The sequence below is a fragment of the Hemibagrus wyckioides genome, linkage group LG10 (genome assembly GCF_019097595.1).
Source record: "Hemibagrus wyckioides isolate EC202008001 linkage group LG10, SWU_Hwy_1.0, whole genome shotgun sequence".
Lineage (NCBI taxonomy): Eukaryota > Metazoa > Chordata > Actinopteri > Siluriformes > Bagridae > Hemibagrus > Hemibagrus wyckioides.
Window position 1 is genome coordinate 24,578,712 of NC_080719.1, and position 144,179 is coordinate 24,722,890.

Consider the following 144,179-nt stretch of genomic DNA (forward strand, 5'->3'; position numbering starts at 1 on the left):
CATCACAGATCCCTTGCACCCTGGCCACAACCTGTTTGCACTTCTCATTTCAGGAAGACGTTACAGATCTCTGTACATTAGGACATCTAGGCACAAAAACATTTTTTTTCCACATGACATCTCCAGATAAAACAGCTTACACAAAAATTATTACCTAATCTAGCCATGGGATCACAGTCCAGTGGCTTCTGTGCCGGTCCCAAGCCCGGATAAATAGAGAGGGTTGTGTCAGGAAGGGCATCCGGCGTAAAACATTATGTCGAATTTAATCATGTGAATCTTCAGTACTCTGAATTTCATACCAGATCGGTCGAGGTCCGGGTTAACAACGACCTCCATCGGCGCCATTGACCTACAGGGCGCTGGTGGAAATTGGGCTACTGTTGGTCGAAGAAGTAGAGGAGGAAGGAGAGTACGTAGACAGAGAGAGAAGAGGAAAGGTAAGAGTGTAGGACTGAGAATAGGAACTCTGAATATTGGTACTATGACAGGGAAAGGTAGAGAGCTAGCTGATATGATGGAGAGATGGATGGCGGATATACTGTGTGTACAGGAGACCAGGTGGAAGGGTAGCAAGGCTCGTAGTATAGGAGCAGGATTCAAGCTGTTTTATTATGGTGTGGATAGTAAGAGAAATGGGGTAGGTGTGGTCCTGAAGGAGGAGTTTGTGAGGAATGTTCTGGAGGTGATGAGAGTGTCAGACAGGGTGATGAGTCTGAAGTTGGAGATTGATGGGGTGATGCTGAATGTTGTTACTGGTTATGCCCCACAGGTAGGTTGTGAGTTAGAGGAGAAAGAGAGATTCTGGAGTGAATTAGATGAGGTGATAGAGAATATTGCAACAGATGAGAGAGTGGTGATAGGAGCAGATTTTAATGGATATGTTAGTGAGGGGAACACAGGTGATTAGGAGGTGATGGGCAAGTTTGGAGTTAAGGAAAGGAACCTTGGTAGTGGACTTTGCTAAGAGGATGGACATGGCTGTGGTTAACACTTATTTTCAGAAGAGGGAGGAGCATAGAGTGACTTACAAGAGTGGAGGTAGGAGCACACAGGTAGACTACATTCTATGTAGAAGAGGCAAGCTGAAAGAGAATAGTGACTGTAAAGTGGTAGTGGGAGAGAGTGTAGCCAGACAGCATAAGAGGGTGGTGTGTAGGATGACTTTGATGGTCTGTAAGCAGAGGTCAAAGAGATGGAGAAGAAAACCAAGTGGTGGAAGCTGAAAAAGGAGGAATGTTGTGAGAAATTTAGAAAGAAGTTGAGGCAGGCTCTGGGTGGGCAGGTAGTGCTGCCAGATGACTGGGAAACTACAGCAGAAGTGATCAGGGAGGCAGGAAGAAAGGTGTTGGGTGTGTCATCTGGAAGGAGGAAAGAAGATAAGGAGACTTGGTGTGGGAATGAGGAACTTCAGGATAGTATTCAAAGGAAGAGGTTAGCCAAGAAGAAGTGGGACATGGACAGGACTGAAGAGAATAGACAGGAATACAAGTAGTTACAGCACAGAGTGAAGAGGGAGGTGTCTAAGGCCAAGCAGAAGGCGTATGATGAGTTGTACACTACTGTAGGTTAGACACTAGAGATGGAGAGAAGGACTTGTACAGGTTAGCTAGGCAGAGGGATCGAGATGGGAAGGATGTGCGGCAAGTTAGAGTTATTAAGGATAGAGATGGAAAGGTGCTCACAAGTGAGGAGAATGTACAGAGAAGATGGAAGGAGTACTTTGAAGAGCTGATGAATGAGGAAAATGAGAGGGAAAAAAGAGTAGAAGGGGTGAACTCTGTGGAACAGAAAGTAGATAACATTAGAAAGAATGAAGTCAGGAAGGCTTTGAAGAGGATGAAAAGTGAAAAGGCAGTTGGTCCTGACGACATCCCGGTGGAGGTCTGGAAGTGTCTAGGAGAGGCAGCAGTGGAATTTTTAACTTGTCTGTTTAACAGGGTTTTAGAGAGTGAGACGATGCCTGAGGAATGGAGAAGAAGTGTATTATTGCCGATCTTTAAGAATAAGGGCGACGTGCAGAGCAACTATAGTGGGATAAAGTTGATGAGCCATACAATGAAGCTATGGGAAAGAGTAGTGGAAGCTAGGTTAAGGAAGGTAGTGGAAATTTGTGAGCAGCAGTATGGCTTCATGCCCAGAAAGAGCACAACAGATGCAATTGCACCAAGCTCTCGGACCCTCAGCTCTTCGAGTACACTGGTATCTGGCCTCAGGATGCTTTTAAACCTGCTGCAAAGCTCACCTCAGCACTAAATGCTCAGCTTGTCATTCCCATCAAATATGAGTATGCTAACGGTGTGGTAGGTAAAATATTTGCCCCTGCTAGAGTCTCTGCTACTGTTCTGAATCTGCATGTAAGGTATCCTCAACATCCTTCAGCTCAACCTCAAGAACACACAGAATGTGTATGAGCTGCATGAGGTAAATATGAGTGATAATCATCATCAGTGGTGTTCATTTCTGACCTGACATGTTAGCTAAATCTATTTCATTCTCAAAGGCTGGAACTCAGGGAGTCTGCAAGACCCACTACATGATCAGTGAGGATGTAAAGACCCATCAGATTGCTGTGAGAAAGTCCAAAGACCTGACCAACTGCCATGAAAGAGTTACGAAAGATATTGGTTTAGCTTACACTGAAACCTGTGATGAATGCCAGCAGGTAATTTCTAAAGCTATGAATCATGTGTGTCTTTGCAAGGGTACAGTAACACTTTCTGTAACTTCTTAATGTAATTTCCTCATCACAGAGGCTTAAGAGTCTGACTGGGACTGCAACATTCAGGTACATCATGAAGCCCACTGATACAGGAGCTCTGGTCTCTGAGGCTACAGTTGAAGAGGTTCATCAGTTCTCACTCTTAAACACACAAACTGGAGCAGCTCAAATGAGAACCAAGTATGATCTATACACTGTTATTTATGTCATGGCACAGCAATTATGAAATATAATTCTATAATTCATATATTTGTACTTGGTAAATTCAATAATATTGTGTTATTTCCCATTTCAGGCAAATGCTCTCTTTACAGGAAGTGCAGAACGCCCCCATTGCTCCCCATTCAGGTGAATACTTGAGCCGTGGATCCCTGCAGTATGAATTTGCTACTGAGATTCTTCAAACCCCCATTCAACTTCTGAAGATCAATAATGCACAGGCCCAGGTATGCTTATTAGGTTAGATTTAAGCAATATTAGATATATTAGAGCAAGACTATATCTGACTTACAGAATAGAACTTGTTTTATTTTATTTTATTATACTTTCTTGATTATTAAAACTTATTTTATTTTATTATACTTTCTTGTTTATTATCTTACAGATTGTAGAGGTCTTGCAGCATCTGGTTACAAATAACGTGGTTATGGCTCATGAGAACGCTCCTCTGAAGTTTGTCCAACTTGTCCAGCTCATGCGTGTAGCTACTTTGGAGAATATTGAAGCCATCTGGGCTCAGTACAAGACCAAACCTCTTCACAGGTGAGGTTATATGAATATAACCATAAAAGTAAAGTTTAAAGTAAAGTTTTATTTGATTTTCTAAAATCCTTTTTGTGGCACGCGGTGGATTTTGGATGCACTTCCTGTTGTGGGTACAACAGTATCTTTGAGATTCATCAAGGAGAAGTTTCAAGCTGATGAGTTTGCTGTCCATGAACTCACTCAGACCCTTCTGGTTGCTTTGCACATAGCCACCACTAATCAAGATGCTATCCACCTCACTGCTGTGAGTGGGAAATGTTCATGAAGAAGTATTTAATGTCCAGAAGAACTTTTTATAAATATTATAAAATATTTTAATCTTTTCCTTATCAAACAGAATCTTGCTTCAAACCCCAAAGTCAAGAATAATCCAGTGCTGCGTGAAGTTGCTCGGCTATGGTTCCATGATTGCCAAACACTGTGCTGAAGTTCCTACATGTTCTGCTGATCATTTGAGGGTAAATTTGGTAAATTAGTTTTTTAGGTGGAGGGAGTTGGAATTGTTTCTGACATCGGAGCTGGGGATGATGGATTTTTTGAAGCAACAGCGGCCAAATTACGATAACTGTTGCTGGAGCCACTAGCAGGCTTTTTTAAAGGCACCAAAAAATGATGCCTCGTCTCGCGAGGGTAGACCATGCTGTTACTTACAGCCAATCAAAAGCAGGAAACCATTTGGTTTTGTGTTGTGATTGGTTGGGGCTTTCTACACCCCTTCTTCAAACTTCTCAACACAGAACCCACCTCAGACTGCTTTTATCAAATCACAAATCATACAAAAGAAAATAAATACGTATACGCAATCTAAATGCCCTGAAAATGTACAGTGACAACAGCAATGAGAACCAGCTAATGAGTGCACAGGAACATGCAGATTGATCACACTCTCTTAATCTGGGATTTACAACACCAAGCATCACTTTGGTATCATGTTTATTCTATTATTGGCTTGTAATTTTTTATAGCATACCAATAGTTTGTGTATGCTTGAAATTTAATACAGGGGGTCCTTGACTTACATCGGAATTCTGTTCCTACGGTGCAACGTAACTCGATTTTCGCCGTAAGTCGGAACTCACATACTGCCATCTTCCTCATATAGCGCCACATGATGACGTATTTGTCCGCTCCGCTCGCCAACTAGTTGTCGCACAAAATTTGTTTTAACGTCGCAAACACCGTAAGTCAGAAATGGCGACGTAACCACGAAACGCCGTAAGTCGAGGACGTCATAAACCGAGGACCTGCTGTAGTCTCAAAAACAGGAAACAGGAGGCAGACGAGATCTGACATTCTCAGCTCTCTCTTACTGCTCTCACTCTCTATCCTTAAATCTCCTCCAGTGCTCACCGTTGGGACAGCAAACACATCATTAGTGAAAATACTCACAGTTGTTTGAAGATTACCGCTTGTTCTCCCGAAATCCGCCCTCCATTAACAAACTGGCGCTCGCCATTCTGCAGCTACCTTGACGAGAGAATGTCTACTGCAACCGTCTGCACCCCCGGTCTGTGGACCACCTGGAAATTAAATGGCTGTAATGCGAGCCATTGGTATCCTTCATGTGGTATCCTTCAGTTTGTAAAATAAAAGAAAGAAAGAAGCTAGGAGAATGCAAAAGTGACACACAACAAAGAGCAGCATTAACCTGCAAACATCCACTGGACAGGGTCTGATGGTCCCTTTATAGTGAGGTCAGTCAGCAGGCTGGTGACATCCAAATAATTAGTTATGAACCTATGATAACAGCCCGCTAGCACAAGGAACTTCCTCAACTCCTTTTTGGTCTTGGGTCTTGGACAGACTGCTATCACTGAGATTTTATCGATTTGGAGCTGCACCAGCCCATGACCCAATTGGAAGCCAAGATACCGTACTTCCACCAACCCAACTGTGCACTTTGTTGGATTAGCTGTGGGTCCTGCCTGTCTCAGCAAGCTCAGGACAGCCCTCAGGTGCTCCACATGACACCACCAGTTGTTAATGAAAATGATGATGTCATCTAGGTAAGCGGCAGCTTTAATCCATTCCAAATAAAATTCAATAGGTTCTTGACCTGCAGGCTAAACTCCACACTCCAACTTGGCTCACAAAATGTCAGGGGAAAATTTGCAACAGGCACAAGAAAGTCAAGTGCATCTGTATAATAGGCATGTCCAGCTATGTGAATTTGCTGCCCCAGGAGATGAAGTTCTTGTTTTACTCCCCACGTCAAGCCCTAAATTACTCACAAAGTGGCAATGGTCCTTTGACAATTTTATACCTGCTACCTCTTCAAATCATGAAGAGTGGAGGTCTCCTTGGCATTGATGACAGTAATCCCCTACTGTCTAAAATTAAAATCATCAAATACATTCACTCTGGTCCCTTGTGGAGACCAGCTCTCACCGTCTTAATTCACAGTGGTGGCTAAATTACAGAAAGAGTAAGACCTCTTCCCCCATTTGTTGTAAGCAGCCACCCCTATTAGTTGCCTGAAAAGTAGTTTGGGATGAACTCCAGGCCATGCTTGAAATAGGGTAATCGAGGAGTAGCACAGTGACTGGTCTAGTCTGATGGTCCTAGATGATCCATGTTCATCTGCTCAGTCCGGATCTGTGTCAACTATAGAAATTCAATGCTGTGTCTAAATTTGATGCACACTTAATGCCTCGTAGTAACAAACTACTCAATTGGTAAGGCACTTCTCAATTTTATTCAACACTGGATTATACAAAGGGACACTGGAAGATCCCCTTCACTCCCATGTTTCCACACAGTTTGGCTTGCACCAATTTATGACTCTTCTATTTGCATTGTGTGGTGCCCTGCCAATGTTGCTTATGCCACCACTTACCTAAATGACATCATCATTTTCATTAACGATTGGTGGTGTCATGTGCAGCATGACCCCTTGTTCTTATTTTTTGTTTTTTTAAGTTAACTTTCAGTACAGTAGAACCGGCAAATTAGGTACGATAGAGATACTCTTATTCTATTGGTATACAATGTACTCACAATTCAACGTTTTTAACCCTGGATCCAAGCTGGCTGAGTGAGATCCTGAGGGAGAACAAAGGATGTGACCTGAAGCGGCGGCCCCGGGGGAAACAAGCCGGCGTCGGGAACAGGCTGAGAGCCCGTGCACACCACACACCTCTGCCTAGCATCCTGCTTGGTTGCACCAGCTGCAACAGCAGCTGGTGCAACAGCATGAGTGTCGTTCCTCTCACATGCTCCTGCACACCCAACCTGGAACTATTGACCATCAAATGTCATCCTTTTTACCTTCCTCAGGAGTTTACATTGGTCATAGTCAGTGCCGTTTATATTCCGCCTCAGGTGGACATGGACACTGCTTTATGCAACCTGCATGAAGCTCTCACTCAGCACCAGACACAACACCGGGACGATGTGCTTATTGTGGCGGGGGACTTTAACACTGCCAACCTCAAACGTGCAGCATTTTTTTTGGACCACTGCTACACAACAGTTAAAGACGGCTACAAGGCACAATCTCGCCCACCGTTTGGGAAATCCAACCATGCCACCATCTTCCTCATGCCAAAATATAAACAAAGGCTCAAGCAGGAAGTTCCAGCTCAGAGGGAGGTCGCCCTCTGGACAGACCAATTGGTGGCCGTTCTACAGGATGCTCTGGATGACACAGACTGGGACATGTTCCGGCGAAGCTCTGATGACATCAATGTGTTTACAGAAGCGGTTGTGGGATTTGTCGGGAAGCTAGCAGATGATACTGTGCAGAAAACCATCAGAACGTTTCCCAATCAGAAGCCGTGGGTGGATAAGACCATCCGTGACACTCTGAGATCTCGCACTGCTGCTTACAACGCGGGACTTGCATCGGGTGACATGGACTCATACAAGGCTGCGTCATACAACGTGCAAAAAGCGGCAAAGGAGGCGAAGCAGCGCTATGGGAGAAAACTAGAGTCACAGCTCCAACAGAGTGACTCTAGGAGCTTGTGGCAGGGGCTAAGGACAAAAACGGACTATAAAGCACCAACATCCGGTATGATGACTGCGGAACTGTCTCTGGCAGATGAGCTGAACACCTTCTACGCTCACTTCAAGGCTGCAGCTAATGACACTAATGTTACAGCTAATGCTAATAGCTGTGGACAGGAAGAGAATGCCAGCACTGGAAGTGTGTTCATCATCTCTGAGCTTGACGTGAGGAGAGCCTTCAGGAGAATGAACACCAGGAAAGCAGCAGGACCAGACGGAATCTCAGGTTGAGTCTTCAGAGCCTGCACTGACCAGCTAGCAACAGTGTTTACAGACATATTCAACCTCTCCTTAACTCAGTCAGCAATCCCCACATGCTTCAAAGAGTCCATCATTGTTCCTGTCCCGAAGAAACCCATCCTGCTTCCCTCAATGACTATCACCCTATAGCCCTGACCTCAGTAGCGATGAAGTGCTTTGAGCAGCTGGTCAGAGACTTCATCATCTCTTCACTACCAGACACACTGGATTCACTACAGTTCGCTTACCATTCGAACCGCATCACTCACTCACCTGGACACTAGAAAGGGGAATTATGTTAGAATGCTGTTTGTCGGCTACAGTTCAGCATTTAACACTATAATCCCCTCCACACTCACCACCAAGCTGGAGCACCTGGGACTCAGCCCATCTCTTTGTCAGTGGATCTCCAATTTCCTAACTGGCAGACCACAGGCAGTAAGGATGGTCAGACATGTCTCAGCCTCACTCACCCTCAGCACTGGAGCTCCCCAGGGTTGTGTTCTGAGCCCCCTGCTGTACTCTATGTACAAGTATAACTGCATGGCCACTACCAACTCCACCAACATCATCAAGTCTGCTGACGACACCGTTGTGGTCGGATTGATCTCCGACAACAATGAGAAGGCCTACCTGGAGGAGATTAGGACTCTGGAGAACTGGTGCCAGAGGAACAACCTCCACCTTAACGTCAGCAAGACTAAGGAGCTGATAGTGGACATCAGCAGAAAGCAGGAGAGGAACTACCAGGTCCCTGTGATCAACGAGAGCCCAGTGGAGAGAGTGGACAGCTTCAGATACCTCGGTGTTTACATCACGCAGGACCTGTCATGGTCCTGTCACATCAACACTGTGGTGAAGAAGGCCCGGCAGCGTTTCTTTCACCTCAGACGCTTGAGAGACTTTAGACTGCCCTTTAAGGTGTTTAGGAACTTTTACTCCTGCACCATAGAGAGCATCCTGACGGGAAACATCACAACCTGGTTCGGGAACAGCACCATGCAGGACAGATGAGCTCTTCAGAGGGTGGTGCGACCAGTTGAGCACATCTTCCGTACCAAGCTCCCTGACCTGCACTCGATCTACAACAAGTGGTGCTGGAACAAGGCCAGGAAGATTGTGAAGGACCTCAGTCACCCCAACAATGGAATTTTCTCCCTGTTGTGGTCAGGGAAACGCTTCCACTCCCTGAAGGCCAACACAGAGAGACTGAGGAGAAGCTTCTTCCCACAGGCTATACAGTCTCTCAACCAGAACTCCACATATGACTCACTGATTGGACTTGCAATGCTTTCTACACACATGTGTTGGAAAACACCAAACCGTACCGTACATTTGCACATTACAGGACTGTGACACACAATACATAAAACATAAACATATATGGCACATATATGGGACATTCTGGTCCCGTTATACACAAAGAGGACTTGTGTACAAATTCTGCGCTTTAAGATGGACAATACCACTGCTCTCATTATCTCATCACCTTATTTCACCACATGACCACCCCGTACTGCTGCTGTCTGCACCTCTGTATAATACAGTTGTTTACATTTTACATTTTTATATAGCTCTGTATAATAGAGTATAATACAGTTGTTTACATTTTACATATTTTACATTTCTTATATATTCTATATTTTATATACATACAGTATTCTGTATACACAGATACCCTACCTTACTTTATTTATATTTATATTTTATTTATATTATATTCTATTTTTATTTACCTACTGTGAATTGTAGTTTTTTATATTTTATAATTGTAGTTTTTTGTTTGTTTGTTTGTTTGTTTTTTTACATTTTATATTACATATTTTATATTTTACATTTTATCCCTGTCTTTTCTGTCCTTATTCCTTTTCCTTTCCAAGGGTCAAAGCGCATAGTCGTGTAAGCATTTCACTGCATATCATACTGTGTGTGATTATGTATGTTACCAATAAAATTTGAATTTGAATTTAACACCTCACAGATCCGCGTTTGACGATTCTTGACCTCACTGATCCACGAAATTTTCTTTGGAACCTAACTAATTTGCATCCACAAATTTTTCACAGACCCACAAAATCCTTGCAAAATCCTGCAAAAGTGTTTACAGCTAATTTTGTGGCAATTTATACATTTTCATGCTTTTAATGTGAAATTATTAAGAAAAAAAGTTTATTAATTTAGTAATATAAATATAAAAGTAAAATCAAAAATATCAATATAAATAAAATATAAATGTTATTTTAATGATATTGAACATCGCCGATATCATGTACGTACAGTACAGCCATTACAACAGGCTATTGGCTGGAAGGCTTGGAAGTAGCCAATAACAGAGCATTAACAGTTTTACCTAGCTGCTGATTGGCTGGTAGCTATGATGCTTTGTATGCGTGATGTCGCGGTTCATCTTCCCTCACCTTGTGCTCGGTTCAACATGCACGTATATTCAGTGAATAATTGATCTCAGTGATTGTTTGCTTGGTTTTTATACTGTACTCTATTTTTATATCAAACATTTATTTCTTTTTTAAGGGTACTGTATTAAGCTAACTTTCAAATGAAATTAAAGTGTTTTGGGAGCATGATTGTGGTCAGATTTAGGGGTTTAAACTCTAAAAATAAGCATTTATAGTACAGTGTTATCATTTTTAGTGACTCCACCAAACATCCGCAAAACATCGTCATTCGCGATAGGTCCTGGTGCTTTGCTTTAAATTAACAATACTCTGCCTAAAAGTAGTGTTTATCTATCAAAATTATATAGCTATTTATTAATAGCTGGCTTTGATTAATGCAAATTTATAATAATCATGCATAATCATTAATATTAGTGTACTAGTGTAATAACCACACTGAGACTGGAAAAAGGAGAGAGAGAAATTTATTGAAACATTAGGAGTTACAGCTCAGTCAGCCTATCCAATGGGATCAGTGGGACCGGGTGGTCAGTAGTTGAAGAAGGGACCTCAGGCTGCTCAGGAGAACTGGGAGAGTGGGGGAAATTGGAGGTGAATACACAGGAGAAGGAGGAGAACTGTAAGGCATAGGCACAAAGCCAGGAGAAGGCAGGGGAATGTCAGGAGATCTAGGAGGTGAAGTGTCAGAGGAAGAATCATCAGAAGAGATCACAATAGGGAAGTCTTCAGTCTGGACGCCTTGAGAAGTGGTGCATGTCCAATGCCAGTAGAAGGCCTGGGTGGACTGGCCATGGGTTTTGGGGAAGAATTGGGTGCTCTGATCATGACAGATGGTGTCCCTCATGATGTGATGAGCAAGGTGGGGAGACTCGGGAATAGAAGGGTGTTTTAGAAGGGTGATACTGGCAATAGCGTCGCAGGGAACCCCTGGGACTTCTTCGGAAGATAGCACAGCGGGCTGACCGAGCTAGAGGGAAAAATAGAATGGGATGATTGAGGTGCATATCGTGTGACAATGTAATCTTAAACAAGGCTTAGCAGGCAGCGAGAAAAGGCAATGAAAGGCTCAAGGCCCAGGATATGCACCAAGGTTGGAGAAGACAGTGTGGGCAGTAAGCTAGGTTACTGTGACATGGGAGAAGAAGTAGAGAAGTAGGCTGTTGGGGTATTGTGACCTGGTCAGTGGTAATCAGCAGCATTGGAACATCAGTAATTAATGGCAATGAAGTGCAGAGGATGTGAAACAGTATAATGGCAAGGCTTACTTACATTAAAAATAGAAGTGCATCTAACTTAGATTAATCATTTAATGAAATGTCAAGATGACAAGAGAAAAAAAAGGTAAGGGTACTTAAGGGTATGAGGTCAAGATGATCCGTGTAGGTAGCTTGAGAGGTCACAGTCAAATGAAGTTGATAAGGAAGTGGGCGCTTATATGTAGGCGCTATTTTTCTTAAAATTTTCCAAATTATCCTAAAAATAAGGGGAACTTGAGAGGGAAAAAAATGACATTATCAAGGGGAGGATGATCTCAATTTAGGGGCGGTATCGAGACAAATAAGAAAATAATGGGAAATGGTAAAGTATGTAAATTAAGTAAGGAGGGGCCTAATTAGCTCAGACATGAAAATAATGGGAAACTGCTCAGTAATTCAAATTTAAAGAAGGAGGCACAATAGGGCACCCAAGGTATAAGAAGAGGGGAATTCTTGGGGATTTTCAGACCAGCTGCTCTCTTCAGAAATGCATGTGATTGACTGCATGGCTGAATAAAGTAACCTGCTTCTTCTCATCTGCTGACTGAGGTCTCCTTTATTTTGGCTAAGTTTTTGATAGTTTATTGAGTTCATTGGGTAAGAAAGCTAAGAGAAATAGACACAAATTAAAATTCCACCCAGTGATAGTTCCGACACTGGAACGGAACCTCGCGGATGTGTGAGGTATTACTGTATCCGATCTCACTAAAAAGGGACCATCAGACCCTGTCCAGTGGACGGAGCTGTGCCAACAGTCTTTCACTCAGGTTAATGCTGATTTTTGTGGTGAGCTGCTTTTGCATTCTCTTAGCTTTTCTCTTCTTTTTATTGGTAAAAAATTAGTGATAAAGCAGTGTGTTAGATGGAGATCTCATCTGCCTCCTGTTTCCTGTTTTCAGGACTATTAAATTTCAAACATACATGAACTACTGTTATGCTATAATAAAATACAAGCCAGTAAAAGAATAAACATGATACCAAAGTGATGCATTGTGTTGTAAAGCCCAGATGAAGAGAGTGTGATAAATCTGCACCTTCCAGTGCACTCATTAGCTGCTGCTCATTGCTGTTGTCTCTGCATATTTATAGAGCATTCAGATGTCTTTTGTTGGTACTTTGGACTTACTTTTTGCCTTCCAAAATAACTCTAATAAAAGTGCTTTCATCACAGTGCAAATATGATTCAATTGTAAAAAGTCAGCAATGGAATGCAATTGATATAATCAAATAAATTTAGCACATTCCAACCTTAATTCAATTGTAAAATCTCAAAGATAATGGAATGAAATGTAAATAGAAAGATGTCTGAATACTTGTGTAAATCTGGTCAAAATGTTTTGGAAAAGTTGTTCATGCTTATTTCATTGTTGTTCATTCTTATGATGTATTTAATTGGTGCACATAAAATATACCACAATGTTTTCTACATTTATAGAGTACCGGGGAGAAGCTCTGATTTGGAAGTTTGACCAACTTAATGGACAATAAAATGCAGACACAAAGTCACAAATCGATAAAACATTTTTGCCTTTTGGATGCTGTTTATTTGATTTAATTAATTTACATACTTATAATGAAATGAGTCAGTTTTCTCTGTTATTATTCAGCCATTCCTCAACAATGGCTTGAATGTCAAAATTCTGGAGACCTGGAATGGATCCATCTTGTTCAATGGGCAGGGCAATAGGAAGAGGCACATCTTGCTTTGACAGTGTCATCTGGAAGATAAACCACATTAAAATGTTAAATATTTATTTGCAAATATTAAACCAACCAAGACTTTACTAGCCATAATTCTCACCTTTGGAATCCTAAAAATAATGTTTAGAGACTTTTGAGTGGGTAGGGCAAGAACTACATTGATCTGTCTCTCTTTGTTATCAGCTCTGTCAGCATTAATTCCAGCAAGGGGAGCTACATTAAAGATGAACTCCCTTGCCCTGTTGGGAGAAGAAGAATATTAAAATATAATTAACATGGTACTTTTTAATGTTTCAATTTTAACACACAATAATACATTAGCTACTCTGATTTTTTAATACCTCTTAACATAGGGGATATCAATAGATGGGGCTCTGTTCCAGTCCCATTCCAAACGAGCAGCAGGATGTGTCTCATGCAGACCAGTTTCAGCCTTGAAAGCTACAGAATATCCTTGGCACTGCTCACCAATAGCAAGCTTGGCCTAATATAGAGAATATTTGATCAGTATAAACAATACCGAATTAAATGCAGAAAAAAAAGAGTTTACAAAGACTTTTTAAAAGACTTGTTTCAACTTACAGCAAATTTATGCTTGCTTGGTAGAATAGCATCAGCACAAATCTTCCATTTGTCATGTTCAGAGATGGAGGCAAACACAACCTGTACTCTTGAAGTGGGCTTGTCCAAGTAAGCAGCAATCTGGTATCCCAGCTTGCGGTCAGCTCTAACGACACGAGCGATGATGGCAAAAAAGGGTGGAAATTCATCTCCGAGTATCTTAGACTGAAATGATCATGAACATGGATCATGATATATGATAGAAGGAGTTAGGGTATCTATTAAGATTTCTATTAACTCCTGCCTCAAATGTTATTTTACCTTTCTCTGTAGAGTCTCAATGCTAGATGAGCTGCTGGCCTTTGATGTTCCCTGTGATGTGATGTACTAAAAAATGTTTTTTTAATTATTATAAAATTTAACAACTTATTTCTTGTAAATTAAATAAATAATTAAATACATTTAAAATATACAAAAAATTCTTAGGATTCCTCTGGAATTACCCGATCCTTATGGAATTTCTGGAACTGATGATATGCATTTGTGTTCTAAGGAAAAACAGTAAAGAACTAATTTCACCAATGGAACACATTGTAATCTGACATGAATGACTTGTAGAGGGCAAGTGAAAAAGAAAAAAAGCTGAGCCATATATTTTCTGCCAAGTCATCTGCTCATGTTTTACCTTGGACACCCGAGCACTGGAAGAACTCATAGAGCTGCTCTTAGAACTCCTACTGCTGCTAGTACGCCTGCTGTTCCTGCTACTCCTACTGCTGCTGCTACTCCTACTGTTGCTAACACTCTTGCTGCTGCTGCCAGAGGATGAGGAGCTCTTTGAGCTGGAGCTGCTATTCCTCTGTCCACCCTCCAGAATTTCTCTCAGTTTCAACAGGATGGTACTTTCTTCAGGATTTTCAACATCAACAAGGCTGATTTCTTTCATAAGCTTCTCAGCTGCCTTAGGGCCAACTTGTACCTCAAGCTCCAGTCTTTCAAGGGCAGGACCATCACCTGAAGCATAAAAAACAGTATTTCTTTAATGTCTTTAAACTTGTATGAATTCAACTACAGTCAAAGATTTTGAATTCTTTAATTACCTCTTGCCACTGAAATTTTAGCTGAGTGTTGTCCAATAATATAATACAGAGGATTTGATGCCATAAAGCCAGCATTCTGGGAGGCAATCTCAACACATCCTTTGATTTGAATATAAGGACAAACACCACACAAGGTCTTCTGAAATGAAGCAGGAATCAACCATTGTGCAGCATCAGAGGATGCTGGAGGAGCCAGAGACATGACTCTCTCATTGGGGAGGTCCTCAGTGTTTCTGGACACAGCAACGGTCTCAAAGCTGAGGAAACCACAGAGAATTAGATTTTTGTTGTTGGTAGTGTCTTTTTTGTTTTGTTTGTTTGTTTGCATTTTTGTTTCTTCTTTTATATGAATCCTAATTTTTATTTTTATACTCAGATTGAATTGATCTGTTGTCATTCTCTTACCTGACAGCAGCAATTTGATCAGGAACAGCAGCAGGCAGAACCTCCAGCTTTACATTGCCCTTTGGAAGGTCAGCTCTTATGTCCACTTTTGATGGTATAACAGTTTGTATCTTTCCTCTGGCCATAACAGCAGCCTGAATCAAGGCAGTGTTCACTCCAATTACAGCAAATGTCTGGAGGGCAACGCTGAAAGCAGAAGAAGGTTCCTGTAATGTCATATAATTTTCCCAGTTCTATTGAAAAATTCTGTTTGTAAATTGTCATTTTGAAAGTGTACCTTGGTCTGGCCTCAGCCTGCAACTGGAAATCAGTCTTCATCAACTGATCAAGAGAGAGTGTCTCTGGATCCTCAGGTAAAGAAGGAGTAATAGTTCCCTGAACTGAATGTAAGAAATCATTCTGTCAGACAGATGAATACATTTACATGCTTGACATTTGTAGGTTAAAAATAAGTAGAAAACCGTACCATTGAGAGCTGCAGTAGCAACAGCAGCAGTGTAATAACCAAGCTCCATTGGTACACCAAGAGAACTAGGCAGAATACGACGCACCTCAGCTGCCAGCAGGGGCTTGGCATACTGGAAGGCAATACCTTTCTGCAACGCCTTAACAGCCTCTTTCAGCAGTTCACGACCTTGTGGTCCAGTGGCAAGCTGTAGATTGTACATTAGATCAGATTTAATTTTAATCCCAATTATTTATTTCAAGGGTATTCAAACTACAACCTGTACATCAAGTCTAATAAATATGAGTTAGAGAATACTCATTTATATTATATATTTTTACTCTAATTTTCATTGCAATCTTATAGAACAGTTTGGTGTTGCATAAATAAAAGGAATGAATGGAAATACCTGTGTTGCTTGTTCAATGATCATTTTGTCAATGAAGGCTTTGTCAATGTTGGCAAAAGCAATTTCCTGTCCAAAAACTTTGACATAGATGGAAGCTAGTTGTTGATTTTCTGGCATAGACTTCCAATCCCTCAGCTTGGAGTACAAACAGAGGAAAGGTATATATCATACATTTAATATAGCTCAAACTACACAGCAGAAGAATTACATTGATATATTGTTAAAAGTAGCTTACAGCTTTAATGGTGCGCTTTATATTAGTGATGCGGTCAGCATTTTCATTTACAGCATGAGACTTCTGCAGAGCTTCGTGGAGTCCTTCAGTTCTCACACCAACCTGGTTGACATAAACCAATGAATGGTATTGCCAGCGGTCGAAAAAAGACAACATTCCCTCATCTTAATGAACTCAATATCCTTTAAGAGGGATATTTGTACCTCAAGAACATCAGCAGCAGCTCCAGCCAGGTAGGCCCGTGCTCTAGTCACAACAGCTCTGGGCAAGGTGGTGGCAGCATCATTGATCAAGTAAGCGCTACCAGCAGCACCAACCATGAAAGGAGCTTGAAACAGAAAGTACAAACATTTGTATTTACAAAATCCTTTTCCCCTGAAACATACTGAATGTAATGCAATCAAAAACATATTAAAACATACAGATGTAGAGATCGTAATGGATGGCTCTGCTAAAATGGTGACTCAGTCTGTCCAGTTTGGGGCTCAACATCCTGAAGGCAACATTTGCTGCAGCAGCCCTGCAAAATCCATAAAAAGTGGTTACTTGTGGTTTAGATTCATACCTATATGAATGAACTGTTCTCATAAAATGTACAGCAATCTTACACATGCATATAATCAGGAGCCATGCTTCTGGTCAGAGACTTGATATGAGAATAAACAAAACTGACAACATGCATGTTGGTCTCCTTCTCCAAAGCACCACCAAGTGTGGCCATAAGGGCTACTGATGGTTTGGTCTCAAAGAGCACAATACAAGCAACCATGCGCAGTTCAGGATGGAGAGCCTTGTCCATGAAAAGTTGCAGTGCCACTGGCTGAACCTGAAACAAATAAATTGTGTGATTTAAACTTCTGGAACAGGATCATTTTTAACATCTCTTGTGTTCAGACATCATCACATACTAACCATCTTTGGTTCCTTCTTGGCAATGTTCCTAAGAGCCAGGATGGCATCAATCTGGACCCTCAGGGAAACGGCAGCAGCAGCGTTTCCAAATCCAGGCAGGAGTTTCATGATGGTTTTAAGGCTGGCAGGATGTCCAGCATTGCCCATAACTTTAAGAGCCAGTGTGAGTTCACGGTGATCACCCTTGGAAATAGCCTCAGCAGCACTTTCATGGATTGGCTAATAATGAAAAAACAAAATTAACCTCACAATCTTCCTATTGCATTTGAGCATAAGAGCAATTCTTCCATAACTGTACGATTAATTTTATATTTCAAATTGTCTATACAAATGTGCATGAATAAACAGAAGCTTTACCTTAAGAAGATCAGCAGGACATGTAGGTACTTCAGCACAGTATTTGGCAATCATGGAACCATAGCCGAGCATGATAACTTTACGCAGCACTGGATTTTTCTTGACTTTGGGGTTTGAAGCCAGATTCTGTTTAATGAGGAGAAGATTAAAATAATTTATAATAGTTCTTCTGGACATTAAATACTTTACATGAACATTTTCCACTCACAGCAGTGAGGTGGATAGCATCTTGATTAGCGGTGGCCATGTGCAAAGCAACCAGAAGGGTCTGAGTGAATTCATGGACAGCAAACTCATCAGCTTGAAACTTCTCCTTGATGAATCTCAAAGCTACTGTTGTACCCACAACAGGAAGTGCATCCAAAATCCACCGCCTGCCACAAAAAGGATTTTAGAAAATCAAATAAAACTTTACTTTAAACTGTACTTTTATGGTTATATTCATATAACCTCACCTGTGAAGAGGTTTGGTCTTGTACTGAGCCCAGATGGCTTCAATATTCTCCAAAGTAGCTACACGCATGAGCTGGACAAGTTGGACAAACTTCAGAGGAGCGTCCTCATGAGCCATAACCATGTTATTTGTAACCAGATGCTGCAAGACCTCTACAATCTGTAAGATAATAAACAAGAAAGTATAATAAAATAAAATAAAAAGTTCTATTCTGATAAAGTACAATATTTCTTCAAAATAGAAAATCCCTTTAATAAGATTTCAGAACAGTTAGCTCTGGTCCCCTAATTTGGATGGTCATGCAGTATTCTAATATTTATTATAACAGCACTGGTCCCTTTCACCATTTGTATTGATCCTTTTGTCTGTGTACTCCACAAGAACAACAATTCAAGCACTATTTTATCATACACTCTTGCTCCTGCAATATTGTTTAAATCTAACCTAATAAGCATACCTGGGCCTGTGCATTATTGATCTTCAGAAGTTGAATGGGGGTTTGAAGAATCTCAGTAGCAAATTCATACCGCAGGGATCCACGGCTCAAGTATTCACCTGAATGGGGAGCAATGGGGGCGTTCTGCACTTCCTGTAAAGTCAGCATTTGCCTGAAATGAGAAATATTACAGTAGTATTGAATTTAAGAGTACAATATATGAATTATAGAATTATATTTCATAATTGCTGTGCCATGACATAAATAACAGTGTATAGATCATACTTGGTTCTCATTTGAGCTGCTCCAGTTTGTGTGTTTAAGAGTGAGAACTGATGAACCTCTTCAACTGTAGCCTCAGAGACCAGAGCTCCTGTATCAGTGGGCTTCATGATGTACCTGAATGTTGCAGTCCCAGTCAGACTCTTAAGCCTCTGTGATGAGGAAATTACATTAAGAAGTTACAGAAAGTGTTACTGTACCCTTGCAAAGACACACAGGATTCATAGCTTTAGAAATTACCTGCTGGCATTCATCACAGGTTTCAGTGTAAGCTAAACCAATATCTTTCATAACTCTTTCATGGCAGTTGGTCAGGTCTTTGGACTTTCTCACAGCAATCTGATGGGTCTTTACATCCTCACTGATCATGTAGTGGGTCTTGCAGACTCCCTGAGTTCCAGCCTTTGAGAATGAAATAGATTTAGCTAACATGTCAGGTCAGAAATGAACACCACTGATGATGATTATCACTCATATTTACCTCATGCAGCTCATACACATTCTGTGTGTTCTTGAGGTTGAGCTGAAGGATGTTGAGGATACCTCTGTGCAGATTCAGAACAGTAGCAGAGACTCTAGCAGGGGCAAATATTTTACCTACCACACCGTTAGCATACTCATATTTGATGGGAATGACAAGCTGAGCATTTAGTGCTGAGGTGAGCTTTGTAGCAGGTTTAAAAGCATCCTGAGGCCAGATACCAGTGTACTCGAAGAGCTGAGGGTCCAAGAGCTGTGGGTAAAAGAATTGCAACATTTAGTTCAAGATACAGATTTACAATGAATGCCTTTCTTGTCGACAACATCTATGCAATAAACAATACATTTACCTTCATGAGGAAGGTATTCTGTGCTACAGCACTGATGTGAACCTTGCTGCTGACTTTTACACCAGCCTTGGCCAGACCCTCCTGAGGCAGACCTCCCAAGAGCAAACCCTCATACTTGTACACAAAGGTCTTACCTGCAGCAAACTCTGGAACTGATCATATTGGAGAACATTTTTAGTCTCATGATATGTTACATTACTATCATATCATGTATTTAAAAAAAACTTTATTTACCAAGGTTAATCTGATGACTCGCTAAACAAAAAAGAAAAAAGAACAACGTTATACCACATTGATATTCTGAAAATTTTCATCTTAGTGAATAGAATTAATTCCATTTTAGAAAATAAAATCACTATCATATCTATCATCACTATCATATAATGACCAAATTCACATCATGACTTACCCACAAGGGCCAGAGTCAGGGCAAGCACAACAGCTCTCATGGCTGGTGGTTTGTGATGATTCCACAGAGAGACTGACTATTTATTGGAATTTTTCTGCTGACAAAAGTCGCTTCAAAATGGATTATTAACTCATTCCTAAGTATCTTTTAATGTGCATGTGTCTCAATCTGTTTGGGCAACCCAGAAATCATTTTATGGCCGGTTAACTTGCTCCCCTATCATGTCAGGTCAGAGCCAATGTCCATAATGGCTGTGTGAAAGTATAGTCTTTTGAATGCTTATTTTAAAAAAAAAAACAAAAAAAAAACTTGTGTATTATTAATACAAAAACAATTGAATTAATTCATACTAAATGTGATAAACCTGATGCTTAATGATCCACAATATTTTAAAAGAACTAATTTCAGGACATGGGGGGGGGGATGAAAGATGAACAAAAAACAAACAAACAGGTGTATGCCCTAACCTGGTGTAGTGTGACCTCAACCTTACCACTGCTCTGTACTATGGACTTAGATTTAATTGCTAAATTCTTTGTTAAATTTTACCATATTATATCCATTGTATGCCTGACTGAAAATTAACTGCAACTGCAGCAAATGATGGAATTACATTTCCTGATAAAAGTTGATGATTTATTAATGATTTATGGATGTTTTCCTTTGCAATTATACATTTTTTATTTAATAAAGAGTAGCCAGAGTGACAAAAGTGAACGGATGGTCAACACATATCAGGCAATGTAAAATAGTGACAGGTCATAGTGACACTGTGTTAAAGCAAACTATGAAGAGTAAACATGTAAAAAGTAACATGGTGGAAACCAACCTTTGGACATTTTTCATCCTTTCAACCTTTATATTTTGCATAGTGACTATCAGGGTTTTTATTGAAATGCTTATGCAGCCATATTATCTAATGATGGATTAAAGTCATGGAGACCGAATTGGCTGAAATTTCCCTGGCTTGGTGAAATAATTTAATTTAATTTAATTTAATTTAATTTTCTTTGTTCCTCTACTTTTGTAAAACTGCTCTGAGAAGGTGCTATATACTGTATATAAATGAATTTTTTAAAAAAATATGGTCAACACACAAACAAATAAAATAAATAATAACAGAAAAATAACAAAATACAAAAAAACAAACACAAATATTTTAAAAATATAAAATAAAAAAATACAACACAAAAAAAACAAACAAATAAAAATCACACGCAGGATTTCTTGAAATATGTTTATTTGTACATAGTCACATAACACTCAAAATATTGGGGGATACAAAGCAACTTTTCAACTGAGGTGCACGATGAAACAGTAAATAAATGAGAATGAGGCTATGTCATTGTTAGCAGTTATAGAAGGTTACTATAGAGTGCAGTCTTAGGCCACTTTTTTTATTTTATTTTTTTTTTATATCTACATAAAATGAACAGAAATGATCGGGCTTTGAACATAAATCTCATGCAGGATGGCTGTATGGAACATTATTTGGCCCACTAAGTAGTGTTCTCGAAAAAAATTACACATGAGAAAATAAATGTAAATGATAAGTAGGGAAACATACTTAGGAGAACGATCTAGAAATGTAACAACTCAAAAAATAAGAATTAAGAATAGCAGACAAAACGTTTTGACCTTCCTTTCAGTACAAGTTTATATAATTAACTCCTTTTTTTGCCACAATTTACATAGTGTGAAATATTATTTCTTAGGATTTAAAAATGGCAACCTTTCGTGTCTGAGTTTCTGCAGCAGAGCCTCTTACAACCAGACTATTTTCACATTCATCATCGGTATGAAATTGCCTATGCAAGCGAACTTTCAGTGCTACACCACAACAACAGATTTGTTCTCAACACACAAAGATGGTTTGGAGCGATGATATTCAAGTACATTTCAAACTGAAATATTTTTTTTCCTTTGTAATTCATATATAAAAGATGCTGAGAGTCCAGCATCTCAGTTTTCTTGGTTGGTGAAAAAGAAGGAAAATACAAAGCATTTGAACAGGATCACAAAACAATTTAAAATGGGCTTTTACATGGGTCCAGCCCCAACGAATCTGTAACCTGTACAGACGAAACACAAAAATCGAATGATTACAACCATGCACTGAATGGCTTCTGGAGGGCTAACATAAGGCTGCTTATAAGGACTAACTGCTAATTCATCTGATCTGTTTCAGGCAGTAGAGGAGTATAATTGGTAATGCTGCTTCTAAAGACATGCAGTTGAAACTACCGTCCTTTAGGACTGGAGGTGTTTTAAATAAAGGGGAAAAGAAAAATGACAAAAGCCACCTGCATACATCAGTTGATGTCTGTATACCTGTTCATTAGTTTTTACTGCATATAAGAATCACATTGACATTTTAAAAAAAAAAAAAAAAATGAAACCTTGAACTCAGCACATCGATGAATAAGAAAACTGGAATACCACAATGCCATCTCACTTCAGGATAGGTATAATAAATTATATCGAGGACAAACATAAAGATGCCTTCCTTTTCTTTGTATTAATACAAGTTGGTATAAGATTGAACAAACAGAATTGTACAGAATGTAGGAAGAAATAAAAACATGACTGTGGTCTTTGCAGTTAACAAAAAAAAAAAAAAAAAAGCAAAAATTGTGTGGCCTAATCTTGAATTTGATGGGTAGAACCTTCTCATGCTAGCATTATACTTCTGTGACAGTACCCAAAAAAAAAAAAAAAAAAAAAGTGTCCTTCAGACTTCTGATGATAACTCCATCTTCATTCAACTCTGAGCTGTCCAAAAACAAAGACCGGCTCTTTTAATGCTTCAGGTGATCATGTAGGTGAACATCATGACACGTAGACAGAACTTTGGCTTGAATGAACAGAATTTAAAATAATTAAAATTAAAAAACGGAAGGAAAACAAAAAAATAAGGCTAAATATACTGAAGCTTCTTTTAAGTAGTGTAGTTTTGAGCAAATTCTCGAGCACAAGCTATCCTCCCCGCCAGCAGATATACAATCCGTACAGATATAACGATTGCACCTCATTTTCACAGCTTAAAATTAATGCAATACACAACAGGCTTTCTCCACAGCTACAGAGGTCGGATTAACAGGTCGTGATGGAGTCGTCGTTGTGGTTCCAATACAAACGTAAAGCCAAAGCAAAATTATTGTGGACGTATACATATCATCATTCATATGGAAACCGATTGGTTTAGCTTTAATGGTTGAACCTCAGCATTTTGTCAAGCAAAACCAGTTTTGTTATGGACGTGAATCCACATGGTTAATTGTTAACCGGATGCATGTCAGGGCACTTGCCATGTGCCCCAAAATAAGTGCCGCTCCTGATTCCCCCCCCCCCCCACACACACACAAGACATTTTACACAAAAGCTGAAGCTGCTCTGGGGAAACGCTTTGACAGATTTTGCATGGGATTTGCCAATGTTACATCATAAAGTACCCCCACCCTACCCCTGATTAAACTGCAGCGTACTCCATAAAATCCATAATGAGGAGAGATAAGAAGCATCGAACAGCATGTTGAAGATTATATACAATACAGACATGTACTACCGTAGAGTGTAATTATAGTGTAAATGGTAGAGCGAACGTTAGCGGCTGAACCATTCTCAGCGATCAAAGCCACTTGAGCATTAAACATCCATTTCGTCCAGAGTTTATTCCCTTTCTATACAGTGGAATCTATTTAGCACCATTCTTCATTTCTTACAGAACCATATAGCTGTGTAACACAATGAAAGTGAGGACAAGTGCAGACAATAAATGAACCTGTCTGGTTAATGCTAGTGGAAAATAGAGCAACTCTTCTGAAAGTAAAGTGTTCACAAAACCAGTTATACTAAGCACCTGGTTAGCCTCTACTGCTGCATGCAGTACGCATGAGGAGGGTTATGCATTCAGCCACAAAGCATCAAGTTCCATTAAGGCTTCACCTCAGTCACATATCTTCACCTGTGCTGGTCTGGGGGGGGGGAAAGGTATGTGAAAGGAAATTCTACATAATTGTCACACTGAGGAGGATAGGTTTGCTTTTTCCTATGTTGAGTCACATTATGGTTCTTTATAATCATGACAGAGCAATGAAACCGCATGGCCAGCGAGAGCCACTGTGTAGCCTTTGGACCGATTGCACAACAAATCTGTTTAGTTAGTGTTGGATTGCTTAAGCTTGTGTGTGACAAGATGAAACATTCCTCATTTAAATTCATAATTAGGACAAAAAATTATTACACCTTCTGTCCAAACTCCAAACGTACTTTATCTCAGCATTATTCTATGGTGGTGAAGGAGGTGGAGAAACATAACCTTCGTAGTGATCAAGGGCAATAGTTTCCAAGAGCCAAGTATTTCTGCAAGACTATGGGAAATGCCAAATTCTCTGCATTTGCTACAGAAACCATCCTTCAGGACGCAGACCGAACAACCAAAATTTCTACCCTGTTTAATCTACGAGTTCCTCAGAGGTTTCATGCATATTTAAAGGCATTTGTACTTGGAGGAAGACATGAGTAATCCAGAGCGCTCTAAAAAATAAAGAACGCTTCCTGTTATTTTTTCTCAAAAGAAAATCTGAAATAAAATAAAGTCAAATAACCATGGTCTCTCCAGGAAAAGAGCAGCAAGAACAAACCAAAAAACAAAAAAAAAAGGACATCAGTACAAAACTACAGGCAACAATGTACAACCATTCTGGACAAAGGTTAGGGTTAGTATTCTTCTGTATGGATGCCAGAAAGGAGATTGAAACAGAAGAAAAATATTTTGGATTGTTTAGTGCTCTGAAGGTCAGTTGGGGGCACATTTTACCCAACTTTGAGGTCTGGTTGCCATGTTTCTACTAGCAAAGATATGCCAGTAGGTTCCGGGCAAGGGGTCCTGTCTTAGTTCACATGGGCTCCAGATCAGTTCTGGGCGTGGTGTCGAATGGTGTGGAAGATCCAGTCCATCTTTGTGGTCCATCCACCATGGTGAGCATCGTTCATCTGCTTCATGAAGTAGTCCAGAGCCTCCTGCTCAGTCTTATCTAGTGCCAGAGTTTTGCGGATGTAGGCAATGTCATCAAACGATTGCAACTCTGGCATGCCGGAGCCCAGCATCATTGAGAACAGGTTGATAAAGAGGTTGGCATGCTGTCGGATAGCCAGGTATGCCTTGTAGCACATCTCCTGAAACCTGCAGAGGGGCAAGAACCATCGCATTCAATTCAGTCTTTGTACAAGGGAAAGCATGGATAAACATCCACACAGCTTAGAAGGAATCTCATCCCTAATTCATTAAATAAAAATGAAGAAAAATTTAAAAGCATGACCATTAAATACCAATTTTAACTGATGCAAAGACAGGAAACATTATACTATTTTAATCTTTCATTTTTAACATAACTTTTGTTATTGGGATTAGATTTGAAATGATTGTGGTTGAATTAGATCAAAACATTCTATATTAGCCTTAAATATTCAATCATAAGGAAGGACATAAGAAATATGGGGCCTTCAGCAATCTGCTTTTCTCCAACAAAAAGTTATTTTAAGCATAATTTATTCTGCAAGCTATAAATGAAAGGAACACCAGGAATCTAGGAGACAAGCAAGAATTTTGGCAGGTTCCTGGACTTTAATCTATTGTCAGGTTGGGGAAAGCCATTTGGGAAAAAGGGGTGTCTGTTAGTCAAACTAGTACAACTGCAAGAGACGGCTCCAAAAATGTGAACCTTACAAACATACCTTTCAAACTCCCTTGTTTTAGTGCATTCTTGTGTTCCTCCCTTGCTAATCACAATCAAGAAGTCTTGAGTTAAGACAAATGGTACTCGCTCTCTCTTGTAGCCAAACTTCTTCTTTTTATGATCCAGGAAGTGACCAAAATCTATGTGAAACAGCTAGATAACACAGAGGCTATTAATAACCCATGCATAAGCAGAATGATACGTAAGCAGAATAGTCTAGACGCATACCTGTCCATCTTCCTTTACCATGATGTTACTGTTGTGTCGGTCACCAATGCCCAGAATAAAAGTGGCTACGCAATAACCAGCACAGGATCGAGTGAACAGGTCAATGGCCAAGTCATACCTACAGTAACATGTGTTAAAATAAATAAACAAACACAACAAATACATTTAACTATGCATTACTAAAAATAAATGTGCTTAGTGTCATTGCAAAAGCTCACATCTCGCCCTTGTTCTTGTCCTTCAGCCACTGGTGCAGGGTGGAGCTATTAAACTGCAATGCTCCTTTGAGACCACCTTTACACTGGATTTGCATGATGGTATGAGAACTCCTCACAACTTCAATAAGGCCCACACAGTCTCCAATGGACAGGCAGCCATAAGGAAGCATTCTGTAAAGAAAAATTACAAGAACACAAATGGTCAGTCATCTGAGTGACCTTTGAAAGCAGATGAACAATAGATCAATTAGGAAATAAAAGTACCTGAGGTCTAACCCCTGGTTCTGCCAGATGTTCTCCATTATTTTAATGATTTGCAGTGTCAGCATATCTTGCCTCAGGTCTATAAAGGAGTTTATGTTTAAAGCTCACACTCCAGATATATTTATAGAAAACGTTTTCATTAAAAAAAAAAAAAAAGGGTGACTGACCATCCCCATTCTTAAAGATGATCTCATTGTTCTGGAAGAGAAGCTCTGACATGATATCAGGGTTTTCCCAATTAAGCCACAACGGCCTCTTGGCTGATGACATTATTCTGCATTCTTCAAGCCTAACAGAAAAAATAAAATATAACAGTAAAATGTTAGGTTTTGTGGTACATCAACGTATCCTGAAAATGCTGGTGATTAACTGGCTCACCGCAGGTTGCCTAGCTGGTGGGCTGGATTCAATGGAGAGGTAAAGTTTTGAAGGGCATCCATATAATCCGGCCTCCTCATCTGCTCCACCAGAAACTTCATCTGCACCTAAAAGATTCATCAAAAAAGAGGGAGGCTAGATGAAAGTCCATAACACACACAGATGAGAAAACTGCATAATTCTAAATGAGAGAAAATGCTCTACCTTCTGAGTCTCATCCTTCTTCTCCTGCTTGAGTATGTCTGTGAGGTTGATGAGTTTCTCCATGGCTTCCACCTGTCTGCTCAAGTGCTTCAGATACATACCGCAGGCTCGGCAGTATGACTCCAGCAGCAGACCAAAACGCTGACTCACTGTCTTGTTGTGCATCTCTGACCTGCGACATATACAGTGCAGTTAGTTAGTTCTATTATTTACGTTTGTGATATTGCTAAAGCAAGAAAAATAAATAGCCTGCCGTTAAATTAGAACAAATCATAATTACTGTAAATCACCCAAGGCACAACTGTCACAGGCATTCAACAAGTTTGCAAGGCTGCAGAAGAACAACTCTTTCTTTTAATTCGTCTGCTCCATTTCATCAGCTCATTATCAAACTGTTTAACGATGAGAAGTTGGACCATGAGAATCAAGCTGAACATTCAGTCCGAATTGAGTTTGAATAGAGTAAGCAATGTTATTTCAGATGCAAAATTCTTCTGACTTCATTTACATGACACTGTAAATATTTTGACACAGTGTAAACATGACATTTCCTCACAGAGCTAATCATCATCAGTTATAGTGGTATAAACACACAACTGTGCTTAGAAGTCTTCCCAAAAAACATGTCCATGTATAATCAACATCCTGTTCAGGAGCAATGAGAGTTACTCACTTCAAATGCCAAAAAAAGAAATGTCCAATCCTCTGGTTGGTCAGGGCCCTCTTCAGCAGAAATCGCACCAATGGGTTATCAAGATACTGCTCATACTTCAAAACCTGTAGGAGATATGAACACACACATGCCATATACGTGAAAAACATTTGTGCAATGTCTTTTGTGGAATAAACATTATGACAATCCAAAAGACTCTAACCTGGACCAACTGAATAAGGTATTGTGAGAGTTTATCATCGGTCAAATATTTCTCAAGGCACTGTACTGCAAATTCTCGAATCATCGGATCTGGATAGTTGCAGTCAAGTAACTCCATGGCTTGTTCTGGTTTTATTTGTGGCCAGCCTTTAAGAAGGCAATACATCTGCCCGAGGGAAAGGAGGATAAGATGTTGAAGGTTATAAATGTAAACAGTGAAGTCAGTGAGAAAACGTCTGTTATTGTCATCATACAGAACTTATACATGATAGCCAATACAGAGGATTACACCCAGACAGGACTAAACTACCTAAAATGCAGATGTAAATACACCAAAAAGTAATTTAGAACAAATTTACATTACTCAAAACATTTCAGGACAATTTTAGTAAGCTGTTATGCAACCAAACCTCTTAATAAATCAAACACAGAACCATAAATCTGATGGTCAATTATTATGAGCTAATTTGCATATTATGTATCTGCATAACAATGTTAAACCCTTGTGTTTAAAAACAGCCACACCCCAGAGCACATGTGAATTTAATCTAGAGTTATTTTGTTCCTGTTTAAATGATGCACATCAGTGATACATGAACTATACGTGTTGCCAGAAGGAGGCGGAAGTACAAATATTTATTTGTATATGTATTACAAATATTTATTGCTTTTCCTAATCAATTCAGGACAATGTTAATATAACTTCTTATCAACCTGTGCGACTTCATCTCTGGCGTTCCACTTTACAGCAAGGAGAATCTTAGGAAGAATCTCTGGTATAGCTTTACAGTATTGCCTGAAAAACACAAGTGAATAACATTTTAGAGACCAGCACTAAGATGTGACAAAGGTACTGTAAAAAAGAAAAAAAAAAGAGCTGTGGAGGATTTGGGAGTACCTGTGCCTCCACAGGAAGTCCTTTTCTTGCTCAGTGATCTCAGAAAGTGGGTCTCTGTTTGCTATTTGCCGCAGCTGCTCAAGATCACTCTCCACTATGTGGTGGTCTCGAACCTGTCTGTTGCTCTGCGGAGAAAAAAAGGTTATCAATAATTGTATGTATTAAAAATGCCTTGTTGAAAAACAATTATAAAAGCATCCCATTCTAGATCAAGTATTAAACACAATAAATCTAACTGAAATGAGAAATTACCATTTGACTATTCTTAATAAATGTGATCAAATGAAATTTCTTTTTGTGTACCACATATTTCTCTTCCTCTGATCTTATTTATTTACACCAGACTATACACTTTTCAGAAGTTTCACAACGAATAAGTATACCTTAGTGAATGGAACAATGCTTTAAAAAAGTTGGATACAAAAGGCAAAAGAAAATGAGAATGAAATATTTTGAAGATAAAAATAAATAAATATGCTGCTAGAATTAAGTAGAATGCTTGTTTGGAAGCTCACCTGTCCAGATTGAAAGTAATTATATCCCGTTTCCCTGGACAGCATTTTAATAGCATGATCCTCTATTGTGGCTTTGTCAGGGAACTTCACAGGACAGCTGAAGTAGTCAAATTCTAACTCGAGACATGGGGTTTCCTAGTCAACGCAGCAGGGAAAATGCATTTAATCAATACTGAAAACATACACTACATTGCCAAAAGTTTTGGGACACCCCTCTTAAAATCATTCAATTCAGGTGTTGTTTTTCAGGGGTTGCACTCGGCCCCTTAGTTCCAGTGAAAGGAACTCTTAATGCTTCAGCTTCATACCAAGACATTTTAGACAATTTCATGCTCCCAACTTTGTGGGAACAGTTTGGGGATGACCCCTTCCTGTTCCAACATGACTGCACACCAGTGACCAAAGCAAGGTCCATAAAGACATGGATGAGTGAGTTTGGTGTGGAGGAACTTGACTGGCCTGCACAGAGTCCTGACCTCAACCCCATAGAACACCTTTGGGATGAATTAGAGCGGAGACTGCAAGACGGACCTTCTCGTCCAACATCAGTGCCTGACCTCACAAATGTGCTTCTTGGAGAAATTGAAGCTGTTATAGCTGGAAAGGGCGAGACAACTCCATATTACGTTCATGTGCAGGTAAAGGCAGACGTCCCAGTTTTGGTCTGGCTCACAGTCTCCACTCTAATTCCTCCCAAAGGTGTTCTATGGGGTTGAGGTGCAGGCCAGTCAAGTTCCTCCACACCAAAAACACTCATCCATGTCTTTATGGAGCTTGTCCAAAATGTCTTGGTATGAAGCTGAAGCATCAAGAGTTCCTTTCACTGGAACTAAGGGGCCGAGTCCAACCCCTGATTTAAATGATTTGGAGGGGTAATACAGTGTATTAAATGTTAAGGGCAAAAACAAATAGCTTAGATTTCATCTAATAGTTCAAAATATGTAAGCAATGACCATGTCTAATCATTACGTAGTACCAGATTGCTTATGACCCCAATCCCTGTCTCAAATATGGCTGCAATGTAACGACACCTTGTTGGGGTTGGAGCCTGTGACGCCAATGGGGTTTAGCAGATCCTCTAGGCCATGTGGCACCGGCCACAGGTTCAGTGCCATTTTCCCAGAGACCAGTGTATGTGTGTAGTCAAAGAGGTTTACATTTCCCCAAGCCAGTGGACAGTGTTCCTGAGACAGGATGAAAAAGCCACAACTTAACGAGAAAGAAACAAATTACCATTTAATTAAACTTTACCATATTGTCATAGTGACATAAAAAATAACGAAAATACAATACAATCAGCTTGGTAGTTTAAGGTCATTCCAGCTTCTGTCACAAAAGCTAAAAATTCTGGGTGTTCTCCTGAATTACAGATGATTTAGCTTTAATAAACAGCTTAATTCATATTAAAAGCACTCTGTCTTTTCTGGCTCTTAACTAAAAAAAAAAGGTATTGACATGGACTGTGTTGTCACCTCTTTTGCTCCCTTCCTCCCCTTGACAGAGCAGATGGACAGACAAAGACGAGCAGCTCGAGGAATGTCATGAATGTACATGTCATACATAAGCCACTCATTCCACCTATAAGAACAGTAGAGAGAGATATTTAATAAAACATGCATTATATAATACCAAATAATGTTCCTGTTTTGGTTTCTCTCAATAGTATGCAATAACAGTTTATTTGTGCAATACCTTGGGTTTGAACAGGGCACACGCTGTGTGTTGACATTGTCACATAACTGTTCTCCTCCATGGTAGATCCCTGTACGGACATAAATCTACAGAAAACAGAATACAAATAATTGCATGCCTTAAACATACAAAGAACACAATACTTATAATAATACATAACAACTGCAATGTTCTACTCTACTTATTTTAATCTTAGTTTAATTTTAATTACTATCTTTAATGAGATTTTTAAGGTAAGCACCTTATCAATGTCCCGGATGTTTACATTGACGTATGTTGCACAGAGTACACGTATTCTTAGGTTGCTGGTGATGGTCCACAAGGATTTGCTGGAGGCTTCCCCGTTCATGTACGGTGTGGCCGTGGAGATGCGGCGCGAGTACGAGGGCATGGTGAATGTGTCCATGGGCAGCTGAGAGTATAAGCTATCTTTGGACATCAGCATTAGGTTTGGCATTCGGCCCAGCATAATGCAACTCCTCACATACTGAGAGAAACGGAGGGAAAGAAAAAAAATAATTTCCAAACACTGGAGCCATCTCAACTCATATATTCTTACTCATCGCCCTGGGATGGTCTCCTAACCCTGAGTTAGCTTCTTAGATCAATAACTGACTATACTGCTTTGATTAGAATATTTGAATAGGAGCAGATATTACATTCTCCACCACTGCACCACCTTACATACAATTTAAGATGTAGCTCCAAATTAAACTACACACTGGTGCTTGAACAGTATCAGAGAGAAATATCTCCAAAAGACTGTGTTTGCCTGCCATCTAGTGGTAGAAATAATGTAGTTAATGAATTATTAAATGACAACAAACGGTGGAAGTGACCAATCATTTTCTTGTCCAACTGATAAACATGCTACAGGGTATAGTTTTCCATTGCTTGATCTAGATGTTTACAAATTTGATACAGATTTGGTGAAAAAAACCCTTTTCTGCCAAGGAGACCATTTCAACCAACACAACTGCATGGTTGTTACTATTGTGGAAAACAAACAAATAAATAAAAGAAATATACACTGACTCAAAGCAGAAAGAATGGCCTTACACTATCACTAATAATAGAGACAATGGTAACAATGTTATAAAAAAAAAAGTCTCGCTCTATTTCCATACTAAAATTATTCATGTAAAAATTACTCATGATCTCAGAAGAAAGAGGAAGCTGATGTATTGTGGTGGCTAATTCTGCTAACTGGGACTCCGGCAGAACTGACATCACCTCTACCAAGCGGCAGAGGATAAGAGGAAGAGAAAGAATTTCAAAAAGCTAAACTGAGAAAAACGGTATTGTGCTTTTGTGTGTAAGTGATGGTAAAGAAGCTAGTGATTACAGTAAAATGCTAATTATGCTCATTTTGTAGCAGTAGAGAGGAGTGCGTTTGTGGGAATTGTGTAGCAGTTCAGAATGTTGTACCTTATACTGACTGATGGGGTACTTTTCCAGCAGGTACTCGTCACAGCCACACACTTTGAGGATGTACTTGCCCTGGTATTCCTGCACACACATCTTCAGCTGCTCAGCTGACAACAGCATACTGCGGGTTTTTTTCCTGATGGCTTCTGCTATCACCTGCTCGGGGACACAGTCGTGGTTGATCTTCAATGTATACTTCTGCTTGTCATTGTTGGGCGAGACAATAACCCAGATGACCACGATAATCTGACCTGGATTTTAAAAAAAAAAAAGAAAAAAAAAAAAGAGATGTTTGAGATGATCAGACCTTTAATGTACTCAATGAATGTTTAGTCCCTTAAATCAACTCAGTCATAATGAAAATCCAGGACTGATTGCTGAATTATTTATTTCCAATGAACTGAAAATGCGTGATACATAATTGACAAACCAACAATTTCCCCATTTCTATATGCGTGTCCAACTTCCGCTTACCAGTTTTTTCTTTCTGAGCATGCTACCTAGCCAACAAGGATGCTAGTTAATACATTAAGTCATGGTAAAAGGGAACATTAGTGCTGATGTATATGAAAGCTTCATCAGCCAAGGAAGAAAGCATTCCCCACCTCATGACATTAGCATTGTTAACGCTTCTCCACCCACAATTTTCATGCAGGGTATTTAATGCTATGTATTATCATTTTAAGCTAACTCACATTGTGTGTGATGTAATAAATGGAGTCAGAATAAATAACTAACACTGGTATGTACACTGATCAGGCATTACATTATGACCACCTGCCTAATATTTTGTTGGTCCCCCTTGTGCTGCCAGAACAGCCCTGACCCGTCAAGGCATGGACTCCACTAGATCCCTGAAGGTGTGCTGTGGTATCTGGCACCAAGATGTTAGCAGCAGATCCTTTAAGTCCTGTAAGTTGTGAGGTGGGACTTCCATGGAACTGGCTTGTTTGTCCAGCACATCCCACAGATGCTGGATTGGATTGAGATCTGAGGAATTTGGAGGCGGAGTCAACACCTAATGCACGGTGCATTATCCTGATAAAAGAGGCCAGGAAATACTGTTCCCATCCACAAGGATGGCAGGACCCAAGGTTTCCCAGCAGAACATTGCCCGGTACACCACCGTTCCTTCCTTGGACCACTTTTGATAGATACTGACCACTGCAGACCGGGAACACCCCACAAGAGCTGCAGTTTTGGAGATGCTCTGATCCAGTGGTCTAGCCATCACAATTTGGCCCTTTTGGTCAAACTCGCTCAAATCCTTACACTTGTCCATTTTTCCTGCTTCTAACATCAACTTTGAGGAGAAAATGTTGACTTGCTGTCTAATATATCCCAACCACTAACAGGTGCCATGATGAGGAGATCATCAGTCTCATTCACTTCACCTCTCACTGCTCACAGTGTTATACCTGATCGGTGTATTTAACGTATGACTGGCAAGCAGCTTTTATCATTTAATTAGTTTTATTGGGAGGAATAATGTTTAGAAGTGAATGGAATAGTGTACTCATGTTAAACAAAGCAGTTTTCAACCAGGAAACACAATGCACTATTATTATATTAGAAAAAGAAAAAGATCAACTGTAATTTTATTTATACATTTGAACATTTCTTAACTTGTTGCTTCATTGCATGCACTTGCTCAAAATATTGGCTATGCTCACTGTAAAGACATTTTGTTCTCCCAATTTCTTTAAAACTACAAGCACACATCAAAATTCGAATATTTCTGAACTATCCATTGAAAAATGAAAATAACCATCAGCAACCCTCCAGCCACTTTAAAAGGTAATGTCTCGAACACTTCTGCATTTGGTGTCATTTTCTGTTAAATACCACAACTCCACTACCCTACGATGATGGACAATGTAAGCCACTCTACAAAGAGAAATATAAAAAAAAAGCTTCGTGCACAAGTTACTGGGGAAAATGTTCAAGGTTATCACAGATGGTGTGGATATACACTATACTTCCAAATCATTGAATTCAGGGGTTGGACTCGGCCCCTTAGTTCCAGTGAAAGGAACTCTTAATGCTTCAGCTTCATACCAAGACATTTTGGACAATTTCATGCTCTTTGTGTGAACAGTTTGGGGATGACCCCTTCCTGTTCCAACATGACTGCACACCAGTGACCAAAGCAAGGTCCATAAAGACATGGATGAGTGAGTTTGGTGTGGAGGAACTTGACTGTCCTGCACAGAATCCTGACCTCAACCCCATAGAACACCTTTGGGATGAATTAGAGTGGACACTGTGAGCCAGACCTTCTCGTCCAACATCAGTGCCTGACCTCACAAATGTGCTTCTAGAGGAATGGTCAAAAACACCCATAAACACACTCCTAAACCTTGTGGAAAGCCTTCCCAGAAGAGTTGAAGCTGTTATAGCTGCAAAGGGCGGGACAACTCCATATTACATTCATGTGCATGGAAAGGCAGACGTCCCAAAACTTTTACCAATATATTGTAGATTAGGCTGAAAAATGCTAAATACATGAAATTTGTTGTGTATGCATCCTTGTGCATCAATACCAGACTTAAAAAAAAAAATCACATTCTTTATAATAGAAAACAGGCTGTTTACTCAATTTGAGTTTGAAAAGGAAAAAAAAAATAAATAAATAAATACAACATCAAACCGAGGAATATGGGTAGCACTCATGCCTCCTACCTTTGTCTAATTTGCCAAAAATGTGCTTTGGAAGCTCTGGTGAAGACTCCACGTTGGGAGGGTAAACATATAATGCTCGACTGTGCGGCCCGTTTGAGTCTCTGAGTTCTACTGAGTCTTTGCAGACATTAAGTATATTTCGCCTGAAGTCCTGCACTTCGGGATCCTTCACTAGATCGAATTCGCATACAGGCATTCCAATGGCAAAACCTGAAAGACAGAACAACATTCAAGAACATTTCAATACAGGTTGGTTAGTATCTAAGCCGAGCGAAGGATAATATGAAACGAGTGGGCAATAGAGACTGTGTCTGTGAACTATGTCCAATATAGTAATGTTGTATGAGAACACCCTTAGCATTCTTCCTTTCCCTTTTACAAAAAAAAAATAAAAATAAAAAAAATAATCAGAGATAACACATGTACTACTTTATATCTTTATAGATGGAAATCTTATGTTTGTATTTGAAATCTTTACACTGTTTGTATATGGTGTGTTACTGCAGAGAAGGAGAGAAAAATTTCATTGTAAATTCTTCTCCGGCTCAGCTCAGATTGTTTTGTACACAAAATGTACAGAACACCATCTTTAGACATTATCAAAGCATTTTTCATATTTGCTGACCAGCTGAACGTCAGTGGGTCATGTCTGACATGAAATTGCCTTTTTATGGGAAAGCAGGCAGTTCTTAACCACTTTTACTGACAAATCATACATATCTTTTTAGCAAATAATCAGGCTTGAGAGACTAGATGAAAATTCACACTACCCAATATCTTACAGTGTGCACCGTATCTGTGCTATAATTAAGCAGCAGACAGCTCAACATTTTTATTCTTAAGATTGAAATCCCTGTAGTATTACCGAGAAGGAAGAAGAAGAAGGAAAAAAAAGAGTTCCTACCGATTTCCCGGTTGAGAATTTTCTCCTCTCTGTTGCCTACAGGTTCGATGACTTTTAAGAAAGGCTGGAAGAGCCTGAGATCACAGAGTCTTCTGGTCTCGTCATAAAACTCTTCCCGCTCGGCTTCCTGCGTTACGCTGACGAAGATGTATGAGGCTTCCTCTTGCAACAAGTGATGGAGCGGGAACTTTCGTGCTTCCTTAAACAGTTCATGTTTGATGGTGACAAGTGTGGCCTCACGGAGGCACTCCAGGGTCAGGATCATGCCATTGGGCAGTAGACAGTCCACCAAAATCCTGGGGGGCATCAGATGGATGCCCCATAATTCTCCGGACGATGGCCGTGGAGGCATGTTCTCTAGATCTCACAATTGTCCAATCTCAATGAATACACTTTAAATTATTCAACGTCTTTATCCCCTGAGGAGAGAAAACAATTGCACGTTTATGCGTCTTCAGTAACTAGGTATATTTACAACATTATAAAACATAAAGGTCTCTGCTGACTTGCAGAAAAAGATCATATTTTCCAACAGGGAGTTTCATTTCGGAGTGCAAAATAAACATCAGGGACATAAAGAAAGAAAAGGTACATCATAAAATACAAACTAGGCAAGAGGAAACTGTGCCCTAGATGCCAGAGGCAGAGTATTTAATCACAGGAAAACACGATAAATGATAGTCAAATAAGCTCATGTTTAATATTCACATCCACTATGTCTACTCAAAAAAAAAAACTATTACACCATAACGAACCAAATTAATGATCTAAGACCATTGCGTTCTAACCCATATTATACATGTTCATATATACACCAAAGAAAAGCACGGGCTTCTTAACCACCAAGAGGAAAATAAGGTAAAAATATCACTTTTTTGACTTCTGAACATTGTGTTCATGTTATTAAATAACTAGGCAGCTAAATTACATGAATTATGTACATTATTTTTTCTCAAAGATCAAACTGTATATGCAATGTTTTAGATTTAGCAAATAAATATGCTTGTAAATTGATTAATCTAACGCTAATACCTGTATATAGGGCTTTACTTTGTTTCTGATGCTGTGTGTGGCCTGATCTGATGTCACTCTGTAAACAGGGAAGGAACTAGGATTCGAGAAGAATATACCATTTTGACTTCCCAGTGGTGATGGCATAAGCAACATGGTTCCTATTTATACTGTCGAGAAAGTGAGGCTCACCAAGATATTTTTATTTTATAATAATCTTTAAAAGCACCATGGTTTGTGTTATCTATGGACACCACAGTTACTATTTATGCATATCTCAATTTTCCAAAGCCTATTCTACAAAGAAAGACATTTAAAAACATAATAATAATAAGAAAGAAAGAAAGAAAGAAAGAAAGAAAGAAAGAAAGAAAGAAAGAAAGAAAGAAAGAAAGAAAGAAAGAAAGAAAGAAAGAAAGAAATTAGTGAATGAAGAAAGAAAGAAAGAAAGAAAGAAAGAAAGAAAGAAAGAAAGAAAGAAAGACAAATAAATAGGAAGAAAAAAATCTTTTTAAATGAAAAATGAATCAATTTATTTTTAGCTGCCTTATGCATGGAAAAAAAACAGTCCAGAATCTTTCAAAAAAAAAAAAATCTAGTTCTAAACAAGAAGCCCAAGAACTGCAGCCTGACCCGTCCAGACCAAAAACAGCAAGTTCTGAATGTAAACCACACCCGCAGCCTAACAACATCCTGTCTGAAACCCAACCATCACTAATCAGCAAACAAACCTGACACTTCCACAGAATTTCACTGAAGAAAAGCAGCCCTTATTATTGCCACACGTTACATTGTAATAGTTTTCTTTGTATATTCTAGCTTAGGAAACTGGGGTCAGGTTGCAGGGGTAATTGTTATACAGCGCTCCTAGAGCAGAGGGTCAAGGGATTTGCCCAAGTGCCTAACAGTGGCAGCTTGTCAGTGCTGGGGCTTGAACCCTGACCTTCTGATCATCAAACCAGAGCACTAAGAACCATCTAATGTAGCCTACATCTAACATGGATCATAGTAGGCTGCTTCATTCCATACTAGTTGCCAGAAGTCATCCTTTGTAGCATGCTCAAGCCTAAAATTTTTTAACATGACCAAACCACAATCCAAGATCAGAGACAAACACTTAAGAAATTATCCTTGAACCATCAGGTTCATACAGACATCTCAAGCTGTCCTGAGAATTTAGGATTATGCAACTCACTACTTAAAGAAAACAGGGTGGAACAAGGGCATATTGAAAAACAGCAGCAAAAGCCTACTGAGTCATCACTTCCTAGTCCTGGTCTTAGTGGACACCTCACAGAGTGCTGTCTCAATAACAAAACAATGTGTCATCCAACAGCTTACAGGAAGACGGTGCCATCTGACTCACTTCGCAATTAAAAGAATGTAACACGCGGTGATACGGAAGATATTGCTTCTCAGCATGGAGCCAAGAATATTTGGCACTTCAAACAGAAAAGATGGAGACTTGTTTGGTTTTTCTTTTTTCCCCCCTCTCTAATGACATCAGCCAATTAGTCTGGCAAACAAGTCTATCTCCTAAGTGTGATAAGCAAAAGGCACACTATCCTCAGAGACGTATAGAACATCAGTCAGTATTTACTCCTGAATTCGAGGCAACCAAAGCATCTAATTTTAATCAATAAGGATATGTGAAAACTGTGAGGATGACCAGACTGCACTGTCGTCTACTAAAAGATGAACAACAATGGGAACCAGGGTGTATACACCAATCAGGCATAACATTATGACCACTGAAGTGAATAAGACTGATGATCTCCTCATCATGGCACCTGTTAGTGGGTGGGATATATTAGGCAGAAAGTCAACATTTTGTCCTCAAAGTTGATGTTAGAAGCAGGAAAAATGGACAAGTGTAAGGATTTGAGCGAGTTTGACCAAAAGGGCCGAATTGTGATGGCTAGACCACTGGATCAGAGCATCTCCAAAACTGCAGCTCTTGTGGGGTGTTCCCGGTCTGCAGTGGTCAGTATCTATCAAAAGTGGTCCAAGGAAGGAACAGTGGTGAACCGGAGACAGGGTCATGGATGGTCGAGGCTCACTGATGCACATGGGGAGAGAAGGCTGACCCGTGTGATCCGATCCAACAGACGAGCTACTGTTGCTCAAACTGCTGAAGAAGTTAATGCTGGTTCATTTTGGCAGCAAACGGGGGACCAACACAATATTAGGCAGGTGGTCATAATGTTATGCCTGGTCAGTGAATGTTCCTCTGTAATGAAGCTAAAAGAGCAGTATCCTTACCATAGAGAAGTTTCAGGGAAGCCTCATGCTGGAAACTTCAGGGGAGGTGTAATAGGTCCTGATCATTTACTCCTCTAATGCGAGTGCAGTATTCTGTAACAGGGGGAACAAACACCTTCGCAATAAACACGCAGCCTTTAAAGACAGACAGACAGACAGACAGACAGAAGTCTGTGTTCTAATTTAAAAACCTACTACTAAAAACAAGCGCCACAAACACACACACACACACAAACACACACACACACAGAGAAAGAAAACAACCAGGGCAGTGCGACGACAAAAAGCCAAAACAATAACCGCTCTCTGTTCTCACGAGTCGCCTGCTTACTTCCAATATTTATATAAAACTATAAGATAACGGGATTAACTCCCTGGACGGTTCAAATATTAAACCTACAAGCTATTAAAAAGTCTTTTATAAATGTCTTTTCCTAAGTACCCCTGTCACCGGGATCTCAGCTAGCTAAACGACATGAGCTAAGCGAACCGGCTGGCTAAATAAAATAAAATCCCGCGTCAAGAAAAAAAAGAAAGAAAGCAAGCCATTGTGCATTACCAGTCGTTGTGTTTGTCCGTGTTCGACTTGTTTTTATTTTTTTCCTCCTTGTCTATACATCACGTTCATTTCGGCGAACACACACACATATATGCAAATCACCCGTAATTAGCTAGCTAAATAACTAACCCGACGCCCAAGCTTAGCGAAGAAAGCTAGCACGCTAATTAGAATGGGAGTGTCCTAGCGAAATACTAAAAATACAGTTGAAATGAACTGAAGCGTTATGTGTTTATTCTCATAGCTACTGAACCCCTCAGGTAGTCAAATTTTATAATTGTTTTGTTTTTTCCCTCAACGTCAGTTTGAAATGACCGTCACATATTTAGGAAGCATAACGAAGCAAAGCCACCGATTAGCCACCAAGCTAACCAGCTAGCTAGCCGAAAGGTTCCCGATTCTGGTAACTTGTAAATGTTTTATTTAAAAAAAAAAACCTGGTAAATGTTCAATGGTCCGAATCTTTGCTCGTTCCTTAAGCCCTGTTGCTAGGTTATGGATAAATAAACACGCACGGATCGAGAGCTGTGAGCTAGCGGTTGTTTAATGAGATAAAGCACCCTTTCTGTGTAGTAATCCGCTCTCGGTGTTCCCTCCTGCGGTCTCAGACACAACTCCAGCACGCAGTCGCTGCTCGGGCCTACCCGGCCCGGCCCCGTAGGCGCAGGCTCTCCATAGCAACGACAGACAGCTAATCTCGTTCGTCTTCTTGGGACAGAAACCGCGCATTACTGTACACCGACGGAGTACATGGTCTCCGCTACATGGTGCTTTAATCCAGGAATGAAGAAACCGCTGTCATGGATATCGCGTAGAGGTTAGTTCATGTCAGTAAACATGAAAAACGATGAAGAGCAGGTCGCTTGATGGAGACGCTGACCGCGCTGGTGTGAGTGAGGAGATGAGGAGAGGTGCTGCTGGTGCTGGTGCTGTAGCGCGAGTTGTGATAGGCTTAGCGAGAATGTTTGGATTTCTCAGGAAACTTCAGTGAACTCTGCTGGGGAAAGATAACACCACCACCACTGTGATGTAATGCGACATGATGAACACGGCACGTCAACTATACACACATACACACACACACTATGCACGAACCCATTGTTGACAGCCATAGAAATAAACACAAAAGTGGTGCAAAGTAAAATCAGATTTATTTATTTATTTATTTTTGATCTCGTGTGTTGACGTTCTTCCATATCAACCCACAACCAAGGCAGTAACAAACCTGTAGTGGAATTATTACACACTCAAAATTAATCTTTTCCTCATTAATGTACCTTATAACATAACTTGCAATGATCTGACATTTCAGTTCGATTTGGGGAAAAAAGGGATAAGCAAACTCTGGATCAGATATAAATGTGTTTGTTACTTTAATAAAAAAATAAAAATAAAAAAAAACTTACAGGCGAGACAGATTGCTTAGATTGCATATGATTATATGGATTGTTATCCTAATAATAATAATAATAATAATAATAATAATAATAATAATAATAATAATCCTAATCAGTGCCTTATTACACACTGAAGTAATTGACAGAATTGTTAATCACATTTTTGACTCCTTTTCTCCATAGGAAATGGACTGTACCATTCCAAACACGGTTGGAGGGGGGGTTCGTAATGAGCGTTGCGCCGAATTCCAGACTAAGCCTTGAGCTATTAGACATTTTTTAAAGTTCACATTTCACGATTACATTATACGGTATCCACGTAGTGCAATCGGATCAGTGCAATGTTTTCTTAGTACTCTTACTTCCATTCCCGTTCGGTCGTACCTCCTCCCTCTTTCCTAGTGGCCCGAGTGGCTGGAAGAAGTTCGGCAGCGAGCTTTGAAGGATGCGACGAAGATGGCGATGAACGGAAGGAAAGAAGATGCGTTATATGAGAATGCGGACTACTGCGATATATATAACCTCCAGCATGTACCTTACGGAAGCAGCAGCGGGTATTTCGCTCGGATACAAGGTACAGTAGGTCTGTGGTGCTCCTACGTTACAGGGTGACTAATGCTCTGCTGCGCTTAAAGCCGTGATGCACTGCATCATTTGGAGGTGCAGCACTGAAAATGCGAGATTTTCTCAAAAGTTTTTTTTTTCTTGAGACATCACATTCAGCATGTCGTGTAAAGGAAAATGACTTTCATTATTACACCCTGTAGGATCTATAACTGCAGATGTGGGCTGATGTTTCTCATCTCAGGCTATTTAATTACATAGGCTATACCTGCAGGAATAACATGATGCAATTCTCTTCTCATGTTTGGACTATTTAAAACTGCATATGTCCTTCAATAAATCAAACACCAGATCTACAGAATGTTTAATGGACCTCAGGTATCATTACAATATGTCATTTTCACCACACCGTTCAATCCCCATTTATCAGACCAGGATGAATATTGTGACCGTCCCTAAAATGAACAGGATGGTGTTCTTATTTACAGCACGATCACACGTTAATAACATGATCAAGGCTGTTACACAAATATAAACGTTGGATGGCTGAATATGTATATATGTCCAAAGTGTAAAATGAAATTTGGGCCCCATGCACAGGATTTGGACCCAGAATTCCTGTTCTCATCTATAGATTTTGCTTCAGGATCAGAGTTACATGTATCATTATTCTGCTGCTGAGATCATCCATAAGTTTCAGAGTAAGATAATACATTCTCATAGATTTTAGATGGTTACAATCTGTTATGACTAGGTCATATATCTAGATCATATCTAGATCTTTCGTTGCCTTTATAAACGTTGTTCCTAACAGCCACAGCAGAATTTCTGAATGGACTGGATCCGGAAGAGTTGCGTTAAAATTCCTGAATGGATGGGATCTGTTTGTGTTGCTGGTTGTTGTCTGAAACACAAACTGGAAACAAATATCTTTCAAATGTTCTGTAAGACAAGCTCCAGTGTCAGGTGCTTTCTACCTTTACCTTCTCATGTACTCATTGGACCTTGCATTATAGATGCCTAAGGGTACGGCCTTTCACTGAATTAAAGATTTTTCACCACCTCTCTTATTAGTGTTGTTGCCACGGCAGTTCATTTCTGCAACCTGGACAAAAGTAGCATATGACCTTGAACCATGGCCACATATTTCCTCCTTGGGCCTGTTTCTGGGTTTGTATTCTCTGATGCCTAAGAGATATCATGTTTGCCCTCCGACATCACAGAGTAGAGGAACAGATCACTATAGCTGCTCCTTTCAGCAGAAAGCTTAAATCAATACCATAAATGGTCTTCCAAAAGTCTTTGGTAATTCAGAATCCTAAGGGGATTTTCAATGTTGAGTGTTTTGATATATTTGCTCCTGAGATCAAGCTCTTTTGGCCCTGACACATTCTCTGTCCATTGGACTAGAAGCAAATTACACTCTGGTGCTATTTTAGTCTACTCAATCAGTGTTGTCAGGAGTCCATTGGAATGGATATAGTTGATACACGGGTCAACAACAGTGTAGCAGCTGACCCTACACCCTACACCCCTACTCTTCACAAACATATGACTGCATATTTTGTGGAACAACATGGATTACAAGAAGAGACAGAAATACTGCATGAAGCTAGCCTGAATAGCTATGGTCCTATCTATAGGGCTGAATATGGAAGACTTATTTCTTACTGAATTGACAGGATCCTTGCAGTTCATTTTCATTTTCTGTACTTGGTTGCATTCAGCAGACACAATGTTTTTACTTAATAGTTTTCATTTAATAGTAATAATAATAATAATAATAATAATAGCTGTAAAGTTATATCAGTCTTATTTAATTATAAGGATGCATTAAAACTAAGAACCAGAGAAGAAAGACTAAGATATAATATATCAAATGATGTCAGAAGTTTTTCCACCCTCAACAACAATAACAAATAAATACTACTTTGTTGAAGCACTTTTTGGTTTTATTACACCACTCAGTTGTCTTGAGTAAGAATCTTTCAGTGTGGCACAACTTTACTTAGGAATATTTCCTGACTCTTTATTGCAAAAATGTTCTAGATCCAGCAAACTATACCGTCCAGTGCACAGCCAGCTACAGATTTTTAGTTGGATTCAGGTCAGGGCCCCAGTTCTGGCTGGAGAAAAACAGCCCTGTAGCTGATGCTGCCACCACCACCATGCTGCAGCATGACTATGGTGTTCTTTTGGCACCAAACATCCATTTAGGAATTATATAATTATTACACCTAATACATTTTGCCACATGGATTGGAGTTGAGTTTAAATGTTTTTTGTAAGTAAGGGCTTCCATTTATCCACCCTAGCCCATAGCCCAGACATGTGAAGAATATGAGAGATCGTTGTCCCATGCAGAGAGTAATCAATAATTTTCAGATATTCCTGCATCTCCTTTAAGCCTCTTGGTAGTCTCCATGGTAAGTTTTTGTCTTGTCCTTTTATACATTTTGGAGGGATGTCCTGAACTTGTTGATGCATGTCTCTGTGCTGTTCCATTTTTTCTGTTTGCTAAAACTGGCCTTTGTTGTGTTTGATTGTACATCTAAGATTTGGAAATTATTTTATATCTCTCTTCTTTCAAGAAGTTTTCCCTCTATTTTCTCCTAAAATATTTTTCTCTTAATTTCTATACATTGTAATTTCACATTGATAATGGATTTATTTATGTATTTTTTCATCATGAAAAGCTGCCATTTTCTCAGGGGTTTGTAGACGTTTTATTTCCATCGTGTGTGATTATGTATATCTCAGAGATGGGCACATGAGTTTGCATATCAGGTCCAAGTCACCTAAAGTCTTCGGACTTGATTTGCAACTTCATAAGACACTTGAAAACACACCCAGACAGGTTTGATTAGTTAGCGATGTTACTATTGTTAACAAGACATCCTTCTGTTTACATCAGCAAATATTAGCATTTACTATGGCATATTTATGGCATTCTCATCAAAGTCAGTTGATCTAACTGCTACTTTGAGAACTAGAATGAGATCTAGTGTTTATTATTGTAAGGCTAACAGGTGTGCAGTTCATTCCACAATTTTTATTGTGTTAGAATTTGTGGATAAAATGTGATCTCAGTGATTTGGACCGTGGCATGATTGTTGGTCCAGATGGGCTGGTTGAAGTATTTCTATAACTGCTGATCTCTTGGGACTTTTACACACAACAGTCTCTAGAATTTACTCTTAAAAGTGAGTGACAAGTCTTGTCACAGGAAAATGACCTGATTGGTTCAAGCCCATGAAGCATACAGTAACTCAAATAATCACGCTTTACACCTGAGCAGAAAATCATCTCAGAGCACATAAAACATCAAACCTTGAGGTGGATGGGCGACAACAGCAGAAAACCACATTAGATTTTTTTTACATCTGTGCCACTTCTGTCAGCCAAGAACAGGAACTAGAGTCTACTGCTGGCACAGACTCACTAAAACAGAGTGGATGAAGAGTAGAAAAAATAGCGCCTGGTCTTTTTCCAGTCTTCAGCTATCAAGTTGGGGTGATCCTGTGCCCACTGTAGCCTCAGATTCCTGTTCTTGGCTGACCAGAGTGGAACCCAGTGTGGCTTTCTGAGTTTCATTGTTTTACTGTGAACAATACTGTTCTTTATTTTTATTATAGAATTACAGCTCAAATATATTCCTCATGTAGTTTCTGTAGATTCAGGACTTGACTTACTCAAGCTTAAAGACGACTTGACTTGGACCCCTGTATAAGTTCGATCCTGACCTACTGATATTGTGCCTTGTCTCCCTAGCATTACCTTCATATTCATCTTACCAGGATAAAGCATTGAATAAGTAAATGATGGAATGACAAATTTCCACCATTCACACCATCTGCATTGAATCTTCCCTTTCAGGTCCAGAATGTGTTCTGAAGCCTCCTCTGAACCTAATGGGTCAGCATCAGCCTGAGCCCTTCCAGCCCATATCTCCTGCCCAAACTCTTGGCCCAGCACCTGTTTTGATGCCACCAGAACCTCTTGCTTTCCCCCTTTGCAGTCCCCTCTCTGCCAAACCTCCCCCTCACCTCCAGTTGTTCCCAAACCCTGCCATTACAGCACCCCTTGGATCCAGCCCCATACCAACTGAGAACGAGTTCCAGGCAACCGGCAGTGATCAGGACACAGCACTAGAGGAGTTGTGTAGACCTCTCTACTGCAAACTGTGCAACGTCACACTAAACTCTCCCCAGCAGGCGCAGGCACATTATCAGGTAAAAATCACACACTGATGTGGCTGAAATCATTGTGGAATATGTATAGCAGTGCTGAAAAATCCTTTATTCTTAATTTGTAGTCTTCAAATGGTGTAGGATTGTTAGAGCTATGTGGACTTGGTATTGAATTCCACATCCCATTACACCATGAAGCCTACACACATGGATGCCATGGACTCCAGCTCCCATTACACACGTTCAACGTTCACCAGATAACTGATCAAGTGCAAAGTATACTCGTTTCTTCTATACATCTTACAGTGTTTCTTCACCGGCTGTTATCATGCCATGACATTGTGTCATAGTGTCATAGTCTACCTGCTTTATAGTTTTTATGTTTGTTTCCTGTTTTCTGGTTCCATGATTATAGTCATTGCCTATTTGAAAGATTTCACTGTAATGGATTTTGCCTGTCGATTATGCTTCTCTAATAAAGCATCCTATGGTGAAAAAAACACACTATAAGTGTTGACAAGGAAAACTTTTTTGTTAAACATCAGAATATTTTATAATATGTTTATTATTATTTGATTATGTGGAGTATCTGTCATACAAGTCCTTGTATATGTTGTTGCTACTAGAAATGACATTGAATTGTTTGCAAAACAAAAACATTTGCGTAACTACTTGTCAGAACACCTTGCTATAAGAAACTAGTAGCAATACCCATAATACATGCACTACATTCTTCATGACAGATGCTTTTGTTTTGTTGCAGGGAAAAAATCACAGCAAGAAGCTAAGGAATTTTTATGCTGGCAGTCAACAGCCACCTCCAATACGAATACCTGAGGAAGGAGAGCCAGTTTCACAGCAATCCCTCTCCACTCCACCTACAGAGACTGGCACTACAGTGGGCAAGCCGGTAAACATCCACCCACATGTTTTTTTTCCCCTTGTAGATTCAACTCTAACACCTGCTTTTCACTCATTTACTACAGTTCTGAACATATAATAAATCATGATTGTTATATATTTTTTTTGCCAAAAGTTTTGGGACACCCTTCCAAATCATTGAATTCAAACCCTCAGTTCCAGTGAAAGGAACATAATGCTTCAGCTCAGTACCAAAACATGGTACTCCAAATGGATGAATTAGAGTGGAGACTGCGAGACAGGCCTTCTTGTCCAACATCTGTGCCTGACCTCACAAAATCCACTTCTAAAGAAATGGTCAAAAAAATTCCCATAAACACACTCCTAAACCTTGTGGGAAGCCTTCCCAGATGAGTTGAAGCTGTTGTAGCTGCAAAGGGCGGGACAACTCCATATTACATTCATGTGCATGTAAAGGCAGACCCAGTCCCAGTTTTGGTCTGGCTCACAGTCTCTGCTCTAAAGGTGTTCTATGGGGTTGAGGTCAGGACTCTGTGCAGGCCAGTCAAGTTCCTCCACACCAAACTCACTCATCCATGTCTTTATGGACCTTGCTTTGTGCAACTCATTAAGAGTTCCCTTCACTGGAACTAAGGGGCCAAGCCCAAGTTTTGGGGTGTCCCAAAACTTTTGGCATTATAGTATATATATATATATATATATATATATATATATATATATATATATATATATATATAAAGATGCTGCATTCTCTACACTCAGCTGGAAAATAGCCACAGTTTTAATTGCACATTGATCATGTGGTGTCACTCTGTAAGCCTTCGTTCAGTGAAACCAGTGCGATAGTAATCAGAGCCAATCTCGCATTGCTTCTCCCCCACTGCAGGCGTCCTTTATCGGCCCCAGCAGGGTCATCCTGGCCACAGAGAATGACTACTGCAAGCTGTGTGATGCCTCCTTCAGCTCCCCCGCAGTAGCCCATGCTCATTACCAGGGCAAGAACCATGCCAAACGGGTACGGCTTGCTGAGGCCCAGCACAACGCCAGCTCCTTGTGAGTCTCCTCATGCCACTAAACAAAAAAGGCAAAAAAAAAAAACGGAAAAAAAAACACAGCAAACATTAAGAATAACACAATGGTTAAAATCTTATAAATATTCCCACTACTTTTTTTAGTTTTCAGAAGATTCAGATGTGGCTGTGTTAAATGAAAGTTATTTTCTCTGCAATTTATTATTATTATTATTATTATTATTATTATGAGTTGTAGCTCCCTGGGTCCCTAGTTTTATCCTCAGGTTACTCTCTATATAAAATTTCACACCCACCTCTCCAAAACCATGCTATTATTTCTGGCTACTCTAAATTGCTCCTAGGCGTGAATGAGTCTGTGAAAGTGTTCATGGTATGCTGGACTGACTGACCTCCCTTTCAGAGCGTATTCCTAGCTCAGTGATCAGGATCAGAAGTGGCTATTTGAACAATGGAAATTTTATATGATCAAATTTTGAATCAGCCCAGAAGGGCATCTTTAACACTTCTTTCTAGAGCCAAACTGAAGTGAAAGATAGTGTTTATACCTATCCAGAAGATTTGCATAGCAAATACATCTTTTCTGTTTGGCTTTATCTTCTGCCTGGTGTTGCCCTGATAGCTGGGAAGCTCGTTGAAATGTCTGAGTGGCTGGAGTGGGATAAGTCTGATAACTAGCACAGGACATCATGTCCTGCTTTTCTGTTTGAACATTTGTTCAGCACAGTGAGCCTAGACTTGTTTGGTCATTGCCATGTAGTGTTTTTGTTAAACAGAAAAACTCACTTTAGGTGTGTATTGCTATAATTCTTAGAGCAAGCTCACTTCGTGTAACCTCATAATGTTAGCTCAAGTATTACGCTCTCAAGTTTGATTAAGAATGATCTTTTTGCAGGGATGCAGCAGACCTCACACAGCGGCGTTCCAGGAAAGAAGGGAGTGAGTACAAACTGAAGAACCGCAGGACCCACATGAACACTACTATGGCAGGTACATTCAAGGGCACAAGGGTTTTACATACTAAAATATGAAATCGTTTGCACTACTTCATGAATGGTTCAACTTCTAAACTCACTAATATTGTACACACACATCTCGGATTTATTATGAATATATACGCACTATTTATATAGTATAAATAAATAAGCTGTAATAACGTGGCTGCTTTAGATAGCAGTCCATTTGTGACTGTCACATGCTTCCACTATTGCATGATAGGATTTAGTTTCTGGCCTGTGCTCAAGGCAGTGACGTTAAATACTACATTTCTGAGCTGTGTTTTGGCAGCAGTATCTTTTTCAGCAGCTGGCTGCAGATTTCAGTGATAGCTGGCTGTCCTGTGGGTACTGGGCTACTCTCACTAAACACAGTGCCAGGCCTTTGGTGTTTGCAAACTGATCTTCCAGCTCACGTCAGTCTGCCCCTTTGAGCGTCACCCACATGGTGGCAGGTCTCGATCATACACACTTGGCCTTACTGACCCTTCCAAACACACTATACTCTCCTATACACACACACACACACATTCACATTTGCAGACTCTACATTGCACTCAAATAAATCACATGACACATGGCTTTGGGTTTAGTTATATTTTGAAAATACTCTTCCAAAAATAGTGAGGCATAAATTCCATCTTAAAATAAAGTGCTGTGTAGTCCCTCACCCCATTGTATATACCTCTCATCTGCAGTGGTATTAATTACTGTAGCTTATCCAGTGAGGCTCTGGTTAAACTGGTTAGATTGCTTACTAAACAAGTAGTTTTGACCTTGCTGTTAAAAATACACTATATGACTAAAAGTATGTGGATATCTGACCATCACACCCATATGTGGTACTTCGTGAGAACTGTTACCACAAAGTTAGAAACACAGAATAGTCTAGAATGTCTTTGTATGCTGCCCTTCACTGCAACTGATGTATATAACAAGCTCCATTAAAGACAAGAGATATGCACCAAGGTTGGAATGGAAGTACTTTTAGCCTCACAGACACCTGACCTCAATTCCACTGAACTCCTTCAGGATGGAGGCAAACCTCCATGATAAAGCCAACCTTGAGTTCACTGTGTTTTTACAGAAATATGCAGTTCAGAGACCTGGGCTGTTAGTTCAACCCAAGTGGGTTAAGTTAGCTTCTTCAAAACCTGCTGAATGTACTGTGACTGCAATGACAATAACTTCCCATGCTGGATTTGCACAAATGTCTAGATTTACACTAATAATTATTTATGTTTTACAGATTTTAAGTATTGAAGTATTTGCACCAACGAAGAGAGCATATTATTGTGTTTGGTTTATCTTGTGGCAAAACTAGTACAAATAATGCCATAAATAAGTATAGCAATCCTGCACATCCTGGTCCCCCCTAGCTCTTTCCATGACAAGCTTTCCCTTCTCATACTACAGCAAACCCAAAGCATAGCTATTTTTAAAAGGGTTCCTTTGGGTCAGTCCCTCTGTGCACCCCTACCTCACACTTCTTAAACAGAGTGGAAAGATCAGCCACATGCCAAGACGTCCATTCAGTGTAATCTACTAACAAATCCTAAAAATATTTCAATGTATTTGTAGACAAGGAATTTCTGCAGAAAGTTCTGCAAATATTATATTATGTGTAATATGTTCTTAGTTCCTTGGCACATTCCCAAGAAGGTCAATGATGGAAAACTTCACAGGAAAACTCCACCCTGAAACACACAAATAATTCAATTCAAATATTTGTAATGATTTTCTCAACCAGTTTGCTTCTCTGTTCCTGTGAGAAGTGGTGGTCTGCCACATTGATGTCATAGAGCAGCATTACTAATCCAGTTAAAATGTTGTTTAGTCCGACACTAATGCTCTTGTTGCTTAACCCTGCTCCATAATCTAGTGGAAAACATTCCCAGAAGAGTGGAGCCTATTAGAGCAGCAAAGTGGGGATTCAATCTTAAAATGGATGTTCAGTTAGCACATGGACTGTTGGTCAGGTGTCTGCAAACTTTTCACCATGTCATATCAATTACAAGGAGTAGTAAAATATTCTAGATAATGATGAACAGAAGGTCTTCTTTTTCCTTTCCAGTGCCACCCTTGCCTCTGCCACTGGGGTTAAGGTCTCAGTGACTATAATGGTGCTTAGAGAGAACTGTAAAATATAATTATTATAATGATTTAATGATAGTTGTTGAATGTTTCCACTCACAGAGCTCTTGTTCACTGGATGTTTTTTGTTTTTCACACCATTCATGTGAAGAGACTGGAGATTAGACGTTTCTGAAATACTCAAACCAGCCAGTTTGTCACCATCAACCATGCCAAGTCACTGAAATCACATTTTCCTCAATGTTGTATTTAATGTGTACATTAGCTGCATGAAAGAGCACAGGTATAGGTGGATGGTGGAAGTATGTACTTGTGTTGTGTGCAGATATCTTTCCTGTAGACAGTATCTTATTCTCCAAGTATCCTTATCTTATCAGTTTTCTTGGATGTCAGTTTCAGGGCCGTATTACAACCCACGGCCAAGGCAGAGAATCCCACGTGACTTGGCCATGTGTGTGACGCCAAGTGGGCAGTTCTATTGCTCCATGTGCAACACGGGTGCTAGCGACGAGGCTGACTTCCGCCTGCACCTGGAGAGCAAACAGCACAAGAGCAAAGTGTCTGAGCAGCGCTACCGCAGTGAGATGGAGAATCTGGGCTACACATAGGAGGCCGTCCGTAAGGAAAAGAAGACCGGAATCGTCCATGTAATTCTCCAAGTGCCCATATTAGCTTTGTTACAGAAGAGTTGTGCATTTGCACTGAACCAGTCTTACATACTTTGCATGGAAAGTTTTAATTCAGTGATACTGAAATGAAAAGACAGCTACCTCTTGCAGAATTACAGGTCATTTTTATGTCAGATTGTGCAGCTTTGGATTTATGGGAGCATCCTGTTTTATTGTACTTGAGAAACTGGTCCCTCCAAGGATTTTTTTATTTTTTGCTCCCACGCTAGGATGATGGTGAAAGATGGCAGCTTTTGCAAAGGTCATCAGGATCATAATGATTTTTATCAGTATTAAAGTTGGATTAGATTATGGGGACTTCCAATCTACTGTATGTGTGACTCTGCAGGTTCTGGTTGAATTATTTTATTTTATTTTATTTTTTTTACATTTATGATCCAGTTTCTTCTTTCCTGGACCTAATGTACATATTGTATATTGTGCAATGAATGCCTCAAAAAGGAAAGGGATACATTTTAAAAGGTCAGAGGCAAACCTCCACACTACAGCCAGCCTTAGGTTCACTGTGTTATTACAGGAATACACCGAGTGCAGAGACCCAGACTGCCATCAGAAGGTTAGTGTCACTACAACTGGGTTCATGTTAGCTTCTTCAGAACCTGCTGAATGTACTGTGACTGCGATGACAATAACTTTCCTTGCTGGATTTGCACAAGTGTCTAGATTTACACTAATAATTATTTATGAATTTATTTATGTTTTACGGATTTTAAGTATTGAAGTATTTGCACCAACGAAGAGAGCGCATTCTTGTGTTTGGTTTATCTTGTGGCAAATAATGCTTCAGTATAGCAATCCTGCACATCCTGGTCCCCCCTAGCTCTTTCCATGACAAGCTTTCCCTTCTCATACTACAGCAAACCCAAAGCATAGCTATTTTTAAAAGGGTTCCTTTGGGTCAGTCCCTCTGTGCACCCCTACCTCACTCTTCTTAAACAGAGTGGAAAGATCAGCCACATGCCAAGACGTCCATTCAGTGTAATCTACTAACAAATCCTAAAAATATTTCAATGTATTTGTAGACAAGGAATTTCTGTGGGAAGTTATGTGAGAGTTTTGTTGATTTTGTAAGGCCATGCACATGCTGGCAGGTTATTATTTATTAGATTAGATTAGATTCAACTTTATTGTCACTGCACATGTGGGTACAAGGCAACGAAATATAGTTAGCATCTAACCAGAAGTGCATTTCGCAGTGCAAATAATTAGCAAATATAATAAGTATATACAATAAATAATTTGCATATATAAACAATATACAAAAATATATAAATAATTTGCATATATAACAGTATATAAACAGTGGGAGGTAAATGCAATGAGTGCAAATGAGCAATGATTGTAGTGGTGCAATAAAGAAGGTATTGTTATCTACCCTGCATACTCATTGCTCCTTTTATTATTTTGAAAGAGCAATGCGTGTACAAGGCAAGTTAACTTTCAAATCATGATATATATATGATATATATGGTCGATAATGAAAAACTTCACGGGAAAACTCCACCCTGAAACACACCTAAATAATTCAAATATTTGTGATGATTTTCTCAACCAATTTGTTTCCACACTGGTGTCACAGAGCAGCATTACCAGTCCAGTTAAAATGTAGTTTAGTTTCCAAACCTATAAAGACCAGGTTATGATCAGTTAGCTCCTAAAAAATAGAAATAAAGCAGAAGTTGCTTTTCTCTCACTCCAGTGATATTCAATGTCATATTAATGAGAAATCCAACACAGAAGTACTGGAGACTGCTATACAGATGAAGGACGTGGCTGTGGCAGAGACTCTAAAGGCCATCTACGAGATGACAGACATGATGCAACTGACGGCGGTATTAGATACGGAAGTGAGAGAGCTGGACAGAGTAGAGGATATAAGCGGTCTGCATCAGTCTTTGTGAGTAGAACTGAAAGAAGGGCTAAATCCTATTTGTCACCTCTATCAGCAGTCTTGTGGGTAATGTATGAAGGAGTTAAACGCAACATGTTAATGAAGATGTTTAAACTAAAAAGCAATTTGCACATGCATGTTTTCAGGGTGGATCTTTCCTGTAAAGGCTTCACTGTCAGTGAATTCTGTGGTGCACATAAATACTTGTTTACTTCTACAGAGACTTTCAGGCATTTTAAAGTAAGGGCATTGCAGAAGAATGAAAAAGAAGAACGCCTCTTTTTTTTACCACTCTTCCATTCCATTCCTGTGTTTGTCATTAAATCATTAATGATCTGTATGACTACTGTAGAAACACCTGTTTGGTTTTAATTAGTGGTAAATATGCATAATATTTTAAAATGGTGTAAGCATGACAATGTGTATGGATGTGTAAAGAGGAAGAATACACTGCAAGCTGGAAAAGCTGAGTGTCTTTATAAACCCGTTTCTCATACGCACAAAGGTGTTGCTAGCTCAGGCCTCAGGCTTTGTTGGCTTAAAGCCATAAACTTATTTCTGCTTGCTGCACTAATATCATTGTTTGAGAACAAAGGTTTTCAGGTTCAGTGTTGAAAAACATGAAGCACATTTATCTTTGTGATGATCTGGTCACTGTGCAGATGTCATGTGTTTTCACTGCTCTCCGGTCATTTACTGTATGCACTCTGGTTGAATTCTCTTTCCCAAAGTGTTAATGGTCATGAACTCTTAAGGCTGCACAGTGTTGCCCATAAGATCAAGGCTCTTTTATATTTCTCCACATACTATTGGCTCTAAAATCAGGCTATGATAAGGGAAACGTTCTTCACTGACCGACTTCTTCAGTGCACAGCAATAATCTCTGGTGTTGAATCAATGCCTTGAATGAACAAACCAACCCCGTAGAAGTGAATTCAACACAGTAGGTGTTCATTTTGCTCTGTCAGTTTTAAACATTTATGCTAAATGAGGCAGAACTACTTTTAGGCATGTAGTGCCTCAGATCGAAGAGATTCTAAGCAAGTACTTTGTTGTTTGTTAGAGTTAGCTGGACAGTCCAGGCGTTTCCTGTGTGGAGCGGGAAAGCAGGAAGCAGTGACCCCCACATACAAACAGGCTTTCCCCCCAGGACACTATCCACACACCGGCTCATCTCGCTTCTCCCAGCCAAAACCAACACTGACTTCCAGAATGGCCTCGTCGGTCATTTTGCTCTGAAACTGTGTGGTTTTCTCTCTTTATTTAGTGATGATGATGATGATGATGATGATGATGAGATGGAATAAGATAGTGCCTTCTAAAACCACACTTTCATCTCATGTATGCCCCTGGGACTTTCCCAGGAAAGATGTTTTGGGTCCATTCATGGTGCAATATGTGGCAATATTTGATTCCTTTTTTTCATGAAATTATAATAATATTTAATAAGTACTGAAGGATCACAAATATTTGGACAAGATAAAGGAATATAACTTACTGAACTCACTTACTGAAGAGACTGCCGGGACGATTATTTTCACTGCATTAACATGCGTATGTATATACATAATGTTTCATTAAATAAGAATTACTTCAGCACTTTTGCACTGGTTTTTATGAACATGTGAATCAGTCATAATGTTAACCCACTTGTTTTCGTCCGAGTATTAAAAGGCATTTCCAGAGTTAAACCTGTGTCTACAGTGTAATAATCTCATTATCATCTTGCTTAAAAGACCACACCCTAGAGATTCATATTCACTAAGCAGCACTGTCCAAAGAGGAAGTCAGCTGACTGATTTGGGTGACTGTCTGTTCATCAGCATTTGGACTACCGAATCCTGTGTTCTACAGCAGAGGAAGTACAGCTAATGTGTCAGTCTAATATCTAATCTGATCTTCTCACAGAGCACATTATTCAGATTCTGTAATGCTATTTGTTTAACAGAGTTTAGATTTGATCTAATTAGCTTCCTCTAGCAAATACTTGTAGATTTTTATTTACATGTAATAAACAGACTGATGTACGGCGAAAAAAAAAATTGGGCTAATGTGGGTTTTTCGAAAAAGCTCAAACATTTCACAGTCTTGGTTAAAGATAATGTTTTTTTTTGGTTAAAGTATGTTATAGGCAGTAAAAAAGCATAAAATGTGGCAACAGGGTCTTCTTCAGGCCAACACGATGCACAAGCATTGTCTGAGGTTGAGGCAAATTTTCCCAAATGCTTTCAATTGCCTATGTTGTGAAATTCTGTCTATTCGTGTGTGTGTGTGTGTGTGTGATTTCCAAAATCTTTACCTAGTTTGGTTCAGTTTTGTTATTGCTTCAGTTCAGCAATAACAAAAACAAGCTTTTTTTGTCCATCGGTGGAGAGATAAACTGTGATCCCACATAATTCTTCAAGAAGGATAGTAGCAGGACAAATATTAGCCAGATTCATTTTAAATAAACAATACGCAACTCTTAAAGTTATCCGTTGGAGCCACATTTGACATTTGGCACCAAACAAAATTAAAGCACCTTGCGGATCAGAAACGTCGAAAGAAAATGGAATGAAACAGACAGGCACAGGCAATTCAAACCCAAAGATCATGTTGAGTGCCAGTGTTGTCAGTGAAGAACAACAAAGGGCAGTGGATCGTGGAGAAGTGAAAAAAAAAAGCCTGGATGGACAAATGCAGGTTCCTGTTTCATTATGCTGATGGAAAGAATGCTTTCCCGGTATGCAGTAAGGGTTCTGCAACCTACTGAAGAATATCTGAACAGCATGACGTGAGCAAGTATATCCACGCATAGATGGATGTTTTAATCTGATAATGAGTCATAGAACATTTCCAGGAACCGGATAGTGAGTTTTCATTTTAGCTTAGAAGACTTTAATTTTGGATCTTAACCCTACTTTAAGATGAAATGGATGTGCTACTTCTGCATCTTTTAGAACCCATGATTTGATTTGGTGAATACTGTTTTGAAGTTTTACTGTGTAGGTGTACCTAATTAACTGACATCTGAATGTATTTGCATATGAAAATGTGAAAAAATGTTCATATATAAATATATATAAAACCAATCTCTTACAAAAAACTGTTTTGTCTACCTATCATTATCACAATATTAAAAAAAAAGTGTAAAAGTGTAATTATTGTTGTATGCTGCCATTGAAACAGTGATACCTTGATTATGGAGAATAAAATATGACTTATAATAGGTATAATAATAGAATATAATAGAATAAAAAATTCCTCAATTATCAAAATGGACCTGAGAGCAGATGAGGGGTTTCCCTGTAGACTTGGTCACCCCTTCTCTTCTCTTTTAGTAGTTTTTCTTGTTGAGAGATATACAACTGCCTATCGGAAACACTATATGGCCAAACGTTTGTGGACACCTTGACCATAATGCCCACATCGGCTAGTTCAGTACCCTATTCCAAATCCCCCTTTGCTATTATAATAACCTAAGCTTTATGCTGTATTTTAGAATTCTATCTATGGGGTTTTAAGTCCAGAAACATGCAGAAAAAAAGTGATTTATGGAGCAGTTCATGAAGATTAGGACTAAGATTGAGCAATATCTAATAACGAAGAAATGAGCAATTAGTGTAGTACAGCTTATGATAATTAAGACGGACAGAAAAGCCTTCAACCAAGTGGTTCAGTTCACGTCATCTGTACATGCATGACACAGAGTTCAGTGGAATCCTTAGGAAGGAAATGCAACCAGAAGGAGCACAGGTCCAGTGGTGACAGCAGAGGGAGCTAGATCATTACACCACCAACTGTGAGTACACTACAGCCAATAGAGTAATGAGAAATACTACTGCAACCCAACACTCAGGTCCAACATGTACTGTGAGATTAAAGGAGTCCATGCTCCTGTATATCATGTGGGAGCGTTTGCAGTGATTATTTATTAACCTATCCTATTCATTATATCTATGAACCAGTGAAGAACTGTAGAAGAATGTGGGAAAGTCAGTTCAGTTCAAAGTGAGGACACAGTTGCGTTTTCTTAAAAGCATGTCTTCTACATGAAACAAAGCTAAAAGCTTAATTTGCATCTCATCTCATTCCATCCCATCACTTCCCTTGAGGCAGTCGTTCAACTGTTTATTGTCAGCTGTGTGTTTGTGTGTTTGAGCAGAATACATGATTTACAACACTGAATCATCTCTACTGTTCGTGGAATGCTCTGCTCACATCACCGGGCACAGACGCCATAGGGCACCATTCCACACCCCTCCTTTCACAGCCCGTTATGTTTGGGGGTGAATATATGGGGCAATTTTCATACCAACAGCTGATGTCATTCTCCCTGAACTCTAACCTCCCTTGACCAGGTCACAGATGGAAAGATCTATTGCTAGTCTATTGCTTGTTTCTTGGCCCTAAGTCTATTGCTAGGGCCAAGGAACAAACCCATTAAACCCTAAGACGTGGCCTGTACATCAGGACACTCTCCGGTATCCTGGCAAGTTGATACTGGTTTATTTGTGCTACTAAGAGGTATATATCACCTGCTGGCAGGGATCTTTTAGTGTTGCTATACAACAGAGTAATGGTTTACAGCAATATTTGTCATGCTTCAGTTGACCATAAAACTGTGTCTGGTGAACACTTACTGTATTTAACCCTTTATATGACTGTGATTAGTGGGACTTAAAAGGTCTCATTGATTTACTGGGAAGAAGAGACCTTTGTGTGGATATCTGGAAAAAAAAGATTTTTCTGTTGTTTAATTCTAACAAAAAGACAACAAAATACAACATAATAATATTTAATCAAAATCTTTAATTGTCTTTTTTTATATACTTAGTCTTTATGTAAAGATTGCCTAGGCAAGTTTAACAACTATGGTAGTAAAGACACAAGCTCTTCCACACCAACCTTCATAAACTATGTCTATATTTTCAGAATATTATACTATGTCACTGTATATATATACACTGACCAGGCATAACATTATGACCACCTGCCTAATATTGTGTTGGTCCCCCTTTCTGTCGCCAAAACAGCCCTGACCCGTCCTGCACTGTGTATTCTGACCCCTTTCTATCAGAACCAGCATTAACTTCTTCAGCAGTTTGAGCAACAGTAGCTCGTCTGTTGGATCGGATCACACGGGCCAGCCTTCTCTCCCCATGTGCATCAATGAGCCTTGGCCACCCATGACCCTGTCTCCGGTTCACCACTGTTCCTTCCTTGGAGCACTTTTGATAGATACTGACCACTGCAGACCGGGAACACCCCACTAGAGCTGCAGTTTTGGAGATGCTCTGATCCAGTGGTCTAGCCATCACAATTTGGCCCTTCGTCAAACTCTCTCAAATCCTTACACTTGTCCATTTTTCCTCTCACTGCTCATAATGTTATGCCTGACCGGTGTATATAGCAGAAGTCAAAATTTCGACATCTGATGGTTTTCTGAAGCTGCTTAGATTTAGGAAAATTGTCATGTCACTGTAGATCTATAGAACACAGACAGCAGATCATTTAATATGTTTATGGTCAGTTCTTTAATTTAATATGTTTATGGTCAGTTCCTTCCTTCTGAATTCATTCAATAATTCATGTTCAACCCTTACTACACTGAACCTCATTTACAAAGTTCACTATATAAAAATTGGAGCATTTGTAGAAACAAGAAAGGACACAGCATGCGCTCACTCACTGTTTCCACTATTGAGTTAAAAGACGAAAGTGATTTAAAGTTTCCATAACATCAGCATGATGTGAAGGACCTTTGTGTGTCTATTTTTGTAAATTTTCTTAATTAACACATAGAGAGGATATATTGGGAAGTTAACGACCATTTACCTTGTGATTTCATTTTGTGAATTGTATTGCTATTCCGAATACACAGCGTTGCAATGGTGAATCAGCTGCTCTTCACCGCTATGAAGTGAATAGAGGGAGAGATAAATGGGTAAGATGTTTCTTCCTGCACTATTCTTCCTTTCTATGCAGATGTCCTTGTGTAAGAACTGCTGCAGCTGCAAAGAAAGGCCATGAGTGTGAGGAAGTGTGTGTCAGGCCCAGGCTACATTCTGTTACCAAGGGAACGGGAGGAAGTGAGGGCTTCCTATTCACTGGGAGTGTGTACTGTCTGTTGTCTCCTGAACCGAGTGCATATAAATGCCCTGTTTTAGCTGACAGTTCAGCATACTGAAGTACTCTTAACCAGACCACAGAAAGTTTCCCATTGTTGTTGATACATTGATACATCCTTTGAATACTTGTTTCACTTGGAATTTTTGCTTTTTAGTAAGTATAAATTCTCTAGATCGCAAGACAGTGATACATCAAGCAATATAATATAAGCAATTTAAGCCATTCTAAATTTTGTAAATAAATAATTCCTAAACAATTCAAATGACATTTTAAGGAGTACTCGTGGTGTAGTAGTTAAAATGGCAGGGTCAGGAATCTGTAAGGAATAAAATAACTGGTGGTTCTGTTATGGTGGGATACAAAATTTGTCGAACCCACACATCCATAACGAGAGCATGCATAATGACATTTGAGCAGTACATCAACAATGGAGGTCACATGACCCTTTACTGTAGATTTGTACTGATTTTGCTGTAGGTTTATGTGAAATTGATTTAAAAATAAAAAAAGAAGAAGTGTGGTTGCTTTTTTATTGGAATAATTTTAGTATCTGATAATTGATAATTCACTGATGCCCTAATTAAGTTGTCATAAACTGTGATAAATTATGCTTATATACTGATCAAGCATAACATTGTGCCTAATATTTTGTTGGTCCCACTTTTGGTGCCAAAACAGCCCTGACCCGTCCTGCACTGTGAACCAGCATTAACTTCTTCAGCAATCTGAGCAACAGTAACTCGTCTGTTGGATTGGATCACACGGGCCAGCCTTCACTCCCCACGTGCTTTGGCCGCCCATGACCCTGTCTCTGGTTCACCACTGCACTACTGGATCTGAGGATTGATAATATGGACTCAAAAATAAATGAGAGAGAATTAATCACAAAAATCATCATATGAGTCACTCCTACACTTCCCTAGTCAAGTGTTCCTGTCTCAATGAGCAGCAGTTATCTTCTGGCTTTAACAGTGTCTGTGGAAACTGCCACATCAACTTCAAGTAAAATCATCCAGCTGTGGCTTTCTTATACTTTTGTAAATAACAATATCTAATAAAATGCATTCAATGGGACAATAAAACTGACAGAAGGCTGTGCATGAGGTGGAAAGAGGCTGAGAGGAAATGATAAAAATGAGGAACCCGTGCTCCGATTAGTGTCTATGGCTGTGTGTCTTCAGTGTCAGTCAGCTGACTGCAGTTTTTGGACATTTGATTCAGCCACAATTGACCTGTCCTTGTGATATTCACAGATGTTTTACTGCATGAGTCTTTGGTAGTTATCTGGAAGATTCCCTAGAATGTTGTTCATCCAGTGCTTTAATATCATTTAAAAAAGAATGCTGAAATTTCACAGTATAATCCAAAGGAAAATCTAGTTTATTAAAGAAAATTGAGTCCTAGTTTTTTTCCCCAAAAAATATTTTAATATTATAAATATGCTATTTACACACTACTTAATGTATGAGAGTATTATCAAAAGGAAATGTTCACTGACGTTTAAACACATAATAAAGTGAACTCTTAGGCACTTTTATGGTGAAAAAAAACAGAAGCTAATTTTTAATGTAACACCTCTAACATGCAAAAAAATTGTTAAAGGAGTTCCTGGATACATATATATATATATATGTTGTTAAAACTGTATTGATCTGTGTTACATGTATTAGTTTCCCACTAGAAATTTTAGAACCCATTAAAGAATTAATTACAGACTAAAATGGTCATCAAGGACAAAGTACAACTCCATTTGGTTTTACTGATGGTTTAGTAAATTAAGCTATTGATTCTCTGGAAATAAGCAGAGCTGTGGAATCTGCAATCATGCGGAGATTACTGAACATCGATCAGATCTGAGCACAAACATGAAACTGTAACTAAGTGCACATTACACAAGTTATTACTTGGTTACAGATTTATTCTTTAAGTTTAATGTGTTATTTATGCAGCAAACCTGCTGAACTTTCACAAATGCATTTTTTTTAATGAAAGCCATGAAGGTGTGTGATATTTTTCTGGTCAGCAATTCAGAAGGAGTTCATCAGTCCAGACATGGTAAAGAGCAGGTATGAAAAGCTTCATGTCAGCTCCACTAGTAAGTGAATATGACCGACACTGGACTTCACCTTTGCTGTTACCACAATTCCAGCTACAAATTTCAGTCTCCGAAAGCTCGACATCGTCCGAGAAAAATGTCTGTCCTTGTCACCGCAACACAGATTGATTAGCAAAATTTGACAGGCACATCAAACTCTTGTCACTGGTCAATGGTCAATACTATGTCTATTCCTTATAGATGCATAGAGGTTCATCATTCCATTTCTGACCGTTCATCTTTCCATTCAAATCTGGTCCTGCTTGGGTCGGCTGCACTTTTTGCTGCCCTCCACGAAGTGTGAGGCAGATGTAAGTATCACGCGATCAGTCCTGTGAGGAACATAGTGGTTAGAGAGTTGTCTCTCTCTCTTTCACTCTATTTTCTCTCTTTCCTTTGATCCATCTCAATGGCAGTCCGGCCTACCTCTTAATGCGGCTTATCCGCTCACAGAGGATGGAAAGGTATTGTGTGAGCTTGACCATGGCAACGATGAGCACGCCGATCACTAGCGTGCATGTGGGCCACAGCAGCGAGGAGAGAATGGCGGCACGACCGTAGAGGCGCGTCAGGATGGCGCTGTCCTGCTGTTCTGCTGGGTCTGTGTAACAACGCACCTGCTGCTGGACCTTCAGCCGCTCAGAGATGTTCAGTACCAAGGCATGCATCGTTGAGTGATCTTTACGGCACTTAGGGACAAAGAAACACTGTGATAAAAAAAAGAGAGAGAAAGTTTTACCATTACTATTGCAAACATTAGAGATTATTTTAGTAATTGCAGTTTTATATAACAAAGACCCTACATCCTGATTTAACTGCATAAAAACTTTATATAAAAAACTATAACTTTAAATATCCTTAGTCATTCCTGTAGGATCAGTGTCTCTTGTTGAATTGGAATAAAGTCAATAATTACTTAGAACTAAATACTATTGCACAATGATGTAATGCTTACAAAGTAATAGTCCACACTTTGATTATATATAACGTGTGTCCTGTTTCATCATGTGTTGTTTTTTTTTTTTTTGCTTTATGTTTGGTTTCTTCGTGTTCATTTTTTTGTTATGCCATCCTCAAATCCTCAAAGGTTTTAGCTCAATGCTATTCTTAGACCCTGTGACCTATTTAAGTAGTATCAGGACATGCTTTTTGGAGCCTGCGAAGCACTTCTGTAAATCATTCTGGATAAGCTATGAGGGTATTTTCCGAATGATTTAAAGGGTTCTGTGTTCTGTTGTGTTAGCTCTTGATCAGTTTGTATTTGTATCTATGTCCAGTTTTATTGTGCATTTGGAATCCTTTGCTTGTCTGTATAAATTTGGTTTTGTCTGTTTATTTTTTAAAGATAGGCGAGAGAGTTTTTACAATCTGAGACCTTTAATACTTTCTGACAGGAATAAAATACTAAATAAATGAATGCCTGCAAACCTGACAAATTACAACTGGACCAAGAAGAACAAAATACAAATATTATTGTAATGAATGCAGATCTCATGGTCCTCCTACAGGTTTCTTTTCTCGATAAATTCTCTTTTTTTTTTTTGAGAAAGGCGTCCATACGGTGGCTGAGAAGTGCAAAACACAAGAACAAACCCAAAAACACAAGGACAATTCAGACAAAGTGGAAAAGGTAGGTATAGTTAGTGAATGGAATTCTTCCCTCTGATTGGACGAGACATGGGTCTCTCAGGATCTACAGGAAGTCCAGCAGTATCTGCAGCAGTAGAAAGTGGATTGGTGTGTGTATGAACACAGCTCTGCTCTTATAGCGCTCCTTACCTCCTTTAATCAAACAAACATTCCTGGTGTGTTTTTAGAGATCGTAAACTAATCTTTACTCCATGATACACTATCAGTATATCCAACATCACACCATATGAACGTCCTTCCTCACAGTAGCACTGAATGAACTCCATTTTCTTATCAATATAAATATATATGTTTGTTATTCTCTTTAAAAGATTTAAAGTTGCACTATCGAGAAAAAATGGTTTAAAGTGAAGGCAGAACTCCACACATGTACAAGAAATAAAGTTAGATACACAATTTCCTACTTCCTGTAGAGCCTGAGTGACAGATGTCTCGTCCAATCAGAGGGAAGAATTCCATTCACAAAAACTATACCTACCTTTCCCCCTTCATCTGAATTCTCCTTGTGTTTTTGGATTTGTTATTGTGTTTTGCACTTCTCGGCCACCATATGTCTACCTTCGAAACATCTCCCACTAGAACATTCCCAGGAAGTAAAATCAACTCTGAATTAAAGTTCCCATTATGTTCTGTGTTTTGTGCTTTGTCTATACCTCAGGATTGTCCTCCTGGGTTTCCTCATTGTGGGACAGTTTCAGTATTCGTCCTGATGAGTTCAGACTGACGTACACCTGCAGGCACGGGTATCTGGAGCTCTTCCGGCACTCTGCTCCACAGCTGTAGCTACAGTTAATTTCCCCAATAATAGTTGCATTTAGCACGGTACAGCTTGACTCCTCTGTCCACACACTGAAGGATAGAGAGGGACAGGGGTGAGTGAAGAGGATATACAGATAGAAGATGACTGATTCTGTATGTTCTTATCTAGACATGTAATAAAAGGCAGGAGTATACACGGAAAGTGGAAAATAAAGTCTGCAACTTGGTTTCTCTAAAGAATTCATTTCTAAGCAATGCACAACAAAGTATTATCCCTAACGTGACTTCTGTAGGAAGATAAGAACCCAAAAAATGATTTCTGGCCTATTTTCCTCATTTATAGGTGCACAGTATGTACTCATGTTTTATATTTAGACCTTGCTAAATATCATTTGTATGGAAGTTAATTACATCTTAGGAAATTTCCATTTTGCTGATATTCGGGTATTTTACAGAATCCTGCCTTTTTTTAAATCCAGAAACAAGTGAAATTTCTTTAGACTTGTAAGTTGCTGAGATATTGAACAGGTCGTTATCGATATTATATTATAATCGGCTTAAAAACTTTGGTATGATTTTCCATCATGAGCAGCGTTATTATTTGCAGTAATTGTGACAGACGAACCAACAGATTGTGCTTCTCTGTTTATCAGAATACACAGTGCCAATCTGGAGCTTGACTTATTCAGACTTCTGTTCTGATTATATTTCTATTATCCCAGCTTTACACTCAGCATATGTCAGACTTAAGGTTTAGATCTTTTGATATTAATCACCCATTCCATTAATTTCATTGAATGTCTGTTTCATCTCACATGTGAAATATTTGGCATCTTTGTTGAATCTGAGTTTATACCAAGAATCTGTCATGGTTTGGCTTAAAGTGTTTCATAGGACAGAAAAGTGGGATATGAACATTTTTGCAGAAACAACAGATCAGATTCATTATTGCTAATATGCACATTTATGATTGGTCAAGATCTACCAATTCATAAACTTTCTTTGTACATACATTACTGTCACGATCCTGTGAATTTCGTGGTAACAGATTAGGTTCTTTCTGCATTCATTGACAGTTTGGATGGATTTAATCATCGCTCTCTATATAAAATTATTTAATGTCACAGACTTTAAAAGTGACTGAATATCCATACCTGTCTGAATATGACCGCACCATTGTAATGCCCAGGACAAAGTACATCATGACAGAAAAGAAGATCATGCTAAGCCCAAGGAGAATAGCTCTGTCCTCTCCTGCTTTCAGTGCGGTCACAGTCTTCTTCTTGTCCAGAATGTCATATTCTCTAATCTTCTGATAAATGGTCCTGGACGTCAGATAGAGACATAAAGCTTAATGGCTTATTCTACTGGAAAAAGAACACCTACAGGCTTCCAGACAACTGGACAAATCCTGTTCCTTAGTATTAGAAGGTTCTCTCCAATTCAGTCTTAACTTAAACTCATAATATGCATGATATGTTGAGCATTCAACCCCCCATACAGAGCCAATAGCTAACTAATTTGCCTCTAATTCCCATAAGAAACTCAGAGAGACTCAATTAACAAAGCCGCAATGGATGCTAATAGGATTTACCCTTCAAGATCAAACAAACATAAAGAGTTCTATTGAAGTCCATCTAGATTAAAGAGCATCAATAATCAATGGCGCAAAGTAAAAGAGGAATTTATTTACAACTTCTGCATGTTTAAGACACATTCAGCATTAATATGGTAATAGGATAGACTTTCTAACACACAAGGTACACTCTAAACAAAAATTTATTTGTTGGAAGCATTTAATTAAGGAGTGAATTCCAAACCAAACTCAATTCAACCACAGGAAATTCAAGAGTCTTTTGAAAATGCATGAAAATGTGGCTTACTTGTATAAGCGCTAACTTGAAAGATTTATGTAAGGTGAAATGAGGCATATTGAGACTTTTACTCCCATTTAACTTACACAGTGTCCTAATTACTGTGTAAGAGTAAACTTTCAAAAAATGAGTTCAAATAACAATTCAACAGCGCAAAATGTTCTGAAATGAGCAGATAGCATACCTTCTTTCATTTCCTGATCCCTGAGGTCCTTTGGATCCAGCCCACAGGAACATCCTCCCAGCACTTTCCAAAGTACTCGACAAGGACTGCTGGGATAATCTATTGGGCACACACACTCTCAGTCAACCATGAGTGCTCAGGTCTTGCATCCCTCCACTGTTTCCACTATTAAATATCAAAAGCTGGGGAAACATGAATCTCTCGCGAGCAAGTGTTTCTCTCTGAGTCAGGGCTCAGAGCCAGCATCACTCACAACATTCTGAGACGCTTCATCGTGCACAGAGGTTGGAAAACAAAACCAGGGAAGGGTCTTGCGTCGATAAAGTTAAAAAAAAAAAAAAAATTCCAAGAGCCAGCTGAAGAACACAGCAGGAGAAAATGATCAAGGCATAGTCCTCAGGGAGGAGTGAAGTGTGTCTACCTGAATAAAGCAGCTCTCTACAAACATAGCTGACATCAGTCGACGGGTCGCCTTCATCTGCTCCCTCATTTCCTGCTTGCTTGTTTGTTATTGACTATTCATAGGTAGTGAGCGAGCAGCGGGATGGGGGGATAATGAGCAGAGCACTGGGCAGGGAAAGGAGCACCCACCATGCTACTGATCCCCAATAGCATCAGTGACTACCTCCCTCCCTCACCCACTCTCTCATTTACTGACTCACCAAGCAAGCAAGAGAACAGTGGGTGGGGGGTGACCATTCTTCAGAGCTTCCTTGTCTCCAGCAGCTGGCCACTGATTGGCCTTTATAGCACATCGGTGACACAGGTGTTTGAGGGCTCTTGCGAGTGGCTGCACACACTTGTGAAAGTAACAAAGGACGGCTTACCTGAAGTACATTTGTGAGTGTGTGGGGGATACATCAGTCCAAATAAACCCATTCAGGTCCATTTAAATGGCCCAGATCATTTGTTTATAATTTGTTATTGTTAGTGAGTGAGTGGGTGTTTAAGTAAGCAAGTGATTTAGTGGCATGTAAATGTGAGAGTAAATGAGGGGTTGAGAAGAACATTGAGTAAAGACAATGAATGAGGTATAAATGATCGTCTGGGTATCTGAGATAAATACGGTTTTGGAAAAGGGAAAAGGGGAATGAATGAATGACTGTTTAGCAAGGGTCTGGAAAAAGGAGTTGATAAATGAAGGACTGATGGACAAACACTGAATTTGAGTGAATGACCAAGGCATTGGTTGAATCAATGATGAAGGATAAATGAGGGTCTGTTTTAGGGAACTTATTAAATAAATGGTGGATGGACATATGGTGGTCTGGTTATGTGAATTTTGAGTGAATGACTGAGGGAAAATTATAGGCAAGGTATCAATGATAAAGGGTTTGGTTTAGGGAATGGTTAAATGAATGACTGAGAGATAAATGAGTGTCTCGGAAAGGGAACAGGTGAATAAATGAGGAATGGTTTGGATAAGGGAATGGATGAATGAATGACAAATAAATGAGAGTTTGAGTAAGGAAACATGTAAATGAAGGATGAACAAATGAATGACTGAATAAATGACTGATTGAATGAATGAGAAACATACTATGGGAAAGAGTGAGAAATTACAGTGAAGCTTGTGGTGGATGACTGAGCCACTGAGGGAGTAGGTGAGTGACTAAGGGACTCTGGTTAATTGAGTTGAGCGAATGAGTAGGTGACGATGGTAATTGGAGGCCAAGTGAATAACTGAGGTCATCAATAGCGTGACACAGTGAGAGAATTACTGTTTCAGTGGAATAAATCTAGAGCCATTGGCAGTGTTTTTCACTTTGAACAGAATCACCAAGATGTGTTTTAATAGATCAGCCAAATGCTATATGCCTTTGTAATTACCTTGGAGTGCAATTATGTGTTGTAATTTTAAGAGCAGGGACATGTAGAGCATTACCAAAACATCTGGACCTTTTTTAAAAATGAAGGCATGCATCATCAAATTGACGAAATCCTGACAACAAACATGCAGTGATATTTGTTTTTGGTGCATCCAGGTTAAGCTAAAAATAGCTGTGATGATGTGTTCAGAAGAATAGTACCTACATGCTTGCAGGGGTGGTTTTTATGATATAAATGGATGATTTCTATTGGATTGGATATGAGTGTACACTATTGTGTAGGCAAGAATGTTGTCCTTTCTGAGGTGTTGATACTTGTATTGCTAAATAACATGCTAATATTCCTGTCCAGAGGCTCGAAGAACATGAAGATACTGATAACTGATTATTCTCCTCTTTACTCACAGCTGTTTGTGGAAACCATACAGCTACCAGTTCAAACCTCTGACAAGTGAATGGTATCATTTTCTGTTTCATCTCCGAAACAGATAAATTAATAGGGCTTAATAGAAACAAGTATTCACATTGTTGTGGAAGAAAATGACTCCACATGCAGTGTCTAGGACTGACTGCTTTAAAATGTTGGAGAAGAAAGTAAAAATAAAGTGTGTTTTTATGGTGCTCCGTGTCCACTGGGCCTCGTTAGCAATGTTATGTTTATTAGTTCTACGATCCCCTGTGCATTTATTTAAGACATAATTACATGCCTAATGTTGCATGAAAATTGTGACACTAATGAGAACAATGGAAGTAAACTGCTAACAAAGCAGAAAATAGTTGATGAAGTTAAAGTGAAATCATTTCTGTTTCTGGAATGAATGTGACCATGCTGTGACTCTGAATCACATTGTCCTTCCTTTACCTACTACTACTACTACTACTTATAACTTGCAAAACTGTTTACTTCACAGTCATTTATGTTAAAGTTTATATATAAATGCATCCATTTTATAATGATAAAATTTCTAAATCAAAAAGCTCCATATTATAAAAGACTAGCAATATGAACTGCGTTATTATTTATGACATGTTCTTTTGTGACTGTTCTTTTACTTTTCCACCACTTTCTCTGTAACAGGACGAGCTGCATTATTTCTGTCTTATTAACTTCAAGGCATACAGAAGGACCAATGGTTTATAGCTGCTATAATGGAAGTCATAACAGGAACCAACATGTTTTATGGACATTACAGACCATTAAGCATCACTACCTGTATAAATGGATAAAGGTATGACTTGTTGTTTAATAAATTGACAATTAGCCAATTAGCAAATTCTCACTCTATTTACTGAATCCACTTTTAACACATTTTGATATTGAACCTTCTGGTCATTCACTTCATACCTATAAACAAGGCACTGTACTCTGACATCTAAAAACTCAGCAAGCAGAAAGTTTTGTCTGACGTTAAATTAAATACGTGTTCACAATTAACACTATGGCAGATTTTACTCCATAAGCAGACCCGGGATTTTAAAAGTGGTTTTGTCTCATTAAAAGTATAAAATTGCTTAACAACTATCCAACAAAACATATTTTAGGTATAGTAAATATATATATATATATATTTTAGAACTCTAATGACATTTTCCCTGTGTATTCATTTACCATTCACATCAAGCGGAATGTGATTACCTTTTAATGAGTGCATTTTCTGGTCATTAATCTAACGAGAGTTTCATTATGGAATATTTCTACTCTGCTGGTCAGAAAGGGATGCTTATCCAAACACACGCTTATAAAAGTGCATGGAATATTAAACGATCTCCGCTGTGCAGCTGATGCAAATGCAGGTGGATAAACAAAAGAGGCCACTATGCAAACCAAACTGATCTGAGATCTGAGGTTTCCATACTGAGAGACCTTCTGTTCCTGTTAATGAAACAGAAATATGGAAGCAAAACTAGCTCAGAATCTTCAATGTGTTATATCTCAGACTAAAAAGCTGTTTATTTAAAATATTAAAGACTGAATAATAGACATTTACTGCAAGTGTGTAGATACTGCCTGCTATCAGTAGATATTTTGCATGGTCATGTGATCATCCTCCTGTATCCTTTCTTTCTTTCTTTCTTTCTTTCTTTCTTTCTTTCTTTCTTTCTTTCTTTCTTTCTTTCTTTCTTTCTTTCTTTCTTTCTTTCATCATAAATTGTATTTATCCAATAGGTGAATATGAGATAAGCATCATATTATACCTTTATGCACTTTTTATCCATTTAAGTCTACATGCAATACACTTCTCTTATTCTATTTTCCTTCCCCATTCCCCCAATCCATACACATCTGTTTATCCCATATCTCATTCCCTGTTTCACGTTACCTTTATCTCCTTCTGTTTCTGCTTTCGTTATTTGTATTTCAGGCTCTGTCTGCTTGAATATAGATTATGATAAAGTACTTGCTCGTGATTACTGTTTCTGTGAGTGTTTGCTCAGTCTGCTTGTTCCAACTGTGAGCATAGAAAAAAAAAACCTAATGAAACATTCTGTACGCACTTCCTGCCACAGAAACCTTTCTTTCTAGATCTCTGGGTCCTTGATTGTTTACTCACCCACACGTTCTCTGTTTGGTTTAAGTCAAGTAACACATCTCCAACCTCGCAAAAGGCTTAGTCTGTAGTAGTCGCTCCAAATTTGATTCATGTTTAAGCTTCTGACAGAGGTATTTTAGAAGCCATTGTACAGACTACATATCCTGCAACCTGTTATCATTAAAGTTTTGAGCTCAGCATTTGCTGTGTACAGTACTGTCAACTCTCATTATTTTATGGTGAGCTTCATTAACCAATAATTTATCTCCAGGTATCTAAAACTCCAAAACACAATGAGCATAGTACTGTCATTGACAGAATCCAGCGATGTTGTTGTTCCTGGTATAAATTGTCTTGCAGGGTCAAAAAGACATCAATATGAGATTTCATGGAAACAACACCACCAGCAATGAGGGAAAAAAATATCACAAAATAGTATGAAGAATCAGCGCTGGGGTTTATATCATTCTAGCCCAGATTGTAGATTCAAGCAGCCTATCAGAGAGACAGTCATGTCTGGTGATTATGGCAGAAAATGGCTTTAGAGGAGAAACTAAATTAAGATACACTGAGCACACAGCGTTCAATAAAAAGTACAAATTACACAAAAGAACAGAACAGCAGACAGAACTGAAACGTTTAATATCAGTTTCCTGACAGTCAGAACATCTGTCTTTTACATGTCATTTATAACCAGATGCTGCTCTCATCTTCAACAAAAGTGTGACCAGGTCATTCAAATGGTGAAAGAGAGGACAGGGAACTAAAGCTTTTTTTGGAATTCTTGAGTCTGTTTAACATTGACTTTGTTTCAGTGTTTCTATCGTGTGTACTGATAAATAAAGCTTTCTCGATGCAACCGACTGAGAGAAGATAATCTAAGCTAAAGCTCAGTGGAAAGAGTTCAGTGCAAATCTCTACGCTCTTCACCCAGAGTGCTTTATGTGTTTTTTTGCTCCAGCTGGGGGCTATTTTTTAAACAGTGACGTGATTTTGGAGGAACAAAGCTACGGGATCGTTGTGATTCTACAAACAGTCCTTTTTCTTTTTTTTCCTCAAGATGTCCTCTTTCAGATCTTTATGTAATTTTAACATCAATCACTCCCAGTTAAACACAGATCGTCACGCTAAAATTACTCTTCCCAGACCAGTATTCACCTCTAAATTACATGCTTAGGGAGGAGGAATAAGCAGTCGCAATTCCAAAGGGAAAATGTTCATTCTAACAGGATCCTAACAATCCTAATAATCAAAGCCAAAAACACTGAAACCAGAGGTGGAATAATTCCAACATGTCAGTTCATTGTAAAACAAAAAAATGCCTGTTTTTATAATGCACTAACTACCCATATTTCTGACAAAGCCATTTTATAATTCATTAAAAATATACAGTTGTATAGTTAGCTAGGAAATACGCAGTATTGTGCTTTAAAGCATGCTCTTCAGTAGCTAGTATGGAGTATTAAATAGTTACAGTGTGCAGTAACAAGAAGTGTGTAGTTACATACGGTGAAGAATGCAAGCCTGTGCCATCCTCATTACAGTATAAGAGTTTAATAATTCGCCTATAGACAGCATCAACAATTTAATAGAGCAAAGCTTACCTTTAGGGCACTGTATACTTAAACAAAATGAAACAAAACACCAACCTTCTTGTCATTTCCTAGTTTAAGTTCAGTGCATTCTAAAAGAAACATTTATATAATATAAAATATATAATATACATATTAAAGCTCTGTTTGATTAATTCTGCACTTACAGGCAATAAAATCCATATAATATCATGGGTAGTGTCACTGAGTGTCAGCGTCCATGCGATATTAATAAAGTCCAGTGAACACTAAATTAATACGACCTTGTGCTGTTCTTATCTCGCAGATCACTAACTGCGGATTTGTTAACACTGTCAGTGATTTCTTTCCCCTCTTTTTTTTTTAACATCATTTACTCTTAAAGAAAACATTGCTGCCAGCTGTCTGGTGGCAAATATTTGCTCAACACCATGAGAGCAGCCTGCTAACTGGTGCAGCCTGAGCGAATTTCACCCCACAACTATCTCAACCATATATCCCTTTTTATTTATTTTTTATTTTATTTTATCAAGCCAATGGAGTTGCATATTGAAATACCTGCATTCGCACAGTTGTCTCTGGCTGTTATAGGATGAAGCGCAGTCGCAGTAAGAAGTAGCCATTATTTCAGCGCTTTAAGCATGGTCAGGCTTCTGTCAACAGATTATTCAGCAGGGCCAGACTAACTGGCAATAAAGGACTGACATGCCACTCCTGGGGCAAGCGCCACACACACATTTGTCAATATTGTTTTGTGGGCAGGAGGGGAGGGATCATGACAGCGGCTATCAATTGGCTCTTCCAGTCCAACCTCTGGTTGGGAATCCACTCAGCAGGCTGTTAATCTTCCTCATTTAGGCCCAAGTCATTCTGAGGCAGACCAACAGTAGGGTAAATAGCTTTAAACAACAACAGTGATAAATTACAGACAGCTCTGACGCATATGCTAAGTCTTGCATTATGAGCTGCACTAAGGGTTTTTTTTAGCTGCTAAGTTTTGCTCCCCATCTCATTAAGTATTTCCTGATGGTGCACAACTACAGAAATAAAGAATTTGAAGAATAGCTGCCTAGTATAGTCTTGTATGTTGCTTATTCCAGATTGCCAATCATTTGACTGATTTCAAACAGCTTTTTATGATGAAAACAACCAAGGCTGATTGGTGTAATCAGAACTTGCCTACAAAAGTTCCATTCATTATATGTGTTTGTGACTGAGCAATCAAACAATGACCAACGCATTAAAAAAATTATATATATATATTAAAAACAAAAACAAACAAAAAAAAAAACAACAGTAATTGATTGCCACATGAAGGTCATAGCACAGGCTCTATCAATAAGTGAGACAGATTCCTATCCAAAGGAATATCTATTCAGCTTGAAATCTTTAGCAATGGCTTTAATTGTCATCATTGATGATGAGTTGATGAACAGTTCTGCAATTCAAACCAATAACCTTCCACTCTCTAGTGTTGAACCTTAACTAAAGAGCTCATAATGTTTCAGTATATCTACACTGCACTTCACCTACAGTATCTTTCTAGTATTGGGTTAATGCAGGAAACATTTGGGCCATCTTTGGATGATTAATGGTTCCAGCTTATTCAAGAGGTTCTAGGAAAAAAGTGAAAAGTGTTTTTCTAATAATGTAGCATTTTGGACTGTGATGGTACTGGTATCTGTTTATAGCTCCAAATATCCATATCTAAACCTGAAGCTGGTGTGTCCTATACTGAAAGTTGTTTTTAGTTTTTGAATTTAATGTGAATCCTACCACTGGTGAAGAAACCATGGGGTAAAAACTGGAAAAGGTACAAATGCCAGCACTGTTATCAGGATCTGTGAATTCTGAGTTGATGAGCTGGGGCTGTGTTCTAGCATCCAGGTTCAGAAGAATTAATTGCACTCAACAATGGTAAGTTATTAAGTGTGTGGGCTGGAAATGAGCCACCATTTATTTGTCTTCTAGGACAGAAACTTCTCCAGGCCACTGGCTCTGAGTGCTGCAACTGGCATCAGAGCATCCTGTCTAACAGGTCCTTACTCCAAATGAAACTGTTTCAAAAGGCACCATGGATCTGCTTGTTTTGGTATGTTTAACCTGGACTCTCTGACGGAAGTATGCCATTTATGCACATGCACTTCCTGATATAACTCAAAACCCTGGCTTGTCAGCACTGGTATGGCTACAGGTTGGGAAGGTCAAATGGAAAACTTTGCTTGCGTGCATGCTTTAGCTTTTTATGTTCCACTGGAATGCTCCAAGGTCAAACACATCATCACATTCAATTGATCAGTGGGCCTTTATTTGAGGATGTATAGCATGGATTCAGTAGTGATAAGTGATATATATTTATGGGTTATCTTACTTCATTGTAACTCAATACAAATAATTTAAATTTGATCTCATCTTTCTGTTTTTGACCCCTTTGGCTCTCCATGCTCTACACCTGTTTTTGGCCTTGTAAGCTTTTCACTTCCTTTTTATGGTCTAATCATCCTGTTCTGATTGTTCTCTTGCTCTCCCTGTTTCTACTCTTACATGCATATATGATTTATCTTACATTTATAATATTTTTGGACTGTCACAATGATTCTAATACAACCTGGACTACATTAATACTGCAAAGTATATGTAACTATATAAGACTGTCCAACAACCCACACAAAGGCATGATAATGTACAAAGTTACAGAGAACCAGTATCAGTTGCTGCATTACACACACCACCACCTCCACCACCACCAGCAACAACAAAAGAGTTCAACAAATCTATAAATTCTATGAATAACTTATGATGCCATTTATTCCACCAGTTCATCATTGGTATCACCCCCAAGCATTTCCAGTGTGAATTAAATCACATCAGATCAGACGTTATTAATTCAATTTGACTGAAGTTGATATTATTTTGTCTAGGCTGGTGCCAGATCCTGACACACCTCTAATGCTGTTGCTTCTCTCTTCCTCTGGACCTGCCAGACTCATCCTGATGTTCTGCTTCTGCTTGGATCTTTCTACACATGTGACTTCTGGTGCTGTGGATGGTCCCTCATACATACCCAAGTGATTGCATTCCTGAAAAAAATGTCACCCTTGCTTCATGATATAATTACAGCTGACAATATATATGTATTGTAGATTTGTAACTGCTGCTGTAATCATAAAGACTGTCCTGTGCTCATGCCATGATTCTTAGTGTATTAAGAGATAGCAACTTCAGTTCAAACGTTTCTTCGGTGTAAAGGATCAGGATTAATTCATTAATAGTCATATTGATTTTCCTAGACAGTAGAATGGTATTTAATGCTCACTTGTGCTTAAAGTCAGAACTGCGCATAGCTGAGACTTCACGTCTGTTTTCAGCAGACTGTCCCCTGCCTGAACTTCTCTCTAAATATCACATAGGTCTTTAGATATGTCTGAAGTCTGTCTGCAATTTTGGTATTAAATCCTGTTAATCAGCTGTGAATACACACATTCATCTGCCTTTACTCTGCTCCAGCTATATACTGTAACGGTTTGTATTCACACTATCCAGTGTCACCCAGAAGAAAATGGGTTCCCTTTTGCAGTCTGCTTCCTCTCTTTGTCAAGTTTCTTTGTCATGTTGTTTCAGGGAGTTTTCCTTGCCACAGTCAGCCCTGGCATGCTCATTATGGATCTAAATCTACATGAAGATCTCTCTAAAGCTCCTTTGTGACAATGCCTATTAGTCTCATACAAACTGGAATGGGATTAACAACACTGTTCTAAGCCACCATGACCATACCATATAATATTATTTTAATTAATTCAAATTCATTGCCATACAGAATTTTTCAATGTGCTACTTTGCTTATCCTGTGCTAGCTTCCTTAATACTGCTTTTCTCATCTCAGGCACACAGAGGACATCAGAAGGCCACAGGAAAACCAGGATAAAGAGCATAATGCCCTCAACTGTGAGAGATTTAGATTTCATGTAATCAGGCCTGCTTGTCCTCAGGTGCCACTTCAAATGCCCATTTGCAAAATTTACACAACTGGGAGGATGAAATAGAGAAAACAAGAGCTACGTGCCTTCCAGTATTGATATTATTCTTGTTTGGATCGGACCTTTCTGCTTTGACAGCTCACACTGGTGTTCATGAGTGACTGATATCTGTTAGCAGACAATTCAGTAATGTAGCATGCATGATATATCTGATATATACAGTATATCTTGTAAATAAATTAACTCAGTTACATTTAGATATCAGGTTTGGCCTTGCCATTAGGGGGCACAAGCTATTATTTAGACAGCTATTTATTAAATTAGATGGCATAGAGAATGCTGCTGGATTTCTGGGGGAGGAAGCGATGTTGGAAACTGACAGCCCTAAGATTGAGGAATAGTTTCCTGGTGTATGGACCTTTTATGTTTAATAGACTCTTAGCCAACTCTGCTTATGTAGTTTGTGGGCATTTATCGTGTTAATATCAAACAGATCTGTGTGAAAGATTGATTATTGACATCATAATCAAATAAAGTAGAATATTATTTGCTCTAAAGGTGAAAAGCTAATCAATTCACTATTAGAGAAAAAAATAATGAAAAACAAGCACTTCTTTTCCAGGAGTGGAAGTGCATATGCAGTAAAATTACTAAATTGTACTAAAAGCACAAGAATTGCATTGATAATGGATCAGTTTCTTAATCAAATTTACTGCGGTTTTTGTTATTGATTTTTTTTTGGGGGGGGGGTGTTGTTTTTGACTAGCTCTTTACACGGTGAGATCTTAGCAAGCAAATAACATTAGGCCAAAGTAACATTAGGAAGTAACCTAAATGAAATTATATTTATGTTTTCTGAAAAAAGAAAGAAGAAAAGTCAAATGATATTGTTCATAGAAAAACTTGGTAAGAAATTATTTTTTGGCTGTTTTTTTAGAATTCAGAAAGAAAAATGGATTTGTGTGACATCAAGCTTGTAATGTGGCCACAGCCAAAAACACAAAACTGTTATCATGGACAGATCAGCCTTGCTGTACTGCAGGCACAAAATGAGAAAGAAAATATCATTTAATATAATGGAATTGCTTGACAGTTTGTCAGAAACTGGGCATGCCTCAAACCCAACAGGATCAGAACTGTATAGCCAAGGTTAAAGTGGAGCTCCAGGATAAAATAAATAGCTGCCATTCCTACAATTAACAGAAGAGTCCCACACAATCCACTAGTCTTTACAGGGATCTAAAATAGTCTGTGTTATCTAACACACTCATAGTTTATTTAACATACTCATCATTTAGAGCTCAACAGACTGTCTGGTGTTTTAGGTGGTAATGGGATGTCACTGTGCTTCGCCCTGGCATGTTTCACAGTGTAATAGTGCTAAAATTAGAAGCAAGCAGAAGTGCTGGGTGGGTGGGCTCCTGCTGATCATCCTGAAGGTCAGACAGTATAGCTGGAACAGGACTAAAGGTCAGGGTGGATGGGCAACATAAGAAAGATATCCTGGAGATATACATGTGAATGGAGGTGTACTCAGAAATACACACACAGACAGGCAAGGATGTCTTCCTGATCAGTAAAGCCATCTGTCGTCAGTATAATGATCTCTAACCTGAATTCTCTCTTTAAATCTCCCTAACTAAAGTCTAAAATTAAATGATTGTATCAGTGAGAGCTGCTGAATGTCATGAAAAGTTGAGATGTCATTCAGAATGCTATGAGGTTTGATAAAAAGAGACTAAAACATACAATTTTAAATGGAATTTGTCTCTGGGCTAGACTTTTCTGACAAAGTTTATTCAAACACCCGCCCCCACATAGCACTACAAAAAATATCGGTTTAAAAAAAAATTGAACATAATAACAGAATACAAAACTGATAATGAATGATATAATGGAATATAATAAATGTGCAAACAAAAAAAATCTTGAGAAGCTTTGCAACTCATTCTTTTAACAATGTACATTCTAGGTAATTCTCAAAAAACCTTAAAAAGCATTCTTTGCCATGATGCTACAGTATTTCAGAAATGATCCTTACATTCTTTGCAAAAAGATATGACAACATAAGTGCTTTGCATGAAGCACCGAAACATCAGCATTACTACCATTATAAAACTAGCCTTACTGTTATAAAATTAGCATTATCGTTATAAAAGGTCCAACTCAAGCAGATTACTTGCGAAATACAAAGAACAATTCAGGACTCAATTTGTTTGTGTTATTAATTTTATGTTCCAGTACTTCCATGCCAAGGAGCTTTGTCCTACCTCCAGGTGTCAGCAGCAGTTTAGCCGTTTCTGCCGATAGGATTAGTTTAACCAGTTTCTGAGAGTCAATGTTGGTCACTCGGTTGCGCTAATGCTGGGTGTAAGCCGACATGCTCAAAACATTTCACATAGCATGTAGTGCAATAGGAGTGACAAGCACAATAGACTCACTCCCAGACTTAAAATTAGCCGGCTACTGTGAATGTATGCATGTGTCACACGGGGTTACTTCTTTGGCTGAAGTCACTAACTTTTGGTGTCCTTTAGGGCGAGTCAGGATTGTGCCATGATTTTTATTTGATTATTGTCCTAAATAATGGATTTAAAGATGCTGTTCAAGATGCTGTTTGTTTATGTATGTTTGTTAACAAAATGTGTCATGTGACACCAAGATTAATTTAGGGGTTTCACATTAAGGTGGACGAAAACTTATGCCCTCACAACTAAACTGATTTTCCAGTATTATGGGCTGTTTTATGTAGATGTGGGCCTAATGTTGAAGCACAGAAGTGCTTTATATTACAATTTCCCTTCACTGGAACCAAAGGAGTCCAAACCTGTAGCATGACAATGCCCCTGTGCACAAAGCCAGCTCCATAAAGACATGGTTTGCAGAGATTTGTGTAAAAGAACTTGAGTATCCTGAGCCCTGGCTTGAACATTACTGAACACTTTTTCAGACGAACTAAACCCCAGGCCTTCCTCACACCAATGCCTGATCTCACTAAAGCTCTTGTTTGTAGAACCATCATAAATCTTGGCAGATACTAAATCCATTTCAGTTCCCGGTCACACTACGAAATGTTGAAAAGAATATTAGCAAATCATGGTATTCACCCTCTTCACACTTGTACAAGTCTGATTAGGAAATGTTTAATGACGGTTACTACAAATGAAGGTATTGCTAGTTATTAAATACAAAGGTTCACATTCTTGTCAGTCTGGAGTGTTTATGATAATTATTCAAAATTATATGATCATAAATCATAAGTTCCTGTTTACACAACTGTACCTTTTGAATATGTACTAGTTATATATATAGAGTAATATAGTTATACACCGATCAGCCATATCATTATGAGCAGTGACTGGTGAAGTGAACGAGACTGAGTATCTCCTCATCATGGCACCTGTTAGTGGGTGGGATATATTAGGCAGCAAGTCAACATTTTGTCCTCAAAGTTGATGTTAGAAGCAGGAAAAATGGACAAGTGTAAGGATTTGAGCGAGTTTGACCAAAAGGGCCAAATTGTGATGGCTAGACCACTGGATCAGAGCATCTCCAAAACTGCAGCTCTTGTGGGGTGTTCCCGGTCTGCAGTGGTCAGTATCTATCAAAAGTGGTCCAAGGAAGGAACAGTGGTGAACCGGAGACAGGGTCATGGGCGGCCGAGGCTCATTGATGCCAGTGGGGAGAGAAGGCTGGCCCGTGTGATCCGACCCAACAGACGAGCTACTGTTGCTCACATTGCTGAAGAAGTTAATGCTGGTTCTGATAGAAAGGGGTCAGAATACACAGTGCAGGACGGGTCAGGGCTGTTTTGGCAGCAAAAGGGGGACCGACACAATATTAGGTAGGTGGTCATAATGTTATGCCTGTTCAGTGTATACAGTTGTATCCAGTTTCTGCAAAAATAAAAATCATTTATAATCTGGTGTCACCTAGATGAAGATGGTTCCATTTGAGTCTGGTTCCTCTTTAGGATTTTTTCCTCATGTCATCTCCTTGCCACCATTTTGTCTCTGGCTTGCTCAGGGAATTTATACATTTCTGTAAAGCTGCTTTGTGTCCTGGTGCATTGTTAAAATCGCTATACAAATAAAATTCAGTTTAATTTAACTTAACAACACTGTGGTATAATGAGTCGTAAAAACCAGTTAGACATGTTCCCATATGCAAATACCAACTGTTCATCACTGGTTTCACAAGGGCACAGAGTTCAAACTGTTCACAGAATCTTGCTTTCTTCATGGGGTAAGTGTCTAGGTGTTGTTGCTGTTGTTGGACCAAACCAAGTGTAGGCAAAAAGTTGAAGTGTAAAAGGTGTAAGTAGCTCATCTTAGCTAACTATTACACATTTTTCTGTAACAAATTCAGGCAGTTCTGTTTTTCTAGCATGTATCTGCCATCTAGAGGACAAGATATTAATCTGCAGTGGACTAGATGCCCACTCCTGTTGGTGTGGTGTGATGCCAGTGAAAATTTCCTTGAAGTCTTCCAACAAATCCAGCGATTATTCCTTGCCGTCTGAAGACTCTGGAGACTTTGGAGAACATTTACACACTATTTTTAATTTTTATAATAGTGTTAACTTTGCACCTGATTGATGACTGTGTTATTTGCCTTCTTTGGCTCACTAACTTTTTTATATTCCATCCCTTTTGTGTTGTTGAGACTCTCACTGTGTGTCTCTGTGATTGTGTCTGTGTTTGGGTTTCAGCCTTTCCCAGTTTTTCCGGTTATTGCTTTTCATTTCTTTTCTTTTTTTTGTGTGTGTGGAGGGTTTAAATGAATCAGAAAACAGTTCACAGAATTGTTACGGAAGTACACAAGCAACATGTAGAAGCATTACACACTCCACATATAAATGATCACACAACACATTACAAACCCAGATCAAAGTAAACATCAGCAGAAAGTAGGAGTGTAGTTTCGAGTTATGACGCAGATTTAACCTGATAAAGATCTGCTGAAGTGATAAAAAATAAAAAAATATTGCGAAAACCATGAAAGGATTTCAAAATGATAGAAGTTAGGCAGAGAGATAGAAAAAACAAAACAAGAAACCATCTTACCCATCTCTTCTCACAGATCTTTTCACATGTCTCTCGTGGAGCATGGTGCCCTGTTTGTGCTTTTGGCCCTTACTGTTTCTTTGTTCTTGTCCAGAGGAGGAAAGACCGGAAAGAATTGCGGGTGTTTATGTTCTTCTGGCACAGGAAAGTCGTGGTCTGAACTATAAGAGAAAACAAGCAACTTTTCACATGAGCATTTCTCACCTAACAAATTACAACTAAAAGTATGAAAAAAGCTTAGAATTTAACAAATATTAAATTCTAAAATTAAATAAAAATGTTAATAAAAGAAAGATTGTGTCTACAAAAAATAGTGAATAGTGAAAAATAATAGTAAAGTTTGTTTCAATGTTCTTTAAATATACAAAAATCTCAAAAAACGAATAAATGTAAAAAAAAAATCAAAGTAAAATTGATTCTTTTTTTTTCCCATTCATTTACTCATTCAGTGGTCACAACAGGAAGACAGTAGGAGGGAGGAGTAGGAAGGAGGATGCTGGAGAAAGCAGAGAACACTTTATAACACTTTATAAACGATGCAAAAGAGAGTAGCTTAGTCTCACAACTCAAACTCCAAAGTGCTAAAATGGACTGGTGGTGCCTAGGCTTCCAATCCATTGTGTCCCTGACCAGAATAAAGTGGCTAGTGAAAATAAACGAATACAAAAATGTAAAAAGAAATAAAATGAAATAAAATAGAAATAAAATCAAACAAACAAACAAACAAATAAATAAATGTCCTGGCGGTGCATAGTCTTTGAATCCACTGTGTCCCTGACCAGAATGAAGTGGCTAGTGAAAATAATGAATGCAGGCATTCATTCTAATAAAAAATTCATTCAAATAAAAAATGAATGAATTAAATAAATAAATAAATAAATAAATAAATAGATAGATAGATAGATAGATAGATAGATAGATAGATAGATAGATAGATAGATAGATAGATAGATAGATAGATAGATAGATAGATAGATAGATAAATAAATAAATAATTGTTTCCTACATTTAGTATCCATTTAATTTCAGTGAAGTTGTCCTTGACAGAGACAAAAAAAATTTGATCTGTTTTCTTAACAAAGATGCTGCATGTAATAATATTCAAAAATCTCTAGGACACACACCACCCAGTGAGATTGTTCAAATTGTGTGAACCCATCCCAGATGAACAATGGAAAATAGAAACAATATTTTCTGTAAATGAGAAAATATATATCTAATAACAAGTATCACACACATGCACTGTTACACCTCTGTAATTTTACATAATTATATATCCACTAAACTGTACTAACTGCACTAAAGTGTGTGCATAAGAATAAATTGTTATACAGTAATGTTATGACTATATTACAGATGTGTAAACATTGCTCGAGGCTTCAGATGCTTGGTGCACATTAAACCCAATCACATGACTAATATTATTTACTCCCTCTGTGGTCCATGTGTGGTTCCTTAATATTTCGTGTCATGACCACTTCCTGCCACTAGGTGTGAGTATTGAGATATTCAGAAATTTTCTACTTTAGTGTACCAACATAACGTCAACATAACCTGCAGCTTAACACAGAAAGCTCACATAAACTGGTCTAATCAGATTTACATCATTTCTTCAAAGAACCAGTAATCAGCACTTTGTCAAACATAGCTCACGTGGTCAGTAGAATGTCCTTTAAAATGGAGAGCATGTTGACGCAAAATATTTATAACCTGAGATTAGTCCACAGTGTTGTTCATTCATTCATTCATTCATTCATTCATTCATTCAGCCATCCATTCATTCATTCATTCATTCATTCATTCATTCAGCCATCCATTCATTCATTCATTCATTCATTCATTCATTCATTTATCCATCCATCCATCCATCCATCCATCCATCCATTCATCCATCCATTCATTCATTCATTCTCTCTATTTGTACTTTCACCCCCTCCTTACACACTACGCAGGATGTGTTTATACAGGCCGCCATTTGGTGTCTCTGTTTCCATAGAAACACAGCTATGGACCTTGTTTACCTCTCTATCTCTCTCACCACACACACACACTCACACACACACACACACACACACACACATTCATTCTGTCTCTCCTTTTCTTGAGCAATGTTCCCTTGGGTTTGGCCTTTTATTTTAAAATAAACCACAGACATTACATTGATTCAGGGTGTTCTTTTGTTTGAGCAATACTTGGTTCTTGAAAGAAATTACCTGGAAAATGGAAACGTACACATCGCTATCTGAATAAGAGCTGGCTGGAAATAAATCATAATATATAAACTGACACACTGATCATTTCTGTCCAAGAGGAAATTGCTCTGAACAAGGTGAAAATTAAATGATAAACTTTGCCTAATTGCAGGAATATTTGGTTTCATCTATTGACTAGACTTGAATCGTGTGTTGCATAATTCTGATCTGTGTCTCAGATGAAAAGTTTGTGGGTTGATTTCACATGAATGATGGTGATGATGATGATGATGATGTGATTAACGTAATGAATGCTACGTTGTTTCTTAACATTATCTTTCATATCTTTTCATATAAATCAAATTGAGTAAATCATCCAAATTTTTTATAAATGTTAAAGCATTACATTAACCCCGGATCACTCAAGGGCAACCACCTTTTTGTGTTGTTTTTTTTGTTGTATTTTTTTCTTTTCTGTTCTAACCTGCTCCTACTATTAAACATTTACTTAGTGTGAATCACATAGTAATTATGTTGAGCGCCCTGGAGAGTCCATGATTAATCACATGGCTTGATTATTCAAACGGTGCGGTGCTTAGAAAGCAGCAAAACATCCCACACTATAGATAACGATTCTACGCATGGCTAAAATATGCCTTTTGTCAAAGACATGAATCAATAGGCTCTAGATGGAGTTCATCCGAGAATGAGACATGTTAAAGGAAAGACCGGATCAATCTATTTAGCTCTGTCCCTACAAATCCACTCAGCAGTCTTCTTTTACAGAATGATCTGCAAATCCCTCATGACTTCTAACCAGAGGGAGCAGGGCAAAAATAGCCTGCTGGCTGGACACTTACAATGTACATGGATGCTTTATTGTATCATTCGACACTAATCTATAGAAAGCAAACAGAAAATGTGTTCATTTTTTTTTGTGCTGTGGCTGGGATAGTCCTTTTTGCCCATATGGTATAAAGGAGGCATGAAAGCTTCGTACATGACCCGTGTGCATACAGAATAGCTAACACACTAATCCTTATACAATTTCCTGTTTACAATAAAATTGCCCAGACGTGGTGGTTTAAACAAGTGAGTGAGGGGGATGGGAGACAGAGAGAGAGAGAGAGAGAGAGAGAGAGAGAGAGAATGTAATAGAGGTTCCACAGAGACCATAAGCTCTGAACTATAATGACACAAGAGAGAAACAAAGCAGCTGAGATGCTCCTAGATGGAATCTACCTCAGAAAAACTGATAATGGATCATGACGCAACCTTGTTGTGGTTACAAGCAGTAATAAAGGGAAATACAACTGAGCAAAAATGAACAAAATAATGTATTTGCAAGCCAATATTTTCATTATTCCATCTACAATCTATTCATATGATCGTTGAAGATTAGGGGTTAGCATCTGTATCTTGTCTTATGTCGCATGATGCAATAAACAAAACAGAACATTTATTTGTTCGGCTTCTTATACATTTTTCATTATCTACTTCAACAGACACGAGGATGTTAAAGAATATTATAATGTAAAAGACAGCAGTGGGTTTGGGAATAAAACATAAATTTAACAAACACATGAATTACTCATGTTGTAGAAATACTGCACATTATAGCTGAATGCAATTCTTTAAGGTTTCTTAATGCAGACCTGTAATGAATCCACATCACTGTGAGTAAGGCTTCGAGATGAACCATTTCACACCTAATGCAGTTAGAAATCATTACACATCTACACATTACTTAGATCCTGCTAAAATTAGCAGGCAGATATCTTGAACCAGAAAAGCCTTGGTACATTTCAGTAGAAAGCTTCTAATATTCAAATTGCTTAGGGATGACATAGTACCTGTAAATTTTTAACCAATATCGCATATTCAATCTTTAATTAGGAAATGATCTTTAATGTGCTATTTCCTGTAAAGAATAATTTCCTAAAGTGTGAAGGATAAGCTGAGTGAGCAGTCATCTACAACACTTTCTGTCTATCTTAAGTAACTGTAGTCTATAAAAAGTATACTTTTCATATACACTGATCAGGCATAACATTATGGCCACCTGCCTAATATTGTGTTGGTCCCCCTTTTGCTGCCAAAACAGCCCTGACCCGTCCTGCACTGTGTATTCTGACCCCTTTCTATCAGAACCAGCATTAATATCTTCAGCAGTTTGAGAAACAGTAGCTCGTCTGTTGGATCGGATCACACGGGCCAGCCTTTGCTCCTCAAGTACATCGATGACCCTCGACTGTCCATGACCCTGTCACCGGTTCACCACTGTTCCTTCTTTGGACCATTTTTGACCATTTCAAACTCGCTCAAATCCTTACTCTTGTCCATTTTTCCTGCTTCTAACATCAACTTTGAGGACAAAATGTTGACTTGCTGCCTAATATATCCCACCCACTAACAGGGGCCATGATGAGGAGATCATCAGTCTTATTCACTTCACTGGTCAGTGGTCAAAATGTTATACCTGATCAGTGTATATTTACAATCTAAAACATTGTATTTACTGCCCACACATAAATTTCATCATAACACAATGTGGTTACATGAAACTGTCAGAAAATGGAGTTGGTCCAAGGTCTGAATTGTGCATAATTGAGACTTGGCTCTGCTTCTAGAAACCTCCATCCCAAATTCCCAACTCCCATTCAACTGTAATTCTGTAGTTACACCTAAGATCTGAACACGGATGTTTTAGCATCAACCCAATGACCAGGTTTGTTCATTTGGAAAATATCTGTACAAAGCTGTATTTTTGCTCATCACCACCAAACCAGAAAATCCGTGTTGTAAGAGAACATCCTCTTCACATTAATGACTGCCATGTGATTTAACTTTAATTTCCTCCGCACAACTCTCCCATGACATTGTTAACACACAACTGTCAGCTACTGAAGAAAACATTCCAACTTGTCCAAAGCTATAAGCATTAACAGTGTCTCAAAGAACAGTTATGTAGCTATCTTCACAACATCACTCAAATGCAATTTGCGCTTCTTGTGCTGGAATAAGCTAAATGTGTGTGTGTGTGTGTGTGTGTGTGTGTGTGTGTGTGTGTGTGTGTGTGTGTGTGTGTGTGTGTGTGTGTGTGTGTGTGTGTGTGTGTGTGGCAAAACTGGAAAAATCCTGGCGGTGGAACTGCTAGCACTGACAGGTCCACAACCCTGACCAGGCAGTTCCTAAAGACAAGTGAAGCATTGAATTGCTTTTCTGTCTACGAATGACTTGCTTTTCTTTGTCCTGAAAGCATTATATCCGAACACACCTACATTAAAGTAAACCTCCTCCTTGTTGACTTTTTTATTCAGGACAAGTCTCAAACTGATGCCCTGTGAATCTCTGAAGCTAAAAACACAATCGGTGCGTCTTTCTTTTACGTCTGTGCTTGTAGTCGAGTGTTGTATCTAAGTGCATGTTTGGTCCAAACAATTTCTACCTCATTAATGAGAGCTATCTAGATTAATGACTAACAAGAAAGTTCTTTGATTTTTTTATGGAACACTACTGTCCACTGTTATACACCATACTGCCAAAAGTTTTGGGACACCCCTCCAAATCATTGAGTTCAGGTGTTGTTTTTCAGGGGTTGGACTCGGCCCCTTAGTTCCAGTGAAAGGAACTCTTAATGCTTCAGCTTCATACCAAGACATTTTGGACAATTTCATGCTCTTTGTGGGAACAGTTTGGGGATGACCCCTTCCTGTTCCAACATGACTGCACACCAGTGACCAAAGCAAGGTCCATAAAGACATGGATGAGTGAGTTTGGTGTGGAGGAACTTGACTGTCCTGCACAGAGTCCTGACCTCAACCCCATAGAACACCTTTGGGATGAGAATTAGAGTGGAGACTGTGAGCCAGGCCAAAACTGGAACATCTGCCTTTACATGCACATGAATGTAATATGGAGTTGTCCCACCCTTTGCAGCTATAACAGCTTCAACTCTTCTGGGAAGGCTTTCCACAAGGTTTAGGAGTGTGTTTATGAGAATTTTTGACCATTTCTCTAGAAGCACATTTGTGAGGTCAGGCACTGATGTTGGACGAGAAGGTCTGGCTCACAGTCTCCACTCTAATTCATCCCAAAGGTGTTCTATGGGGTTGAGGTCAGGACTCTGTGCAGGTCAGTCAAGTTCCTCCACACCAAACTCACTCATCCATGTCTTTATGGACCTTGCTTTGGTCACTGGTGTGCAGTCATGTTGGAACAGGAAGGGGTCATCCCCAAACTGTTCCCACAAAGAGCATGAAATTGTCCAAAATGTCTTGGTATGAAGCTGAAGCATTAAGAGTTCAATAATTTGAAGGGGTGTCCCAAAACATTTGGCAATATATTGTATATATAGCTGAGAACACACAACGTTAATCAATACCGAATTCTAGCACAACAAACGTGAACATGTTTACTAACGTTAACTTAGCCAGTGATGTATTGTTTTATATAGATTACAAATTTGTGTTTCTATTCTACATGATGCATGTATTATGTATGTAAATGTATTTTTAAATGAACTCTAAATGGCCTTTCTCTGGCAGATTTGAGATGTTTGAGGCAATTGTGTGATCATTCGCACGACATAAAATTCCATATGCCAGATTTCAGGATGTTAATCTAAAAGCCAACATGTACTAGTCACATTAGACTCACAGCATCAGTTCCTGGAGCAGAATTTGGACACCAAAAAAAGGCAAACGTTAGCTGCTCAGCTGTATCTGAAGTAAGTGTTAATTTGCTTATGAAATATTCACCATCTGTGTTCAATTGGCAAAAAAAAAGAAGATTTTTTATGTGGTACAGATTTTCTAAAAAGTAGGGTGAACACAGATTATGTCTGTGCATGTGACACAGAGAGCAAGTCCCTTGAAATCTCGATGCTGTGTCTCATGCTGCTCACGCCATTAAGGTGCCTGCCTTTGTTCTGTGCTGTTGGCATGGCAACTAAGTCAAGCCTGTGTTGTTATTAAAGCAAATCTACTGGGCCAGTGTGTGTGCGTGTGTGTGTGCGTGTGTGCGCGTGTGTGTGTGTGTGTGTGTGTGCGTGTGTGTGTGTGTGTATAGCATTCTACAGAAATTAACACTACAAAGTTGTGGGCAGCTGGACAGTAAGATGAATTTGGTCCAACTCTGAGTTATGTTATTCTGCAGAGAAACATGTCAGACTGAATAAAAACAAGCCACAAAGTGGGAAGGAAAAAACAGACATGTTCACACTAACCATGACTGGTGACAACCAAGACACAGATACTAAAAGAAACTGGTGTTTTTTCCCCCACTTTTAAATCACATTTACTTAGAATTAATTTTATGAAAATGCAAGCGATACGATATTCTGTTGATTTCTAGGTTCTGACTGATGAGAAGGTGCTGATTAAATGTATGGCTCTGACTGCATGCCAGCTGCAAATCACAGGGTTCTATCACTGTAATATGTTATTGTTTCTATAGTAACTGCAGGTCAAAATCTGCTGACACAGTGGGATTTTTTGAAACCAGCTCTGGCCCAGTATTGAATATTATTAAATATTATTTTTCAGATGCCAAGCAAAGGCTTAAAGTTCTGTCCAGATTCTCACAGCCTGGTTTTTCATTTGTGCAACATTTATGTCTTTCCACATTAATATAAACAAGCTGCTAATCAGCTACTACTACGAAAATACAGCTGATTGAAATCTTTAATCCATAACAAATAAGAACAACATCTCAGTTGTGGCAAGTAAATGAACCAAGCCGAACATTACACAGTGATATAAATGCCTAGAGTGCACTTGTAATTTAACACAGCAGCAGAGTTGGTGGTTCAAAAAAATCCTAGCAATAGATACACCGCTCAAGCATAACATTATGACTACCTGCCTAATATTGTGTTGGTCCCCCTTTTGCTGCCAAAACAGCCCTGACCTGTCGAGGCATGGAATCCACTAGATCCCTGAAGGTATGCTGTGGTATGCACAGGGTGAACATGGTCTGCAATAGTGATATAAAAGAAAACGTGATTCATCAGACCAGGCCACCTTCTTCCATTGCTCCATGGTCCAGTTCTGATGCTCACGTGCCCATTGTTGGTGCTTTTGGCGGTGCACAGGGGTCAGCATGATTGGTCCCATACAAAACAAACTGCGATACACTGTGTATTCTGACCCCTTTCTATCAGAACCAGCATTAACTTCTTCAGCAGTTTGATCAACAGTAGCTCGTCTGTTGGATCGGATCACACGGGCCAGCCTTCTCTCCCCACGTGCATCAGTGAGCCTTGACCACCCATGACCCTGTCTCCGGTTCACCACTGTTCCTTCCTTGGACCACTTTTGATAGATACTGACCACTGCAGACCGGGAACACCCCACAAGAGCTGCAGTTTTGGAGATGCTCTGATCCAGTGGTCTAGCCATCACAATTTGACCCTTTAGGTCAAACTCACTCAAATCCTTACACTTGTCCATTTTTCCTGTTTCTAACATCAACTTTGAGGACAAAATGTTGACTTGCTGCCTAATATATCCCACCCACTAACAGGTGCCATGATGAGGAGATACTCAGTCTTATTCACTTCACCTCTCACTGCTCATAATGTTATGGCTGATCGGTGTATATACACTACCAGTCAAAAGTTTGGACACACCTTCTAATCCCATGGTCTTTCCTGATGTTTATTTCTTTCTACATTGTAAAACAATGCTGAAGGCGGCCGAAATCCACAATAATGTCCTTTGAACAGTTGATATTGAGATATGTCTGCTACTGACGCTCTGTAAAGCCTTCATAACGCCTCTAATCTGAGGTGCTGTTAATTGGTGATTTCTGAGGCTGGTCACTCTAAATGAACTTCTCCTCTGCAGCAGAGGTCAGTTTTGGTCTTGCTTTACTGGGATGGTCTTCATGTGAGCCAGTGTCATCATGGGGCTTGATGGGTTTTGCAGATGCACTTGACAATACTGTTCCTGCAAGAACTATTCCAGAACACCTGACCTTCGTGTCTTAAAATAACAACTGACTGTTTTTTGTTGTCATTACATATGGATTACTGAAGTCCATGTGTGTTATTTCATAGTTTTGAAATCTCCAGTATTGCTCTAGAATGTAGAAAATAAATCCCTAAACAAAAAACATTGAATTAAAAGGTGTGTCCAAACTTTTGACTGGTAGTGTACATGGCAAAATTTCTCCATATTCAGAGTCAGCTTATCAAAATTACCTGAATGTAGTTCTGATGTTTCTTGAATAGAAGCATCAGAGACCTCTGCGTTTAAACCAGAAACAATAGGGGATAGAAAATATGGACTATGAAAGTAAGACTAATATGATGGTACATAAATGAGAAAACGGCAATTATTCAAATAAACAATTAATAGAAGTTTAGAATATGTTAACAATATATTGCTGCATGAATAGTCCTAGTTGAAATTATAATAATCTGTATAAATTTAACAATATGGCTTTTATTATTCAGGTCCTGATAAAATAGCATTTGATCCAGCACCTCCAATGGCATTAAGTCTGAGAGTAGTGGTATAAATTAAAATATTAAAAAAAGAAAAAAGTCTGTATCTAATGTGGTGGCAATTTAAAATTTTTATTTATTTTTTGAACTAATTTTTATTCTGAAAAAACACCAAATATCCAGCATATTCTGTTTTGTTTTTTTCATCTATGCCATGTTCACAAAACTAAAGACCTTATAATAAAACCTAATTTTACATTTGCGTCATCCACCTGTTTGTTATACTGGTATTCGGTGCTTGGCCCCCGGCCGTGTGGGTTTTTTTCCATGAATACGATAATGGTTCATTATTGAATCCACTATCCCAATTAAAGACTAATCTTTTTTCTGTGTTGGATCCAGTTAGCATTATTATGGCTTTCATATGCTCCTTTCACCGTGGGTAAATACGTAGAAGCTTGTTGATAATAAAAAAAAAAAAACGTCTTATGTAAATACACGTCTCTTTCAATTATTGGCCTGAAACTAGGATAGGTGTGTCTAGGAGAGGGAAAAAAAGGAGAGAAAGAGAAAGCGAACAGTCTGCTCTTAATTAAATAATACACTTCCACGCTGGCATTTCCCAGCAGCAATAGGGCTGGTTGCTATGGGAATGGTGCAGAGACCCACTTTGCTTGCCACAGAGTTGCTGCAATATTTCTTCTGAGAAAAACCCTTGATGAAAAGACTTATAATTTATATCAAGGCATCTCTTTTATCATTCTTATATGTTTCTAAATGTATAGCCTTCAGTAGCTGAATGACTTGTTCTATTATAGCAAATAGGTTGCTTTTAATGTCCATTTGCTGGTGTGGTGGATCCCACACAGGCACACACACCCTCCCACACACACACCACCACCACCACCACCATCTTTTAACAATCCATGAGGCATTGGACATTTTCTCCCTAGGCTCTGTTGCCAGTGAAGGCACATTTTTTCAGCATTGCATAATTTCTGACTGCAGCGAGTGACCTACTTCTCCTGAATCGTTGCTGGGCTTGTCTGTGTTGGGAGGAATGGGGGAGAGATCACACTGCTCATTCGAGGCAGCATAGCTTCATGCACTTTTATAGTAGTGGAAGAAAGGCTATGCTCAGACCTTGTGAATCTTTTACTGCTTCTAATGGAAATGTAAACAGCTTTGTCCACCCTGAACATCCATTCAAGTCAGCATTTCTTTGTCCAGCAAGCTAAAATCAATCCAGATTATTATAACAAAACAGCTGAGTAGATGAATAATAATCATTTAACATTAGGTTTAGCAGCTTTATGGTGTCTGTGTTATAAAATGATATAGTATTAACATTCAGTTCATCAAACAGTGACATGTATATTCTTAAAATTAGGGTACTAATTAGGATAGAGCAGGAAACACATTGTGTATTGCTAAAATAAGACATCTAATTTAGAGTTTGAGTATCTCTTTGTGTAATTATGCAGTTGGGAGATAAATTGCTGGTCATTTTGAATACTGTGTCAGCATAGCACCTCTGAACAGGATCACTGCTCTCTGGAATATAGTTTCCTGGTGTTCAGACATAATAACACTGTGCAGCAATACGTTGTTTTTGTTGTTGTTGTTTTTTGGTTCCATATAAGAAATGAATAACAAAACTTTCAACAGCTGTAAAGTGCATGGATATTTACCTCTATACTAGCTAGCAGTCATTCTGTTCATTCCTAATAAGAGCTGCATGATTCTCAGTATTCTCTCTTTCTCTTGGAATTACAGGTGTGCATGTGCCAAATAAATGATTAATTCATTGCCTGCCAGGAAACTGAAATGAGATGCGGCTCATACACTTTGTCTCCTGATGTTAAGGACAACTGAATAAAAGACCTTGGAATATTTAACACTAATGAGACCTCAGGTCTCCAACCCTGAACATCACGGACTGTGGGGAGAGATTCCTGTGATGGATGATCTCATTGCACCATCTCTTAATTCTGTTATGGTTTGTTTTGCACCTTGGTCGCCTAGTAACACTGTCGCCTGGCAGGACCATTTGTGTACGAGCATAATGCCCAACTGGGATCCTCTCTATCTTACTGTTCTCTTTGTGTTCTCTCTCTGGCATCTCAATAGTAGGAGGCGGCAGCATGCATACACTATTAGCCGTGTGCACTGCTCTCACACAGACGTGACACTATCCATAATCAACATGGAACTAAATAGCTAAATGTGTCTTGACCTTCCGGCAATCACGGTTAAAAATAGCTACATGCCTGGAAACGCCCATATCTACCATTAGAGTAATGTAGAGTAGAGTAAAATTTTACAACAATCAGAGCTGTAATAAACCAAAATTTTTTTTCCAAAATTGGGGTCAAAATGCAAATGGTTTGCAATGCGTGCTAAAAGAAAGCCTTTTTTAAACATAAGTGCTACTGGAACAAGAATTTACGATTTAATGAGAGCTATATGCTAACACTCATTGTGAGTTTGACATAAAATTAATTAGAATTAGAAAATAGAAAAGAAAACATAATCCATAGCAAGTATGGTTGTTGTGTGGCTGTTTTTCCTCAGAGGCCATGGCCAACTTCTCGGATATATGGCATCATGGACTCCACGGAGTACCAGAAAATATTTTCAGAATGTAATCAGAATCTGTCTGCCTCACAATTGTATTACAGCCGAATCTTTTATCAAGTTGTTGTTGTTCTTTCGGCCGCTCCCTTTTTGGGGTTGCCACAGTGGATCAGTTGGCCTGCATGTTTTGATTTTGGCACAGGGATTTTATGCCGGATGCCCTTCCTGATGCAACCCTCCCATTTTATCCGGGCTTGGGACCGGCACTGAGGGTTAACTCTTCAGTGGCTGGGTTAGTTCACTGCCTGAGAATGGAACCTGGGCTGCAGCAACGAGAGCGCAGGATCCTGCCACTGGACCACCAGTAGTCTAGCTGAATCTTCTAGCAAGATTTTGATAATATTAATAATAATGAAATGGAAGCTCATGCTATTGATGTGCCCACGACAATAACCCTCACATAACTCTATTATAAACATATGGAGTGAACTTAAGACTGAAGAGAGTCCATATGAGAGGACATTTGCCTGAAGGCTCTGGAGAGAATCTGTCCTGAGGAGTGCTCTCAGATCTGTGTTCTCCAAACACATCAAGCATTCAAAGAGAAGAGTCAGTCTGTTCTGTTGACAGTGAAAGATTGCACAAAGTATTGGTTATGGTTAAATTTTTTTTATTATTATTATTTCTTAGAATAAGAGGGAAAGGTGAATTATGGAGTGGTTAATGACTGTACTCTAGAAATACATGTGCAGCAATGTGACCTTGTTTTCCATGAAAAGGCTGAGAAAAAGAAAACAAATGTGTCTCTCTTTTTCCTATGCTTGATTTTTTTGTGCTAGTTTAAAGTCTTTTGGGTGTTTTGTTTGAGATATAGTTGGACTCGAAATTAGCTGAAACTTGGCTAGGTTATTTAATGATATTAGCTCTACTGTTTACACCTCGCACACTGGCAATGAGAAACTCACCTGCTGTGTTGAACACTGCTGGGCAACATTACGTCTAACACTGCACAAAACAAGCTGCTAGACTGTCTGCTGGATGATGTTATGTAACCGACTCTCATCTGGCTATTACAAGGTTATTTTGCATAGCATCTTGACTTTATTTTGTTTGAGAGTATGTAGTTATGAGCATCGCCAAAATCTATAGTTGCTCAGAAAAGTTATATACATATATATACTTATATACATATATATATATATATATATATATATATATATATATATATATATATATATATATATATATATATATATATATATATATATGTATGTATATAGCACCACAGGGTCAATATTCATGGTTAGGTTGCAATAGCCAAACCTTTGGTCACTCTTGCCTATGCGAAACATCAGTTTCAATGGGCCAAAAGCAGAAATCTTGGGCTGTGGACAACGTGAAACTCATCTCTGATGTGTCCACATTCACTGTCTTTTCACACATCTGGGAGAGTTACAGTGTGGAAAAGCCCTAAAGAAGCTTTCCACCCAAACTGCCCAGCGTGCAGCATGGGGTTGGATCAGTGATTGTTTGTGCTTGCAATATCATGACATTCCCTAAACCCACTACTTGGACTAGATGGGTGCGTCACTGCCGAGGAATTCCAAGAAATTCATTCTGGAAGACCATGTGCACCCAGTGGTTCAGACATTGTACTCTGAAGGTGGTATTGTGTGTATCAGGAAGATAATACATCATTATACACGTAAATATACGGGTGACAAATTGGTTTAATGAACATGGCACTGCGTTCAAAGCCATCGCTATTAGAGTCAATGTTCAAAACAAACAAGAAGTTGCGTGCATATTATTCATGTCCTGTTTCTCTGAGAGTGATATTTAGCAAAGTGCAGGGTTGTGCTTTTGTTGTGGCCAAATGTGGTGTTGCTGAGTTCATTTATTTCACCCTAATTAGAAGGACATTGCTTTGAAAAAGTGCAGAGATTCAAACTGAACTTTATATTTGCTTCCTATGCTAAAATTGTGATTGTATTGGATTGGATTATTGCAATTTTTGCAGTTCGTTGAAATATAACGATAACAAACTTGCCTGTTAAGTCATTTGACAAAAATGAGCATGTCCAGTGTATGTAATTGAGGCAAGTGGATGTCAGTACAATATTTTATTAATAATCCATATAGGCAGGTACAGTTGTTATCAAACAGGCCAAGGTCGACAGATCAGAGCAATGTAGAGAAAACCAGAAATCAGAACAATCAGAAATAGTGCTCAGAATTACGATGAAAAACAAAACATGAATGAAAGAACTGTTGAAATACAATGAAGTGTATAATAATAAGAAGAAAACAACGAGTCGGAGTTCAAGTGAATGAAAGTCATCACTGTTCTATATATAGTATTTGTTTTAAAGACACGTTTGTGTGCTTAATACACATTAATGCAACTGAATCACAGCAAAATAATACAGATTGTAGTAGCACCCCATTCACAGCATTGGGGGAGTGGCAAAGACCTTTGGATTTCAGTTGTGAATGACTTGCTGATGTGGCAGAATGTACACACACTAGTGCTTAATCATACTGCATACTTGGGCACCGAGCCTCAGCTTGAGCTTCTCACTTTAGAATTGGCCGACAGGCCGGTGATTTTTTTTGTTTTTTTTTTTTTCCTTCTGTGTTGCTGCCTTTATTTTCTGTTCCGTTGAACTAAATGCTCTGGAACAGTGTGTCCAGTGAGAGTGTTGTTTCTCTCCCTGTCTCATTTAAACTATAATTACTGGTAATGGTCTCTGTGGCACCGCATTCTTATGACGCACGGCAGCACTGTAACTGAAAAAAAAAAAACAACAGGGGAAAAACAAATAAAGGAAAACAGAGGTGATCTGAGGTCACAGCACGTGGGCGAGCCTGACCACAGCAGGGTTACCTGAGCTGCTCCGGTGTTGTTAACAGGCCTGTTACTATCCCCCATGCTGCAGGATTAATCAGACTTCTACACTAGCTCTCAGCTCCAAATCTAAAGCCTGAACTTCTAGGATGCCATTTTTAGATCTTCATAACTAGATTAGGTCACCTGAGTGCTGCTGTGTTAACAATAAGAGAGAAGCAGGCACACGTTGTTTAAACGTATTTCAGATGTCTCTCTGAAGAAAACCTCATCTGGAAACTAGAACAGGTTTTAGAGCATATAGATTTCTGATGTTATTTTCAGGCATGACGAGACTTAAACAAGAGTATGGTGCAAACTAAGAAAGTTAGATAATAGCGGTGAATTGTTGTCTATATAAAGAGCTGAAAATAGACTCGCTCTACACCCCCATCTAGTTCCCAGGCTCTGAGCTTTAACCTATTTCAGTTCTTGCACTATGGCACCATATCTCTTCACAAAGGCTGCCACTTCCTCGCAGTGTGTTCTTAAAAGCATACTTCCTAGCCCATCATGTGTGGTGGTGGGGGTGGTGCCTGCAAGTCTCTCGCATATTTCCGTAAAGAAACCAAGACGGAGCAAGAAGGAATGAACCTAGTAACCTCCTTAAGCAGGGGAAGTCCTAAGCTTTTGAACACCGCTGTTAAGATCATCCTGTCTGTCACTGACGGCTTGGAAAGCACACAGTGAAACAGGATGACTGTGAGCGCCAATTTAGGAGACACAAACACATTGTGAGGCAGTCCATCCCTACTGCCAAGGACAAAAGAGAAGGAGCTTTTTGTCTGAGACTGATGAATATCGTTGATAGGATTAGTGGAATCTTTTGCTTAAGCTTCTCAGGACATGGCCTGTTCAGCCGAGGCCATACATACACAGATTAAACCACACACAGGCCAGGGAATTCAGGTGAATAAGAATTGTCACATGGTTTTTTAATAAACCTACAAACCAAGTTGAAGGTCTATAACAGCCCCCAGTTCACTAAATCACATTAAACGTGAATATGCTACAGCAGACTCTAGTATTTACTAGTATTTAATACACACAACTCTTTATAAATACACTATTTTTGTACTTAGTATATGTACAAAAATCATCACTTCAATGTGATTGAAGTGTACTTAACCACGTTATAATGAAATTATACATCATTAAACATACCTTGGGAGACTTTGAGTATACCCTGGTATGTACTGTACACTGATGCTCATATTTAGAGTCAGATTAAAGCATGTCTATTTACAATTTCACTACTATTGCATTTTTGGCACATAAGAAAGTCATTAAAAAATAAAGATGCGCATATCAGAGACAGTTATACTGGATCCTGTAAAAAGGCAAAAAGGTTGGAATTGGATTAGAAATGGAAAATATTTACATATTGTGAGCCATCATGATTTTGTCTTTTGTTAGGATTTCATTTACTATTTTTGCAGTGTAAATGGTTTTTGTTTGAAAGGATGTCATTTTTGAGTTTTGAACTGCTTCAAACAATATCAGATGGATATCTCCATCGTAATTCACTCAGTTTCAGTATCGGTGTCAGAAAAGAAAAAGTAGTATTGTGCCTTCTCATGCTTTTACATGAAGGATATAAAATAAAATGCAAAACAAAGCAAAACATACTTTACAAACAGTACTTCCCATTGTGTATTACCATTATAAAACTAATATATAAGGTGATTTTTCCTCAATATGGAACCTTTACTGTTTCAATAATATGGAATCAATTTGGAGGATTCAGTCATTTCCTGACTTCTATACAATAACCTGAAAGCTTTATGTAACCAGATTTCTGGCACTGTGCTTGGTGATTTTTGTACTGCACACATGAAGTGAAGTTCCCCAGGCAGCTGGATTACCAGAGCTGGAACTAGGGTTAAGGTTTTGGTGTTGTATCTAATCCTCAGGCGTAGGAGTTTCAATCCCTTGTCAGTCCTTGTTAGTGTTAATGAATGGAGAAAAGCTGACAGTGGACATGGAGCATAGCGAATGTAGAGCTTCATGAAGAAATCACAGTGACCAAAAAGCAGTGAGGAAACTTAAATTCCTGTTACAAAACCTAGTTATTTTTATAAAATTGTTCCAACTTTTCCAATTGTTCCAAACCGGTTAGCTATTTTCTTAAGGATTTGACATTGTTCCCTTGTAAACAGCTGTAAACTGAGCTCAGGTTGAATCAAAATTTTATGTTTGAATTTACAAATATGAAAATGAATATGAAAACATAGATTCAAAATTGTCATAGAGTTGAGTTATACACTGATCAGGCATAACATTATGACCCCCTTCTGCCGCCAAAACAGCCCTGACCCGTCCTGCACTGTGTATTCTGACCTCTTTCTATCAGAACCAGCAGTAGCTTGACTGATAGATACTGACCACTGCAGACCGGGAACACCCCACAAGAGCTGCAGTTTTGGAGATGCTCTGATCCAGTGGTCTATCCATCACAATTTGGCCCTTTTGGTCAAACTCACTCAAATCCTTACTCTTGTCCATTTTTCCTGCTTCTAACATCAACTTTGAGGACAAAATGTTGACTTGCTGCCTAATATATCCCACCCACTAACAGGTGCCATGATGAGGAGATACTCAGTCTTGTTCACTTCACCTCTCACTGCTCATAATGTTTTGGCTGATTAGTGTACGTATAGCACAATTTTGTTTGATATTTGTATTCAGACCTCCGCCATAACTACACAACATAAGCAGTACTCAGAGACTCGTATAGGATTTGCACAAGGAAACACAATTCTGACCTTAGACTTAAGTCGATATTTCTTGCTTTATATTGACTCAAGAGAGGATCTGTATTAAGTCTACTGTCTGTCAGTTTGACACCACTGTCTGTACTCATCTTCAATAACCACTTTGTCCTGATCAGGGTCGGCATGTGTAACCGCAATATGTCACTGAAATTCATGTTGTGTGCTTTGTAAATGTGCTCACAGACTGTGGAATGGCAATCGTGGGTAATATTAAATGTATAGATTTGACACTATTCTTTAATTAAGTGTCAGTACTTTTGATACTGATATTTGTTTTTTTTAATGAATCCTGATATAAGTAATATAAGAATCCTGATTACTGTGTGCTTAATTTTATCAAACACTTGATATGATGTGTGACTTATTATTAATGGGAAGCATAGGATCTACTGCTCCTTCAGCCTTCTCTATAGATTCATATAGACAGAGAGAGAAAGGGAGGGAGATAGAGAGAGGGGGCTAGATAGAGAGAGGGGGCTAGATAGAGAGAGGGGGCTAGATAGATAGATAGATAGATAGATAGATAGATAGATAGATAGATAGATAGATAGATAGATAGATAGATAGATAGATAGATAGATAGATGGGGGAGATAGACGGGGGAGGGAGCAAGAGATTGAGAGAGAGAGAATGAGAGAGAGAGAGAGAGAGAGAGAGAGATGAATGAATTCCAATGAATTAGAGAGTCAATACTTTTTGAAGTATTTGCATCTTATGAATACTAGTCTAGATGTTGCTTTGATTAAAATGTTAAACCTTTTCTCTAGTTCTCATTTCCTACATCCCTATTATAAAACCCAGGCAGTGGTCTAGACTAAAGAAAAGGGCTAATTAATCAGGTAGGGACTTCAAGATCTCAGTTTTTTCTTTGCAGAAGACAGCATCCCACAAATAAGGCAATAGAATACCTTCATCCTGCATTGTCTTCTTGAGGCTAACTTTAGGGACCAAACTATTTCAATAACATACTATTTGTTTGACTTATTATTTACTGTAGAACTTTTCATTAATGGACATTTATTCCAAGTGATCCTGTTTTTTTTTCATCCCATACAGGCATAACACTAGTTATAGTTTAATACAGACTTTAGTAACTTCTTGTTTGTTTCTTAAGACTGTGGTCAGGAGCTCATGAGTCCCTGGCTGGTTTCCCAGAACTAACAAAGGTCAAATATGGCCATATGTAAACTGCTGTGGAGAAGAAATATATCCACTCACTAATACACATGCACACACACACACACACACACACACACACAATTATTAAAAAGTACTCAGGACTGGTGTAGGCATCCGGTTAGAGGCACAGCAAGGTCTGGATACACGTGCATCAGCAAATCAGTGTGCACTCCAATGTCCTGCTGTAATGCTGTGGGGAATACAGAGAGAGAGAGAGAGAGAGAGAGAGGGAGAGAGAGAGGGAGAGAGAGAGAGAGAGAGAGAGAGAGAGAGAGAGAGAGAGAATGGCTTTGCAGATACTAATTTTGGAAATAGCAAGACAGAACAGGAGGGGTTGATATAAATCATTGTGAGCATATGGTAGTTCAGACAAAGGACATAAATTAGGTACAATTCTGGTCAGTATTTTGTGTATGTGTGTGTGTGTGTGTGTGTGTGTGTGTGTGTGTGTGTGTGGTAGTACAACAGGAATGTTCAGGATGTCAAGCCTATTTATCTGCTTACATAACACATTTGTTTATCACTGATAAAGCAAAGAGCCACAGTACATTATCCTTACTGATATACTGATATATTTCTGTACATGCTTTGGACTCTTTACAACATTTGTAAATATACTATGTGTGGAAATAAGTTTAAATTAAAAGCTGAATAGATCTGACCGTCATTCCAGTCTGCTGCTTGCCAACAGGGATAAAATAGCTCTATCCCACAGGGACACACTCCCCTCTCCTACCGCTTCATCTGTCCAGTCGGATGGTAAATATATCAAGCCAAAAGAAGCAATGGAAAACAGGAACTGAATTCACTCATACATAAGCAAGAGCCCTCTGGAGAAGGAATAAGAATAGAACCACATGTTTTATCTCATTTGAAACCTAATTCAATCCACTCGGCAAATGTGAAAGTGATTCACCAATATCCAGACCGGCTCGGTGGAAATAATGATGGTGGTAACAAGGCTGTGTTATACTGATCATCTGAATTTCCATTATAAGAGTACAGGCCATGAATATGCAGAGGCGGCGAGTACAGGGAGGTTTTTGTTTTTAGTCTCAGAGCACCCCATGGTGTGGTATTTATAGCTGACATTGTCAGCCAGTGTTGGGTGTAATGTAAGGACACGTCAAACAGTGCAGCAGTGCAATTTAATGTCTGAATAATTGGAAATGGCCCTGAAGAGGGGAGAGAGAGAGAGAGAGAGAGAGAGAGAGAGAGAGAGAAGCCATGTGGAAATTATGTAAAATTTTGTACAAATTCACATTCTGTTCAAATAAGCACAGGAGCATGTAGATGGATTTTATTAAAAATTGAGTTTAAGAAAAGCTAGGAATTCCTTATACCCCAAATCTTTTTCTTTTTTTTTTAAACAAAAATGCAAGTGAATACAAACATGAGCAAACATGCATGATTGCATGCAAGACAGTGCTACAGTGTTTAATCTATGTTACATTATATATTACATTTTAACATCATGATCATTTCCTTGTGTTTTAATTTACACTGTTACATGTGTCCCTGTTGTTCTAACATGATCATGTTTCACATGTCCTCATCCATTTCCTACCAGGACTACATATTTCCTCCCACCTCCCAAACACACGATAGTAAGAACACTGTCTATGCTAATTTTCCCCTAGAAGTGTGAATCTGTGTGTGCATTGAGCTCTGGCGTCCTATTTAGGGTGTATTCACACCCTGCTCACAGATCAAGACAAGGATTACACAGTTAACGAAGATTAACCAATGAATGAATGGATGATTAACACAACTATAGTATATCTAGCTAAGTGAGTAAGTAACTAGATAGATAAGTAGTCATCCTGGTATTTACCAAACTACACATGAACTGAACTGAACTGAGGGCAAGAAGCCTTTATTATTGGCACACATACAGTGGAATTCTTTTCTTTGCGTATCCCAGCTGAGGAAGTTAGGGTATGATACAGTGTCTCTGGAGCAAGGGCCTTGCCCAAATGCCCAACAGTGGAGCTTGGTGGTGCTGGGGCTTGAACCCTGATCCACAACCCAGAGCCTTAACCAACTGAGCCACCACTTGTGTCAGTTACTGGAATTATATCGGCTTTATACAAAGTTGCATTGTATTAGCAGCTTAAATTTAATCATAAAAGTAAAATAAATTATTGTAATTAACAGTCAACATACACTACACTGCCAAAAGTTTTGGGACACCCCTCCAAATCATTGAGTTGAGGTGTTGTTTTTCAGGGGTCGGACTCGGCCCCTTAGTTCCAGTGAAAGGAACTCTTAATGCTTCAGCTTCATACCAAGACATTTTGGACAATTTCCTGCTCTTTGTGGGAACAGTTTGGGGATGACCCCTTCCTGTTCCAACATGACTGCACACCAGTGACCAAAGCAAGGTCCATAAAGACATGGATGAGTGAGTTTGGTGTGGAGGAACTTGACTGACCTGCACAGAGTCCTGACCTCAACCCCATAGAACACCTTTGGGATGAATTAGAGTGGAGACGGAGAGCCGGACCTTCTCTATAGTGTATCAACACTTGTCCAAATAAGCTACAGAATTAGTTACATATTCCTCAATCTTTCAAACGTTCCAGAAAGTTGTTTACTGAATAAATTATAGTGATGGCACTTTAAAGAGTCCCCAAGGATAATACTGAATAATAGAATATAAAGTTATGGATACAAATATGAGCCAGATCATTACCATACCCATATTTAAACTTAGGCTACTGTGATGGGTTTCTAGTCATAGAGCAAATATCCAGTATTTTATCAAGCAGCTAAATTTTAAATACAGGTAAGAGAATTGGGTAACAGCAATTATCCAATAATTATGAATAATGACAAGTAAATTTGCAAGCACTCGAGAGCTTTAAAAAAAAAAGAAGGTGTGGACCTGTAGACACTGTGCACACCTCTGCCCCATTTCCCAAAATAGATTACTTAGCAATGCATTGATTATCATATTTAAGAATAGTTCAAATGAATAGAGCAGCTCTGGGAGTCACTCCAAGTGTTGTTTTTTTCTGAACAGTGACTTCTGACACCCATTTATGTGTGATTTATTCGATGGTAGACAAAAAGGCAAAGCCAGACGATCATCTAAGACTATTTTGTTTATGTCAGCAGTGTGTTACATTGATGGAGTACAAACTTAAGAATGTGTTATTAACCTTTGTCAAGTTAAGGACAGTTGGTACTTGTGTATGAATTTGTAAAGTGAGTGGCTCATTTCTCAAAGTCACGAATCAGCTGCACAGCCAAACATATGACACCCAGCCTCATCTTATATAAGGGTTCATAGCAGTTGTTGCAGAGGTGCTTAAACATTTAAAGCCATAGACAATAATCTTTTTTATTTAAAACCTTTATTTATTTATTTTACATAAATGGATCATAGTGTATCAGAGTAAAATGGATTTGGAGTCAGATGTGGCTTCTCCCATTGTGACACAAGAACCAGCGAAATTTATACAAGAACACCGTATCAGCAGTAATCACTGTATATGTGTGTGTGTGTGTGTGTGTCTTTCCCACACTCAAGGTTGTTTTTACACTTTATTTTTTTAAGCATTGTCAGTTGTAGTGAGGTCTCCAGGCTCTCTGTGCCCCGCAGACGTGAGTTAATCTGAGCATAGTGTGGTGAAGCTCCAGCACTAACATCAGGATCAATAGCACTCAGAGCTCTTTTATGATAGCAGCAGAGTGGCCTGGATCTGTCATATGTCATTACATCGTGACTAGCAGCATGCAAGCTCACAGAGTCCGCAGCCTCTCTTCCTCTTATTACTGTCATTTGTGCTATGCTATCATAATTTGCTTCACAGCATACTAGATGACTATGATAGCACATATTGCACATATTGCATTTGTGGTTGTTACGTATTCCGTTGTAACAGCACAGTTGCAGATATGACTGCTAATATTAGAAATCATGTTGTGTTTATTAATGAGTAATAGTATCAACTATTATTTTACAACCAGCAGCTTGGATATTTCACATAAATGCTGTATATACAGTATATTTAGATTTAAGATATTACCTTCCATGCCTGATTGATTGATGCCTCATCCAGGGTGTATTCCTGCCTCATTCCCAGCATTCCCAGGATAATTTCCAGTTCCACCACAACCCTGACAGTGAGATTGATTGAGCCTATAATTCACACTGTTCAGTTTACTGCTAAATCTTTCATTAAGGATAATAGTAATAAAAGACAGAGTGTCTACATGAAGCATGGATTTCATACTAAAATTCAGACATAAGTATCGCTATCTAGAAGTCATGCAAGAGTTACGCATACAGGGTGGAATGCCTAGCACACTTACAATTGAATTTGACCCGGTGCATTTTTCTTGTGCAACACCGGCTTGAGTGTGGTGCAATAGCAAACGTCCAGTGCCGTAGTCTGATCGTTTTGATTCATAGTCTGAGCAGGTTAATTGACTTTTGCCTAAGAATAATGCTAGTAGAAGCATGAAGAACTTTCCCCAATTAAATATTTAGTTAACTTGTACTTGACTGTCAAATGCTGAATACGTGCAGTCTCCACTCTAATTCATCCCAAAGGTGTTCTATGTGGTTGAGGTCAGGACTCTGTGCAGGCCAGTCAAGTTCCTCCACACCAAACTCACTCATCCATGTCTTTATGGACCTTGCTTTGCATTGCACTGATTGATTTAAGGCTCAGATGCAGCTGCTCGGCCATGAAAACCCGTTCCATGAAGCTCTCTACACACTGTTCTTGAACTACTCTTAAGACCACATGAAGTTTGGAGGTCTGTAGCTATTGACTCTGCAGAAAGTTTGGTGACTTCTGTTCACTGTGCTCCTCAGCATGTGCTGACCCCACTCTGTGATTTTAAAGGGTCAAATTGTGATGGCTAGACCACTGGATCAGAGCATTTCCAAAACTGCAGCTCTTGTGGGGTGTTCCCGGTCTGCAGTGGTCAGTATCTATCAAAAGTGGTTCAAGGAAGGAACAGTGGTGAACCGGTGACAGGGTCATGGGCGGTCAAGGCTCATTGATGCACATGGGGAGAGAAGGCTGGCCCGTGTGATCTGATCCAACAGACGAGCTACTGTTGCTCAAACTGCTGAAGAAGTTAATGCTGGTTCTGATAGAAAGGTGTCAGAATACACAGTGCAGGACGGGTCAGGGCTGTTTTGGCAGCAAAAATATATATATATATACAGAGAGAGAGAGAGAGAGAGAGAGCTGTTTGGTTGAAGGTGAAAATTAAGTGCAGGGTGAGTGAACTCCATGTGAATCATTCAGTGTATGTGTATAAAGGAGGCAGTGTATATCTCCACTTTTCTGAACACCCCACCCCCAAAAAAAGGTTCTTATCATCAGACACACTTCCTCTGTTCTCAGTTTTCTCTCCAAAGCCTCCCAGATGTGCAGTGTGCTAATCTCTCTGCCTGTGTCTGACTGAGGGATTTATTATCAATGTTCTCATGCTGAACTGGACTTACCCACACTCTTTGATGTGAGTCCCACACCCATGTATAAACACACTGTATTATAGCAGATTTTCACGTGAACATTGAGCAATGACACTTAATTAAAAACAACAATAGTTTTGGACATTGTTTGGATAGATAAAAGTTTAACATAGTTTAAGTTTGACATTATAGAAGACTTGATTTTACAGTCAAAGAGGGAATTTCAATGGCTGTCTCTGTGATCTGGTCATTTTTTTAGCTTTGTGTGGAATAAAAAATAATTTTGCCCAAAATATGTGTTTAGGAAACCATGAACCCTATTGCTACATACTGCATAGGAAATATCTGAAAGTGTATTTAATGTGAGTGATCAGGTGGGATTTACCGCTTGATCAAATTCTCAAATACTGAGCTTGAACACAGTTGTTTAATTTGAAATACAACAATCATGTAGAATCCACAGAATGAACATCATGGCATGTATGGGAACCATTTCTGTGTCTCACTTACTCTATTCTCCTTTACAGACTATTTAAATAAACTTGCTCAACTAATTGGGTTTTATACACCTGGGGTTCTCACACTTTTTACAGTTAGGTATTCTTTTAACTCTATCGATTTATTTTCACTCAGGGACCCTCAGTCAAGATTTATTTCACACCATATATTTTAAAAAGGAACAGTATTTATATTGAACAGTAATGTTACTGGAGCCTTTTTGGAGCCTTTTTTTTCCTGGAGCCTATTTACTGAATTTTTAAAAATTCCAGTTTTACCCTTTTTTCTTAAAATTTTCATTAGACTCCTGTTTGCATTATTTATATTCACATACATTCAGGTCAGACATAACATTATGACCACCTACCTAATATTGTGTTGGTCCCCCTTTCTCTGCCAAAACAGCCCTGACCCGTCCTGCACTGTGTATTCTGACCCCTTTCTATCAGAACCAGCATTAACTTCTTCAGCAGTTTGATCAACAGTAGCTCGTCTGTTGGATCAGATCACACGGGCCAGCCTTCTCTCCCCACGTGTATCAATGAGCCTTGACCGCCCATGACCCTGTCACCGGTTCACCACTGTTCCTTCCTTGGACCACTTTTGATAGATACTGACCACTGCAGACCGGGAACACCCCACAAGAGCTGCAGTTTTGGAGATGCTCTGATCCAGTGGTCTAGCCATCACAATTTGGCCCTTTTGGTCAAACTCACTCAAATCCTTACACTTGTCCATTTTTCCTGCTTCTAACATCAACTTTGAGGACAAAATGTTGACTTGCTGCCTAATATATCCCACCCACTAACAGGTGCCATGATGAGGAGATACTCAGCCTTATTCACTTCACCGGTCACTGCTTTGTGAGAATGTTATGCCTGTTTGGTGTATGAAACTTTGATAATGGTGGATTCTGGTATCCAACACTGTAAAAGAAAATCACAGGCCCCTAAGCAGTGCTTGATGAACCCCTGGTGGTCTCCAGGCCCCATGTTGAGATACATGGCTGTATACTATATGAGTCCGTACTGAATTTTTCTTTCTACTTATATTAATATATTCTAAGAAGAGGTTTATGAAATAGCTTGTGATACCAAGTGAATATATTTAATCATTTGTGACAAATCGATCATTTAGTGTGCATATATTTATGTATGACTACATATACAGCATTCCTATTAGTTTACAGTAATCACTGATGAATTCATAGACTTTGACTTTGGAGAACAACAGAACATATATTATTCAGAAGAGCTGAGTTATATACTACAGACTGATTCACAAAGACAAATATCCACACTTTCTTCACCAGTCTTTAATCTGATTAAACCATGAATCATTTTTATTGTTTCAAAGCCACTATAACTCTTTATATGTCTCAGAGAGAGAGAGAGAGAGAGAGAGAGTATGTGATGTGATAAAGCTTAATGTAGCAAAAAGCCAGTTGTGTCATTGTGTTATTTAATCCAGAAATAGTTCATCAGTATTTAGTATTCTTAGCGAACACATGACATTGGGAACTGAGAGCCTCTTTAGGCTTATCTAAAAGGGAAGAAGTTAAAAGGATAACTATAGATACCTTTTAGAAGCCGTGAAGACGCACAATCCAGTCTGATTTTTGGACGCACAAGTTTGAATAGATATTTTTTGATAAAGGCTTAGATTTGATATTTGCAAGTAGTGTAAATTAACCAAATCTTTTACAAAGTTTTTACTTAAACAGGTTTCCATGTAAAATTAATATGTTTACTCAAATAAGTAGATTTCATTGTCATTGGTCATTGGGATAGTATAAATAGAACAAAAAACTTTGGAAATAAATTCTTGGTAGCTGCATAATGCAGTGTGACACTGTGTTGTGTCTATTATTAAGACGACGAAGAAGAAGAAGAAGAAGAAGAAGAAGAAGAAAGGGGAAGAAGAAAGGAGAAGATCCTACTATGAATAGCTGCGTCCAAGGTTTTGACCATTTGCATCATGTGAACACAGAACTGGGAGAATAACTTTCTACTGCTCAGTGGTTTAGCCAGTTTTCACTGCAGTATCACGTTTAACTAGGTGACATTGTGTGCAGCTCAATTTGAGGCCTACTGCTATTTCTACATGTTCATTAAAGCGATTTTATAGATCCAGTTGTTCCCAAAAGTTTCTTGCGAACCTTGAGAAACAGCCCTTTAGGATAAAACCATACAAAGCCACTCTTTCTCAGTCTTCTGTTTTTAAGAGTTTAAGAGCCCAGCTAAATTCATCCTTTATATTTGGCAAAAACACTGAGAGTTGATCTTTATATAAGGTTTTACAAGGATGGAAAGTGTTAGCAGTCAGCCAAGCCACTGTGGCTTTAAATGGACCATCTCCCGTAATTCATACAGGGGGTGGGGAGTATTTTGCCATTGCCATTAGCGTATCAGTGGAAATGCATTTCTCTTTGGCATTTGGCAAAATCTAACCACTCGACTTGATTACTCAAACAGAGGACTGGGTTGGGCTTTTCACTGAGAGGAGACAGCTGAGACAGCTACTCTAATAAATTACCTTGGGCAGACTAAGCCTGTGCAGTACAAACAACGCATAATCTTTCAAGAGGAGAGAACGTATAAACGTCTCTCTTCAGAAACTCAGAAAGGACTTATTTTATTTAACACATATTGGTTGTATAATTTCATGAAACAACTGCTGAATTGCAATAAAAGTGAAGTGAATTTCAATTCATACAAGTCGAGCTTATATCAGAAAGCACATATTACATCATTTGTATTGATACTTCACTACAGATGAACCTGTCAGTGTCTATAACTGTGATCACTGGGTAAATCTTCATTAAAGTTGACTACATACACTATATTGCCAAAAGTATTCGCTCACCTGCCTTGACTCGCATATGAACTGTGACATCCCATTCCTAATCCATAGGGTTCAATATGACTTCGGTCCACCCTTTGCAGCTATAACAGCTTCAACTCTTCTGGGAAGGCTGTCCACAAGGTTTAGGAGTGTGTTTATGGGAATTTTTGACCATTCTTCCAGAAGCGCATTTGTGAGGTCACACACTGATGTTGGACGAGGCCTGGCTCTCAGTCTCCGCTCTAATTCATCCTAAGGGTGTTCTATCGGGTTGAGGTCAGGACTCTGTGCAGGCCAGTCAAGTTCATCCACACCAGACTCTGTCATCCATGTCTTTATGGACCTTGCTTTGGTCACTGGTGCACAGTCATGTTGGAAGAGGAAGGGGCCAGCTCCAAACTGTTCCCACAAAGTTGGGAGCATGGAATTGTCCAAAATGTCTTGGTATGCTGAAGCATTCAGAGTTCCTTTCACTGGAACTAAGGGGCCAAGCCCAGCTCCTGAAAAACAACCCCACACCATAATCCCCCCTCCACCAAACTTTACACTTGGCACAATGCAGTCAGACAAGTACCGTTCTCCTGGCAACCGCCAAACCCAGACTCGTCCATCAGATTGCCAGATGGAGAAGCGCGATTCGTCACTCCAGAGAACGCGTCTCCACTGCTCTAGAGTCCAGTGGCGGCGTGCTTTACACCACTGCATCCGACGCTTTGCATTGCACTTGGTGATGTACGGCTTGGATGCAGCTGCTCGGCCATGGAAACCCATTCCATGAAGCTCTCTGCACACTGTTCTTGAGCTAATCTGAAGGCCACATGAAGTTTGGAGGTCTGTAGTGATTGACTCTGCAGAAAGTTGGTGACCTCTTCGCACTATGCGCCTCAGCATCCGCTGACCCCGCTCCGTCAGTTTACGTGGCCTACCACTTCGTGGCTGAGTTGCTGTCGTTCCCAAACACTTCCACGTTTTTTTAAATTCAGCTGACAGTGGCAATATAGTGTAGCTAATATAATTTTGGCAATATAGTGTAGCTCAGCTGATCGCTAAACCCAATCATAGCTAACCTGATCATAGATATCATAAGCAAGAGTGTTTTCATTAATGTTCACTAATACGTTAAGAGTCAAAAGACTAAGTAAACTGTTAAATAAATCGAAACTATTTTATTTGGTCAGTTCATGGTATTCCTTATAAGGCTTTGCATAGGCTCTGCAACTTCTCAACCAGCTTCTACTTTTATTTTGATTCAGAAATAAATCGATCCATTGTAATTAACATGCATACGTTAACTTCACATTTGTTTTAGAAACAAAAATTCTAGCCATTTATAAAAATGTACATTCATCTATTTTCTATAACACTTATCTGACACAGGGTCACAAAGAACCTGGAAAGGAACTTAGGACACAAAGCAGGGGGGATAACCCTTGATGGAGTTACATCACAAGGCACAATCTCATACAGAGTGGACAACTGAGAATGGTCAATCAGCCTACATTGCATGTCTTCAAACTGGTGGAGGAAACCCCCATAGCATTAAAAGTGCTAACTACTAAGCCGCTAAGCACTCCTCTATCACAATGTCTTTAAAGGAGAAGTTCACTAGAACAAAAATCTACAGATCTGTTCTTATAATTCAATGAGTCATGTATTAGCAAACAAAATTGTGGATTGAATAAATATTTGTATTGTCTTTAAAGGAGAAGTTCACTTCCAGAACAAAAATGTACAGATAATTTCCTCACCCCCCGGTCATCCAAGATGTTCATGTCTTTCTCTCTTCAGTCGTAACGAAATTATGTTTTTTGAGGAAAACATTTCAGGATTTTTATCCATATAGTGGACTTCAATGGTGGCAGTGAGTTTGACCTTCCAAAATACAGTTTAAATGCAGCCTCAAAGAGCTCTAAACCTCCATCCCAGCACAGGAAGAAGACTCTTATCTAGACAAACCATTGGTCAGTTTCTTAGAAAAAAAAATGAACAGATATATAGCTGCTAAAACTATCCCTCACTCTAACTGTTGGTAACTTTGTTGTTTTGTATGTGTTCACTATGAATTAGCAATCAACTAGATTGACAGATTTACATCCACAATTACACACGGCTGTCGCAGATAAACAGACTTTATTGCAGTTAGTTTACAAGTACAAAAATCTGTAGACCATAGTCATAGTAATCTCTGACTCATACCTATTGTGATCTCTGTGTTTTAAAAATCATCAGATATTATTCACAAAAATATATATATATTAATATGGTACAAACATACGGTTTCATAGCTTATTGGCAAGGAAAATGATTTTCCTTCTCAGTCTTATTTTAGACCAGTGTTATGCTTCCAACTTGAAATCCTTGCCAATAACCAGTCCAATGGCTTGCCTTGCTTCACCCGCGGCTCCTCTCATTAGTATACTAAAGGCTGTTTTTGTTGCCTCTATGTTTCATCACCAGAAATGCCTTTGGAAATTAGGCGTGCACCCAACATTAACCGTTGCTTTTAAGTGACATAGCTGAGATTCTTCATTTTACCTCCTCCTCCGCTCCACATTCCCTTTTTATAAGTATGCTGTGGCCTGCCTACATATTCAGAGACAAAGTGAGTCATTCTGGCAATGTACCCTTGTGAAAAGGACAGTTTTGTAAATGTAAAAAAAAAAAGAGAGAAGAAGAAGAAGAAGAAGAAGAAGAAGAAGAAGAAGAAGAAATTGCTCTGGGGAACAGGCTAACAGGCAGTAAATTGTTTGGGGTTGGCTGGGCACCTAGATTTTTTTCATTCCACTTTGACTCAAACTGCAACTCACATATTTTTCTCATTTCCAAATTGGCCGCCTTTTCCTCGCTGTCATATTTTATTCATTTAATATTCTAATGCCTCTTTCCTCACCATGCGAACGGCATAAACGCAACCCGTACATTCAAATGGCCCATGGCTTCCTTCCAATTCCCTGCTTTCCTGCTCTCATCGATTTCCTATTCGTGTTTATTGCTGTCAGTGCCTCAGGTCTTGGATAAACCAGAGAGCCATCTCTCAGACTCCAAGGACCAGTCTCAGGTGTTAATCAGCCGTGCAGGAGACCAACAGACCAAATGCAGACTAGAATTAGCTGGATTTATTCACACTCACTGCATACTGCATGCTACAAATCAACAAGCCTGACACATTCTGGTCTAAATTGCTGTGTGGGGATCCAATGAATCGTCTCTGAGCGATGATTTAAACGGAATATAGGTTGTGATTATGGGCTGTGCCGATTATTACTAAGTGAACTTCAAACATTTTGTAATCGTACTTTGTTATCGTAACTTCCTAGCTTTGTTGAATCAAATTCAGTGGATGAATGTTTTTCATATAAAGTATTCAGTGATTTCTGTGTTGTGATGTGTTGATCTGAAGCCCCAAGAAAACCACCGAAGAAAGCAATCTAAGGATTATGATCTATTACAAGTTGTGTGGTTTTTATTTCTTCCTCAAAATGCATAACTGAAATGGACCACGGTTCTCTCTCCCATAAACCTTTTTTTCTTACTTTCCCATACTTTAGTGAGGAACAAAAGGTCACATACTGTATGAACATCATGTTCTGTCTAAAAGGGGCACATTTAGTCTTGGCTTATTTGTTAATAAACTAATAAAAGAAAATAAATGTATAATTAATAACTAAACAGTACATCAGAGGTATACACATGCTAAATGACTTCATGCAGCAATGTCCTGGCATTATACTGGACTCCTGATTGATGTACATATGCACCGATCAGGTATAAAATTATGAGCAGTGACCGGTGAAGTGAATAAGACTGATGATCTCCTCATCATGGCACCTGTTAGTGGGTGGGATATATTAGGCAGCAAGTCAACATTTTGTCCTCAAAGTTGATGTTAGAAGCAGGAAAAATGGACAAGTGTAAGGATTTGAGCGAGTTTGACCAAAAGGGCCAAACTGTGATGGCTAGACCACTGGATCAGAGCATCTCCAAAACTGCAGCTCTTGTGGGGTTTTCCCGGTCTGCAGTGGTCAGTATCTATCAAAAGTGGTCCAAGGAAGGAACAGTGGTGAACCGGTGACAGGGTCATGAGCGGTCAAGGCTCACTGATGCAAGTGGGGAGAGAAGGCTGGCCCATGTGATCCGATCCAACAGACGAGCTACTGTTGATCAAACTGCTGAAGAAGTTAATGCTGGTTCTGATAGAAAGGGGTCAGAATACAGAGTGCAGGACGGGTCAGGGCTGTTTTGGCAGGGACCAATATGTTGGTCATAATGTTATGTCTAAATGGTGTATTTGAATGCTTGGCACATTCTCACTCAAATACTTTTTTTAAATTTGTCTTAACTTTTTTCCTTTTAATTTCTCTTGTTTTTACGATACATCACATTACACTTCACAGAGAAAAACACCATCTGCTTCTTCAGTGTGTGTTTTTAATCCCCAGACTTTTTTCAGGTTTAAAGCAAGCCACTCCTGCTTAAAGGCAGTTGAAAATTGCAGTCTTAGACACTTCTACTCTAGAAAAATTGTTATGAGCTACACGCAAGCCATTTTAATAATCTGAAGGTGCAGCTCTGAATCATAATTCGGAATCTGAATATAGATCTTATCACTTAATCTGTCAACTTAAGTCCTATATCTACCTTACAGAATGTAATTTAATCGATTTATTTGTCTCTACAGTTATTTATCGAATAAGATTACTTTATTGCACTTGGATCATATTGTATTGGTGTATTGTGAAAATATTTGGCGTAATGGAAGACTGATTAAAATAAAATAGATAATAAGTGATTCTCTTACCGAATTTTAAGAGTAGTACTATGGGCTATAGAGCTGTATTTTGGTACACTTGGTGTGTTTACAAGTGCATTTATCACAGTTAAGCAGGAGCTGAAAGAGAACTGTGTTGGCTATGGCTATTTTCTGACCAGTCAAATATGCTGCACACATGAAACATCTGTGCAGAATACATTAGAATAGCAAAGTGCGTGCGAAATATAATTCTAGTGTGACATATCAGCGTTATAGGGTCGAAGGGTAGAAAGAAGTGAGAACTTGATGAAGGAGTGGGCTTTCGCACCCTCTAACTGTCCATGCTCATTATCAGCGCTCGTGTTTCACGAGTCATCTATGAGCAGGAGCTGGGTGGAGAAACATGAGAAGGGGTACCACTCACTTAGCTTTCCATTACAACAGTATGCATAACACAGGAATGCTTTAGATGAGAAATGAGATAGGCTAGACGGTCTAATGCAGCAAAGAGAGCTGCATTTATCTCCTGATGGATGTTGCAGAGAATGCTAGCCCATGTGTCCTGCTCTGTGAACCTGAAAATGCTGAGTGACTTCTAGAAACATTGCTTTTGACTGGGCCAACATGGAGGGGGGGGGTGTAAGAATGGAGAGGAATATATAAAGGAACCATGACAGAATGTTATGCTGCCCACCCTTCTCCTGTCGAGGGTTATATTTAGAGTAATTAAGACCCATGTCTTTAGGACAAATGCATGCAGGAGGAGCTTGAGGACAGGCAGAAAGAGAGACGGCTGGGGGGTTGGGAGGAAGCTCTGAAGCAGATCCAGTCGGTTGTGTAACCCATTAACGCTGCAGCTAAATATGGCTGGTGAAAAAAAAAGTCACCCCTGTTCTGTATAAGTGTAGAGCACAGGTAACTGCAGGAGGGCTGTTTTTATGTCTGTCAACGGAGATTGGTTTAGCTGTGAATGGGGAGTCATGTTTTTTATTTAAAACAAAAAAATCTTTCTAAACATAGTGCAGAGCAAGTTACAGAGCTAAATTCAGAAGGAGTATTTTTCAACAACATTTACTAAAAGATTTTAGAAGACTTCACATATTCACATATTTACTTTTTGATTTGATATTACAACACATTACAATACGTAGTACAATATATTGTACACAACTCTGCTCATGCAAGATTTTAACTTAATGAATATATTTCTCAAATATTAACCAGTTATTAGCCAGCCTATTGGAGCGATTTATACAGAAATGGATTCTGGATTGTTGTGGCTTCAAGTCGCAAGGTCATTTGTAGCATTCGGTTTGTTTATGTAAAGTCTTTTCGTGAAGATGTGTGTCCAGATGTGTTGTTGGAATCCAGTCCAGTGTCTTCCTTACTACCGCCCTTTACATATAGTGCTCATTATAGATCAGTCCCTATAGTAAATAGTTAATATGGAAATATGGGAGAGATTTCAGACATCACATAATATTTTTTAAAATATTTCCCCAGGTCAGTAATACATTTTCAGTCAAGGTAAAAGTTTGAAGTGTATAATCCAAAGATAAATATAAGGCAACATGGCTCCGAGTTAAGAATGATAGATTAAACTGTGAACGAGTGCCAAATACAGGCATCATGTTTTCTTCCCAACCTAAGATGTTTATAGCTAGAGCTCAGCAGGTCTGGTCAAGGTTGAAAGCTGTTTTCAAACCTAGCTGTGGTGCTAAAAAACTGTTCTTAGATTCATCCAAAACAGTTTTCTTCAAATGATCTTGAGCTCAGTCTGCTCCACGTATAAAAGATGGTCACTTGTAGGTCTGGGTGTTAAACTGTACGATTGGCCACTTATTCTGTTTTTATGTAATTTAACATATATGACAAATATTCCATTTAGGCCTAATGACATAAACCGTGTAAGCTCGATGCACTGAGTTCACCTTCATGGTGTGAATGCTTCCCCAGAGAGTTTCACACAATCTGTATGTGTTGTGAAGGCCAGCATGTCTAAGATTTTCTCAAATGAGAAAAGCATGTCATTCACAGCTTCTTCTGCTTAAGGAGCCCTCTAGACTCTTTTCTGTACTAGCACACAAGTCTTGGAATTGTTTCCCAGCCTGTCGTCCCACCCAGACTGGCCTGGAATCAATCCTCAGTGTGAACTCAAGCTTCAGCCCAAGTGTAAAAAAGATAACGTGGCAGAACCACAGCTCTCTCGTACTGATAGGATATCACCTACTTTAAACAAAAATAAAATATTAAATGTAGATCTCAGTAAAGGTTTGTGTGGCTAATCATCCCATTTTGGCTTTTGTGGGGAAGCAGATACTATTATAGATACCAGTCTCTGCATTCTGTCCTGAACTTTCAATATAGATTAGCTATACCATTCTTCAAAATTATGGCATTAGGTCCATTTAAAAAATAAATAAATAACAGAAACTGAAGTGCTTGTCTGGGATTCTGTTGCTGCTGTGATGGTAAGAATGAGGAAAGGCTGGTCTACACCCTCAAACCGATGAATTCTTCCCTTTAATGCAATCTTGATTTATATATCTGGTTTCTTCCATCCTACATCCTGTCCTCTCAGGAGAAATGAGGAGAAAACATATTACTTCATCGCAGTGCTGTGTCACCGGGGTTAGTTAACTTATTTAAATAAGCCTTTACATCTATGACAAAAGGCAGGGATGAACTTTTTAGGATAGGGACACAGTCACAGCTTTCTTTTTTTTTTTTTTTTTCTTTAAAGTTTTTAATATAAACTCATTGCACCACAGGGTTCTGGGCTTTGCTTTGAGGGAAGAAGTGATGGACTCATCAATTAAACGACGTGCAAAATGAATCAGCAAATACCAGAAAACTCTGTAGTGCTTAACCAGCATGCTACTGCCATTAGTTCAACTGCTTTCATTTGAGAATCCCAGATGTCTCTGTAGGTCTTTTACTGCGCCAAGTTTGGACCAGCATTTTACTGCTATTACTTTAACTCCTTCCATTTGTGCCCCTCTGAGGGCCAAGACTACAGCAGAGAAAGGTGACTGTTGCTTTAGGAATTTTACATTTTTTCCAGGTTTAGCATATGAGTGGTTACCTAGCAGACATGTCAGCATTTAGACATATATCAGAGTTTCTTAATGGAAATGTAAATGATCATGCTTCTATTTAAAACAGTCCCCCGGTTTAGCATAACTCTTTCTTTCTCAAAACAGCAGGGGCATTTGGCAGACCATATGACATCATCTGATATTCATAATTTGAATTGTGATGAATGCAAACTTTCTTTTGACAGTTAACTCTTTCTTGTACATGGTGTGCAGGTTTTAGGCATGAAGCACATCTAGTTTGTGATGATAAAAGTTTACTGTAAAGCTAATTTTACAAGCAGGTGAGATTTTTTAATTATCTGTTATCTTGGGACTTTTTCCGCGAGGAAAGGTCTCGTTAGATGAGCGACAATATTGAGCTTCAGATTATTAACTCACCTTCACCTTCACCTGTTTTTGTGCATCACATTTAAATGCTGCTATAAACTGCTGATGCCATATGTCTACATTAGTTCACAAAGAAATAGCATCCTTATGTGCATTCATTCAGAACCAAACAGACTGTATACTGGTCAGTGCTATTTTATGCATCTGTCCTGTAGTGTAATGTATTGTTTCTTTTGTCTTGCACTGTTTACACCAGGTTGCCTGCATGCATTTTATGCCAATAGGTTCATTTTACTTTTTATTCCTGACTTCTGTGTTGATTTATGCATCTCTGTGTCTTTATGTAGCATCAGGGTCCTGGAGGAACATTGTTTCATTTCAGCTATATATTGTCAAAATGATAAAAACAAGCCTCTTGACTTGACTCTTGACTTGAAATGAACGTTTAATGCAAAGTTGGTCAGTGATGTAAGACACTTTATATTAAGACATTATACACAGGAATTATAGATCCAGTGAGTTCCAGATAAAACAGATGTTGTTTCTTCCTCACTGGTGATATGTATAGCACTCATAAAACCACTACATAGAGCTGAAAGTCAATTTAGTCATATTTATAACTGACATTCTGAGTTTTTCAAGAAGATTATGAGTAGTTGTTGCAGTAGTGTGCAAAGAGTTTTTGTGCACCCCTGCTCTAATTGCTGCAGAACTTCTTCTTCTGGAATCTTCTGGAATGTCTAAGAGCAGAGAAGACTATGAAACTTATTTAGGTAATAAATTTGAGTCTAACGAGTTTCAAAAGGCAAAAACAAAAAGCACAGTCCAAAACTACTTTCAGAAATCAATAACAAACTGTTACACAAGCAATGACCAAGCAGAAATTCAGGGACAAAATCCAAATGAATAGCAAAGGCCATGAATCCAGAGTTTGCTGATTGACAAAGCAAGATATTGTAGATAGTGTATAGGAAAGTAGCATATAGCTATTGAGAGATTAAATGAAATGCATTACTGTTCAGAGAATGTATAGATAAATGTAGAGACACTTTGCCAGTTGGTGGTTGGTAAATTTTAAAATTATTGTATACTACCCTATAACTTACCTACTGGAATAGTATTAAACAGACAAGCCACTGTGGCAGGAAAAATGGACAAGTGTAAGAATTTGAGCGAGTTTGAAGATCAGAGGATCTCCCAAACTGCAGCTCTTGTGGGGTGTTCCCGGTCTGCAGTGGTCAGTATCTATCAAAAGTGGTCCAAGGAAGGAACAGTGGTGACCCGGCGACAGGGTCATGGGCGGTCAAGGCTCACTGATGCACGTGGGGAGCAGTATTAATTAACATAATTTAACATTGCATGAAATACGATAGCAGTATATAATATTAGCAATCTATATAAGCAAGCTACTGTTATTTAGGTAGCTTATTCTAATAAGCATCTGAGAATTCATTAGCTTAATGGGCTTATTAATTTGCTTTTCAAACAGTACATGACAAACTGGCATTGAAATATTCAGCAGTAAATTCATTTTAATTAATTGCTCCTTATATCTAGCTGGATGGTTTCCTAGGTTGCCTGAAGAGAATGTATACACCATGCCAGTTCGATTGTTCAGCCCAGGGCATTGTTGGCTGTTGAACAGAGCTTCGGATATTCTCTATCAACAAACCTGAGTGATAACAGAAGCCAAGCTAAGCATGTCCATGCTTTTTGAAAAGGGTTTACAGATAGGGACTTTTTCATTTTAGAAACCTTTCATCTGAATCAGAGCAGGGTTTCCAGGAAAAATTGGTCATGTGGACCCGGAAGTGCACCACAATACTAAACCTGAGACTACCTAGGAAGTGGTGTGATTTCCATTGCACTGGAACTGTGAATATAAATGCTTGTACATGGGGTCCACGCTTGTACAGGAAGTAAAGTAGCCTGTGAATTTGTTATAGTCGATGACAACATTATTGGTTTCCACCCAACACACGTACACCGATCAGCCATAACGTTCTGAGCACTGACCGGTGAAGTGAATAAGACTGATGATCTCCTCATCATGGCACCTGTTAGTGGGTGGGATATATTAGGCAGCAAGTCAACATTTTCTCCTCAAAGTTGATGTGCGCTTGGGGAGAGAAGGCTGGCCCGTGTGATCCGATCCAACAGATGAGCTACTGTTGCTCAAACTGCTGAAGAAGTTAATGCTGGTTCTGATAGAAAGGGGTCAGAATACACAGTGCAGGATGTTGTTTTGGTGCCAAAAGGGGGACCAACACAATAATAGGAAGGTGGTCATAACCATGTTATCCCTGGTTGGTGTATTCCATGAGTGACAGGTGAACATTGTTGGACACAGAATAGGTGCCTTATTCAGATATGTGGAGTAGACACATAAAGGAACAGTTAAACAAAACTCATTTTTCCATTAACACAAAATTCAAGAAGTGTGTATTCAACAGAACCAGTGAGAAATGTTGTTTTGTCAGCAAAACCTAAATATATTTCATAAAACAGGCAGCTCCAGTGGTGTAAACAGACACAAGTGTCATTCACTCCGCTGCACATAAAAACAACAAAAAACCCATCTTTATGTACATTTGTGGTGACGATAGATAGAATCGAGTGAGTCTGAAAGACAACGTTGTAGGGGGGTGCCAGAAACAATCACACTCGGACTCGGACCACAGCAAACACGGCCGGTGTGAAATCTACCCTAGTGCTCTTGTTACTGTGCTAGAAATACTGATACACCAAAAACATATTTTGCATGAAAGTGTTTTCATATATTGTTGCTATTGTTTTATCAACTGCACTATGTGATGATCTGCTACATACACCGATCACGCATAACAATGTGGTGAAGTGAATAAGACTGAGTATCTCCTCATCATGGCACCTGTTAGTGGGTGGGATATATTAGGCAGCAAGTCAACATTTTGTCCTCAAAGTTGATGTTAGAAGCAGGAAAAATGGACAAGTGTAAGGATTTGAGTGAGTTTGACCAAAAGGACCAAACTGTGAAGTCTAGACCACTGGATCAGAGCATCTCCAAAACTGCAGCTCTTGTGGGGTGTTCCCGGTCTGCAGTGGTCAGTATCTATCAAAAGTGCTCCAAGGAAGGAACAGTGGTGAACCGGAGACAGGGTCATGGGCAGCCGAGGCTCAATGATGCACGTGGGGAGAGAAGGCTGGCCCGTGTGATCCGATCCAACAGATGAGCTACTGTTGCTCAAACTGCTAAAGAAGTTAATGCTGTTTACTATGTTAACTATTTTTCTTTGATTGCCCTACTGAAGAATTGCAGAGTTTTCTTTTCATCAGTGCTTCATTAATACTTTTTAATATGCATTCACGCTGTTTGTATAACATCATAACATGGTTTTATACCTGAATTGCTAGATTTTATGAATTTAAATTGTTTGACAGTTTTTAGCAATAGTCCATAATCTGCCTGGGAAATATTTTGGGAGGTATGTAATGAGTAAAGATTGTGGCACAGAGTCTCAAGTGTCCCCAGAATATACTGTCAACACTGTTGCATCACGAAATCAGCCACTCGAGGAGGGAAAGCGAGTGCTCGTGTTATTGTCTTTCGGATAATAAGATGATAGATTATATGTGTGAGTAATGTTTATATATGTTTCAGTATTTCTAAATTGTCATTTACAGTTTTTTTTTTAATGAAATCAAAATCATGTCTCAGCATGATCACTCCAGTGAAGCAAAGGATAAATTGATTTGTCAGCTAAACAAAAATACCTAAAATACCAGTGTGCATCCTGTAGGTCTACACATCATGTGAATGGAATTCTTCCCTCTGATTGGACAAGACATCTGTCACTCAGAATCTACAGGAAGTAGGAAATTGTGTATCTCACTTTATTTCTTGTACATGTGTGGAGTTCTGCCTTCAGTTTAAACCATTTCTTTTTCGATAGTGCAGCTTCTTTTAAAGAGAATAACAAACATATATATATCTTTATAAGAAAATGGAGTTCATTCAGCGCTACTGTGAGGAAGGACGTTCATATGGTGTGATGTTGGATATACTGATAGTGTATCATGGAGTAAAGATTAGTTTGTGATCTCTAAAAACACACCAGGAATGTTTGGAAGAGCAAACTATTCCAGATTAAAGGATGTAAGGAGCGCTATAAGAGCAGAGCTGTGTTCATACACACACCAATCCACTTTCTACTGCTGCAGCTACTGCTGGACTTCCTGTAGATCCTGAGAGACCCATGTCTCGTCCAATCAGAGGAAAGAATTCCATTCGCTAACTATACCTAACTTTACCGCTTTGTCTGAATTCTCCTTGTGTTTTCTGATTTGTTATTTTGTATTACACAATACAATAAAACATACATGCTAAATTATCCAGTAGTAAGTTTACTTAGCTAACTAGTCTAACTATGAATTCAACATTTGCTATTTACAAAATTGTGCCACTTAGATACTAATTCATTTTGTTGATTAAAAGTGAGTGAAGACTTGCTGGATGAAATGACTGCTTTACTGGCAGCTACACCAACTTCAGCAGGAGCTACACGAATTTTTATCTTTTATACTGCACTTTCACCACAGAATCTGTAGATTCATTTCTCATATAAAAAGCACAGCACTGACAGTAGTTCCAACTGTAACATAAATGATAGGTTAACATTAATGCCATTGTTGCAAGTGCTACTTCACAGGGACTTGGCAGGCACTCCTAAAAAATCTTAGGCTTATTATAAACATACTCTAAAAAGCCATTCAGCAAAGAACATCTTAGAATCGTTGATATGGTGAAGATCTGTGAAAAGATTTATAGAAGAATCTTTAGGACAGTAGAGTTTTTCATAAACATCAGGATACATGGAACAAGAGATTTGTGATGCTATTGAATGTTTACAGTTGTTGTTATAGTGTAAGTGATAACAGGAACACATCCATAGCATTAAATAAAGAGTTTAAAAAGTGTCATTCATAATACATGAAAACATTTGCATTGTTGTCTAATTGCTCAGATTGTTATAAAAACATAATCCTAATCTAGCCATGGGGTTCACAGTACAGTGACTTCTGTGCCGGTCCCAAGCCTGGATAAATAGAGAGGGGTGCGTCAGGAAGGGCATCTGGTGTTAAACATTGCCAAATTTAACCATGAGAATCGATAGAGTACAAGACAGTGGTGAGACCAGCCATGCTGTATGGTTTAGAGACAGTGTCACTGAGGAAGAGACAGGAGTCAGAGCTGGAGGTAGCAGAGCTGAAGATGTTGAGGTTCTCTTTGGGAGTGACACGGTTGGACAGGATTAGGAACGAGGACATCAGAGGGGCGGCTCATGTTGGACATTTGGGGGACAAAGTTAGGGAGGACAGATTAAGATGGTTTGGACATGTCCAGAGGAGGGAGAGTGAGTATATTGGTAGGAGAATGTTGGACATGGAGCTGCCAGGCAGGAGGCAAAGACGAAGGCCAAAGAGGAGGTATATGGATGTAATAAATGAGGATATGAAGCTAGTGGGTGTAAGTGTTGAGGATGCAGAAGATAGGGATAGGTGGAGAGAGATGATTCGCTGTGGAGACCCCTGAAGGGAAAAGCCCAAAGAAGAAGAAGTTATAAAAACATAATCCACTTTGGGGTGGTGATGGTACCACAGCATGTTGTAGGTTATTCCTTACATAATACCATTCTATATTGATATTTATGTATAATGTATAGACATAGATGATAAAAAAAACCTATGCAAAACATATCAAATCCTTTACCCCTGGTGATCATGATGAGTCTGATTACCTTAGAGTTTCAAATTGGCAGCATATTGGATTGGTTCTTAAAATGGTTCCCAGGTTCCATAAACATGCACCAGTTCCAGCACTATCGCTGGCATTGTTCCAGGCAGGTATCAGAGGCAGGATTTACTGCTATGATTCATGCATGAATGATATAATAGACGTGTGATTCAGTTTGAACCTATGAACATCAATGTCACATGTAGCATGAAGCTTTTTTTTTTATCTATGGAGTGCAAAGGGCCTTAAAGAGTCAATGAGAAAGAGAAAAAGAGAGACCTAGACTTGGAAAGCAGGCAGCTATATTGTAATGAGAGATTAAAGTCCATAAATTTACCCTGTTATCTGCACTCCTGCCCAAGTTCCACAATGTTTCCATGGTCTAAAAATAACCATGCTGAGAACAGATTGAATCTGCTTCTGACACCACTGTCCACTGGGCTGCCTTTTACAGTCTCTTCTTCATTTCTTTCTTTCTCTCTCTTCTTTCTTTCTTGTCTATCCATCATGGGCATTTCTGTAATCTATAACTTGTCAAGAACCCCTCTAGACACATCACAATCCTCCATACCAATAATATTTCCAGAACATTCCATATTTCTAAAATTGCTAGCCAGGCTTTGTGTCTCTGTACATTACCACCGTTACCTAACCACTGCCACCCCCTAATACTCCAAACACTCACACATTTTATTTTATCCTGCAATACATGCCACTTATATAACTTCTCAAACGACTTTTAAAAGATGATGCAATTTATTCAGGTATGTTACAGATGTGAACATGAGGAACATAGTCCTCTAACGAGCATTAACGAGAGCTCTGGACTCTTAAAGTCTCTTCGGTCACGGTGCATTCTCTGACGGTGGTCTAACAGGCGGTGGATAGAGCTGTTATACCATAGCAAATGCTCGTGCCCAATGTCGAAAATGCCTAAAGAATGAAATTACACAGCCTTTCCCTCCCACACACCTCCAAATGTTCAGCTAATTTTCTGTGTAGAAGCTCAAGGTCATTTCTACACTTGCCCAGGAGCTTATGGCTTATTCGTGAATGTGGATCATTGTCACACTTCAAAGATATTAGGGCAATATTATTCCGATTCCAATCAAAAACATTGCCAAAATGTTCCTAATCATATTTGCAATTTTGTCCAAGTAAGAGTATAATCACAACAATCATCCTCGGCTTATTAAGGCGAATTTATATTTCCATCTATTGCTGTCTCTGCTGTCCGTAATGATCCTTTATTAGGAGTATCTCTGCTACAGGAGTAACTCTCAGAGCTTAATGTATGATTCATGCAGACTCTGTCTCCAGTCTAACGTGCCTCTAATGACCCTCTGCAATTACTAAATCTATCATGGCCCACAGAACAGCCTTTATATAGCTCTCTCCTTCCTGAGAGCACACACTGAGTTGAACTGATAATGTATCCACAGTAGAATTGTTTTCCAAAGGTTGTGTCCTGGCTAATGACATTTTCAGCATTCTTAAAACATCCTTGGAACACAGACAAAAGCCAGTTTTTTCCAGACAGAGTATGTGTGTTTAGTATTACGTCATGACATATTTACGTTCAATCACGTATGCTTTAATTACTACACTATATCTGAAAGTCATAAGGTGATAGGGCGTCTTGCACTTGCCACCTTTCTCTCTTTTTTCTGGCTTCTTCCATATTATGCGCATTATGTTACATTTATTGATCAGTGCATTTGGCATTCATTTCCTGCCCAGCTCCCTGCCAGTGCTACTTAGGAATGCAGTTATCTCAGCAAAGTCATTCTGGCCATTGCTCAAATCTGGCTTGTGCTTTAATGAATGTAATTTCCCACTGCAGAGGACATTCTTATATTGGTTTGGTGATCATTTGTTCATTTGTTTGCTTGCTAGTTTGTCTGTTTGTTAGTTTGTTGACCTTTCAATTACTGTTAATGGTGGTGTTACAATGATCTTACAATCACTATCATTACTTAGAGCCAATATTATGATTGTTTCAAAGCCCTCCATACTAAAATACCAAGTGTTTAATTGCTACCACTGTGATTTTTCGTTCACAAATTTGGCCAAGTATTATCCAAAATAATTTGATGAGCTTGAAGCTGGGTTCTCACAAAACAATCTTCCAGACAAACTAACCAAGCACTTGCAGTTATTACTGTTGTTGTTGTTGTTGTTGTTGTTGTTGTTGTTGTTGTTGCTGACCTAGACGTGTAGGACCTGTTCCTGGTTTTAAATGTGATTTTGTTTTTCCTCTCAATTCGATTTGGCCTTGTGTATTCATAAAATACTTTTATTAATAAATTCCATGTAGTAATCTTGGATTCACCTTCCTAAGTTAAAGTGTTATAAATGTGTTATAAATCATGATGTTTTCTAACCTTTGTGGATAAATAAAACCATAAAGTATTTTATGTTCAGAACCTATCCAGTTTTATGTTACAGTCTTATCCAGTAATTAAATAAATAGGTCTATAAAACCATAAATAGTATTGTTCGATGTCTGAGGTATAAATAAAATGGGTGAATGACATTTCAGGATCCTCTTCTAGCACTGCGTGATAAGCTGTGTATTTTGGCCCGTGGTGTCAGTCAGTTACCCTGACCGACCTTGTGGCGGTGTGTATTGGGCCATGTGATGACAGATATCATGTTTATCTTAATGGAGTGGGTGAAATAGATGTGCTGGCAGAGCTAGTTGGAGGAGGAACACTAGTGCTGGGGGTCTGGCCCATTGGGTGTAGTAATCATTTAACTCAACAAAAAGGGTCATTGTCTGGCCTCACTATAGTCTGCCTGTCCCCCAGTCTGGGCTGGATTAAAATCCCTCTGGAGAAACTGTCTAGAAGGCAACATGCTTGGTTATGAAAGATCCACAACAACGCAGTGTAAGACAGCATTAAAAGAGGCATCTCTACACCATGAGGTGAAAAAGCCTTTTATGAGCTCAGATTTACACGGCTAAAGGTTTGTGGACGTCTGACCGTAACACTCAAACGTGATTTGTTGAACATCCCTTTAGATTTAGTCCCTGTTTTGTTTTTATAATAACCTCCACTCTTCTTTGAAGGCTTTCCACTGGATTTTGTTGTGTGGCTGTGGGAATCTGTGTTCATTCAGCCACAAGAGCATTAATGAGGTCAGGCTCTGATGTGAGGTGAGGGTGGAGTTCTGACTTCTCATCTCAAAGGTGTTCAGTGGGGTTGAGGTCCAGGCCACTTGAATTCTATTCAGGCCACTTTGACATTTACGGACATTTAAGCCAGAGTGACTTACATTTATCTCATTTTTACAACAGTGGCTGCTTGGCAGACCTGGGGTTCACACTCACAAGCCTCTGATTGCTAGTCCAGCGCCTTGATCACTTATCTACCACTACTTGGTAAACCATAGCTTCATGGAGCTTACCCAAGGCTCTGGGTTGTTGACCGGAAGATTGGGCTTCAGGCCCCAGCACCGCCAAGCTTCCACCACTGGGCCCTTGAGCAAAGCCCCCAACCTACCCTGCTCCAGGGGTGCTGCATCATAGTTGACCCTGTGCTCTGACATCTCCAAGGACGGGATATGCGAAGAAAGAATTTGTGCAGTAATGTATATGTCACAAATAAAGACAATTTAACTGAAGCTTCCAAATTGAAGGAACAGTTTAGGGAAGACCCACATATGGGGGTAGTGGTTAGTTGTTCACAGTCCTTTAGCTGTAGTGTTTAATGAGGTTTTGATCATAAGCATGACCCGTCCTGCACTGTGTATTCTGACCCCTTTCTATCAGAACCAGCATTAACTTCTTCAGCAGTTTGAGCAACAGTAGCTCGTCTGTTGGATCGGATCACACGGGTCAGCCTTCTCTCCCCACGTGTATCAGTGAGCCTTGACCGCCCATGACCCTGTCTCCGGTTCACCACTGTTCCTTCCTTGGACCACTTTTGATAGATACTGACCACTGCAGACCGGGAACACCCCACAAGAGCTGCAGTTTTGGAGATGCTCTGATCCAGTGGTCTAGCCATCACAATTTGGCCCTTTAGGTCAAACTCGCTCAAATCCTTACGCTTGTCCATTTTTCCTGCTTCTAACATCAACTTTGAGGACAAAATGTTGACTTGCTGCCTAATATATCCCACCCACTAACAGGTGCCATGATGAGGAGATACTCAGTCTTATTCACTTCACCGGCCAGTGCTTAGAATGTTATGGCTGATCGGTGTATAACTGTCACTTCTCATTGTGGGGCATCAAATATTTAACTGGAAGTCACCAGTCAGTGTTCTGATGGAAAGATTTCATTGTGACATTCAGGCTCTGAGTAAAACCAACTCTGAGTAAAATCTGCTTTTCATTCTGTCCAAATTCCCTTAATTGCCTTTCCTCCTTCTCACATTGGTAACTTTCTTAAATTGGAAATTGAATGGGTTAAAAGTCAAATGCATTCTGTTCTTTCTTACCTGCTTTATCTAGTGCAAAAAAATGTTCATCCATTTAAAGAACTGCAGTAATATCCCCCTGATTTTTACAGAGCTGATAGAAAAATGACTTTGTCTTGCTGCCAGCTGGCACTGATATTGTTTATCACTAACTGTGTGTGTGTGTGTGTGTGTGTGTTAAGCCTCTTTTTTGTCTCATTTCACATGATGAACTCATAAAATATTCATAGCAGACACTATTCTAATTCAGTACATTTTCTGTTTTGGGCTTCACATACCATTCTCATTAAACTCTGTATTCAGTCCAAAAATACATGGCAAAGATTCAAAAAACATTTTCCTTATCAGATATTTTTGTTTAGGACCTTCTGTGATCATAATGGGTTTTTTTTTTAAACACAATGAACACACAGGATTATAGCATTCATACAACAGCGTGTAGCAACTGAGAGCGATGTTTCCAAACCAAAGGGCATTTCTCTGCGTAAATTATGAGTCCAAGGTTTGAATCTTGACAGCGGTTGGATATAAAAACCCTTGGAATGCACTGACTTGCTTTTACTGGATAGAATATATGAGGGTAAGCTTTAGAGGAGGCATAAAATGAATTTCATTCCCCCATGGAATAACTAGAACCACACTTTCATTAACTCCCACCACAAAGTTAATTATTTCCTACTGGGAGTCATTAAGGCCCCTTGGCGTACCTGGGCATCAAATGTGGTCAGACAAAGCAAATTTATTTCCTGACCTTCTCCTTCTTTGCTTCTCTCTTCTTTTAAGATGAAGATCAAACTCACTCAAAAGATACAGATGTCATATTCATTTTTCTAAATAAATAAATAAATAAATAAATAAATAAAAATAAATAGATAGCCAAATCAAGTGTCCAGTTTCAGAGTGCATGGCATGTTCATTAAAATCATTAAAAGCATGATTCTAAGATGTGATCTTCCTCATTCATCGGATAAATTTTATCATTGCTTCCATATTGATTTTAAAATATTCCTTGTCAAACAATAGCTATTTTTTTGCCCTCTGCAGTTACTTTTTGTAACGATTTTCTTTGTATTCCTTATTGCTTTTATGAGCCTACTTGTGTTTTTTTTATGTTTATTAGCTTGCTATGGTCACTAATTTGTTTTACAACTATCCTGGTTTTTTTTTGTTTATCTTGAGCTGCTTGCATGAGATCATTCTCATAAATGTAAATATAAAAAAGAGTTCCCTGTACAACTGTGTGTGTGTGTGTGTGTGTGCATGTGTGTGTGCATGTGTGTGTGTGCATGTGTGTGTGTGTGTGTGTGTGTGTGCATGTGTGTGTGTGTGTGCATGTGTGTGTGTGTGTGTACATCATTCCCTGCCAAATTCAGGGTGTATTTCCATGTTCCCATGATAGGCTCTGGATCTGGACGGATTGCAGTTACAGACGCTGAACTGAATGAGTTTTCTTTACAGATAAAAATGCATATATATTTTTTTCTCATTCAGTGTATCAGTATATTTACTGAATAGATACATCCATCCACTGTGACAGAAGAATATAAGAAGCTCAGCACAACAGATAAGAGCTGGACATACTTGGACCTGTTACATGAATTGCACTCACAACGGTCAAACTGAGAAATGTGTTACTCTCAGCTTCACTACTCTGCCTGATTTAGTGCAGGAACAAAACAAACACACGGCCCAGATAAATCTGTAACTCTGCAGCCTGTGATGGCCCATATGAGACTCAATCTCTCATTTTCACTCCATGTGGTCCTGACTGTGACCTAATTTACAAGCATTTAGAGGTGAATGTGTGTGTGCAGCTGCTTTTCCCAAACTCATCAGTACTCAGAATTGGAAAAGGCCATTCACTGGGCCACCTGACATATTTATGTACAGGCCAAATAGGAAAAGTCTAGATGAACGATGTCTTAACTTCAACACAGAGTCAGCAAGTCATAGAGTACAAAGACGTCCATTTCGTGTTGTTTGCTTTCTCTGGTTGTTTGTCCTTCAACTTAGCAACAGTTGCTGCTTCAAGCGTTCATGAAGCATAGACAAGATGTCTGCCTGCCTTATCTAAGTGAAGCAGAATCACTGGGCACCATCACTGTCCATGTTCTATCCCTGGTGAGCAATCTCCATGGCCATCTGTTCAGGAAGGTTTTCAGTCATCCAGCAGGCCACTGAAGTGTCTAGTAGTGGTAGTAAGTCAAGGAAATGGGATTTGAAATGGTGTAAGATGTTTTGCCAAAAAGAAGAAATCGATACTGTCCCCAGGGTGAACGGCGCAATATCATTGACGTTCCTTGACTATCAGCTTAAATGGGGGAAAATATGATGCTGCTCAGTGAAGGTTCAGATGTCAGATTTCCACCAGGAGAATTATCCAAAATAAAAATTTACAAATCAGTCAAAATCAATGGAGCAGCTTTGTAAAAGAAATCCTTAACTGAAAGAGGACAATGAGAGAAATGTTTGCACTTCCTGTACTTGATAAATCCTAGTCCTAAGTGACATACATGCTCGGGCAGTGTTTGGATCAGAATGAAAACTTCTGTTTCTTACAGCATGGACAATGAGAACAAAAGGAGAAGTGAAATTACACTCGCTGAACGAATCCCACTCTGAACAGTTGGGAGAGAACAAGCAGGTGTTCGGAAAAAAAAAGAGTCTGCCAGGAAAAACCGAGTAGTGCAGTGTCCTACAAACACAGACTGTATATATACTGCTGCAGCCAGCCTGGAGATATCAGGTATAAAAGCTTAAGGCGTGTTGTTTGAAGAGTGTACGTCTGCTTAAAACCACGTTAAAAATAAATGAAATGCTCTACATGCAAATATTTACCAGCTATTTGTGCTATGTATGACATCACTGAATGAAATTCTCTATAATCAATTATTTATGCAGTATCGTGTTGCTGTCATTTAGCATTTGGTCAGATAATATTTATAGTGTATAAAAACAATTCCAGATATTTTCTCCCTAATAATAATTCAAATGAGATATAATAATTGAATTACCGCTAACAATTGTGCAAGCCATACATATTCCAACCAGCCTGATATCAGCAGTGTTTTTCTGTGCAGTGTACATTTATTCTCACTGTACTCAGGCTCTCCTTAAAACACATTATCCATAGAATACAAATACAAATGTCTTTCAGGGTTTAGCCCTTGGTTGCTTGCATCTAGCAGGTCTAGACAATCAAATTAGTCTCCAGGGTGGTAAAAAATGCTGACTCACTTCCCTCTTGTTAGAGAGGGGAGAAACGGGCACTATAGCCTTGTTCCCATTCATCATCCTCAGAGTGGTTCTATAATGACCCGCTCCACTGCCTACCAATATGAGCGGTGCAGCAAGCTCAGTGCATAGGGGGCTATTCCAGTCAAAAATTAAACATCTTGCTAATGTCCTGTCTGCTTAATGTAAATCAGCCAATGACAGTGATATGGAGTCAAATCACCCACATGTGTTAGTAGTAAAGGAATGCATGCAATAAGTAAGTAAGCTTTAATATATAGTACATTAAATGACAAGTTGCTGTAGAACTGTGAGTTATTTCAAGCTATTTTATTTTTCTCTTTTGTCTTTATCTGCTATTTTCAGAAAAGCATGTATCTGCCTTGATGTAAATGGAGCAGCATAGAAAAGGTAACACTGTGAACACGTCATATTACTAGCTGGCTAACATGTTGTATTTCTACTAACATGTAGTTGTAATGAGAACGACAAAGCATAATTCCAATGACAAGAACAGGGGTTGGACAGTAATACTGAAACACCTGGATTTAGACCACAATAATTCATTAGTATGGTGTATGGCCTCCTTTTGTGACCAATAAAGCATCAATCTGTCTTGGAAATGACAGATACAAGTCCTGCACAGAGGCCAGAGGGATTTTGAGCCATTCCTCTTGCAGAACCGTGGCCAGGTCACTATGTCCTGATGGTAAAGGAAAACTATTTTGGACTCGCTCCTCAAAAACACCCCTAAGTGGCTGTGCTGGTCATGGGAGATGTTCAACTTCACGTTCATGTTCATCAAAGGACTCTGTCACCAGTCTTGCTTGTCAAGTTTGAACCATTTGGTGCACATGGTCCTGCAAAAATTCAGTAGCGGGCCTAGGGAATGCCATGATAGTGCAGTTCAAATTATCACTGATCCCGAACCTGGACATCCCTTTCAGACCGTTTCCTCTTTTGTCATCAGTTACTGCTGTTGGATATGGATCATCCAACATTACCCTGAATCCCGGCGCTCTCGATACACCACAAAGGTTTGCTGTCATGGTTAAAGATGCACCACCAACAATTTGTCCTCTTCTGAACTCCCATTATGTTGTGTGAATTATAATATTTTATGTACAACTCTGATAATTCAGCCTCTGCTCCTTCTTACATACATAGGCATGAATCCTCCAACACATCATTAATATCAACTAATAATTAGTTACAGTGATACAATGAACGTTTGGTCATCAGGATTGCCACAAAATATTTAGCTGGACAGACAAATATCTGAAAAGTTTTCCTTTGCCCTCTGTAACCTCTCCACTCTGACTCAGTGAGATATGTTGAGTTGTGAACAAGGTGGACATTTTTTGATAACTTATACCGCCAACCACTGATGTTACATGTAGTGAGGGCGTTGCCATTTCTGTGCTTGGAGTAATAAACCCATGGAAAATTAAGGCACCTCCCAAATAATAAGGTCTCCAATCACATATGCCACCTTTTTGCACAACTTTACAAACCATCAGTCTTCACGTGGTAGATATTTGTCCAGACTTTATATATTATACCTTTGCTGCTGTTTCTATCCTCAATTAAGTGCATACATCACAATGAATGCACATCACCCTTGTCTTTCCAGTATCTAAAATCCAGCAAGGTTTGATATATAGCCCCTTGAGTAATAACCGTGATGTCAAATCTGGATTTTGAAAGGCCCATGGAGATGCAGATAACCAATGCATTTTGGCTGACTTCCATTTGCATTCATCCTGGCAATTGTCCTGGCTCATCTCATTGTCAGGGACAGGGTTCAGCTGGGAAATCACTCAGGAGCATGGTTCAAGTGAGTTAGATGCACCTCTTATCCATGAACACAGACATGTGGTCTACTGCCAGTTGAATCACATCAGCCAGGAAGCCAGAATATCCTCAACTGTTCTGGCTTGACAAAAAAATGAGATGAAATGCTCAAATATCACCAACTGCCCACCTTTATGGTTTTGAGCAAAGGCAGAATGTAATTACTTTTACATTGTCTTACTTACAATTACAATTGTAAGTAACTGTCTTACAATTACTTTGTAATTGTCCTGTCTTATATACTTTCTGTACAATCCAAAGGTCTTACATAAGACTTTCCCAGGTACACCAGGGTACCATTTTGGGTGGTTCATCCTCGGTAGGGTGAGAGAGCTAGTAAGCTCGACCATAGACATCCTCGTAAGGTATTTAAACCTCTTCTACTGACTCTTCTCAATTCAGAGGAGAAGCAGCTCTGCCCCAAGGTTGTTGAGCCTCATCACATCACATTCTCCTCACACTCACAGAGCCTAAGCCGAACAACCCTAATGTACAGCACCTTCTCTAAATCTATGAAACCAGGGCACAATCTCCATTGTTCCTACCATTGAAGTTCAGCTCCTTTGCAATGAAATGACATTCAACTTTCCCCAATGATATTTTCCATTCAAGGGAAAGATCTATCACATGATTTCTGCTTGCCTGGCATTGCACCCTTCATCATGGGTAAAATAAGGTCACAAGCACATTGGAAATTAGATCTATTGGAGTAGATTGGAAATTAGGTTTCTCTGTAGGCTTTCAGGGCTTAGCCTCTGAAGCCTGGTTTCAGGGGTGGGTCCTGGTACTGTACAACTCTCATCCATGCAAGGATCCATGCTTTTCTTCTGGGTGTGACCTCTCTCAAAAGATCTCGCACAGTAGAGACACATCAACCACGTGAGTGATACGAAGTTCATTTACAACTACCGTGCATATTGATTTGTGCTAATTTTTCAGCATGCAGATATATCGCCATTTTGTCTGCTGCTTTCTGTCATGTGACATCCTGTTCTTCCACATGGCTAGACAGTACACACACACACACACACACACACATCCCTGCAGAAAAGATGGCTACAGGGATGCTGTGAATAGTGTTGTTTTCGAGCTGAAAAAAACAAATCATACCTCATCCTGATCACTGATTTTGTGTGTTCTGAAACAATCACTCTATTCTGTCTTTATAATCAGGTGAATGTTGTTAGTAAATGGGAAAGAATCTGTAAAATGCTCGGCGATAAACTACCCTGCACTGCACAGCCTGAGCTTGAGCTGAATGTAGGTGAAAGGGCGCTTGCTCTCTCTCTCTCTCTCTCTCTCTCTCTCCCTCCTCCTATCTCCCTTTCTGTTGCTGTTTCTTTTAGCATAGCTATCTGCATGGAGAAAAGAGGGGGATGGGGAGATTATGGTATACTGAGAGAGGGAGGGAGTGAGGGATAGGCTGCTACCATATCTGCTTACTCTGAAGATGCTGCAACATGGTTGCCTATGTGAGTGAGCTGCATTGTATGGCCCACGTGCTCACACACACACACACACACACACACACACCCCAAAGGAATCCCCAGGCAGGAGAAAAAGAGAGGTAGGGATTTGCAAGGGCATTAGCTTTAGAGAAAAGCACAGTCTGCTGTGTTAAGATACAAAGGCATGAAAGATTTTGTTTGTAATGTGTGTTTTGTCCATCTCAGCTAAATTTACTCTGAAAGTTTCAGAAATTAATGTGACTTCCATGTCGGATTTTCTGAGCACTGTCATTTTTAGTATAATGTCAGGTATTGTCAGGTGCACAAACAAATTTGCACAATCGGTTACATTTAGGAGCAATTTATTGTAGATAATTCACTTACCAGCATGTTTTTGGGAGGTAAGAGGAAACTGGAAAGAACTGGAGGAAACCCCAGTTTGGACACTGGGATGGTATCATCCTTTGCTTAATTCTTAATTCATTCCTCTTTTATACCTGCTTTAGCCTGGTTATGGTCATGGCAGATATTTAGCCTATCCCAGAAACACTGGACATGAAGTAGGTATACACGGTGGATCAGCATAAAATGGATAGAAATATTAGCATAGCTAATCCATCAAACCAAACTATTTTGGAGGTCCATGTGGACAAAGGAGAACGTTGTGAACCCAAAACAAACGAACAGGAACACGGAAAGCCTCCAAATTACTTGCTTCTTCATTTTAAAAACGTTTACATGGATATTATGCATAATAAATAGTTCCTGTACATAATACCATAATGATCTGCTCTTTGTTTCACCAGACTGTAGACCTTCTGTTTAATGCTTGAGTTCACGACTTTGCTAATGGAATCCGATGGCTTGTGGGTGCTCATTGCCCCACTGTGTTTCATTATGGATCAAGGCACACATGAGGGTTTCTCCCCAATCACAGACAACTCAGATTCCAATCACAGATCTTATCTGACCGTGTAAATACGAGTAACCAATCCTTATGTGTGTGGAATGACTTTCACAAGCTGTTGGAATGCTTTGGCATGCACACACATATGGGCAAAGCCTCTTGATGTTTTCCTTCCCCCTTCCACGCTTCCGTCCCCCTCGTTCCCTCTCTGTGATTAATTCAGGCATGGTGGAACGACCTCGTCTGATCTCAGTGCTGAGCAAACCCCTCCTCCTCCTTCTTTCATCTTTCATAAGAAACCAGCCATGTTTCGACAGGAACTATTGTGATGCTCAAAAGGCCTGCTTGTCACTTATATCAACAGGCTCGACTGATTCACATATTTTCACCCAGACATTCCAGCTCCCCGAGGCCTAACATGATCCAACAAATGCCTCTGAACGGTATTCTCTGTCCTCTAACCAGAGAGTTTAAATTAAGATGTAATCGCCCAATTTATGCACAGTGCATATAGAAAATGATTCCATTTTCCTGAACACCTTTTTTAATGCATGTGATTTTCATCAGAGAAAGTAGCTTCATTCGGAGCAGGCACCAACACTGTTGCTAAGGAAACGTTGGCACCGGTTCTGATTGGTTAAGCTGTATCCAGGCAGTCAGACAGCGCAGGAGCATCACCAGCTCTGCTCTCTCTGCCAATTCACGGCCAAAAATAGAGCACAAGATTGCGTCCTCTTTAAACCTTACACAACCGTCTTTAAGCAATCATGCGGGAAATGCTCCAGTTTGCTTTGTGAAAGCTGTCCGCTGTAACCACATAACATATCTGAAGATTTTTTTTTTTCTTTTAAAGAATATTTGTTTAGCTTCTTATGCAATCCAAGAAGTGCTATTAATGTGTGAATGTTTTATTCTGGCTGTATGCTGATGGTTGTGCTTATAGAGTAGCTCTGTCAGACGTACAGAACCAGACTTCTGACAACATTTTAACATGAAGTCTAGGGTGCTTAAATGAATCTGTGTCTGAAACACCAGCCCATTGTGTCAAAGTCTGAATCCTCAGTGAAAACCGCTTTATATTACATAGCACAGCTCCAATTTCACCATAACACAGACTTTAATCAGGTCCAGATTTATGCCTGTGGAACTTGAAATAAGCTTAGGGGAAACTGGAGGCTGATCTTGCCACGCCCTTTTCGAATGCATGCTGAATGATCTTCCTCCACCTCCCCCATGGTCGTAAAAGCCACGCCTGCTAATCATGCCTAAATTTTCAATGAGTTTGGTCAAGACCGAAAAATAAAGCCGATACATTAATGGTGTTTCTTGTCCCTCGTCGCTCTAAGTTCTTTCCGTTCTTAAAGAAGACGAGTTAATTCCTTCGGCATTTGATTCAGCCATTGTCAGTCCACCCACACCTTCCGTAGGCTGCCTGCATGCATATTTTTGTTACATTAATGCATGAGAAGTGATGTGAGTCACAGGGAACAGCACACACACCAGTGCTGAAACACACATGAGCAATATTATCCTAAGCCACAGATAAATCCAACCCTGATTATATTTACGCAGCATTATTCTTCACACGACTGTATGACTTTCTTGCCGCCAAAGATGAAACATCATACGCTTTGGTCTTGAGTTGAGATGTGATGTGCTAACGGGCAGTGCCCTTGTGACCAAAGACAGCCGACAACAAAGTGTGAGAACTGCTCTTATTAAATCCACCAATAAGAGGATAATATAGGATTACACAAAACTCACAGGAGAGAATCAAATACACGGGTGTTTGTGGCGACAGCAAAACGTAAATAAAACATGCTAATTAATTAATTCAAGCTCGCTTTGTAGAACGCTTCTGTTTATGTGACCCTGTTTTATGCCTGAGCCTGGATTGTGCTAATGAGTAAAGCAAACACGTTATCGCTCAGTCTGTAGAATTCAGGAAAGATTTTATTGAGGTGATCTTATACAATGTGATAAGTAATAATTAATGATGTATTAATATTACGAATACTGCACTTGTGGCATTTGGCAGACTGGTATCTACTGGTATACTGGTATTTACGTAGTAGAACAATATGACTACTGTGAATAAAGTGTGGATGTGTGCAATAATGCAATATGTGCTGTGCAAGAATCTTGCTGAGGTAAAAGTGCAGTTCTAGAGTGTTGTCCTGGTTGAGGCTTGAATGACCTGCTGGAAGAAGCTCCTCCTTATCATGTCTATGTTGGCTTTCAGGCAGCTTCCCTGACCACAACAGTCTGTTTCTTTGGATGGTTGAGATCCTTCACTAACTTCCTGGCTTTGATCCTGCACCACTTGATGTAGATGAACTGCAGGTAAGGGAGCTCAGTGTTGATGGTTCAGTCAGCTGATCACACCATCCTCTGAAGGATTTATCCTGCTTGGTGCTGTTCCCAGTCCAGGTTGTGGTATCAGGATGCTCTCTATAGTGTAGGTATAAAAGCTCCTTGGTACACAAGAGGGCAGTTTAAAGTGTCTAAGGTGGGAAAGACGCTTATCCTCACCTGGCTGTTGATGTGACAGAACCACGACAGGTCCTGCATCATGTAAACACAGACGTACCAGAAACTGTCCACTCTCTCTACTAGGGTCCATTTGATGCTAAGCAGCTGGTAACTCTTCTCCTTCTTCATGCTGAATCCACCTCAAGGTTCCATGCTTTGAGATGCTTTTAAGCTCACCACGGTTGTAAAGAGTGATACATTTGGGTTACTATATCCTGTCTCATCATCTCAGTGTTTTTGGTTTTTTGCACTATTCTGTGCAAACTCTAGAGACTGTGTGAAAATCCTGATTCTGAAAGCAGCCTTTCAGCCACCAAGAACCATGCCAAGTCTTAGCAACACACTTTTCCTGCATTCTTCATGAGAACATTAACTGAAGCTCTTGACCTGGATCTTCTGCACGATTGTATGTATTGTGCTGCTGCCACATTTTTGGGTTGATTGGATAACTGTATAAAGGACACACACACACACTGGTATTTATAATGTTTGTTTTTCATAATCTTCATTCATTTATTCTGCATTCAGCCATACATGTTTATCCTTTATCTCTTACATTACTAGATTTTATTCTGACCGCTTGTACACCTTGTACTTGGCAAGTAAAAAGACAGAAATGTCAACAGCAGAATGAGAATCTGTTTTATTATTTCACAGTAGAATAGCAGAGAAGTGATACAGAGTGCTCATCACTAATCGATTCTTCACCAGCTCTCACAGATGGAGTCTGTCAGTGTGCTGCCTGGCAACCATCGGTCGGCGCTGAAGGGTGGTGGGGAGGAGGGCGATGTCCCTGAGGAAGCCTTGTACCAAGGTCAGATATAAATGTGAGTGTGTGTGTGTGATGAGTCCACCAATGATGAGTCACCACACTTGTTCTCTTTCTTTCTCTCTCTCTCTCTCTCTCTCTCTCTCTCATATCCCTGACCTTGAACATGCTTGCACAGCACCAAGATTTCCAGCTGGGTGAAAACACCGTGTACCCACCAATTCACTTATCGTAATAAACTTTGCTGCCTTTCCGAGATAATAATAAAAGAAGCCATGCAATGTGTTATCTAATAGAACATAAAGTTAGATAACAGGAAATGTTATCAGACTCTTGTAACACATCTGATGGGTTCTGAGAAGGAGAGACAGCGGTTACAAAATATTAATGCTCTCACAAAATATTATGCTATAGTAATAGCAAAAATTTACAGGGATATCAAGGTCAAGGGTCTGTGATCAGGTTACAGAGTGTGGGATTACTCTGGGCTGGCCAGTTTCCTCCCACTTTCCAAACATGGAGGTAGGTGGACTGGCTACCATAAATTACCTTAAGCTATGAATGACTGTGTTAATGTGTCATGATACATGATGGTGTCCACTCCAGGGTGTCCACCTCCTGCCCAGGTTTCCCAGTACAGACTCTATGTCCACTGCAACTATGAACAGAATAAAGCCAAGACAAATTGATAAACATTGTAAAAAATGCTTGTGTTTATGTGGCAGCAGCATTGTAGGAAGCATTCTTAGACCTGAAATTCCATTGAAATAAAAAAAAAAAATGTGTTCCCGGTCTTCAGTGGTCAGTATCTATCAAAAGTGGTTCAAGGAAGGAACAGTGGTGAACCGGCGACAGGGTCATGGGCGGTCAAGGCTGGACAAACAAGTCTGATCCATAGAGGCCCCACCTTGCCACTTAGAGGACTTAAAGGATCTCTTGGTGCTAGATACCACAGCACACCTTCAGGGATCTAGTGGAGTCCATGCCTCATTGGATCAGGGCTGTTTTGGTTGCAAAAGGGGGACTAACACAATATTAGGCAGGTGGTCATAATGTTATGCCTGATCAGATATATGTATATGTATGTAAATATATACACACACACACACACACACATATATATATATATGTGTGTGTGTGTGTGTGGGTGTGTGTAAGAATTCTACAAATATATGTTTTGCAAAACTGTTTATTACCGAGCTCACATGCTGTTACACTGCTTTTAGACTAACATTTCCCATAAGTTTCAAGTAAACAGCTTTTCTGTTCGTTTCTCAGCACAAGGAAACGTGTCGACATTCTTGTTTGTGCAAATCACACACACATACGTTACACATGTTGTAGATAGAGATTAGGTTCGAATAATGTTGGCATGTTCCTTTAAGGCTCATGGCTCCATGCAGAGATATTTTGTTCTCTGTTCCTGAGTAAAGCAAAATAGTAAGCTCTGCTCACTTGACTGGATTCCAGAATGTCTTTATTTACTCTGCCACTCCGGCTCTGATTAACTGCCTCTCGTATGTTCCCAGTTTCCCGCCAGTCTGGTCAGATATTACAGGTCTGGGTTTTTTTTTTCCCTTTCAATTTACCACCATGAGCTGCTCTCAGTGTTTGGTTCCCTAATTATCTCTTGTAGTCTTTACACACACACACCCCCCCCACACACACACACACGAAAATGTGCTGATAAGTCTCTTTTTTCATCTCCACACAATACTCTCGTTCAAGTGTGCCAAAGAAGATTCCTATCGTCCATAGTAACTCTGAAAACAGAGTATAGTATTACCAAGAGGAAATGAGAAGGGAGGAGGCACAAAATGGTGGCCTGAGCGCCGGATTATTTTAGATATGGAAGTCAAAACACGAGGCATGACCTTAGCCGACACTTTTTGTGAGTACAGTGAGAGAAGGGAGGACTGTTCTTCCTCTGGTTTATCACAGTGTTATCTGTGTGTGTGTGTGTGTGTGTGTGTGTGTATATGTGTATCTGTTTCCTTTGCTGTAAGGTGGTGCAGACACAGTTGTTGCTCATTTTTCCGGCGTAGACTGAGAGAAAGCATGCAGACTGTTCAGAGGGGGAGAGAGAGAGAGAGAAAAAAACACATTTCCTCTCTCTCTCTCTCTCTCTCTCTCTGTGTTTGTGTGTGTGTGTGTTTCTACACACACACACACACACACACACACAATTTTACCACAGCTTGTGCACACACACACACAGGCAAGCACATGGCCGTCCATCCCCCACTGCACAGCCACAGCCTGCTGACTTCTATTTTAATCAGAGCTTTTATGGAGGGTATATGATGCTTTTCTGGCACACTTCCATCCTTTCCACTAAGGTCACCACCGGCCTGCCTCCACTTTGCTGTACGAGAAAAAAGAAAAAACGAGAACGTCGCATAACACCATGAAATCAGGCAACATTTATCTCTCCGAAAATGAGAGAAGCAGTTTATGTAATCAAATCTATTATATAACCGAAGATGGCTTGGAGTTTAGTTCCAAAGCCAGTGTAAGATACTGAATGGACTGTGCCGGGGGTACGGTGTGTGTCAAGTTCAGCAGTTTGGAGGATTTCAGTCAGATATCAACAAGCTGCCGCACCCATCTTGTTTAAACAAGAATGGCCCAAGTGGCAGGAAATGTATGTGCAGAATGCAAGCATGTGCTTGGCTGCCCTCACTGCTCTTTTCGGTTCTTGGAGAGCAGATGTTTTCACAAGTATCATCTTCCATTTGTCACACCAGATGAGCCACGTGATTGTCGTATCATTTTTATTACTTTTGCTACAGTACAAGTCTGTACAAGACTCAACATGGAGTTGAGCAAACAAGCATAAGTAACGTTTCCACTATCACACCTTTCATTTGCCTGGTATAATGAGGGCTCTGAGCATGTGCAGCGTGTGTGTGTGTGTGTGTGTATTGCTTAAACACTGACGTGTGCTTCCAGGAAATGAAGTCCAATCCATTGTTAACATTGTTTTGGGAAACCCCAGTGAGAATACAATACAGTAGGCTAGGTTTAAACAACGCTCAGTGATAATACGTTATTCAAAAAAGTAATGACGACGGATATTGCTTTTCTTACACATCTGTTGGAACAGTTTAAAGTGAAACCAGCAAAGGAGGCTACCACAAATACCACTGTGTCAGCCTTCATGTGATTTGTGTTTTGGCGATGCTGGTTTCTCTCGACAACGTTACATTGCTTCTCTGCTCTCTTGTTGTAGCTATGAGAGGAATTTGGGTCAGCGAGGAAAAGGCTGTGTCTTTAAGATGGAGATTCCTCCTCCTCCTCCTTCTCCTCTCCACCCGCTCTTTTAAAATATAGATGATGTATTACCACTGCGAGCTCCCAGAGGCAGCCAACACTTCTGTTTGGAGTGGAGGAGGGGAAGAAGCTCTCAGCACCCACAAGCCTTTCTCTAATCTCCAACATGGTGACCTACAGTTAATTCTATCATCATGCTTTACAGCCAAAAGCTCAGGAAGACAATTCCCTTTAATGATAATGTAGCTTTCACTACTAACTGTAACTATAACTGTTATCCTGATTCTTTATCCTTGACCGCATCAATATTATTAAGTCTATGCTTCATTAAGAAGAAACATTTTCATTTATCTCGATAATCGACTGCCCTAATACGCATTACTACGTACATTCCTTCTTGGAGAAGCAACAGAGCAGCAGATTCTCCCTGTCATGCTCCCAAGTAGCTAGCTCAGTTGTTTTTTGTGAGAACTAGCCTTAGGTGATATTAGTAGTGCATAAAACAAATAGTATAAATATCAGGAAAACTCTAATTTGATAGATTTAGATCTGCAAGATTAATTGGAATGAAGAGTTCAGGGGGAAAGTGCATAAGGATCACAGTCTATTTTCTCAGTATTCTCCTCTGATGGAAGATGAGTAATTATAGGCATTTTTGCCCTCATGCAGTGAAGCCAAAAAATCAGACCCAAATCCTGCAACCACAACAGGATAATTATGTCACTGAAATGCTGGGATTGTAAATAGTTGGCACTTTCTTGTCACTATTCTCCAAGCCTTGGCCATTTGTTATATCATAATGGTAGGCTTTGCATTTACACTGTGTGCAGTGGTGCCTGTTTTTCAGAAGCTGGGTAACTGTTGTAGGCCAGCAGCTATATAAAGCCCATAGTGCTATGCATTGGGTTCTGTGGTTTTGATCTGCTGTTAATTAAAAAAAATATTGACATGGCAAGAGCACTGGCATGTTTGACCTTCACAATACTACATCACTCACATGCTCCTTAGTGTTTTCCATTTCTGACCTGAACAATTGGATCATTCCAAACAGATTTTATTGCTTGGATTTCCAATTAGCAGCCTGTGGCTTCGCTTCATTGCCAAAAATAACCTCAGTATGTCTGTGAGAATTAGCATTTCACATGCTTGGTGTAAATCTCACTGCTGTTTTTATTAGCTGTATGAGATATGAGCTTTGCATTATTTATGTTGGTTCTGTGTTAAGTGATAAAGTGATATAGAAACTATTGTACCGGTGCTTAAACCATCGATCGGCTATCAAGTAAAAATGTAATGAATTTTGAAGCCTTTCAATACAAATACAATCCAAGCAGCTATTTCTTTTCAATTTCTTCTTCTTCTTCTTCTTTTTTGGTCAGGCCTCCTGCTCAAATCTTACATCTTTCCAAGACTGAGATGGCAACAACACAAAAAGCAGACACGTTAAAATGGTGCAATCGCAGTGTAACATGAAGATAATGCGCAAACAATAATGTTGGTTGGTGTGGTTAGTGTTTCGTTTGGTTTAGCTCAATTTCCTTAGTGTCGAGAAAAGGTCACTGATCTTTGTTAGATTTCTGACAGCATTCTGGCACTATTTTGAAAGCTGTACTTGAACAACTCTGGCTTCTCATGTGGTCTTTCGTACTGCAGGCTGATGAAGGCAGTTCAACATGGTAAGTTTAAACGGCAGCACAAAATTGGAGCTTTCTCCTGTAAAACTGCCTGAATTGGTTTTGTCTAAACACTTGATCACAAATTGTTTGTGATAAAACCTGATTGTGATCAAAGTTTACATCGGAATTCATGGCTTGTGGCTCGTGTATGCACGCTGCTACTTCACTGAAAATGTCTTGCATAACACTTTGTGTGCTGAATGATGGTTGGCTCTTTGAGGAAGTTCTCTCCGATTAAAGTTTCCTTTGAAAAAGCTAAAACGCATATGACTGTAGTTGTTTTTTTTTTTTTTCGTAGAAAAACAGCAAAAGACGGCAAATGTTTTGAGCTAGGATTGAGTTTTGAGACATTGCAACATTTATAAATGTGATGAAGCTGCAATGAAAAAAAAGAACTGTAGCTCTGTAGTTTTTCATATGACGATTTCTCATGCTAGCATGCTCAAATCATGATGAATCAGATAGAGGTTGACAAGTTTGCTGGCATGCATTTAACGGTAATGATGAGGCTATGCGTCATTCAGATTTCCAAACATGGTGTAAACATTCACATTTGCCATGCAAGTCTTGCTACAATGGATGTCACATTATTTTTGTTTATCTGCATTCCAGCCACCTGGTTTCCTCCTAAAAAGTAAAAATGGAGGACAAAAAATTCAATTCCAGTTCCACTGAAAGAACCGTCTACCTTCGCAATTATAACCTAGTCTACTGATGGACAAACAACAGATTAAAAAACAAAAATGTTGCATAACAAATTTTTAAAAGCGTTGCTGAGGAATCGAGCATTTTTGTACAAAACAATCACAAAAAAAGCTCCTTAAATGCCAAGGTATATTATTGGCAGAAAAGTTTTTGGGTCAAAACACTTTTTTCCAGAATTCATTTTCCATGTATTTGTCTTTATTTGTCTTTAACAAGACTGCATGGGAACACATAGAAGTGAGTCCTTGTGTATCTGAAGTGGACAGAAAGGAATTAATTTATACAGTACCTTGCATTAGTATTGTAACAACCTGCAATAATTGGAATTTTTATCCATTTGATTTACACAACAATCGCCTCTGTTCCTTTGGCAGTATGTCCCGTCA

At 39.2% G+C, this 144,179-nt stretch overlaps 4 protein-coding genes and 1 pseudogene across 12 annotated transcripts; 2 read left to right on the forward strand and 3 right to left on the reverse strand.

Moving 5' to 3' along the window:
- Positions 1–1,400: 1,400 nt before the first annotated feature.
- Positions 1,401–4,203, forward strand: LOC131360270 (vitellogenin-like; annotated as a pseudogene).
- An 8,740-nt stretch (positions 4,204–12,943) lies between these two features.
- Positions 12,944–19,993, reverse strand: LOC131360111 (vitellogenin-like). Its single transcript, XM_058400215.1, has 27 exons — positions 19,945–19,993; positions 19,770–19,790; positions 19,536–19,687; positions 19,187–19,438; positions 18,946–19,107; positions 18,709–18,857; positions 18,445–18,595; positions 17,989–18,146; positions 17,742–17,907; positions 17,534–17,659; positions 17,177–17,395; positions 16,873–17,090; positions 16,687–16,784; positions 16,468–16,592; positions 16,265–16,366; positions 16,030–16,164; positions 15,642–15,828; positions 15,453–15,555; positions 15,176–15,361; positions 14,771–15,027; positions 14,356–14,684; positions 14,174–14,218; positions 13,992–14,057; positions 13,692–13,895; positions 13,451–13,593; positions 13,210–13,348; positions 12,944–13,126 (listed from the first exon to the last, which is right to left on the reverse strand). The coding sequence occupies exons 1-27, from the start codon at positions 19,982–19,984 to the stop codon at positions 12,992–12,994; spliced, it is 4,068 nt and encodes a 1,355-aa protein (XP_058256198.1). The 5' UTR covers positions 19,985–19,993; the 3' UTR covers positions 12,944–12,991.
- A 2,263-nt stretch (positions 19,994–22,256) lies between these two features.
- On the reverse strand, positions 22,257–40,823 carry pik3ca (phosphatidylinositol-4,5-bisphosphate 3-kinase, catalytic subunit alpha). 4 transcript variants are annotated; one of them, XM_058400657.1, is made up of 22 exons: positions 40,360–40,823; positions 39,241–39,333; positions 35,968–36,386; positions 35,064–35,273; positions 32,382–32,632; positions 31,195–31,440; positions 30,954–31,039; positions 30,734–30,839; positions 30,293–30,445; positions 29,262–29,396; positions 28,747–28,871; positions 28,563–28,644; positions 27,850–28,014; positions 27,648–27,751; positions 26,975–27,146; positions 26,771–26,877; positions 26,560–26,681; positions 26,393–26,471; positions 26,129–26,299; positions 25,911–26,028; positions 25,681–25,835; positions 22,257–25,129 (listed from the first exon to the last, which is right to left on the reverse strand). In XM_058400657.1, the coding sequence occupies exons 3-22, from the start codon at positions 36,317–36,319 to the stop codon at positions 24,859–24,861; spliced, it is 3,210 nt and encodes a 1,069-aa protein (XP_058256640.1). In that variant the 5' UTR covers positions 36,320–36,386; positions 39,241–39,333; positions 40,360–40,823; the 3' UTR covers positions 22,257–24,858. The 4 variants fall into 4 exon arrangements, with proteins under 4 accessions (XP_058256640.1, XP_058256641.1, XP_058256642.1 ...); XM_058400658.1 differs by lacking the exon at positions 40,360–40,823 and adding an exon at positions 39,800–40,288; XM_058400659.1 differs by lacking the exons at positions 35,064–35,273; positions 35,968–36,386 and having other exon boundaries at positions 40,360–40,821.
- A 485-nt stretch (positions 40,824–41,308) lies between these two features.
- zmat3 (zinc finger, matrin-type 3) lies at positions 41,309–56,534 on the forward strand. The gene is made up of 6 exons (XM_058400662.1): positions 41,309–41,770; positions 45,637–45,992; positions 46,714–46,860; positions 47,719–47,885; positions 48,759–48,853; positions 51,346–56,534. The coding sequence occupies exons 1-6, from the start codon at positions 41,653–41,655 to the stop codon at positions 51,558–51,560; spliced, it is 1,098 nt and encodes a 365-aa protein (XP_058256645.1). The 5' UTR covers positions 41,309–41,652; the 3' UTR covers positions 51,561–56,534.
- A 4,543-nt stretch (positions 56,535–61,077) lies between these two features.
- Positions 61,078–81,332, reverse strand: si:ch211-247n2.1 (calcium-activated potassium channel subunit beta-2). 6 transcript variants are annotated; one of them, XM_058400182.1, is made up of 6 exons: positions 72,695–73,168; positions 66,206–66,304; positions 65,302–65,472; positions 64,042–64,237; positions 62,165–62,445; positions 61,080–62,070 (listed from the first exon to the last, which is right to left on the reverse strand). In XM_058400182.1, the coding sequence occupies exons 1-6, from the start codon at positions 72,757–72,759 to the stop codon at positions 61,986–61,988; spliced, it is 897 nt and encodes a 298-aa protein (XP_058256165.1). In that variant the 5' UTR covers positions 72,760–73,168; the 3' UTR covers positions 61,080–61,985. The 6 variants fall into 6 exon arrangements, with proteins under 6 accessions (XP_058256170.1, XP_058256169.1, XP_058256165.1 ...); XM_058400183.1 differs by lacking the exon at positions 72,695–73,168 and adding an exon at positions 81,180–81,330 and having other exon boundaries at positions 61,081–62,070; XM_058400185.1 differs by lacking the exon at positions 72,695–73,168 and adding an exon at positions 66,627–70,057 and having other exon boundaries at positions 61,081–62,070.
- Between the last annotated feature and the right edge of the window lie 62,847 nt (positions 81,333–144,179).

What these genes read in the sequence shown, in the direction of transcription:
- LOC131360111 (XM_058400215.1), bottom strand. Translation starts at nt 19,984, where the DNA reads ATGAGAGCTGTTGTGCTTGCCCTGACTCTGGCCCTTGTGG. An exon ending in CCTGACTCTGGCCCTTGTGG is followed by an intron (nt 19,791 to 19,944) that starts GTAAGTCATGAT and finishes TTTTTTGTTTAG; the next exon opens with CGAGTCATCAGATTAACCTT. An exon ending in AAGACCAAACCTCTTCACAG is followed by an intron (nt 17,908 to 17,988) that starts GTGAGGTTATAT and finishes TTTTTGTGGCAG; the next exon opens with GCGGTGGATTTTGGATGCAC.
- zmat3 (XM_058400662.1), top strand. Translation starts at nt 41,653, where the DNA reads ATGGCGATGAACGGAAGGAAAGAAGATGCGTTATATGAGAATGCGGAC. An exon ending in AGGCGCAGGCACATTATCAG is followed by an intron (nt 45,993 to 46,713) that starts GTAAAAATCACA and finishes GTTTTGTTGCAG; the next exon opens with GGAAAAAATCACAGCAAGAA. An exon ending in CAGCACAACGCCAGCTCCTT is followed by an intron (nt 47,886 to 48,758) that starts GTGAGTCTCCTC and finishes ATCTTTTTGCAG; the next exon opens with GGATGCAGCAGACCTCACAC.
- si:ch211-247n2.1 (XM_058400182.1), bottom strand. Translation starts at nt 72,759, where the DNA reads ATGGCTACTTCTTACTGCGACTGCGCTTCATCCTATAACAGCCAGAGA. An exon ending in CCCAGGAGGACAATCCTGAG is followed by an intron (nt 62,446 to 64,041) that starts GTATAGACAAAG and finishes TTTTTATCACAG; the next exon opens with TGTTTCTTTGTCCCTAAGTG. An exon ending in CGGATAAGCCGCATTAAGAG is followed by an intron (nt 62,071 to 62,164) that starts GTAGGCCGGACT and finishes TGTTCCTCACAG; the next exon opens with GACTGATCGCGTGATACTTA.
- pik3ca (XM_058400657.1), bottom strand. Translation starts at nt 36,319, where the DNA reads ATGCCTCCACGGCCATCGTCCGGAGAATTATGGGGCATCCATCTGATG. An exon ending in ACCCCATCAGTCAGTATAAG is followed by an intron (nt 31,441 to 32,381) that starts GTACAACATTCT and finishes CGTTTCTCTCAG; the next exon opens with TATGTGAGGAGTTGCATTAT. An exon ending in TTCTTTTTTTGGCATTTGAA is followed by an intron (nt 27,147 to 27,647) that starts GTGAGTAACTCT and finishes TATATGTCGCAG; the next exon opens with GTCAGAGATGCACAACAAGA.